Source organism: Dermacentor silvarum, chromosome 1, assembly GCF_013339745.2.
Source record: "Dermacentor silvarum isolate Dsil-2018 chromosome 1, BIME_Dsil_1.4, whole genome shotgun sequence".
Taxonomy (NCBI): domain Eukaryota; kingdom Metazoa; phylum Arthropoda; class Arachnida; order Ixodida; family Ixodidae; genus Dermacentor; species Dermacentor silvarum.
This window is the reverse complement of record NC_051154.1, coordinates 28227242-28371420: the sequence shown is the minus strand read 5'-3', so window position 1 is coordinate 28371420 and position 144179 is coordinate 28227242. Positions and strand designations below refer to the sequence as shown.

At 45.9% G+C, this 144179-nt stretch overlaps 1 protein-coding gene and 1 long non-coding RNA gene across 4 annotated transcripts; both read right to left on the bottom strand.

The window, feature by feature from the left end:
* Positions 1–30406: 30406 nt before the first annotated feature.
* LOC125944762 (uncharacterized) lies at positions 30407–116540 on the bottom strand. 3 transcript variants are annotated; one of them, XR_007466463.1, is made up of 6 exons: positions 116072–116540; positions 115677–115795; positions 110949–111084; positions 109787–109930; positions 107817–108095; positions 30407–30646 (listed from the first exon to the last, which is right to left on the bottom strand). It is a non-coding gene; the product is annotated as an uncharacterized LOC125944762 (long non-coding RNA). The 3 variants fall into 3 exon arrangements; XR_007466462.1 differs by lacking the exon at positions 110949–111084; XR_007466467.1 differs by lacking the exons at positions 30407–30646; positions 110949–111084 and adding an exon at positions 83112–83148.
* An 8224-nt stretch (positions 116541–124764) lies between these two features.
* Positions 124765–125854, bottom strand: LOC119458930 (profilin). Its single transcript, XM_037720788.2, has one exon. The coding sequence runs from the start codon at positions 125715–125717 to the stop codon at positions 125322–125324; it is 396 nt and encodes a 131-aa protein (XP_037576716.1). The 5' UTR covers positions 125718–125854; the 3' UTR covers positions 124765–125321.
* Positions 125855–144179: the final 18325 nt, after the last annotated feature.

The window sequence follows — 144179 nt, the reverse complement described above, 5'->3', positions numbered from 1 at the left end:
AACTTATAGGGTGAAAACGTCTTCTGCTGAAGGTTGTCAATAGGGTCTGTGCGCACGCGTTGTTCGAGTGTTATTCGAATTATGTAAGCTCGTGGACAATTATGTAAGCTCGTTGAAAAGAAGAAAAACTTTACTCCGCTTTTCGCAAAGCAACATTGCGGCGTTGTTCAAGCGGTGAAAAAGAAATCAAAGAATAATATGAGCTAAGCAGGTTACAACACCGAAATGGAGAAGGCACTATATAACCAAGTGAAAGATAGCTCATCGAGCTTTTTCCCTCTCGTCAACTTAAACTGTCAATTTCCGTGCAGTTATTCGGCATATATACCTCAAGAATTATTCAGGGTCGTCGAATTGCGTCCATATGAGAGTCTGCGCGTGCTCTCGTGGAAGTTCTTGCTTTGCAACCTTTCCGCCGGCATCACCTAAGGCGCGTTCTTTTAATTGGGAAGAGAATCCAGCCGTGTATGCGTTTCCGGGAATTTCCATCACGAAGTCCGTCTACGGGGTTGCACGGTCTCCGGGGAACGACTGATGGACTCCGGCCTTCGCGCGCCCCTCTGAGCGTAAACACACACGTCCAGACTGTCGACGAGCATGGGAGTCGCCGGCAATCTGCAGGGTGTCTGTCTCGTGCCCTCACACGCACACACGCAAAAAAAAAGAAAGAAGAAACGCACCAATAGTGAGGGCCGCATCGACGTAGACCTTTCAAGCCGATTATACGGGTGGAGTCGGAGCTTGAGTCTTTTACCTTCCCCACCGGTGCAAGCGCTTATTGCTCATTTTCTTGCGATCCTCTCCTACGTTAAGCTGGCTCACCAAAATAACGTTGCGACTCTCCTTCGAATAACGAGAGTACGGGTACAGTTGATCCGACCTACCGACGGGTGTGCCTTATCTCGTAATTTTGTCTTCCTGCGAGACTGTCGATGGAGGGTTCTATAGGATATCACGTGTAGTTGTCGCTGTGCTGTAGACGACAGGTGCCGGGACGACTTCGCGACGAACAGCCAGACACGCGCCGTGCAGAGGAAGCGATCCCAGGGAAGCGGTTAATAGGACACGCTGCTTAGACGAGTTTCTATCCTCGTTTAAGAGCGAAAGCTCTTTTCCGGGCGCTCTGTCACATCCGCGATTTGGCGGCTTACGGTCTCCTTGTTATCGCACAGTCTAACTGCCGTTGCTACGCGAATATACGCTCCAATGGGCAGATCACAATTTTCAAGAACAGCCCTCGTCATAAGGAAGCGCAAGGCTGATCACGCACCCTCAAATATAGTAACACACGAGATTTTGCTCGGAGACCGATCTTCATTCAAACTTTACTGTTCTCTTCGCCTTCAGGTAGCTTTGCGAAATGGTACCCAAGAACCATGGCCAATGCAGTTCTAACGGGACAGGGTAGCTTTTGCTGCTGAGAAAATTCTAAGCACTCGGTCAGGAAAAACTCCACTGGCGGAAATTGCTGCACTCAGCACTAATTCTGTATTAAACATTGTTTGAGAGAGAAACAGAGAGAGAAAGAAAAATGAGATGGGAAGGGCAGAAATCCGTAAACTCGTGCTTTCACATACACCTTATCATCGTCATATAGCACTGATGCCCGAATGGTTGTCCACAAAAGCACCCAAAGAACAGATGTTATGTCAGATCAAGCAATTAGAAGCCTTGGCATGGCAAGAGGAGACTGTAAGCTACAGCCTAAACAACAGCATACAGTATACTGCAGCGGTGACATAACTGGCGTTTATTCAAATTCGATTATGTTGATGTACACGTCGCATTGTCCATATTTATTTTTATTTATCCTTATTTATTCTTGGTAGACTTGCACCACAGGCTTTAATCATATTTCCGTTATTAGTATATTATGTAAGAACTTGAACGTCAGACCTAAACGCGGGATATCAATATTTTTCAGAGGTATTCATCCTTGCAGGTAATTATTGTTGCAGCGGCAACAATGTGAATATCTTTCTCCTGCATAAGAAGTTTCGCCATCGGAACCTACACGCGAAGAAATATTAGATTATGGACGTGCAACCTGCGCATGGCCCAAAAGAAGCCAGAGGCGACGATTTCGAAAGCTCGAATATCCGTCGCCGAGCTGCTTACGGATCGATTGCTCACTCATTCACGTTGAGACGCGTCACTGCCTGCTACGCTGCGTTGAGTGATCGGCGATGTCACCGCCGAGAAGGTCTGCTTGATGAAGCAAGTCGCTAGCGATGGAGATTACATTTTTCGCGCACTCCCAGTGGAGTTGTCGACGGGAAGGCCTTGCACGCAGGCAGTTTTCGCCTGCAGTGCAGCGGAGTGTGCATAGCACCCGCTGCTTCCTGTGCTTTTGACTACGTAGTCTGCGTGAGCACTGGCCAGTCTTCCTGCTAGAGCTATCCTAGGCTGTCCTCGAACCCATGTCAGAGACTCAGAGGCGTTCGTGTATGCGTAATGGGTGGCTGCTCCCGGATATCTTCAAAACATGAAAACTGCTCTGTCGCAAAAGTATGCGACCAGGAACGGAGATGTCCGCTTAGAACAGTGCGTACCAACTATGCCTCATCGGGAGAGAGGGAAGGGGGGGGGAGAGAAGGGGGGGGGGTGTAGCCGCAAGCCGCATATGTATTCCTCATTACAATACATACGTACAGAGAACTAGAGATAAGTGCAAATGACCTTGCAATAAATTAAAGGCTGAAAATTATTCTTGTAATTAACGCATCTGATTATAAATTTCACACCGTGAACCATTAGGAACTAGTACTTTATCTGGAACCCCCCTTTTAGGTTCAAAATAGCAAAGCTGCTTTTGTGTTTTCAAAGATGTTTAGACAGCCCAAAGGAACTCGAGATGATGCAAGCGGCGCAAACTGAAACTTGCTTAGGTGGCAGCTTGCCCAGCGGAAGCCTCCTCCACAACGCAGGAGCGCGAGGTGTATCCCGCGCGTTGTCAGCTACAGCGCGTCACGGCGAGACATGAAAGACAATCCTCGCTGCCCAAGCAGGGCATACGTAATACAAATAAAGAAAGCATTACTTATGTATCCGTTTTTCCACAATAAAACTTCGCCTTAGCTGCTGTTTTATTGGATTTGCCAGCGTACAGCCCACACTGCTCGCTTTCAAAAGTGGAGAAGCTTGAGGGGGGTGGGGGTGGGGAAAAAGACACAGAAGGGGGGAGCAAATGGCATACTACGTCCATACTATGTCCTCTCTCTCTCCCTCTCTCTCTCTCTCTCACACATCACACACACACACACACACACACACACACACACACTTTTCAAAGTGAGTAGGCAAGTGTCCTCCTTAATTGCCCCCCCCCCCCCCGCTCCTCCCTTTCTGGTAAATATGCCTATTTCTTAGAAATGCGCTTTTCAACTACGGGCCAGGCGTCCAGCTTGCGAGGAAATTCAGATTGTTGCCAGCCGCAGCCACAAGCCTCAGCCTTTTATGAGCAGCTGGAGGCATCATACAGTCGTGTGTTCGTGCTGCGTGGTAAATCGCCGGTTCGATAGATATGGGCTCGAGTGCCCACAAGGATGTTCAGTAGTCGCGTTGGTTTGTTTTTATGCGTTATAATTCACCGATTCACAACGTAGTACTAACCGATTCACAACGAGGGACAGTCCGATTGGTTGAGTAAAAATAATGCGGCCATGAGATGAACATTAACAGCGCTCAAAATACCAACTTACCTTGCTGAAAACAAGTTCCTTCGAAAACTGGCTTCCATTATCGTCAATTCCACGAATAACGTTGTACGCTTCCGCACGATCTTCCTAATGTTATAAAAATAATTAGTGAAGGTTAAAGCTGATCCGTTGAATTACATGCAAATCCACCTCTCACCAACGCATATCCCTTAATACCGCCATATGCATCAGTGCTACTAAGCTTTTTTTTTTCACGTTTCAGACCTTTCTCTTCGTACTCGGTGAATTAGCATATCGTCAAGTCAAAGACACTCTTGCCCAGAGCGCTAACCTAGCCGGGTTACTTTGCATATTATTGCGTTCACTTGTCGAGTGAGCCGGATGCAGTACGACAATTTAACCGCCCGTCAGATAGCTTCTCAAAATACTTCGCTGCATCGTCAATTACAATCCTGGCTTCCCCGGTGCGAAGCAGCCCTCCTTTGCGAGTGTGAATATAGTATTTCACGGATGCTGCATTCAACGTTACGGAAGTCGTGCTGTCTTCGGTTGCGAAAAGATCAACGATCGCCTTGCTTGTTGTCGTCCTCAACTTGATACGCAGTATTGTCTGCACAGCAAGCACTGACGTCGCCGCTTGTCAGTTTAGTGCGTTTCAACATAATGATCCGCCTTCTGGGGCCACCTGTACGCGAGCACCTTTCAGCCAGTGGCAGAAGTTCATTGCCCGCGCACAAGTTCAGAGTGTTCCCATTCTTATTATACTGTCTGCCGTTGCTTCCACTCCACTTGTCGAGAGGCAATCAAGGTGCTCTTCTGGTCAACCTCCGTGTTTTTGTTTTCTTTCCTATTCTTTTTCAAAGGTCCCTGTGCAGCGTATAGAGTCCCTCCGCTTTCATTTTGAGGGATGTCTGATTGCGTGCATTAAGTATAGTAGTAGTGACACCAAATTTTACAACCAGTTCTGGGCTTCCTCTTCCTGTCTTTGTACACACGTTGGCGTTAGTAATCGATCAGGGATCTGACACTTCATTAGTTTTTCCCGACTTTGTCATCGCGCAATGCGCTCAGGCGAACGCACCAAAAGAAACGCGTACAGTGTGATCAAGCATCGCTGAGCTGTTGGACCTTTGCCAGGGCACTTAGGCGCCGGTTAGTGACCTGATTACCAGCTACTTTGCCGAATCGGATGACCGCTGCCGAAGCATTATGCTTCCGACTGCGCAGACTGAATGTTGTAACAGCACGGCATTTATGGGCGTCGTTGACGCGATGAGTGGGTTCGACTGCTCTTGTGTTAAGGCGAGAGACGGGGCGCTCTTCACGCTCTGCGCCTTGTGCAGCGTCCCATCGACTACCACAAATAAGGGCCGATTGTGCAACCAAGCAGTGCGCCGCGTCACACCGCTCTCCCGCATCTGTTGCGTCGCGATAATGCGCGCTCGATGGTAACCCGGGCGAGCGCTGCCGCGATGATTAATGCCGGGCCGTCTGCCTTTACGGTCGGCATTTTCGCCTGTGTGATGAGTAGCTTTTCTTGCACTGTAGCACCACGGGTGGGCCATGTAGTACAGTGTAGCCGTCTAGTCACGCAAGAAACTAAGAAAATGTGAGGCAACACTTCATTTTCGCTTCGGATCTATCCGCTGAAAGTCAGGTTTCTATATGGGACGGTTTCCTCCTTTTGGCGCTGAATCCCATGGCAATAACGAATCCACGTTCGAATGATAAATGCTCTAAACTTTAGCTATTTCGGAGATAGCCGAATATTCAAGCGAGAGAAAAATATGCACGAAAGATGATTGGTTTTGGGACAATAGGTACAATTCCTATTGAGCTTCAATTGGTATGACTTCCATCTGCAATCTGCACCCGGTTCTGTGGGATAAAGTGCTCAAGAAACTTTTAAAAACAGGTTAGTCAGTAATACAAAACCAACCAGATTAATAGCAAAAAGTTCGGGCTGACAGTCACTCGGCTGAATGCACAAATGCTCAACACGCACCTCTGTTCCTGGCTGAGTGGTTATGCTGCGAGAAGACTAATTTCTTACGGTGAATTCACGTTGCAATGACATCCGCGATAGATGTGGGGACTGTGTTTTCTAGGGTAACTGCAGAAATGAAGTACGTCCCCGCCTTTGCCGGAACTCGTAGTCTTGTTATGCGGTTTTGGTATTCTGCTTTTGAGTATAAGGTCACAGATTTCACTTCATGCCCTGGCGGCCGCATTACAATAGAGAGCTAAATCTAAAACATCATTGCGCTGAGTTTTTGACGCCTTTTAAATAACCCCAGGTGACAACATGGAGTTCGAGACTACCGCTGCTGCATGTACCGTAACGCAGTTGCAGCTTGGGATGTAAACTCGATCGATTGCGGCATCGGCAGGCAATTCGATTAGTGAACCCGCACACGCACGGGCCATTGTAAATGTATATTTGTGGAACTTCTAAGCTATGGTTCTGCCGCAAGCGCCTGGCTGCACAACTTTTGCAGAAAAGTGGCAACAGGAGCAGTGCAACGTGGCAGTATACTGCAGTCGCAGCTGGTCGGTGCTTCGTGTTTACCAGCGCTGTCAAGCACAGCCAACAGCAACAGCGCCACGAGCGAGTGCAAACAGAACCTTCACATCCACGCCTTGTAATATGGAATGCTCTCATCAGCTACGGAGCTCAGTTTAACTACGCCGCACTTCTAGTCGGCGTGCTATGGTGTCATACTTTTTGCAGGTGACAGCCAGCCTACTATAAAAACCGCTATGCGCGAGCCGCTCCAGTCACTCTGCAACTGGTAAGTGCATGCGCACCCTCCCAAAGGACCTGCGTGCGAAGTGAGAAGCAGGAAAAGTTGGCCGAGTTGCAATGGGGTTCAGTGTGAAGCTTTAAAGACTGAAGAAGGATAAAATAATTTTTAAAGCTTGCGTCTACGGTTAGCGCCGCAGTACTCTAATGAGCACCATCAAAGTCCTTGTGAGCAATGTTCCCGTCAATGTGTGCATTATGGTTGATCCCTCTTTCATAGGAATTGGTAGAACACGAAAGTGAAACGTTGCTTCAAAGAAGCTGCTGCATGTTTCCTTCATGAACTCACGGTCCAGCGAAAGGCGCACGACTTGCGGGACGGCGACCGTGTTGCATGTTTGCTACGCGCGCGGCGTCCTATTGGCGAGCGGCGTTGAAACGCGCCAGGCGTCTCAACGCGCTGACTTGCCCGCGAGAAATTGGTAAGGCCGTTCTAAGCGGTGTGTCGGTGCGTGCGTCCGTGGCGTAATGGTTTCAATGTCGGGCTTCTGTACTAGAGGTGATGGGCTCGAATCCTGCCGTCGGACACTTTTAATAATGTAAATTTTATTATTTATTACACAGTACTTCGTTGAAAATGACGAGTTTACAAAGTCACGAAGCCGTTTACACTTGGTTCATTATTCTGTGGCTACACCGCGTTGGAGCCTCCGCTGCGCTGTGACTACCAGAGCGCTCCCTGTCGGCGTTCGCTAGTGTCACTTTTTGTGCCCCCGAATAGAGAAAAAAAAAGAAAAAAGAAAAAGGGCAAGCCTGCAGCACCAAATAGGTAAACCCAGGCATAAAACCAATTATAAATAAACAAAAAGAGGTCGCGCAGGCAACCCCCCCCCCCCAAAAATTTGAGGAAAGCCAATTCATTATAAAAATAAATCGGAGGCTAGCCGGGCAGGTGACAGCAGCATATAAAGCCTTATGACGCACCACTCCTAGACGACGTCACGTCACATCGGTTAGATCTATTGCAGGAAGTCATTCGTGAAAGCCGCCATAAAACACTTTCGTGTTAAAAAATGTAATGCACGATGTATAGCGAAGCTTACCGAAAATTTAAAGAATTCTGCGGCATTCTACAGAACCAGAGAATTCTGTGGCATTCTACAGAAGGGTTACGCAATACAGTATTGCAGGCAGCAAAAAGAAAAGTGTCGCTTGAAACGAAATAACAAAATAGGGCTATTACCAATGAATTATCCGCGGCTCGCTCTCTGAATGCTGTCACCCCACTCACCACAAAAGCCTGGAAGAAAACCATGAATCCATCTACCTCACACCTCACGAGCTTGAACTCCCATGTAGCTACAGATATAGTTCTATACTTTCGCATGCGTACTTAAATATACTGACAAATGTGGACACTAAACGTGCTCGAGAACACCAATGGGAGTCTGATTGGTGGTAAATGATCGTCATCAATGTGTTCGAACTATACTATTCTATTAGTGATGAGAATGATTTTTTATTTGCTACGAATTAAAAAGAATAAGGTAGCTATAAATGCTATAAGTGGCTGTTACATTCTTGACGCGCTTGAGCCTTCATGAGTGTGAAGATTAACAAAAACACATCATAGAGACCGTTCGCTATGCTTCATCTCCTGCTTGTGGAACAAACTGCTCGTCTTTATCTTTCTGGCTGTTGGGCGACACGGATGACAGTATCTGTGTTTGTAACGCACAAAATGGTATATTTTGACTCCGTACGTGTCTCGGGTAATCCCGAAACTCCCCACGGACCTCTCCACGAGTGCAAATGCTCTGAAAGTGGCCTATATCAGCCGGACTAGAACACCGGGACTAGATCAGCCTCCACGCTTGCAAATTTTCTGTGAACGCCTCGACCTCATGCGTGACTGAGTCACATATTCACCGAGGTCACATCTGCGCTGCGGAACGCCTTTACGCCACTAACGATCGTGAAAGGAGCGGTATGAAAGTTGGGCTCGGTTCTGGACACGAGCTCAAGGCATCATCAACTACACTGCAGCCCTCCCGCGAGTCGCAGAAGACCGTATATACTGACCGGACTTCGGGGAATTCGGTCGTCGTTCTCACATAGGGCGTGTCGCAAGCCGCCGCATTTATGCCACTCCCACTGTTGCGTGGCGTGCGCGTGAAAGCTTCCGGCCGCCACTGTGGAGCCGCGGTGTCGCGCCGAAGCTGCCCATTAACCTCGCAGCCACGACCGCGTCGATAAACACACGACGCTGCTTTTGGCCTCTTTCGCTTCACCCGTCGCACATCGTGGCGGTTAATGCACGCCTCGTTTGTCAGCGATTACATTACCGTCTTGTTGTTCGCAGATCGGAAACGTGATTCTGACCGGTCGCGACAACCCTCGGAACAAGGGTGACGCGCGAATCACTGCTGCCATTGAGAAAGTGTCAAGAAAGAGCTGCTGCTCGACGTAGTACGCGTGCCTTGAATCAATCCAATCTCTTGCGTTTTGGCACTGCGTGTGCATTTTGTTCCCGAGACCGTAAACAGACGCTGTGGCCTTAGTAGGGTCAGTCGCCTACCAAAACCGATGCCACTTTTTACGTCCATATAGCTGTTCCGTAGCTCTTGTTCTTCAATAGTGCGGAAGCAATTTTTCTGTGGTTTTGCTTGGTTATTTTCTAACGCAACCGGAAATTCGTGTAATAAACCCTAATTATTCTCGGCCAGACGCTTCCACAATTGGTGACGTCACAGGAGTTATATGGTAGTTTTGGCACCAAATGCCATCAATTTGTTTGATTTATTTATTTATTTTTACAAAATCCTTACCGTTGACAGAAGTGACGTACTTGCTCATCGTGAGCGCAATGTGCCAACGTAGCCTGACTTGCCGTTCGCATTTACTGCCACATTATCCTGTGCCAGGTAAATACATGACAGTGCGTAAGCTAGAGCCTTAAAATGAATAATGTAGTATTCATTTTCTAAGTCCATCACACTTTTAACCTAACTAACCCTTGCAAAGCTTCAGCGTGCGCACGAACTTAGAACAAAAGATTATGTTAAAATATATCTAGCAGTAAAAAAGATTTATTTGCCTGTTTAGCTCGCAGATTGTTGAATTTAGGTACTGAGTAACAACTCGCAACCAAACAGGTGTTTACCACTTCAGAAATCAGCATGTTAGGCTCATTACAAGATGTAGCTTCCGCTGCTAAGAATATCCCTCTGTTAAGTACAAGCTGTCGTTCGTAGTCAGCAGCCAATAGACTCCTCTGAAAGACGAATACGGACAGCCTATGAGCGCTAGACATCAAGAGCCTATCCTCTAGACTGTGAACGTGTCACTGGTGGTGCTCGAGCCTTTTTCCACAGTCACAGTTCAGATTAGCTGGCCCGACACTTCGGGCGAGCGAAATCGCAGCGTTTTGCACCAAGAACGCACAAGGTGCCTGTACCTTAGGTATTTAAGCTGCATCAATGGTGTTTCACAGTATTTAAGCTAAACACGTGATGCGGCAACATTAATTGAGTAAAACATTCTTGTTACAACATTTAAGGATAGAAATGACCTGCGCTCAGTGATATAGAATATGACGCGGAGAGGAGGATGTGATGTTCATATGATATGGAGCAGAACTGATAGTTGGGCGAGTTGGTAAGTATTCCTGGTGAAATTTGTAGCGCGCACAATAGACGTGGCACAGTGTAGGTGGACGCACGAGCGCTTACTCACAACTGTTTATTTTTTGGAAAGAGACGGAACATAATTTCACCAGCTATCTGCATTGAGCATGTGCACTGAGCATTTGCACAGAGCATGTGCAAAAAGAGTCAACAGTTTTTACATAAGCAGATTACAAAGGTTCAAGCAATATTCAAGATTGTAAATTATTTGTCAGTGATTGCAACCGATCGTTGACTGATGCATTTTCAGCACACCTTTTTAATACGGAACGCTTCGGTTATTTCACGTGTTAGTTTGATTTTATATGAAAACAAAATATCAGTGTCGCAAAATACCGGATCACAATGACATAGCTTGTAGGGGTTAGACAAGTGTGAATGATATTCTTTTCCTAGGGAATGGGGATGTTCTTGTATACGGGTGTTTATGCACCGAGCGGTTTGTGCTATGTATATGTAGCTCATGTGAACCGAAATATTCAGAGTGCATTAGAAAGTTTCGCAAACATTTTCCGATTTGTTGATGATTTTTTGGTTATTTTTGATGGAACTGAACATGGTTACAATGGGGGTAATGAACTAAAAGTGTTTCGTGAATGTTGCCTAGGCCTCAACTTTACCCATGAGATTCCCAAAGAAAAAGACCTACATCCAGTTTCTAGATTTATTTTTTTCGATTGCTACCCGACCACACACACATGCTGGATGTACAGCCCTAGATCGGAAAATCCCATATTACAGTAAAAATCAGGGCATTCAATGATTGTAAAAAGCGGAATTGCAGCGTCGTGCATTCGGCCGGCTTTGGTTAAATGTTGTTGCCACTGAATGAAAGAAAGATTAGCCATACAGGTAACAAGGCTAGCTTCAGTGGGATTCCCGGAAAACATTATTGGCAGAGCGGTGGAAAAAGTAATTAATTGATAGTAAAGAGTGTACAACCAACAGATTCAAGGAACAGGTATAGCACGGAGAGGAAGCGCCTTGCGGTTGTGCCTCACGTCCATTATTTTACCCATGGTCTAAAGAATGTTGCCAGCCGGTATGGCGTTGAAGTGGTTTTCAGCGCTGCTGAAAAGGTGCAAAAACTGTGCCAAGCTGTTTCAAAAAAGTTTGTTAATAGAAAAAGAAAATGCAGCTGCGGTTTCAGAGAAGATCGAAAATTCACAAAATGCAGAATAGGTGTTGTGTACCAGCTTCCGTTAACCTGTGGCAACATATACATAGGACAAACTGGTCGGTGCATAAACACCCGGTCTAGAAGAACATCAACATTCCCTCGGATGGAAAAGAAACTCATTCGCACTTGTTTAAACACTACAAGCTATATCATTGTGATCCGGTATTTTGTGACACTGAGATCTTGTTTTCAGATAAAAACAAGTTAACACGTGAAATCACAGAAGCGTTCCATACTAAAAGGTGTGCTGAAAAATGCATCAGTCAACCATCGGTTGCAATCGCTGACAAATAATTTGCATTCTTGAATGCTGCTTGAACCTTTGTAATCTATTTTTGTAAAACTATTGAATCGTTTTGCACATGCTCAGTGCAGATAGCTGGTGCATTTATGTTCTGTCTCTTTGCAAAAACTAAACAGTCGTGAGTAAGAGCTCGTGTGTCCACCTTCACTGTGTGTCCTTGTCTATTCTGCGCGCTACAAATTTCACCATGAGTTGATATGATGCCGAACGTCTTTTCCCTGTTCTTACAAGATATAATATCTGCAAATGGCCGGGATAAACGGTGCACTCGTTTTCAGAAAACCACTGCCGCCTGCTAAGTCAAACTATTCCCATCTGCCAAGCTTTTCGACAAGCCTGCTCGCATGTGATGGCAGCCTCCTCCGGTAACAAAGGCGGTATGTATACAATTATATGAAGCAGCATTTAATCTCTTGACACTGCTGCATGGTCTGAATCCTGAAACATTAAAATAAAAAAAATCGCAAACGTCAGAAGCGATGTCCTAGGCTAGTTGCAGTCTGGTAGTGTGGAAACCCAAACCCATATTACCTCTATTTTGATACTAAGACCCTCAGTTATTATTTCTGCTTCGAAAAAGATATACTGTAGGAAACGATTGATGTTGCGTACGACGAGTACTTTCCGAAAGGAATTTGTCATAAGCCTCGCCGCCGCCAAATGATGAGAATGCCACCATATTCGCAGAAACGTATATTACTGCTTCGTCGTAAGTAGCAAATGTGAAAAGACAGACTCAAATTTGCACACGATGAGAATGCCGTCGAATCTGCAGAAATGTATTGTATATTGCCGTTTTAGAGCTGTATAATGTGAAGGCTATAGTCTGTTTATGGTTATGCCGACTTGAACGCAGCGAATATAATCTCGCCTGAATGTTTCTGTGGTAGAGCGATATGAAAGGTAACCGCATCATGACGTTTCTTGCTCACTATGCCTGCTGCCTCGAGCTGATGCTCTGCTTACGAAGAGCATTCGAGCTTATCTTCCTTCGGGCTTCCCACCTCAAGATGTTCATAATGTTTTGCACACACAAGTCGTCTCCCTTTCTGGACCGCATAGCTGGCCTTCCGAAACGCGTGATCAGCAACCCTGGCTGATATTACTGTATGTTGAGAGAGTTAGCGCAATGCTTTCGAGAGTGTGAGCCTCGTTCATGAGCATCAGTCACTTAGGTGGCACAACCGGTGATGACACTGTTTGGAAACCTTGCTTGGAAAGCATTACTCTTTTTGACTATGGTCATTCATACTATACTCTGCTTCCATAGCACGAATAGGCAGTGTATGTACGTGATATCAGGTGATTCTACCATACCGTAACCTTTTCAAGGCCATTGACCTTCTCGATGGTGTTCCTTCAGAACGTAATAAAGTAGGAAGTTTCAACTATAAAAATAAGCATATATTGATTTTTTTTTCATGGGCAGCATATATTATGACCCACCGTGGTTGCTTAGCGGCTTTGGCGTTGCGCTGCTAAGCACGAGGTCACGGGATCGAATCCCGGCCACGACGGCTGCATTTCGATCGGGGCGCAATACAATAACAGCAGTGTACTGTGCATGGGATACACGTTAAAAATACCCAGGTAGTTAAATTTAATGCGGAGTCCCCAACTACGGCGTGCCACATAATCATATTGTGATTTTGGCACGTAAAACTCCAGAACTTAATGTTTTTTTTTTAATATGCACCAGAGAAACCTGTATGAATGTATGTTTTGCTTGGGAGTGTGACTGCGCTGTCTCGGTAAATGACCTCTTAAGTCGAGCGAAGACCGTGAAAATGAAAGGAAACCAGCGAACTCATGTTTGGGAAAAATAACGCGTAGAAATCGAAAAGAGAACTTGTTTTTGACACTCCAAACATGCATGGTCTATATCGTCACGAAAAGCTTACGGATTCTGAGATCTACGAAAAAACTAACCTTTCGCGCTGTAGCTGCGAAGTCATGCTAAAATTGAGTGACGATGGAGTTGCTCACTGCTTTTGTAAAATACACGCCTGCGCGAGTGAATTCCAACCAAGATTTAGCTTATCCGGGAATATCTTGTAGAATGCAACAAAAATTGGTGGACGTTTAAGCTTCGCCTTTAAGAGCGGAACGCGATAGCGTTATTGGGCCCCATTCGGATCGCATTTTTCTTTATGAGCAGGCTTCACTACAACATAGAACGTGGGAAAGCCAGCTTACAAAGACCAAGCTTACACCGATCCCCCTAAAGTCGGCTTCACTTTTAAACAGAAATGGATTGCTGGGAAGAAGCTTTTTCCAGGGACAATATAAGTAGTCTTATATTAAAATGTGAAGGCTCTAGGACCTTTTTTATTATTTTATTAATTGTTTTGCTATTGCCCCGACGCGCGCGCGTCCAAAACGCATTAGGCAGGCTAAGTCCCAATTAGACCTGCCGAGGATGGGAGCGCAATCTGGATATGATTTTCGCAAGTAACCTACCCCAGCACGCCGCTGTTGGTATGATAGAAATGCTGGAAAAGGTGTTTGTGTTTGAGTTTCCTTGTAAAAGAGTTATGTTTTCTCGTACATATCTGACGCCACCATGTTCGTAGGTTGTGGTTAAGTCGCACTTTACCATTTTTCTGACGGATTGCACAGTGAGAAATGCAATTTTTTAAATGATTTCTTGCCGGCGGCTCTGTCCGTCCGTCCCGCGTCCCACAACCCCACAGAGCATGCGCGTCCCCCCCCCCTCTCTCTCCTATGCTACGCTCCCCCCCCCTTTCTCTCCTCTAGTAATTCGGAGTGGCGTGCACGACAGGTGGTGCGACAGCTGCATACTCCGCTGGGGGCGCCACGGTAGTTCCGCGGTATGAAAATGACGGAGCGCGCGCGCCTCATTCTCTCTCTGTGCAGCGCCGCGATGAGCGCTCGGGCCGCTGCCGCGAAACCATCTCCCGCTCAAGCTAACCATCTCCCCGCTGCTTCGCATCCACACAGGGTTCCCTTTAGCGGGAGTTGGAGTACTTTTTTTTGTTCACTAACACCTTGCGCCACGCGGAGGGCCTGCGCGGTCGGGGTGGTTCGGGATTATTTTCTCCGCCACGGACACCGACGCCGACGCCGGACTTTCTGCGACAAGGGGGCCCTTAACGCTATCGCGTTAAAAACAGGGTGGCAAGCTACGTTACCACGACCTGTAAAAAAGAAAAAAGATTAAAAAAAGCTGGATGCCAAACTTCTTTTAGCTGATGACCACATGTAACTTTTATATCACTCGATGTTCAGTCGTCTCGAAAAGTAGCTTGCGCAAAATCTGTTCAGAAAAGCTGGTTTTTCGAGTTTCCCGTACAGGAAACAAGAAAACGTATCTAATTCACGTTTCTAGAGTTGCGTTTTGCTGTTGAGATATCTTAGCAAATCTCACTTTTGCCATGTTTCTCTGATAAGGTCAGTGTCTGAGACACGGAAAACGTGAACAACTTCGCTTATCTTTTTTTTTTTTTCATCTTTTAGCGAAGCAATCCTTCACCGCAGCTAAAAAGCCCATATATACGTATATATTACAATGCGTTCTACACCAAGTGAATATATACAGGGTGTTTCAGCGAACACTTTCAAAAATTCTTAAAGGTTGCCTGTGGCAGATAGCACAATTCTAGTTCATGAGCTGGCCTACTCGAAAAGGCGGACATTGCTTGCACAAGAAACTGAAATGCATAATCTTAACAAAACGTCGCTTTCTGCATTGAAGCACAAATTTAACTGGGACGTCAATGCATTTCTCCGCAAAGTTCGGGAATTACTATGTCGAAACTGGTGTCATCCCGAGAATTCGTTCCAAGTGGATCTACCTTGCTAACTCCACGGCTACAATTTGTAAATTGCAATATGGGCCATCAGGTAATTAGTTAAAAACTTCAGTAGTGAATGTTTGTTAATTAGTCGATTATGCACTTCAATTTTTTGTGAAAGTAATGTCCGCCTCTTCGAGTAGACCAGCTCATTAACTAGAATTGGGCTATCTGCCACAGGCAACCTTATAAATATTGAAAGTGTTCGCTGAAACACCCCGTATATGAGTGTCGAGAGCGCTACGCCAAAGCCCTCAAACTCCTTAATTAAGATTATTTTACTATGGAACTGAAGTCAGTTTAGAGGTTCTGCGTCAGTTAGAATAGGATGTGCTCTGCGTGCAACAAAAGCGGCACCATCAGCCGAATATAGGCGGGCTGCTTAGGCCTGGATGGATTGGAAATGCGCTACATGATATGCTGATTTTACTAGCAAAGATATAGTGCACTTATCAAGAATATATATACTTCTCGCATTTGTCTTTGTGAGGCGGCACGTACCTTATTGATAAATATTTTCCTGCGGAGCCCTCAGGCGTAATAACTAAGAACCGCTCGACTCGTCTTGAATACAAACATAGCGGGTCCGTAAGAAAATTAGCTCCCAAAGCCTTCTATAGGAGTAGCACACAGTAGAAAGAAAAGAATCTCGATATCACTGCCACGTATTTCACAATAACGAACTTCAGTGTAGTGCATTGATTTTAAGGAACTCTTACACATGAGTCATTGTTCTGATTGATATGAAAGACTTCGCTAATCACGTGAGCGTGCGGCTCTCAGTGACGGCTCCTAGTGCGTATTATGCACTTATCAAACAATGACCGACAACAAGACACAGGCGCCAGAGGATAATGGCGACTTGGAAGTGGTCATCTGTGGACGAACAAAGGAAGCCTGAGCCTCGAGCCAGCGTTTCGACAACGTCTTTGTCAGTGTTCGCACAAGGGAAGCTGCTGTTGATCAGTGGTCGACAGTAATGTTATAATGCTCTGCCATACTGCTGACAACGGAGCAGTCAGCTTGTCGTCCTACACTACGTGATCCAAACGAGACAGAAGTTCACAGGAAAACGGGAGCTTGAAGTTGAAATTAAATTCTGGAGATCTACGTGCCAAAACCATGATATGATGAGACACGCCATATTGTGGGAGACTCCGGATGAATTTTAACCACGTGGGCTTCTTCAACATGCACCTCATTCTAAGTACACGCCTCCATCGAAATGCGGTCGCCACGGCCGGGGTCGAACCAGCGACCTCGAGCTCAGCAGCTCAACGCCACAGCCATTGGGCTACCGCGACTGGTTCGGAGACTTGACGTGATCAAGAGTGGTTCAACAAGGAATGTCGCTTTAAGCCAATGTTGATCCTTGTCTTCGTGAGTGCAGCAACGGCTTTCCTTAGCAGCGTTTTCATGTACGCGTAGCTAACTCCCCCACCCTCAATGGAGAAGAGGAGCAGAATAAGCCTGTGCGTAGAGTAGGGTGAGGGAAGTCGAACTGTTCAAAAAGAAAAAGAAAACAAAAATGTGGTTTGGCATTTAATTGTAAGACAGAGGGCAGATGTACGGATGCTGTGGCTGGTTCTTCTTACTAAGAAGTCGGGTTGACGAAAATGGAAAAGAAAGTAGACACGTAAGCAAGCATTGCCAATTCAGGGGACCCAGTTACTGCCCTGGCAAAGCCGAGTCCCCTTGTCGAAACGTTGGATACTGCGACATTCCTTGTGCGACCACTACACTAAGTTATGTCTTTTACGCTGTTCGTTTCCTCTTCAGTATGCGCCGACCGACCCACTTACACTCCACTTCCGCAATTAAGCCTTTGCACGCTTGCTTGTGCATGTATACGCATTGATGTTCTACAGCTCTGAGTGCTCCCCATCCGAACAGCACAACAAAGTACAGTCTTTCTGTTGCTGCAGGCCAACACTGCGAGGTTCGTTCAAAGAATGCAGGAAAACGGCTGCTGTATTTTTTAATCAAACACTGGTTCGGTCACAGTTTACATGCGTGCATCTGTGTGTCCAGAAGCAGCAGGCGTTTGTGTAAATCAAATGCAGTTCCTCAGTATAGGAGAGCAAAGGCGAGTCAGTATATATATGCCATAATAATAATGTAGGATGTAGCTAGTACAAATCTTTTCGTGGGTCATGCGGATTTACCACACGAAGCGAGACATTCGACTTAAAGGGACAAGAAAGATAAGTTTAAATTTTGAGCAGTATCACTAAGTTAGACTTCTGCGATATCAAAATTGCCTACATCAAATTATCAATATCAAATGACAAAAGTGAGGGGTAGCTTGGTAAACCAGAAACGACGCAAAAACAAAATACGGGTGGCGACGCCGCCGTGAAGTTCAAGCAGCTCGCCGTGCACGACGTCATACATTTTCACAGCATCTACTCGGGTCTACTCAACTGTTTAGCGCTAATAAAGTACTACATTGCTAAAGACTCGGCAGTAACGAAAGACTGAACTTAGCAAGTTTCGAGAACTTTTCTTGCGTCAGACGGTTAGAATATACGAGAAAAAAAGTATTTGAAATCTGTGAAGTCACGCTGACCTATACCAACGCTGGAGCTTCAGTAAGAAAAAACGCGCTTTGTCCTTAACTTTCTCCAGTAATAATCGTCCTTTTTCCACCAAATGAATGAAAACATAGTTTTTTAAAAAGCGCTGTACCAGCCTAAAATGATTTATTGTTTTTCCTTAGAGTCCCTTTGATATTACGTGCCTATATAGGAGCAGTATAGCCTCCGCCATATAATCACGCACTATATCGTCTTTCGCATCTCTAAGGGTGTGGCGGAGGGCTCTGGATGAATGACTAATCTAATTGCTCAATCATCATTATCATCATCAGCCTATATTTATGTCCACTGCAAAACGAACGCCTCTCCCTGCGATCTCCAATTACCCCTGTTTTGCGCTAGCTGATTCCAACTTGCGCCTGCAAATTTCCTAACCTCTGAATCCTACATGACAAATTTGGAGGAATGCCACGACCTTTGTACGCAAGTGTAGTTGCCTTTCGGTTACATCTGGAATAGGCACGGCTACACTAGAGCCCCGCTCAAGTAAGCAATGAAATAAGTGATGTCGACTAGTACATCAAATGAGGAGCCATTTATCAAATCAAATCAGGGCCATTTAAGATACCACGACTTTCTTTTTGACCGCAAAATGAAAACATCTTTTTTACCGTAATCTAGAATTACACCGCATGTATTCGAACCACATAAGTAGCGCTTCTAACCGAAAACATTCGCGTCCATTTCTGCGTGCGTGCTGTCTGCACTAAAACTGCTCTCGACACGTACGTGCTATGGCCGCACTGTGAAATCACCCCACTTAGCGTCACAGATACTTGCACGAGTGTAGGGTAGGGAAACATGCAAACTTAAACGTTTTAACAACAACGTATACGTGCTGGCCAGTTAAGAGATTGTTTGGTGCAGCATTCCTTAAGCAAGCCAGGCCTATGCACACTTGTATACATGTTACAGAAAAAGGCAACCGATTACAAATACTTCTTGCAAACATTTAATTACGATGACCAATTAATGCCCCACGGAAGTAATTCAGACACTACTAAAACGTAATCGATTACTTTTACGTTACCTTCTTCGCGACCTTTAACATTATACACAAATGTACAGAGAGAACGAGCTGGCCTGGTTCTTTCAATGCATTCTCTGCAGCCCTTCACATGTTTTTTTTTCTTCATCCTTTTTTTATCTTCCCTAACAATTGTTTTTCGAATTTTCGTCGGTAATCTTCACTGTTTTTTGTGTGTTTGTTCCGCAGCAGTGACACTAAAAACACGCTCGATGTGCGGGCTGTACGTAAAGGCGGCGTTGTAACATACGAACACCTTGCAGACGAGTACAAAAGATAGTGGTTACTGAATGGCATGATGCTCTCGTCTGAGTTCTCTATGAAGCTCAGTGCTTAATTGTTGCTGGGGCTCTGAGAACACGCTCTCAGTAGGACCAATGAAAAGGTGCAAAAAATAATTCGCAAATGATTTCCTGGCATCAACGTCCGAAGTGGTCATCGCTCACTAGCCATAGCAGTGTCGGTTCAAATCGTCGGCCGACGTCTGATGGATCTTAATTAAGATGAGGAGACAAACACTGAGCGTCTGGGTCTGCCTATCTGAACATGTGCATCTACGAGGCTGCTGCGAGGAGTGACTGCGGGCACTCTACTGCACTTTCCGCCAAATATAAGTTCCCGAAGCTGCTTCGCCTATTACTTAAATTAAATTAATTTATGGGGTTTTACGTGCCAAAACCACCATCTGATTATGAGGCACGCCGTAGTGGGGTACTCCGGATGAATTTGGACCACCTGGGGTTCTTTAACGTGCACCAAAATTTAAGTACACGGGTGTTTTATGCATTTCGACCCCATCGAAATGCGGCTGCCGTGGCCGGGATTCGATCCTGCGACTTCGTGCTTAGCAGCCCAACACAATAATCACTAAGCAACCACGGCGGGGTTTGCCTGTTACAGCTTGTGTCCTCAATGAAGTAACTAGTTACATGTACAGGGTCGACCGCATCTGAGGTGAACACCTCATTAGTATTCAAGACATCGTAGAAGCTAATGTTCAGTACATGATTCGGAAAATCATTATTGTGTTTATCGACACCATGATTACACATCGTATAACGAACATTTCACTCATGAAGTAGAATAAACGCTGTAGTTTTACCGGCTTGAATACTAATGAGGTGTTCACCTTAGATGCGGTCGACCCTGTACTTGATTAATGAAAAAGTAATTGAATTACAGTCAGTGCCACCAAGCAAAAAATCCATTCGATCGATCACGAAACTACCAAAAACTAATTGATTACACGTAATCAATTACATGTAATTTGTTGAGCACAAGTCTGGGCCTATGCGATGGGTCCTCGCCTTTGTCTGAGAACTGACAGTGTTGATGCCATTAAGGCGGGGTATGCCGATCTAAGTCGCCTTACAACCAATGACTGGTTGAGTGATTGATGCGCAGAGAGGCGCATGGTACCATTTAGAGCTACCGGTGGCGCCCAGCTGCAGTAACAGCGCACGCGCAAGGAGCGAACCAATTACTCGCCGGGTCGTTAATCATATTCTATAGTGTCAAGTCAAGAGCGACACGCGCAAATACACAAAGCTGGCTACGCCGCGTGTATTCGTGCAAGCAGGTATACATAGAAGTGATGAATGGAAGAGGAAGGGAAGCTCTCTAAGGAGCTGCGCCGCTGACGCCGCCCGCTATTCTGCATTCGCAAAGCGCGCGCGCTCAAGCGACAACCTTGCAGCAACTTCAACGAGAGGAGTTGAGGCGTTCTAATTACGCCTGCCGAACGCACTATGGTTCGGGCCGGCGCCAGTCGCCGTTACTGCAAGCCTCCTCTGTCGGGAGCACGAACGCGGTCCCAGGCGCCTGCCTTTATTCAGGCGCACCTCGAAATGTGGCTCGCGCTCGAGACGCTGCAACGAAGGCAATCTGAATAACTTGGATTGTGACAGCGACGCCGAGCTTAGGTGGCTCTGGCAGTCGCAGCTAAGTTTAGTTCGTGCAACTGCGTGACAGAGACCTCTATGATGCAATTAAGGCACTTCCTAACATTTTTTTTTCTGCTAGTAATTACGACGTAGGAAATTATTTAGGTCATTGTTTGCATAAAGTTCGTTCTGAAGTATAAACAAATTATTGCAAATTAAGTAAAAGCGACGCGGCAATTACAGTTAGATCAATAACTGTGGCGTTCTGTTCCCACTTTGTACGTTTGATGAACTATGCGCACCGTGTTGCTGCCAGTAGAAAAGCTTCTCGTTTCACGTCGTTGATGAAGGCACACCTATCGGCTGCACGCTATAATCGCACCAACGGTTAATTCGACACTCATTCTCAGAGAACATTGAATATCTTGGTGGAAACAATGGCAGTGCATGCGGCTTAGTTAGCATAAGCGTCGCAGGCGCTTGACGTGACCGTGACGTCGGCGCGAACAGCCTATGAATTCCAGCGTATGTATCTGTATAAACTGAGCCCATCTGACATAGCGCCCTTCCCCGTCACTGCAAATAAGTATGCAGCATGGAATTGAGAGCGTAAATAATTCGCTAACTCCAGTCATCACTTTGTGATGTTCTTTCTAAACTCACCATCATCGCGTGCAGTTTCTCACTGCGCAGTTTCTGCAGACGCGGCCATGTATTGGTCCGCAGCTGATCGGCGTAGTTTGGTAAGGCTTAGTTAATCACCAAAAGACAGCTTAGTTTGGCCGGTTTTCGAGGATTTTCAGATCTTAAAGCCCTTTCTTCCTTCCTACTTTTTGGTCCGACTTTCGAGTGCCAAATTTCCCTTGGCTGTAATCTTCTGATTGGCCGCTTGCGCTCGCGCCGCAACGGAGGAGTCTCCCGAGCCGTTCGTGTTCGACCTATACCGGCGTCCCGCCGGCTTGGAAAGCTGATTTAAGCCGTCCGCCTTTTGTTTGTGTTTCATCTTGTCCGGCGAAGCGCCGGCGTTGAGCGGTAATCCGCTTCGTCGCCGATTGCTTTCTCAGTGGGAGTCGAACACGAAATGGTCTTGGCCTCGCGTGGAGGCGAAACACGGCCGCGCGTGGCTCGTGCGCCTATGGCGACTTGGTCGCCGCGTGATCGGCGGAGTCTAAACATCCGCCCCCACATGGAACCCCGCAGGGTCGAGGAAAGCCAGTGTCACTCGGTTGTTGTTCTATGTGCCTTCCTCCTTAAGCTGCGCTTCTTCCTTCTTTGTCTCACAGACTGGTCGCAGTTCACTACTCCTCTTCTTTGAATCAGCGGCTCACTCGCGCGATGCCGAAGGTGGCCGATAGAAGCCTTTTCTCTGCGAGAGCAGGCGACTCGTAGCGTTCTGGAGAAGGAGGGAGAGGGAGGGCGCGTGTATTCTGTAAGTGACCACCTAACGTGCCATTCCAAACGCCGCTGATTGGCTGCAGCTGTACAAGTGAGAAGGAGACAGGCAAGGGCCCCCTGTCTCCTTTTCGCTCGTCCCCCAGCCCAGCCAATCAGCACTTCAGCATCAACCGGAATGGACAGTCCGCTAGATGGACCCTTTTGTAATACTTCCCCTGGTGACTCCGGAAGCTTTTTCCGTCTCCCTTGGCACGACATCTGAAGTATTTAACGACGAATAATCTTCTCCGTTGACTGCCAATACTTTTTTCGCGTAGCTGATACTAAAGATATGCGAGAGCACCACTTGTGACTGTTCTTAAAGTACGCCACAAGCAATACTGCGCGTTCTAATGCAAAGCAGCGGCAGTCAATGTTTGTTTGTTTCGCTTATATTTTTCAGCCATGAAAAAAAAGTGTTAAGACAATAATTTAGCTTAATAAACATTGATTATATGTCCGCTCTTCAGATGCACTATAGCGAGATCATTCGCATGTGAAGGCTGAGCAAGACACTTCATAGTTACTGGCGCGATGTGCCACTGTGAAGTGCTTATAAGACTCTACATACTAGCCATTATAACATTAGTAAGGCTTCTTCTGGTACGCGGTTTGCGCGTGTGAGAAATGCTAATGCAATGTCAAAAAACCAGCGGATGTCCGATCCACAAATATTTCCAGCTGTGATCTCTTGTTTGATGACCTACTAATAGCCACGAACACCTTGTCTAACAAAGACGAAGAATCACTAAGTTCATCGTGCTATAGTACAGTCAACTTTATAAAATCTAATGTGGTTCGTAAATGAAAATTGCTTAAATGGATTCCCTACTTTGACGAAACGAAATGCACAGATGGTTCGTTCACATCAGCATGACGCAGGCGCGTTTAAGTGAAGTTATGCTGACCCGGCCAAACCCGACATTTGCTTTTTCTCACCATCGAACTTGATAGAAATTTGTGACCCTTAAATCTATTTCCTAGGTTACCTGTCTTTGCGCAATAATACACCCAGCTTTATTTTACTATTAGTCCATCGAAGATTCATTAATATATCTTTAAAGGCCTCGGAAAGAATTACCGCGTCCTCACTGACAGTGAATCAATACCGGGACATCTAGAGCTGGCTTACACTAAAGGTAACGAGCCCACACCACGCCAGTAAAGATCAGTCAACTACGGTATCTGCCATATGTGGCGCGAGAACACAGCGATACACGTCGCATACTTTCTACGCGAACAATTACTGTACCAATCCTTGAAGGAAAACGCGCCGCGTTAATTGGACAATATCACGTCCCAACATAGGTTGAGCAAAACAATATTATTTCCTGATATATTATTATTATAATATAAATTCCCTGATATATTATTATGCCCTGCTACCTCTTTCAGTATTTTTGTAAGCACGAAACGCGCCTGCAAACGAGAACCTAGTGCCATATTCGTGTGCTTGCAGCGCGTGGTATCGAGGCGTCCCAGGAGAGGAGGACATCGGGTAACCCTAGCACAACTTACCACCCCACCCACTCCCTCAAAACGCCCCGAACGCGCGTCTCTTGTGGCCCCCACAGCGGCGTCCCCATCCCCCAACATCTGGCAACGCCTTGCTCCTCCCCAACTCTCGAAAGCCGCTGTTTGCTTGCGAAGCCATTGTAGCGCAAATAAAGCAAACACACAGAACAGAGGACCGGACACTAAGTGCGCTACATACTGTTTTCTGTGTCTTGTTTGATTGTGCTACAATGGCTTCACCAAGTATCAACAAACTTGCCCAAGAACAACTTATTTTGTGTGTTCTTTTTTCTGGCTCACACTTTTTTTAACTTTTTTTTCGATGGGGTTTCTGCTGAGTCCTCACACTGAGTTATTTCGGCGAGCAAACTACAACACCAAAGAAAAAAATGGTATAGTAGGAACAGTTCGTGGGCATGTATTAAACATGTCTAAACAAACTGAAAATTGGAGGTGGCTTTGCTTTAAAGGTTCATTCATAAATCTTTTGGTTGGCCGCCTGGGCATACAGCTTTGTCATGCAAGTAATATACGACTCTGCAGGTGATTCACATGAAAAGGTGGAACAAATGTTTGGTGCGTGTGTGCGTGGTGCGTGCGTGTGTGCGTGTGTGTGTGTGTGCGTGTGTGTGTGTGTGTGTGTGTGTGTGTGCGTGTGTGCGTGTGTGCGTGTGTGCGTGTGTGCGTGTGTGCGTGTGTGCGTGTGTGTGTGTGTGTGTGTGTGTGTGTGTGTGTGTGTGTGTGTGTGTGTGTGTGTGTGTGTGTGCGTGTGTGTGTGTGTGTGTGTGTGTGTGTGTGTGTGTGTGTGTGTGTGTGTGTGTGTGTGTGTGTGTGTGTGTGTGTGTGTGTGTGTGTGTGTGATTTAGGCATGATTTAGTTGGCATGTGTGTCTAACGAATACCAAGATGTTTAAACAAGGCCTGCGACGCGTGTAAGCTTAAGTACATGAAATGGCGGTTTTACAAGTTCGTGGGTGGCTGCTATCAAAGCGCTGATATTGTTGCCGATCTGTAGGCGTTTGGTGAAGATCTGTCGACAGACGGTCGGCCCGCGGCGATCTAGAGACATCCAAAAAGTGAGCGCTCAATTTAGAGATGATCCGCCGTGGTTGCTTAGTGGCTTTGGCGTTGCGCTGCTAAGCACGAGGTCGTGTTTTCAAACCCCGGCTGCGGCGGCCGCATTTCGTTGGGGGCGAAATGCAAAAACGCCCGTGTCCCGTGCATTGGGCGCACGTTAAAGAACCCCAGGGGGTCCAAATTAATCCGAAGCCCTGCACTGCGGCGTGCCTCATAATTATATCGTGGGTTTGGCCGTAAAACAATGGAATTTTTTTTCTTTTAGAAATGTTACAGGCGAATCTGATAGGTGGGTGGAGCGCGTTAGAATGCAATACGAATTTAAGAAGGCTCGAATTGTTGTAGTTTTGCACCAGAAATATATCAAAAGAAGTCCTTCAATAACAGGTATATGCCATGAAGACGTTCGCAAAGTTCGGGGCCATTTTTGTGCCCATTGCTGTGCCGTTGATCTGAACAAAGTGCTTGTTATTAAGCTCAGAGTGGTTATGGCTGAGTATAAGAGCGAAAATTACAATACGGGAGAAGTGTTGCTAGGGATATTTGCTGAGGGATTGAATTTATCATTGGTGGGTACCATCGCTCTTATTCCATAACTGCGAGGAATGTTTATGTAAAAGCAGCAAACACCCATGGTCTCTAAAAAGCTATGGCCCGAGACTCCGAGATTGCAAGTTTCGCGGAGGTAGTGGTTTAGGTACTGCAAGCATGAGGGGGATGTCAGTGGGATGACTTTTACGAGGTGGTAGTTAATTCTGATATCATTACAGTTGTACTGTTGCTGGGTGCTGTTGGGGGGGGCCGCAGTTGTCTGGTTTGACTATCGTCAGGAGCTGATAGAATCGACCGGGAACAGAGTGAGTCGGCTGCATAGCTTTTAACATTCCGGCGACTATTTGCTCCTCTCGACCAGTGTTGCCATTTTACTGTTTTTGTCGCTAGATTTAGCAACTTTTGTGTCTGTTTCACGACAAATTTTGCCTTTAGTGACCGACGATAGTCTCTTAACGACATGAAAGAACAGTTCGGTGAAATTTTGCCGACTTCGAATACAGGAACGCTCCTCCAAAATTGGTTTGAGAAACTCACTTTATTATGGAACGGCCACTCGTAGGCGGCCGAAATCGGCGGTCTCGTGGGCTCTGTGACCATGATGAGGCAACGGTTCTCCAATCACGGGAGCCATACGCTGCGGTCAGTTCACGTGAGGTAAACAGGCTTCGCATCGTGCTCACGAAAAGTAAGTTTTTTTTCTTGCTTATTTATTTATTTATTTATTTATTTATTTATTTATTTATTTATTTATTTATTTATTTATTTATTTATTTATTTATTTATTTATTTATTTATTTATCTTTTGCTATTTACAAACCCATTGGAATGTGTTTAAACACCGGGTGCTGCAGTTTCACACAATGCGTTCGGTCGGTGGACGTTCAGCAGCAAATTCCGTTACCAAAGCTTATTGCACTAAATTTTATGGTGAAATTTAGAACGCAGCAGGTGATTAACAACAAATCAACTGTAAAAAGTGTTCACATCGGAGCTGCTGTGTAGATAAAGTGTTCACGCAAACTTAAACGCACCGCTTACGTTTCTCGCGGCTTTCGGGGAAACGAATACTCCACAGAGCTTTAAGGTAGATCAAGGGGCAGCAACGTAGCATTTGACCTCTATAAAGGTCACGTAATTGTCATCGCCATGTTAACAAGATGACCAAGTGCGCGTCGCAGAATTCAGTTGTTGTTTTACGGGCGTCTCACCCTAGAGAAATTGCACTAAGCGCGTTTTCATGCTAGGAAACTCGGGTTGCGCGTGTTTGTTTGAACCGTGCTTTATTTGTAGTCTAACATTATGCAGGTAATGCATAATGTGTGATATTTAATTATTCCTTGATTTACAAATACATTAGTGAAGTAAGAGCCCTCTACACCCTGCTGGTAAATTCACTGTAGGTCCTCTAAAGATGAACGTGAAACATTTCGTTGGATGAGTGCAAAGCCATGTTAGTCTATATTATGTTCCAAAACCCGTACATTTTTTTAAAAATAGGTTGACAGTTCTAGCAACAATTTTAGCGACAATGCACCAATATTTAGCAAAAATTTATCTACCTTTCCATTTTATTGCAGCGACTTGGCAACAAAACTTGGCAACACTGCTTCCGACATAGAGTATAGTGCCGTCTCTCGTTCATGCATAGCGAGGGTCTCGAATCTGACAGCCTTGATGTCATTAGGTTGCACACGAGGGTTCTTTAGCCACGTTTCACACTCACCCACCATGGCTCTGAGTGGCGCTGGCTAACACTCTTAGGGCTACAAGTTATCTTTTCGTCCACTTTCATTTCCCTTTTCATTATTTTCTACATTTCAATTTCGACGATAACTAGTTTCGCCGGTGCTTACCCTGGCTTCATTGTTTGTTGGCTTTATACGGGCATATGATTAACAAAATTGAGCCCCTCGGTGTTCCTTCTTCTATATATATATATATATATATATATATATATATATATATATATATATATATATATATATATATAAATACACAACTTTTTCTCAGTCGGAAATATGCATTTCTGTTACTCCGTGCCCATTCTATCAAGCCGAAGCGACGTGTGGACAAATCGTTTTGCCATCTTGTACGGTGTACCGATCATTTTCTCGCGTTTTAGAAAAGCACACACAATCGTGGACGATGGCGCTTAAATCACAATTTCATTTTGCCGCAGCCCACATGCATATGTCATCTATATAAGCAAACAAGGCACAGATGTCACAGACTTGAAGTGATCACCAGAGCTCGAACGAAGGCAAGTCCTCTTGTCCAAACAGTTGGCTCCTGAGATATATTTTGTTTGAACACTCTCTTTGATCCTCTAGAAGCAGTGAAGTATATTGCTGCGCAAGCCAGCCAAAAGGCAATCACATATGCGAGTCCGTCGCGTTGCTTTGACTGATTTTTTGAGTGATTTTAGCGTAATGTAATGACATATTAAGCGAAGCTTTATAGGCTCACAAGTTTCGGCGGCGGCGGCGGCGGTGGTGGTGGTGGTGGTGGTGGTGGTGGTGGTGGTGGTGGTGGTAGTGTCACGCTGAAAAGTGGGCCGATCCTGGCGATAGTGCAGAAAGGGTCCAAGCTCAATGGCACATACCAGGGACAAAAAAGAGAGAGAGAGAGAAGGAAGGAAAGAGAGAAAGACAGAAAGAAAGAGAGCAAGAAAGAGAGAGAAAGGAAGATAGAAAGAAAGAGAGAAAGAAAGAAAGAAATTCTTCAGCCCATCCCCTGTCGAGAAAATAGGGGTAAGTATAGGTTGTGTGTGTACTTGACCTACTACTTTTGGTTCCCTTTCGTAATACTTTTCGTTCCCTTTCCTTCTACTTTAGTTTCCCTTTCGTGCAACGTTTGCTTCCGTTGCGTTGTACGTTTCCTTCCCCCGATGCATACATTTAATAAACGTTTATGTTTCATTACCGTGACATGCCGTGAACTTTACGTTACCGTGACGAAGGTCACATACACCCACGACAAGTTTCGCTTACTCCCATTTTCTCGACAGGGAAAGGGCTGGTGAATTTTTTTTCTTTTTTTTTACTTTCGCGAAGATATAAATAGTTTGAAACACATTTCTGCAGCGTTCAAGTTCAACATTTTTTCTCCACGGGTCTTCGCGTCCACGGGTCTTTGTGGACCACGGGTCTTTGTAGACCACGGGTCTTTGTGGACCACGGGTCTTTGCGGACCATGGGTCATTGCATAATTTCACGTTGCAGTTGACCGCGATTTCACAAGCAGCTGTCGCCTTTATGTCTTTCACGTTGCAGTCGACCGCAATTTCACAAGCAACTGTCGCCTTTATGTCTTCTCGAGTGTCTCTTCTGTAAGTCCGCTTGATATTTACCTTTTCGACGTCGTCGTTTCCTTTGCGCCATCGCCGCGCCACAAAGTTAACGGGCAGCGGTGTGTACCTTTAGCAGTATCCGGGTCGGCGTCTTCCGTCCCTGCGCGTTAAACTACGATCGAGTCCGCGTGTTGGCGGTAATGAGTTCTTGCCCTCGGTGTCACCTCCCGCCTTGAGGCTCGTGGTGACCGCGTAATTAAGCCAGCTGTTGGACGGCGGCCCGGAGCTGCCCAGCTTTTACAAGCGTGCGAAGCTGCACTCTCCTCTTGGCCCTTAGTTTTCCGGTGATTCTTGGTCCCTCATTTTTTAAAACGTTTTTTTTTTCTGGAACCGCTTTTCATAAAGCAGCGCAGTAAGATAACAACGAAGTTACCGCGACAAATTTACATATTTATATGTATAGCTTAGCACAACAATCCTGGCACCGCAAAAAATTAACGCGCACACACACGTACACATACGCACGTACAAAGAAAAAGACAGCGATTTACGATCTAGCAGTTGACAAATGTCTAGATAAATTAATCCTATAACGTCATTTGTCACGTCGCGGACAAGCCACCTTTTCAAAAAGAAGCCTTCCGCGCGTCATTTAGCATGCAACGTAGGAACACTTGGCTGAGACTGCTCGCCGTATACGGCGAGCCGAGCTCCCGGCTACCGGAAAACGTTGTACATGGTAAGCTAGACTAACTTGTATTTTATCCTGATGCAAGTGGAAATGAAGGCTCCCTGTTTGTTTGTTGTTTTTTGTTTTTTTGTGGTAGTGAAAGCGAATGAAGTGTCATAAAAATGTGCATAAGCAGATGCTAAAACTAAAATGCAAATGATTAAGCGAATATTGAATTACAAAAACATACTAATCATCAAGTTTTCCGGCAGATCTAACGCACTGAGTTTTAGGTGAAAGAGGAGTAAATTAGACCACTTATGCATGAAGCGTTTTTGTTGCAGTCAAAACTCAATATTCACGTTTTCTGTAATTCCTCTATTAAAAGGTCAAACGTGCATATTTTTGTGATTTCACTGTTTACAACAAGCATCAAGCTTAGTTTTAACCAGACTCTCTTTTTTAATATTTCTTTATCTACAACCAGGCGTGTAGCATAAGTTACTCTAAAGTAGCACGTATGAGCACATTTGGCATGACTCCACATCAACGCGAGCATATACAACGCATGGTGTGATAAAGACGCAAACGCATTTGCAAAACCAGCGTGACTTCGTTGCGATACCCTTATGCAGCCTAGTAAACGCGCAGACATTCACATCACAAACCATGCACGCGCTTTGTGAACAGAGACGTCTTTCTGGGACTCTAAGACACTCGTTTTTTTTTTCTGTGTGTCCAACGGGACTGACAAGGTCATTAGTCATGAAGTCCAAACAGCAAGATAATCTTCCCTAGAACCCGAGTCCTCTAAAGACTGGCGTGTTGTCGCAACTTCCTTATTGCTTGCATTTCTACAGCCATAAATCATCCGTGTTCTACAAACGGGCGGTTTCATAGCTTTCTTTCATGAATCCTTTGCTATAAGCGTTTCCGTGCATAGTATCTGTTATACTATACACAGATATCAGCAGTATTGCACCTGTGAGTTTTATTTCAGGAGTAGCGAAAATGCATACCTGCCAACTCCCAAATTTTTCATGAACTTTAGATATTTGGGATCGTTTTACTAACAAATGTTGCGTCAAGTTTTACGAAGCATACTGTTCGCAAAACAGTTTCGCTCGTCGCTCTCGGAATCTCTCGTTGGAAGTTTTCCTGTGGTGAAATGATGCAAGAGGGCGCTTGCTTCGAGCAAAGGGGTGCAGACAACCTGCAACAACAAAGTCGATAAAAAACATTATCATCATCATCATCATCATCATGATAATAATAAGAAGAATAACCAACCTGTTTTTAAGTACAGCTGTAGGACGAAGGCCTCTCCCAGTGATCTACTATTACCCCCGTATCGCGCTAGCCGACTTCAACTTGCGCATGCTAATTTCCTTATTTCATCACCCCCACTTAATTTTCTGTCGTCCTCAGCTGCGCTTCCGGCCCTTCCCATGGCACCTATTCGGTAACTCTAATGGTCCACCGGTTATCTGCCTCATGCATTGCATGGCCTGCGCAGCTCCATTTCCTTTTCTCTTCATTTCAACTAGACTGTCGGCTGTTCCCCGTTTGCTCTCTGATCCACACCGCTCTCTTCCTGTCTCTTAACGTTACGCCTAGCATTTTTCGTTCCATCGCTCTTTGCGCGGTCCTTAACTTGTTCTCCAGCTTCTTTGTTCATCTCCAATTTTCTGCCCCATATGTTAGCACCGGTAGAATGCAATGCTTGTATATACACTTTTCTTTCAACTACAGTGGTAAGCTCCGACAGTGCTAAACTGAAAGACTTACTGTGATATAAAAAGCAATGCCTGGCGTGTCACTACCGATCGGCTGTCCAACTTTGCTGCTGATGCTTGTGTGCTACGTCTAAAGCTAAACCATCCTTAATAAGGCACGTACGGATTGCACAGGAGTGTACTCAATTACGGCTATTATACGAATACATGCCCCCCCCCCCCCCCCCCCCCCCCCACCCGCCACTTCGGTCCCCGGAGGATTTTTACAAATTTTAATGTTGGCAGGTTTTCAGGTATGAAAATGTCAATTTCATTTGAAAATAAATATACCGCAGAATTGAATGGACTTCGTAAGGCACCGAAGTACACAGTAAAACGCACCATTAAAGGTGCTGGTTTGACCCATGGCTAACACCCTTACCCTTAAGGCTGGTGAACAAGATATTATTGCACACTACAGGGAGCTCAAGCTACACTTGCTGCGAGAGTCGTAGTAATTGAACACTGTTTACCGCAGCGAAATATCTGACACGGTTTGAGAGCGATGGCTATTAAAGTTTGTTTGATGCAGTTTTCGTGTCGTATTTCGCAGCTATCATCATATTTACTTACCGCAAAAAGTCGCCAATAGGGAAAGCCTCCTTGCCCCCCCGTCAACGATTCAGCCTTACAACTTTAGGATGATGGGACAAAAAGCACCCTTAAAGGTGCAAAAATTGTTGCTGTTAATGTCGGTCTAAATTTGCACTGTATGTATTTCTTTTTATTATTTTTTTCTGATCGATGAGAAAAGCTGCAGCGATATGGCACTGCTCGACAGCACCGAGTAATGCGAACGCATCGCTCACTGCGCTGGCTAAGGACCTTCGTCACTAGTTTGTGTGTTTTGGGACGAGAAAGGATGCGAAAGAAGAACTAAGAGGTAAAAGGTTTTTTCAAAGGGTTTTTTTTTTTTCTAATTTCTCGTTCACACAAACGATGCGCATAGAAGAGAAGAAAAAAACAGTGTCAAGCATCAAGTTTCACGCGAACGACAGACGCGATGCTCAGACCAGAAAAGGACAGGGAGATAAGAAAAACAGTGCCACACCAACGTTCGGCACGCCTAGAGTCCAAAAAACCGCAAACGTCGTCTCACTGTTTCGATGGACGTGACACCTCGCTTGTCGTTGCGTGGTACGGTCGACGAGGCGAGCCGAGGAACAGGTGGCACGGCTCCTGCGGCTGAGACCGTCTCCGGCACATGGCTTTGCTACCGTATGCGTCGCAACTCACGAGGACCGCGATCCAGGGACGACCCACGTGGACAGCGCCTCGGTAGGCCTCGACCAAGATACAGCCCTCAGCAACTGCCTCCTGGCAGGCGCCGCTTAAATCTCCCAAATCCCCTCAGTCCCCTAATCGCGGCGTACAAGCAAAAAAGTTATAAAAAGGACTATTTTGTCCTTTCCCCACAATCACCCATTCACAAAAACTTTGCTCAGCGGAATAGGGGACTAATTAACTGAGTCTGTGTCTACACGCGCGCTGAGGTGAAAGCATGAGGTGAATGCTCGCTGAACAAGCCCTTCAGAACTGAGCACAGTGTACGTGTCTGTTTTTCAAAGGTAAATCGTTACTTTCATCCACTGATATTCACTTTGAGCTTTGAGGGTTTCATAATAACTGCCAATCATCTATAGAGCCGCTTGCCTGTGTTTCGCATTCAACAGATTTGCTTTGGAGGCTTTCCGAGAACCTCAACTGTGTGTTATTTTGCTGCTCCATTCCATATCTCGTTGCGTCAATCAGACGACCCAGAATATTTGCAATATACGCAAGCCTGCGCTCAAGAAGTGCGCCACAATCTCTCGGCGTGTGGCTACCCGAGGTCGTTTGTGAACTCGGTGGAACGCCATCTGTCTCAGCCCCCAAGGCCTGACTGTGTGCACCCAAGAAAACGCGCCCCCATACCCTTTGTGCCCGGTGTGAGCGCGAGCTTAGCCCGCGTCCTACGTGGCTATGACGTCCAGGTAACTCACGTGCCATCCCAAAAATTACGCCATCGGCTGGTAAACGTGAAGGACAAGCTTCCGAAGACAAAGTATCCTGGCATCGTCTACGGGATTCCATGTGACGACTGCGACTGCGTATATATCGGCGAGACAGGCAATTTCGAACAGCGGTTGAAGCAGCATGTCAACGATGTCAAAAAGAAAAAAAAAAAAAGTCGCATCAAACGCCTTGGCAGAACATGCAGGTGACTTGGGCCACAGGATTGATTGGGATAACGCCAAGATATTAGAAAAAGAAAGAAATTTGACTTCGAGACACCACTTGGAATCCCTCCTAATCCAAATGACAGATAACACCCTCAACCGGAATGACGGAACCCCCCCCCCCCCCCCCCATCTACACGCGCTGCTTACGTCATATTTGAAAACCATATAAACTTTGTATCACACGTCCTTGATTTCATTGTGAACAAGGCTCCCGTTAGAGGAGCCGAAACGTCTTTTCTTGTATTTTTATTGGTCGGTGTCCCTCTTTTTACCCTTCTTGATGATACCGCCCGACCCGACGGACTCCCGTCAAAACCTCGACTTCACGCAAGCCTTATTTTATGTTTGGTAATAATTAATTGGGGAGGCAAATCCAATTTCTTTTTTTTTTCACTTGATGTTTCTGGTGCAATAATCAGTGCTGTTGATAGTGTGCTTCATTTGCCTGAAGTTCCTGCAGGTTTGTTAATACGCAACTGAGAAACTTTCTTGCGAAAAACAGAAGAACGCCGTTATGGAATCTTTGGGTATAGTAAATGCACACTTATAGCAAATCAAAGCACCGGTTTCGATAAAAAATTCTATACCTTCTATAGGAGAAAAGAGCTGATAGTAAACAACCCACAACAATATTCATTACAGTAAACGTACGACCCTTGCGCGTCAGCTACCAACGCACCTCAAAATATGAAGAGTTCAAGCTTATGTAAAGTTGGCGTCTCTAGCTTCTAGCTAAGTTTAAGTTTCCACAAAATATTCCGCAGCCTTCTGTCGGAACACCTGGGGCCGAATTCACATAGCTTGTGTGCCTAAGTGCTCTTTGCCATTGAATTCAATTCAATTTAATTAGCATTCATTGGAATTACAAAGAATGCTCAGAACCTCGTATGGCCGGTCGCCTTCGCTAATAGCATGTCCAGCCTCAGGATTGGCTGAAATTTTTTCTTATGAACAATTCTATAGCGTAAGAGGTTCTTGTGAATACGGGCCTCGCTTGGCCTTGCTACGTTGATGAGTTAGGCTGTTTCAGTCGTTAATAGTGCGCTGACGCCAATTGCAATGGCTTGAAAACTAACAGTGCGGTTCTCCAAAGCCGAGCTGTTCATCACGCAGAATTCGTGCGCGTTGTGCTTTGCGCAACGCTAATGGGGTGAGCGGGCCTCAGTACATTTAGTCGATCGGCCCTAGAAGCAAAGTTCTTTGACGTTAGGACGCCTTTAGTGCGTCTGATTGACATTTCTGATTCGGATGCCTCTTGAAACCTATTGGCAGACTGATAGCCGTTTCGTTCAGCGTCAATGCCCTTTTTGTTGGTTGATACAAGGTTTCGCAGAAACCTGCATATAGCAAAGCTGCATGGGATAAACATTTTGCTCCGTCACGACTTGTTAACGTAATGAGCTGATATTGTACAACAGAGTGCACGGGAGGTATAATGTGCGAGCAAAAAGAGAAGGAAAATATTCTAGACTGCAAATGCTCTTATGCCATCCTACTCAATTCTCAAATCGAGCAAGACAGAACGTGTAACGAATTTAATCATTCTAACAAGCAAACCTGGCGATAAGCAGATGAACTCCGGCGAAAGAATCGCAAAAGCAATATCAAATAGGCGGCGTGTCTCCTTTCAGGCTAGCCCGAAACAAGTGACGCATTTGATTAGAACTAACGAATAGAAAAGAGAGATAGAGCCTAAAGAAAACCGGGCTGGTGTAATATAGCGATTTCATTAAAATGCTATTGCTTTGCGCACTTCGAGTTCGAGTAGCGCTCCGCCCACGTTATCACCGGGATCGGCCGGTCGTGAATGGTGGACGATAACAAATGATATAATCGAGCAAAAAATTCTTAAATTGTACTGATTATAGTACACTTGAATATACAAGTTCGAGTAGAACTAATCTACGATGACTATCCAAGTGTGCGAATAGAATTTTTTAAGACAAAAATTATTTTTGCGAAATTTTAAAGAATTTTTTTTTCATTAAAGAGCGCCGTGAACTAGGTAAGGACCACATTTTTAAACTGCACTACATTCGGGATCGGCGCACATTTTTAGACTATACTACCTATGGAACCGGCCCACACATTTAGACTGCACAATTTTCGGGATCGGCCCACGAAAACGGCTAGATAGATAGCCGGAGAGAAAACTGGTCTAACAATGCCAAGAAAGCTTTTCGCGTTTAAATTCGCTCGGCCACGAAACGGCATTTGTATGTTCTGAAAGGCTGCTGAATTTTGTTTAAAGCATGCAAGATGAATGACAAAAATCTAGACTTAAACAGCCATTATAGGATATCGTACTAATGGCGAATTCCGCTCGTCGCTCTGGAATAGCTGCTGAATCCTCTTGCAAACGCTATATAGCATGAAGCTCGAAGTTCGCAGAATCCGAATCGACCAGAGAAAAACACATCGCTGCCCGAAGGATCACTGTGGAAGTTGTCATGCTCGGCCAGCATAAGTGAAAGGGTGTTCTAGAGAACTGAGGTTTAAATCCGTGTCTCGACAAGCAAGAGAGAGAGAGAGAGAGAGCAATTTGGCGCGTAGCGAATTGATCCATAACACATCCGCAGAAAACCAGTAGTTGGACGCGAATCTCACCGCTTCAGATAGACAGGCGGGAAACAAAATAATCCCGCCACGGGGACAAAAAGGAAAACAAAAAGGGGGAAAAAAAAGAACGCAAATAGAACCTGCTCCACAACAACCAATGGAACATACCTTAGCGCAGGAACTGGTGGGAGTAGCCTTTGAGGTGCTTTTCTTGCTTTCGACGCCAGTTGCGGATAGAAATGTGTGGGCCACTCTCGATTACCTGGAAATTTCATTGACGGAAAGCACTCATCAAAGGGGGATTATGAAACAAAAAAAAATCACTTTTAGTACTCAGAAAGGAGGAAATAAATCTAATCCACCTTATACCCACTCAACTTAGAAAAGGGAAATAGAAAAAGGAAACTACGATGAGGTCGGACAATCTTACTAACGCTCCCTTAAAAAACAAAGAAAGAAAGAAGCCCATATCCGTTTATGATAACCGTAGGTACCTTAGGCTGTGCATTTGCAGATTTCATTGGTATATAACCCGATTTTGTCATTATTATTATTATTATTATTATTATTATTATTATTATTATTATTATTATTATTATTATTATTATTATTATTATTATTATTATTATTATTACCCTTGCGTAGAAAGCTCTTGAGCAATTGTCCTGCTTGCATTTCATCATGGTAAGGTAGATTTGAGCCCCAGGTAAATCTAATAACATGAGTAGTTGAAATGAACAAGGATTTCTTTCCCGTTTATTATATTTCTTATTTTCTTCAATATTTTTCATTTCGTACTTCTGTTTTTCCACTTCAATAACAGCGTAATGATCGAAACAACGACCTCAAATTGTAAAGTCCGGCTGCAGTTGAATTCATTCATGAACTGTGCGATCCTGACACGTGATAATTTGCACATATTTCTTCTCAATACATTAATTGTCGCTCAGTACATTCACTGCTTCGAACTACTCATTTTGTTCATCACCACGAAATAGTAAGTACGCACACACGGGCGTCTGGTCACGTGATGCAAAGCACGAACGAGCAATGAAGCGAACATGCTAATGTGTATGCAGTGCACACACACACAAAAAGCAGCATTCACTGTTGATACTGCAACGGCCAAACGCTACAGTTTGGTTAGGTAAGTGAAGTATTCGCAATGCACACAGACTGTCGCGCCACGTAGTGGCCAGCGAGAGAAATATTTCAAAGAGTATCCGCACGGTGTTACCGTTTGACTCGGTATGCGCGGACGCGTACCTGTTTTGTTAACAGCTTCTATTTACGCCATAGAAAAAAAATATTAAAAGCAACAGGATGTGTTGCGTGCCTCAGTGCACCAACCTAGCGGCGAAGGATGAGATAAGGTTGATTCTTTTCCGCTGGACGCGTGTCTTAAAAAGGAGTGGGCGGTGAAGCTCCGGATCGGCAAGCCTGAGGCGGCGCCAGTGAAGATTTGCAGCGCACGTTTTGTCGCCGTAGTTTGCGCTGAAAACCTCTCCATGTCCCCCCCCCCCCCTCCCACACACACACAAATCTTTGCTTTTGACTCAGTGGCAGGCAAAACGGCAGCAAACAATAAATTTGGGCGGCACGCTGTGAAGCGCGTCCTCGACCTCGCCAATCTCGTCGCATCGGAGGGTAACTACATTCGCAGCTACGCGCCGATCGCTGGGTCTCTGGCATATTTGCTTGCACTGACCCTTTTCGATTAAAACCGAATTTGAAAACAAGATCGGCGTACTTTTTCTGACTTCAGACGATAACGCTGCACTCTATAGCCTAAGCGTTCGTTCTAGATTCGCTTCGCGTCGCGTACATCTGTAAGGTCAAGTTCATCATTCGCCGTAAAATAACAAGCACGCACGTATACTTCTGGTTCTGCACGCTAGTCATCTATATTTACGCGGGGCCGTGAATTATCACATTCAAGGCTCGTTTATACTTACGGGGCGCGCACTGCGGCTGCAACACACAACAAATAGCTTGGGCGTGGGACGTCCCTCGAACGTGGGACATCTGCACACACTGTCCTTGAATTGTAACAGCGTGAGCACTGCATGTCTTGGCGCCGCAACAAATTAGATGGCCAGCGTTGAAAATTTCTTCACCTCCGATTAGACACCGGATCCGTTTTTCGTTCGATTCAAGGTGCCCCATAATCTCTCCTGGAGATGGCTGTTTTGTAAATGGCAGCGGCATTTCCCTAGCCGATGAGAATAAACTCTAAAAAATAATACACTCGGTGTGTTAGGAGAAGGATTACATGAAGCCCGGCGTACTACGACGCGGACGCGCAGTCGAGAATTCTGATACTCTCTCTGTCCGCCATCATGGATCACCTAGGGCGCCACCTATACTCCGTGTGCATTGCTAATGGAGCACCCTCAAAGGGCGCATCAGATTATTTTCTTGCAGCCCTATCTCAAGTTTTATAAAATGCACGCATACGAAAAGTTTATCTTTATTTGTCAGCGCTTTTGTTTAATGTGAAGTTTAGATAGCTTGACCACAATATAGGTGTATCTTTAAGAATGAACCGTACTGTGATATTGTTTTATTACATTGAAGTAGATTAAATCTCGCGTTTATGTGTTCCCTTCTTATTCTGCATAAATGTGAGTAATAATGTGTTTTCCAATTATTATTTCTCACCAGTTATCCCGCAATGATGAGCATGACCAATTTTGACCACAAGATCACATTCGATTGTTTTTATGCAGAACACTTTGTCTCGCGTATGTTAGCGCATTTAAAAAAAATACAAAGTACTGTCGGGAGTCATATTATTCTCTAAGGTGGCTGATTATTTAAAACACATTCTGAAAAAAAATATCTATCTTAGGGTATACGTTCTGTTTAAAAAAGCTGCGCAGCTTGTTCTAAAAAGCCTGATAAAGATGTTTCCATGTTTCATTCGTTTATTTTTGCGGCCTGCAAAATGCCATTAGGTGCTTGCGTGTGCGGATTACAGCGCTCTCAAACGTGGTTTTAAGGAACGAAGGCCGCATAAACCATTAGCCAGGAAGCTACGTTGGGAAATTTCTTCCAAAGATGGAAAGCCATTAGAACCACGACAGATAAGCGGTCAACGAAAGCCGGTTGAAACTGTCTCTTCACCTTCGTTTTCGGCATATGTCGGTGAAAACACATTTGGACGCGTCTGGGAAACCCAGACGGTATTTTTCTTTTATTCAGCAGGCACCATTTTGATACACCGAAATTTGATTGATTGATTGATTGATATTGATAAATTGAACTAGGTTTAACGTTCCAAAGCAACACTGGAACTGTAAGGGACGCCGTAATATGGGTCGGCTTTAATTTTGACCAACTGGGATTCTTTAAGAAGCTTCCAAAGGTGTATATTGCACCATTTAAATGCGAACGGCATCGCCAGGACTCAAACTGGTGACCTCGTGATCAGCAACGGAACACCGTGTAGCGAAGATGGGCAGGCTGCATTCAGAGTAGAAAAAGAAAGAAAGAAAGAAAGAAAGAAAGAAAGAAAGAAAGAAGAAAGAAAGAAATAAAGAAAGAAAGAAAGAAAGAAAGAAAGAAAGAAAGAAAGAAAGAAAGAAAGAACTGAGTAAAGGCAACCTCATGGCAATGACTGCATCGGGAGATTCTGAGTAAGCTTTACAACTTCATAATGTGTAACCTCCATAGGCCCTGAAATTAATATTGAAAATTCGCGTTACTGCTCTTAACTAATTAAGTAACGAGGCAAACTCCGAAAAATATTCTGGTTTGATGGAGACGATTCCGAAAAATATGCCATTGGCCGCGTCCGCGTGCAAACTACTATGTTTTCTCTTTTATTTACCTTGATTCACGTCACATTGTACATAAGGCAGTGATATCTCTGACTTCTTGCCTATCTTAGTACCTATCCACTGCGAAATCGTTCATGCACATAACTCAGGTACACGTCAAAGAAGCGTAGGGGGTCAAAATTAATCTCAAACCTCCCACCAAGGCGCTCCTCATAGCTCACACTGTAGCTCGTACATGTAAAAAGCCGTCAAGTGAATTGTCCAAATGCTATACCAAGTCTTAGTAGCCACCACTAAAAGCATATAAAAAAGAAAAAAAGGAGAAACAGCCGCGAGCTATTGTTTGTACTTTAGTGAATTATTCATTACAGGGGAAAAGCCTATCAAGTTCAAAACATGACAGACATTTAAGCAGTTAAAAAATAGGTATGCGAAGAAGTTGGCGAAAATTAATACACATCAGTAACTAACGAATGCGGTGAGAGTTTCGTTGGACTAGTGCCTCGCTGAATGAGCAAGTACCTTACTGCGTGTGATGTAAAGAACGGAAAATAAAATTATTTCGTACGGTTATTCCAAGTCGGCAAACAGGTGCATGTGCTGAGCAGGAGCAACGTTATTAGATTATCGCACAACTACATTTTAGTAACGTCCGGGCGCTACTAGAAGGGTCACTTGTCAGTCTGGCGGACCTAAAATTTGAATGTGAACTCCACCGGGCGTTCTGATGCGATGAATGTATTCAGTTATACAACCAGGCCCATTGAGCAAGACAGAATAAGAGCAAAATACAAGCTACGTACAGCATCCAGACCTCCACAGTGATATGTTAGCAAATATTCAACATCTCGTGGCAATCTCCACTGCCATCGACCGAGGAAGCAGAGCGTGAGCCGGATTTATAAAGACATTCTTATGCAATCTTTGTTCGCAAGAAGAGGCACCGCCCAGTCGTCGATAACGGACAAGACGACAGCGAAAACGCCGCCAGTGACTAACAGTTCTTATGAAACAAAAGGTATATTTGTGAATACGGCACGTTCACCCTAACTCATAATATTTGTATGCTACTTTAGCAACTATTAATGTACGCCTAACATCGCATCAGCCTAGCAAGCAAAGATTGTAACGAAGCGGTGCAGTGAAAATGAGGACAATATATAAATTTACCTGACATGTTGTCGCTCGATCAGGTAGTAGAGTTACGCGCTTTATTTGCTATAAGACGAATGATTCCCCTGTCATGCCTGGCGGTACCTCGGGACAAAGAATGCTTCGCCGGCAGACATGCAGCTGGGAAGTGCTGTTCACGCTTCGTCGTTTTCTCAAGGCCAAGGAGCTGGCGACTAATTCAGCGTCACCTGGGGCGAGTGAACGAGCAATTAGGTCTCGTGTATCTCCGGCTGTTCGACCGCCCAGAGCTGATGGGCGAGACGAGTTCTGGGATCCCAGGCTGCAATGAGTCATCGGCCTCGTGCGGCGCTCAAGCAGGCAGGCAGGCAAAGAAATTTATTATTATCCGGAGGCGGCGCTCGACCCCCGTTAGGGGGTGACACCGGTGGGCTACTCCCACGACGGGACGGGGAGGTTAAACTCCACGGCCACGTCGCGGGCCCTCTGGATGGCCCTAAGCTGGTCGCTTTTGTCTTGGCTAGTGAGAAGAAAGTTCCAGTCCGCCTCCGTAGAGGGAGACTCGCTGCTCTCGCGCAACGTAGGGCATTGCCACAGCATGTGTTGTAAGGTACATTTGGAGTGGCCACAGCGCGGGCACCCCGGCTCTATGCCATCCATGTATTTAGAACATTTTAGAGGCGATGCATACGCCTCCGTCTGTAACAGACGTAGAGTGATAGACTGAGCTCTGTTTAAGTGTGGGTGCGGGAGTGGGTACTTCCGCCGCTCCAATTGGTAATGTTTGCAGATTTCATTAAAGGTTAACAACGGATCTCTGAAGTACCAAGTAACGTCCTCGGCCTCCGAGTGGTTCTCCCCGACGTGGAATGTGAGACCTCGAGCCCGGGAATGAGCCAACTCGTTGGCATTACGGATGGTTCCGTGTACGTGTCGGCCAACGTGTGCCGGGAACCAGATGATGTGCTTTTTGTCTGACCAATTGGCAGCAGAGAGAACGCGCGCGGCTTCCCGACAAACCGAGCCCGTCATGAAGGCCCGTGCTGTTGCGCGCGAATCTGTGTAAATGTCGGTGCGGTCGGTGGCAGCGAGAGCTAGTGCCACAGCGACCTGCTCGGCGCGATCAGAGCTTGAATTTCATAAAGTTGATTGTTGTTACTACCGAGACAAAGTGGTCCGTATATCCGTACGGCGCTGCGTCTACGAAGGCCACGTTATCCTCCATGGCGGCTGCGGTACTGAGTAGGGCTCGGGCCCGTGCCTGGCGTCTCCCCACGTTATGTGTGGGATGCATGTTACAGGGTATCGGGAATACTGTAAATTTTGCACGCAGCTCTTCGGGGAGCTGTCGCGGGTTTTCTTGGGTTACGGGAGATTGGAGCCCGAGGTGTGCTAGTAATCGTCGTCCAGCTTCAGTGGAAGACAGCCTTACAATTTGAGAGACTTTTTGATCTGCTACGATTTCTTCGAATGTATTATGAATGCCTAGCTCGTTGAGCTTGGTCGTGTGGATGCTGCCCGGTAACCCGAGCACCTGCTTAACGCACCGGCGGATGATCACGTCGAGACGGCGTACATCTCCTTTTGCCACAGGTGGGCGGGAGCCACATAGTTGATGTGGCTTATGAGGAACGCGTGGAACAGTCTGCGGAGATTCTCCTCAGATAGTCCCCCGCGCTTGTTATCTACTCTGTTAATTAATTTAGCCATTGCTTCGGCCTTCTTGGAAATGTGAGTGTTACTGGCGTCGTTATGGCCGTTGGCTTGAATGACCATGCCTAGAATGCGAACTTGGTCCACTGTGGGGATCGGTGTACCATCCGCCGTCAGGACGTTGATTTCCGCGTATGCGTCTCTGCGCGCCTTGTATTTCGGGTGGTAGAGTAGTAATTCTGATTTCTCTGCCGATAGCCAGCGACCGGCCTGCCGTAAGACCGTTTGTACCGTGTTGACCGCTTCTTGCAGTCGCTCCTCGATATGGCCGTCACTGCCGCTCGTACTACAGACAGTGATATCGTCTGCGTAGAAGGCGTAACTGATGCCGTCGATCTGCGAGAGTGGTCGCGACAGAGCGCGCATGGAGAGGTTGAACAGAAACGGAGAGATTAGGGGTGTGCCCCTCGGTCCCAGGTTGAACTGCTTCGACAACGTCGCTTATGGGGTGTTTCCGGGAAGCACCAGCGCCCGCCCGGACTACGACAGGGCCCGGCGCCGACGATGACGCGCCAGCCAGGAGTCCGCCCTTCCGAGACAACAGCCGCCGCCTTCCCTAGAAACGGTGGTTTCCGCGAACGCCAGTCTCCAGGCCCTGTCAAACTGACCGTCACGGAGAGGCCACTAATACTTGCACGTGTCCAACGTCGAACTTTCCCGTGGGAACCACGGCGACGTTTGATTCCCAAGTTAACACCTGTTGCCTGGTGTGCGGGGGCGATCAGGCGACATTGGAGGCGGAGCCCGGCGAGGAACGGTGCCGCATCATGGGCGGGATCTTACGAACTGATCGAAGATTGTGATTGGCCTAGAAGAACTACAGGGAACTCCCTCAACGAGTGAAAAGGCGAAATTAGCTGCATTAAAAAGGAGAGCTTGAGTGTTTTGAGGGTCGCTCGGACATGCAACTACTTAGCATGTAGTAAGCTCCGATCACCATGGAGCCCTTGTTTTAAAATATGTACATATGTATATAAAATGCTTTTCGTAACTCTCTGGATATCTCCTTCTCCCGGCACTTAGCACGACACCACCCAAGGAACCTTCGTGGCCGCTCAGACGCCCGGACTTCCCAACACCCCTCATATTTTCTTCTTTCTTTTTTTTTTCTATTTCTGCAGTAGAAGCGATCCACTGGTCTTCCATAACTCATTGTGAAAAGCTGCGAACAAGCATCTTCATTCGATGGCGGCGAAATGCAAAAACACCCGTGTACCGTACATTGGGTGCACGTTAAAAAACCCCAGGTGGTCAAAATTAACCCGGAGTTCCGCTACGGCGTGCGTCATAATCATATCGTGGTTTCGGCATGTAAAACCCCAGAATTTAATTAATTTAATTAATTAAGCATCTTCATCCTCGGAAAGTGTTTGGGCTGCAAACGAGCACACAGCTAATGGATGCCTTCACTGCCGTTCATTAAAAAAAATGCAGTTTAGGTTGGGTTTGCTACACTCATCCGACTTTCAGAATCCACAATGTACGGCGCTTCCAAATACGTGCAGGTGTTATCGGTCATTCTATCTCTATTCACTGCGCTGACAGAGCCATAATGGCCTGGCGCTGTTAATCCTCCGTGCCGTGAGGAGAGTCTGTAATGCGCAGAGCGGCAGCGTCTTTCTCTCTCGATTCAACTATCACGGGACGCCGCTAATGACGCACACAAACAGAAGGCAGCAGTGTTGGCGCCAAACATCTTTAATATGTCATAACAGGGGGTTAAAATATGCCGCAGGAGTGAGGATCCACATTGCAACCACGCTGGAGCGTCCCGAGAGCCCACCATGAGTGTGTTTCTCTTTCGCTTTTCGCAGCTGAGCATCACTTCCCCGGGGCTGGATAAAGTCGATGTTACCGCTCGTCAAACAGGTCCCCCAAGGCATGTTTCGTGCGAGAGCCCGGGGGATCGGGAAAGTGCTCATTGCCCGGCGCGTTTTGCTTGCGTTTCATTTCGTCCGGCCAGCGCCGCGTTGAGCCGCGGTATATGTTTCATCTTGCTGTGCATCGGATGTGCATCAAATTGTTTTCGTTCTCCGGGGCAAAAATAACAAGACCGTGGGACAGTACTGCTCCTACGCTCGCCACCGCGCTCGTCAAGTGTAAACAGCCACCCACGTGGGTAGACGGCCGCTCTCGGTTCGAGGCAGCTGGACGTTACCGTCCGTCATCGCCAATCTTCGAGAATGGTGATCGCCCGGTCGGGCTCACCTCACCTCGTCTTTCGTATTCTGGCGGCACGCGCCAGCGGTGTCATGAAGCGCTGCTAATCTTTGTTCTTGCCCAGACAAGCCTGTGCCCAAGTGAGACAATGTCCCTATATGCGAAGCTTTCTTTTTTTATTATTTTCTTTTGCTCGGCACCTTCTAGACCGCTGTCCACGCCAGCCATAAACGTCATCTATAAACGTCAACCGACTATGACAGCGCCAGTCACCACCCACGAGCCGCGTGCCACTGACCCAGTTCCAGATGACGTCAATGTGCGTATACGTATATAAAGTCCGTCCGCTTAGTACCATGCACGACGATTTTCGCGTACAGACTTCATTTAATATGTGTCGTCGACAAGATTTTCGCTGACGTCGGATAGCACTGGCATCTTCTAGAAACAGAGAACCATGTGTGAAAAGTAGCTGGCAGCATGATTAAAATAATAAAGAAAAGAACTTGCCAAAAAATGTTCCCAAGGATGAGGTGCAGTGATGAAAAAGTTGACTTCGTAACGCAGTTATTTATAGGCACCGACGTCGTAGGATCCAAAGTTTGTCAACATCTAAAAGTATTTGTGTTGAAGTCGTAACTGATGCGCCAGACATAATGTAAATGGCAGCGAACTAGCATCTACCTGAGACAGGCATAGAGATCAATGCATAAATTTGCTGATGGTTGAGCAACGTTAGCCCCGCGGATTCTGGATTATGTGTGCTAAAGTAGACAACGCATCGGAAATAAGGGCAAATTCTCGGTTGCGTGTCTATGAAATAAAAGAGTGTGTCAGTCTTCAGGGCCTTTCAGAAGACTCTATATCAGTTGCCACATAAAGTACGCGAATTGTAGTGACAAAACTATTCGTGCAGTCTTGCTTTAGTATTACTGCTTGGAGGGAATCTGTCCATATGCTAGAGTTGTTATACTTTGAAAACACGGACGGAAGCTGGCACTTGCTCTGACAACGAGGAACGTGCGCAATCTCGAAATCCGCGCTCAATAATTGACTCGAATTGATCAATAAAGGGATCATTCATCTTTCACTACCCCCCGAACGATCGATTTGTGTGAACAGCCAGAAAACGGCTTCAAGCCTTCTTGGCATGTGGTATAGCTGTGATTGAAATTGATTTGATAAGAATAGAGCAATGGATTGCGTCTTATGTATACTTTTTTTCAAGTGTTCATCTATGCATTATTCAACATCAAGAAATGCCTCACGACATCACGAAATATGGTTTAACACTGCAGCCATGTCCGCTGTATTTTCTTCTCACCCGTTTATGTAGTCACAATGCACGCCGCTAAAATGAACTCCACTCTGACTTCGCGTAAGAGCGTACTCGCAACACTGGACCACAGAAATAACGGCAACAACTTTTCTGATCAGTGACGTCAACGTTAGAAATAGAAATTCGCGAATGGACGTTCCTTGCAAGTATTAAGAATATTACGGTTGTATTATTTAGCATTCTCACCGTGGCCTATGGATTAACTAGTGAAGAGTACTAGACTTTGGTAGCTTCAAGTAATTTCTTTATGTACATCTGTGGGGGAAAAGGGATGAAATTTCGATTCAGCTTGTACTTTTGTGCTTTATTGTACATATATCATCATCATCATCATCATCAGTCTATATTTATGTCCACTGCAGGACGAAGGACTCTCCATGCGATCTTCTATTACCCCTGTCTTGCGCTAGCTGATTCCCACTTCCGCCAGCAAATTTTCTAACTTCATCACCCCACCTAGTTTTCTGCCGTCCTCGACTGCGCTTCCCTTCTCTTGGTATCCATTCTGTAACTCTAATAGTCGCCCGGTACATATATCATTCTCGCTAAATCTGTCCTGCACGAGGAGGTTGTCCAGGGCGGTGTCCCACCCGCTAGCTTTGCGAGCACCCCCCCCCCCCCCCCCCTTTGCTTTTTTCGAGCTGCGACAGAAGGCAGCACACTATCGTGTGACACGTTTCTTGTAATCTCTCTGCTGCTACCGGCCATGGTTGTAAAGCTAAATTCAATCTGCTTCGACCCCCTAGGAACGAGGCTTCGTAATAAAATGCTTCCTGCTAGCTGGGGCTGGTAGAGTAAATGATGATGACGGAATACACACAGCCGAAAGGGCAACTCCGCTGTATACCTGCATGGTTGCTACGGCTACGAAGGCACCGACGCCAAAGACTCATGGAATGTTTGGCAAAGGACAGGTCGCATTCTCGATATCTGGAGGGCTCAGCTGGGAGAAGACGAAGCAGGTTTCGCAAGGCGTGCTCGCGTGTCAGAACGTCGCTGAGAGGGCTGCGAGGTATCTTACAGCACGCAAAAAGGAAAAATGATTACGCTCTCCGAAGACTTCTCTTTTTCCTGCTTTAGTCCTTTTGCGCAATGCACACGAGCAGAGAACTTCCTAAGAATGGTGGGCGGGCAAGCATTTATTCAATAGTTCAAACAACACTGCAGTCATAAAGAGGAAAAAGGCAGAGAGAGACAACAAAGTTCCTTCGCTCTGAACCTATCAACGCTTGCACTGAAATATAAGGACCTTCGATTTGGCTGGACTTTCTAAACCAATTCTCGTAAGTGAAGTGCGCAGTGCCTCAAGTCGTGCATGCATGGTGCGGCACGGCAAGTGAGCGCCTCGCGGCCCTTTTACAAGTTGAGGAGAAAAGTGCAGCAACAGACATGCTCTGTCGTTTGCAGGCAAATGCACAAACAGAAATGGGGAGCGTATTTTCTTTTTGTTATCGCAATAAGGTGCTGCAGCAGTTCTAGACGGGGGTACAAAATGGTGGCTGTAATGTTATTTTGTTTTGTCAGAAAACGCATCCTCTTGTGCTATAGAAAGCTGTTCAAATGAAAGCAATTTAGCTAATTACAAGCCTTTAGCAGCCTGTCCTAACCACCATTCATGCATCGAACTTGTACCTCGTTCATTTATGTCACCTAGAGTGATTGTTGTAGCTAAAGTGGAAGATAATTGCGTTGGCACACCAAAAAGCAGCCAGCGTTGCGTCACGACGTCTGCTACCAAGAGCTTGCACGACGACCGTACTTCCAAAGCAGCGAGTGCAAGAGAAACATGAACTTGTGCAAAACAGGCTTCTGCACGAAGTCAAATCGAAGAGCGCAGTACAGGCAGTGCACGCTGCACTGTCGAATAGAAGATGAAAGCTCTGCATTCACTAAACCATTTGCAGAAAGTGCAACCAAATCGAAGAGACCAAACATTTTCGTCTGCGACCATGACCCAAGTGACATGTCCTAACTCTGGGCTGTGGAGACTTGCCGCGATAATTTTTTTGCCAGGTTCACTATCACGTGGATGCGTGATCGTTTACTTTTTACATATTACAGTAGGATGTACGTAAAAAAAATTACCCATTGATCTTGACACTGAGTGTCGATGAATAATTCTGCTTTTGCATGTACTCCTATGACATAGGTAACACAGAGCTCATCGGGGAACAAATCTAAAAAATATATAAAAAATAGGTCAGTGGACCAAAGCCTTATTGGCATGCACTAATCCATCAGCTCCGCTTCTTCTACTGAGTCCAGTAGTAAAGGAACGAGAAAGGAAACTCTGATCACGCAGCCGACACTCCGAGGCGTACTTGCACACACTATAGCATCTTCTCCCTGCTAACGTGTGACAAAGCGCTCTTCTTGTGCGTGGCAACACTCTGGAGTGTGTACCAGCGATAGTCCGTACACGCAGAATAAAGTGCTGTTAAGAGGCAATAATATCACCACAAACAACCACAGCGCCACGAGGGGGCGCTGTGGCGCTAGTGGCGGACGCCACCTACAGGAAAAAATTTACTGCCGGGGATACAGCGCTCGGTCCTTCTCCGCTTCGCTGCACTGTGGATGGACGATTTTCGCCGCGTGCCAGACTGCGCGCTCAAACTTAACCGCTACGGTTTTTGACAAGTGGTTCTTCTTTTTTTTGTTACAGCGAAGCTGTTAAGGGCTCAGTCTCCGATGGTCGTGTCCGCGCGTAGAAAAAAACTCTCATGGGCCGTATGCTGTATGTGCGAGTGAAAGCGCGCGAGGGGCGCGTGCTTTCACGGGGAGCGAACGCACGGCGGAGAGCAAACGCGACTTCTTCGTCGCGCAAAAGGCCGTGGGGCGACGGGAGGGAGGGAGTGGAGGCGATGTTTAGCTGTGGCACCAAATGCGTATCTTGCGACCGGGCGCAAGGGGAACTGGCTTATCAATCACCCACTCGAAAGGAGGAAAGCGGGAAGGCAGCGTGAGAGGGAGGGAGTGCGTCTTTTGCTCTGCGAGCAATTAACTGCGTACTTGTACTTTGCGCGGCGACGGGCGGTCGCGCGCACCGCATCTTGAAAGCGATCTGCAACACGGCGCCTACCTTTGTATGCACTTTGATTTCGCCGCTCAGTTTCCGTTGAAGCGATAGACCGCATGAACCTTCGATCGCTGCTGCTGGCGCGCTTGCTCACGCCAGCGTTTTAACAGCGGTTATGTGCGTTCATCGAGTGGGATCGATTCATGTTTGCATGTGCGCGCTGACACCATCCTTGTTATTTCAGTTAGTAAGCAAATGTGTCCAAGTTTATACCGCCGATAAAACTACTATCCTTACTCCGTATAGCTCGCTACTAAATCAAAATTCTGAGCAGCTGTATAAACTTGGACATGTAGCAGCACCACCAACGCGCAGAACTGTTGCCGACGACGGCGGCGTTACGCCCGCGTTCGCACCGAACGCGCGCGGCGTTGGTGATGTGTTTATGAAGAACGTGCCAACCTTTGCTGTACACCCTATGGCAGTGTCCCATAGCGACCATAAGGCCATGATCCCTGTGGTTACTAAATAAATGAAAACCACCGGATCTTATATATTTCTCATTCTTTAATAGTTCAAATGACCAATTACACCGTTACATCTTAATAGTAATAATTGGAAATACAACATCGTCATCAGCTTATATTTATGTCCACTGCAGGTCGAAGGCCGCTCCCTGCGATCTCCAATTACCCCTGTCTTGCGCTAGCTGATTCCAACTTGCGCCTGCGAATTTCCTAATTTCATCCTCCCACCTAGTTTTCTGCCATCCTCGACTGCGCTTCCCTTCTTTTGGTATTCATTCTGTAACTCTAATGGTCCACCGGTTATCCATCCTACGCATTACATGGCCTGCCCAGCTCCACTTCTTCCGCTTAATGTCCACTAGAATATCGGCTATCCAAGTTTTTTCTTTGATCCATACCGCTCTCTTCCTGCCTCTTAACGTTAGGCCTAACATTGTTCGTGCCATCGCTCGTTGTGCGGTCCTTAACTTGTTATCGAGCTTCTTTGTTAACCTCCAAGTTTCTGCCCCATATGTTAGCACTGGTAGAATGCAATGATTGTACACTTTTCTTTTCAACGACAGTGGTAATCTCCCAGTCAGGATTTGGTAATGCCTGCCGTATGCACTCCAGCCCAACTTTATTCTTCTATAAATTTCTTTCTCATGATCAGGGTTCCCTGTGAGTAATTGACCTAGATAAACGTACTCCATTACAGACTCTAGAGGCTGACTGGCGATCCTGAATTCTTGTTCCCTTGTCAGGCTATTGAACATTATCTTTGTCTTCTGCATATTAATCTTCAACCCCACTCTTACACTTTCTCGGTTAAGGTCCTCAATCATTTGCTGTAATTCGCCCCTATTGTTGCTGAAAAGGACAATGTCATCTGCAAACCGAAGGTTGCTGAGATATTCGCCGTTGGTTCTTACTCCTAAGCCTTTCCAGTCTAAGAGCTTGAATACTTCTAAGCATGCAGTGAATAGCATTGAAGGATTGTGTCTCCTTGCCTGACCCCTTTCTTGATAGGTAACTTTCTACTTATGTTGTGGAGAAGCAAGGTTGCTGTGCAATCCTTGTAGATATTTGCCAATATATTCACGTACGCATCCTGTACTCCTTGGTTATGTAATGCCTCTATGACTGCTGGTATCTCTACTGAATCAAATGCTTTTTCATAATCTATGGAAGCCATATAGAGAGGTTGATTGTACTTCGCAGATTTCTCTATTACCTGGTTTATGACATGGATATGATCGATCGTAGAATATCCCTTCCTGAAGCCAGCCTGTTCTCTTGGTTGGCTGAAGTCAAGTGTTGCCCTGATTACATAATTCATAATTCCCACCATAGTACAGCTTCGCTGGTCTTCCTTCTCCACGCCAGTGGAAGGGCTGACAGTTTTTCTTTTTTTTTTTTTTTTGATGAAGAACATGTACACCCTCCGATCTGGTAGAAACTCGAACAAATATTCTCACCGTTCAAACTTCACAAAAACACAGCCAGCCCTGCATCGTTACGTCGATGGCGCGGGGCAAGTCATGAAAGGCAAAACAGTGCTTGTGCAAAGGTAATGTGCGTGTGTCGAGCTTTTTTTTAAATTTCCTGCAATTTCTCAGCACGTTTTGAATGTCTCTACGGCCAAATGTGTTCTTATACAGCAATTTTACACCTAAACAATCCTTAGCATCACATCAGTGTATCTGTTTTAACGTAGTGAAATAATTGCAGTTGTGGCTTAAATGAAGGCGAGCATGAACACTTATGGTAATTGAATTCTTCAACATGAAATTCGTTGAGCCAGCAGGAGGTTATGTCCACTCTCAGGAGTCTGCCACGACTGTGGGTATTTATTGATCTTATGTGCGTTCTGTTGAATATACATTGCACATATTCAATGCCGGAAGGCGTGAATTAATTATTGTAACTCTGTATGCGGCGTTTGTTTTTACGCTGTGCATGTGTCAGCACACAATGACCAGATCATTCATACCATTTTTCTCTGTTATCCTGCATGTTATAACTATGCGTAAAGCTGTGCTGTTCTTCCAGTGCACAGCAGTGTAAAAAGTGTTCGTTTATAATACACCGAGGGGTTTAACGTCCAAAAGCTGAAAACTGGACAATGAGGGACACCATAGGGGAGGCCTCTGGACCACCTGCGGCTCTTAACTGCGCACCTAAGGGACGGTGCACAAGCGTTCTTGCATTACATCTCTGCCGGAATGCGGCCGCAGTGGCTCGAAATCAAACCCATGGACTCGCGCTAAACAGCGCGGATTGAGTAAGTAGAACAAATGTGGTTCAGAAGTACTGCAGATTGGGCCAGTTGGTGCATCGTAAGCTTGTCTTGCTTTAGCGCAACTCAGTTTGAGTATGAAGGGAAAAAAGGTGACAGGGTGAGCGCTAACTTCGAACTGGTTTTATTTCATGACCCTATTGCGCATTATATAGGCCACACAAAGCGCACGTGACATAACAAACAAAATTAAGAAGCATGCGAGTGCAGTTCACTGAACCTGTGTTGACAATCTAAGAAATTCACGTTGCTTGCTTGATAAAGCTAAGCTAGGTGTGCTCACGCACATCTCACATTTCAAAATGGCATCAGCCTCAATAATCTCACGCGTCACTTGATTGTGGCTACGTCCTATGATGATGCATCTGTCAAGTAGTGGTTTGCAGTCGCAAGATTTGCAATGTATGGCAAGGAACCCGCTTGATGAAATTTTGTTGTTAGCATTGCAATTATGCTCGCGCAAGCGATCGTTAATATACCTACCGGTCTGCCCAGTGTAGACACTGGTACACGACAAAGGAAACTTATATACTACTGCGCGAGTGCAATCAACATATACTTGTTAACATCTCTTTTTTTCACACACTGGTAGCGCGTCTTTCTTAGGGTTAGTAAGTTTGCAAAGCCTATCCAGTTAACAGGAGCAGAGAAAATAACTAGGATGTTCGCTCTTTGTGCAATCTTTTTTAAATTGTGAGAAACATTGTGAATGTATGACAACACACTTGTTTTGCAAACATCGGTCACTGCACCGCTCTCGTATGCGCTTCCGTGAATCTCTGAGCAAGCATTCTGCCACGGACACTTGCACTGGCATCGGGTAGCCTGCTTTTGACAGGCGCTTGCTTTGCCCTTCAAAACTAGCGAACACATCGTGGTGGCACGATTTTTTCAGGGCATTATTAAAACAAAGTTTGGCTATCCCTCTTTTTATCAGTTTGGAATGCGCTGAATTGTATGGTAGGAGAGGTTTACTGGACCGCGGTTCATAGCTCCAGCAAGTGTGCTCTACTGAGCAAGACAGACGACGGTCTAGAAACCGGATAGTACCTTCTTGTGGAATTTCATAAGTGATTTCAAGGGGAGCCAGACATTGTCTAATTGTAGGCAGAGTTGAGGCGACCTGATTTTCCACTTCATCTGATGAGCATTCGATAAAAAACAAAAAAAAATCATCAACGTAGCGGAAGGCTTTCAACACTTTGGTCTGCATAAGCTTCTCTGAGAGATTAGCGCCTAGTCTCGATAAAAACAAATCGTTGAGTATTGGAGCTATGCAGGACCCTATGCATATTCCCTTTTTCTGTAAGTAAATAGCAATTCTCCCACCTGATGAAAGTTGATACGAGGTAAAGGCTTAAAAGCCCTAAAAAATGGCCACTGGACATCAATACATCATTTTGGAACCGTATGGTACCATATGCGTCAATGGACTGTTCCACAGCTAGTAGAAGGTCTTTATGGGGAATGGAGTAATAGAGATCCCTTATGTCTATGGAAAATGCTTGGTGACTTGAAGGAGGGGGGGGGGGGGGGGCTAGTTTTCGAGAATTCAATTACTTCCTTAGAGTTCCTTATTAGGAAAGGGTCATTAACAGGCAAGCACCTCAGTTTGACTTGTAAAAACAGAGCAACTGGCTTCTGCCACGAATCATTTTCTGAAACGATTACCCTTAAGGGAACGTTAATCATATGCGTTTTCGCACTGAACAGGACCATCAGGTGTCGCCTCTTACCGTTCCCTACGTTTTTTCTTAGCTTATAGAGATTGAATTTCTTGCAAAGCTTTATAGCTGAAGTTTTTACCTTGCCTAGTGACACTCCGTCGTGGCGCTTGAATACTGAGGCAACTGCCTCACTGGCTTTGGCACAAAACACACCGCTTAAAAGCACACAGAACCCGCCTTCCTTATCAGCTGGCACAACACAGAGTTAGCACTCAAGTACTCAGCAATGCGTTTGACCGAGATCTTAGGCCGCACTCCCTTAGAGCGGGCCACTACGTCGACACCGTCCGACACAATGCGTGGAACGGCTTCTTCCGGTGCGAACTTGGACACCTGCCTCACTAAAGTCAGTAGTTCCTCAGGTCTTCTCTTCGTATCCACGGCAAATTGGCCCCTAATTCCAGAGCGTCATGAATGTTGCCTGGAAGATTCAGCTGTTCCGTCGTGTGCACAGGGTTGTGATGCAAAGGTCCTTTTTTGGGTAGACGGCTCCTGAGCTGTCTCAGCCGAGCTTGCCACTCACATTCCGTCCTCTGGGCGAGTAGGTAGGTGAACGTGCACAAGGTCCACTCCAGTGACGAGGCTTCCGTTTCCTGTTCACTGTTCCTTTTTTCCCTTCATACTCAAACTGAGTTGCGCTAAAGCAAGACAAGAACAAATGTGCAATGAAAGCAATCAGTTCGAATTCAGGACTTTTGATACAACGCACGTTCTGTGAACTTTTTTTTTCAAATTTTTTCGTTGAGTAGTGGTTTGAATAAATAATTTATTTTGAATAAATAAATTACTAACTGTTCAAACAGTATACCTCTGCTTCCGGTTTTCACGATAAATTAGGTCCCTGGGATTGACTGGGTCTGCTTACATTTGAAGATATTTGTCTACTTGAAAGAATCAGCTGCAGCCCCCCCTCCCTTTCATCGCTAACACAACTAAACACCCACGTTTTTGAACAGTTCGACTTATTTCACCCTACACTACAGACGTACTTAGCAATTTCACGGCTGCGTGTGGCCATCGAGCATCCGTGGCCCTTGTTGCATCGACGAAGACAAGTCCCACTGTTGAAATAATCGCTCGAGAGACAGCCCTTCTTCAATCACCGTTAGATAGGAAGAATAAAAGTGAAAAGTAAATAAATAAATACTTGCTCAAAAAATTTTGTCGAAGCAAATGGTGCATGTAGAAAGAAGTAAATACATAGCCGGCCAACATCCCGTACACCACCAGCTTGTCACAGGTGCAACCATGTTGGTTCAATGCACTTTGCATGCGATTTTTTTTAAGACACTCGTTGCGTCCGAAGCTAAGGACACACTCGTCATCTCACTGCCGCGTGTGCGACGCCTCGGCCCGATACAACTAAGGGAAATGTCTAGCCGCATTCATCGTATACATATACGCCCGGCGAAATTCATCCTAACTCCTCAAAGCGGCTGGGTGTACGAGGTGAACTCCGTCTCGGCCGACAGATTTCAAAGATCGCCGCCCGTAAAAGCCGCGCGCAGGCTTGTGCGCAGCCGCAGCGCCACTCGGGTGCTTCGGCATATCAGCAGCAAGACACCCACCCTCCGAGACACTCGCTGGGAGAACAGTCGAAAAAGTAAAATCTTCGTCGTTAGCGCTTGGAACATAAGAAATAACCCCGGCGTGGCGCAGAGCTTCGAAGGAAACTAACCGGGGGTCCAAAACCGATTTTTGGCATTTGCAAGGTTTCTCATCTTTCTTTTTTTTTTTTTTTTTGGCTTGGTTTCCTTTTGCTTTTGTTTCAGTTTGCTGCCTGTGTTCTTACTTTTACAACATTCTAGTGCTAATGGGAAAATATTGGAATTGTTTAAGGAGCAGCGTCTGTCAAAAAAAAAAAAAAGAACAACACGAAAAAAAAGCACCAGTTATAAAAGTGGCTGGCATAGTTGATAAGAGCTATACGCTATTATAAATTGCATTTTTATCTCTTCTTTTACGTCTTTTTTTAAGGCCCGCACAAAACAGAACGGCAGAATTCGTAACAACCGTTTTCAACACTGTGCTGCAACGTCTGGAATATATAGCAGCGAGCTTTCTCCGAATGAAGCTGCATTTTATTGCTTCAAAGAAGCGGTTTTTATTAGTTCACATTTGTGGTGAAACTTGCGTCATTTATTTCCGTACGGATGTAGTGGAGTCAGAGCAGTTCCTAGCGTGGAGTCCTGGCTCGAACCACGTCAGGATTATTGGCTCGTCCTGGAAATGAATTCCTCATATGTGGCTACCCTGCAGTTGACCATGAAGTCCAGAAATATGTTATAAATATGTGTAATATTTATCTGACAATAAATATACCTAACAAATATTTATAATACTGAAATCTTGCATGAATGTTTGAGATTGGCCTGGCTCCTTTATTAATTTCTCAGAAATATTCCAGACTCAAACGCGCTTTGCTAGAGATTTCGTGTAAGTAGTTGCCCTGTACCTTTCGAGGTGTACCTTTCGTTATAGCTGTTATATCTGGATGATCATCTTGTTTTACATAGAATCTCTATGTGCGCATCACCCTCTTTATGATAATTAGAGTCGTTGTAAGGCGTACTGCAGGGTGAATAACCCCCCCCCCCCCCCCACCTTTCCCTCCATCTCAAGCTCTTTTGGATCCCGTCTGAACAAGCTCGCCATCACCTCTTCCGTGTCATCAAATGATTCAGCTGTTCATTCCTGCGGCCATAATGTACGGAAGGCTGAACTGTTAACACTTGCGAACAGCTTTCACAAGCATTTGCGCGGTCTGCAAAATGATCTTCATCAAGCACAAGTGCGTGTGTGACTTCAGACTCTTGGCAAGCATCAGGCGCACTCGATTTAGGTTTCTGAGTAAATGTCAGTTGGCTAATCGGTTCCTAGAAAGGTAGGTGGGAAATATAAGTATACAATGATTGATCAAGCATGTTACCCGACATGGGCGAGCACCGCATTGGATTTGGCGCCGAATTAACGAAGCTTTTTGTTCGCGAGAGCTGTTTTCCATGGACCTTCGCTTTAGTGACATGGACGACATCAAGGTTGCTGTCGACCTACTCTTACGAACAGTTCAGTTCTAGCATAATAACCTTTTGTGTGTGTGTGCGTGCGTGTGTGTGTGTGCGTGTGTGTGCGTGATTACGGACCCTGAAATCTCGGTCTTCCTTCGCGGGGCCAACGCAATGGCGACTGATTACGAGTCGAATCTCGCGGGTTATGTCGTTACATGGTAACGACATGGTTATGGAGCAGTAGCTAAGCTTAATAAAATAGCGGTAAGCGGGACCAGCTGGAAACGGCGGGTGACCGCTATTTTGTGTATCGCAATTGTAAAAACGAGTTCAAAAGTTGATGCCAGGATGGCAGAAACAAAACGCTGAAACAAAATCTGGCCTTCTAAACTAATGTTTGCTAAGACAAAAAGAAAGTTGAGCCATGAGTCGTAGCTGCAAATACTGACTGCGCACCGAGCATGAAGAACATGACGTTGTTTTACCTAACCATGGCGCTGCAACTTAGACAATCAAGAACTTTCAAAGTGAGAAGTTTTCACCCCTTTCGAGTAACTTCGTTGCGACAAATATGAAGCGTCAAACTTCGCCTCTTTGCTTATCTCTAATCTCTGCCTGTCAGTTGAACCACCCTGCCGCCTTCTTCCCACTTATGTTCCCGTAATATAAAGTATTTAAATAAATCAATAAAAATTGCATTTCTAATTTTGAATATTCTAAAGGTGAGAACGTTACACACTGCGACTTCTCCGTATACCTAGTTTCCACAAAAGGAGAATGAACATAAGACCACTGTGGCTTCCCTCAGCTCATAAATTAACTGGCAACAATCTACACCTACGTACTTTTATTCACGCTCTTCATTTGTGCCATTTATGCCCGGTCAGGTTGTCTTCCTTCGCTTTATACTCTGCCTGCTTGAGAAAGCGTCGAGCCGTTACCATTTGACTCGTTTTTTATCCAGTCAAATTTCGTGTTACCTTTTTACGCACATCATATATCACTCAAACGATTCCCGCGTGTCTTCTCCCAACAAACCTGATTATCATCGTTTCTAGTGTAGATCTTCCACCCACTTATTTATACCTGTTGTGCTGCTCGCTAGAATGCAGTCGCAATTTACTGACAGGCCTTCGTTGCTCTTCATTTGCAGAGCCTTTCCGTTTTTCGTCATCAAGCATCTATACTGGTAACCGATACGGCTTGTACATTGACTTGTAGATAGACTTGTAGATTGACCACTGGCTCCTTTCTCGTTTGGGTTCTTCCGTTTTGTTTCCTTGAGAGATTTACCTGCATAGCTGTTTACATCACACGCAGTACTAACAATTTTTTTAGTTGCGAGTCAGCGCTGTACGTATATAGGGTGTCACACGCAACTTGAGCCAAACTTTAAAAATATGCAAATGCCACGTAGCTGGACAGAACCAAGGTAATGTTGTTTGCCGTCGCTTGGAGATACTCAGATTAGTTTTTTTGTGCATTCCGTGTAATTACATAATTAGTCGTAATTCATTAATCAACTTCTCATATATGATAACTAGATGAAAAGTGTCAATGAGCGAATTGTAGAGCAACGCGAAAAACTCCCGATACAGCTTTCTGTTGCTCAATACGTGCCACATAAATGTGTTTTTCCGAGCGTGAAAGAAGCCCGCGAATGCACGCGAAGTGCCTCGAGCGGCCAACTTTGCGTATAATCGCGGGTTTCAGTCATGCTTGGAAAAACACTTTGATGCAGCCCCTATATATCGAGCAACAAAAAGCTATATCGGAGTTTTTCGCGTTGCTCTGCAATTTAGTCAGTGACACTTTTCATTTAATTATATCGTTTGAGAAGTTCATTAATTAATTAAGACTAATTATGCAATTAGCGGGAATGCAAAAAATAATCGATTTATGTCCAGGCGATGGCAAACAACATTACCTGGGTTCTGTCCCAGTACGTGGCATTAGCATAGTTTTAAAGTTTGGCTCAAGTTACGTGGGTCACCCGGTAGATGATCATGACTCCCCACGCACGTCGCCGTATGACCAGCAGGGCCGAATATCTTGACCGCCGTGTCAAGACATTCGCTAATGAGATGGCGTATCCTAACGGGGTGGACGATGTGTGTCCCTTACTGTCCTTCATTGCCGACCACTGGACTCGCCCCTTAGGCGTTTTCTCCCTCTCTCTTTCTGTCATTGCAGAACGCATACAAATCGGGTAGCCGCGGCGCGTATCGCCGCATCCAGTGAACTGCTTACGCCTTGGTCTCACGGCTCAGCTACCAATGCCTTTTGACGTCCGTCTGCTGCTGCAGCCGCCTAACGAGTTCCCTTTCGATGAGTCTGTTATTTACTCGTTCCCTTTCGATGAGTCTGTTATTTACTGTAGCCGATAGTTTCTCGCGGAATCCCATTCCGTAATTTGCTCTCGGTGGCTACGCGACCTTCGTAATGTGCGGCTCTGCCGCTTTGATTTTCCCAGCGGCGGGGACCAACTTGAGTGCGGGGGTATATCTGTGCTCACCTCTCAGTCGCCTCGCCACACGTCTTCTCAATCACTGGATAGGTCCTGCTTTTTTTTTTTTTTGCACGCCGGCACTGACGGAACAGTGGAAACTGCAAACAGGAACCAGGCACGCGAAGCCTCGCAAAACACGGAAGAAATCAACCACACGTCGTGTACGCAATAGTATACGACCGGATGTTTTGTCTTGCAATGGACGGCGTTGGGTGAATGCTAATGTCAAAACAAGTCTACTCTTCCACTCATTTCCTCTCCCTTCTGGCTGGCATGTGATGTGTGATAACTGATGATACAGATCCCCTATCTTGTCAGTGTACAGCTCGAATGAGCTCTACCTTTTGTGACCCTCAGCGCAATTACGAGAATGCAGTCCATTTCATTTGTTCCCCCTTAAGGGCCCTTGGGGCATTACATAAAAAGAGTGTGTGTGTGTGGGGGGGGGGGGGGGATATATACATTCAGATTATGGGGCTTTACGTGCCAAAACCACGATCTGATTATGAGGCACGCCGTAGTGGGGGACTCCAGATTAATTTGGACCACCTGGGGTTTTTTAACGTGCACCTAAATCTAAGTGCACGGGTGTTTTCTGCATGCATGCGTATATATATGCGTTCATGCGTATATATATATATATATATATATATATATATATATATATATATATATATACATTGGGTAAATTATAAAAAAATAGATGCTATATGCTGCTGGAATCAGAAACCAGCGGAGTTCATTGTATCGCTGAATTTTGTGGGTCGCAGTGTTGGTAATGGCAGCTGCATTCCAACCGAAGTGGCCGTAGCATTCCGTAATTACCGTCCGTGATGTCTCGTACGGTTTTCTGCGAGTACTACTGAGCGCGAGGTATAGCTATAGTTCTATTCCCGGCTAAGGCAACCGAATTACGACGGGAGTGGCAAGCACAAATGCTACTGAGAACTCAGTGAATGATAAAAAAAGAACCTTTCGTCAAAAATATATATATATATATTGACAGTCACTTTAGCGTACGCCAAAGAGGGTGAAGGCGAAAGCCTGCGCGCTCAAGAAACATTCATTAAATTACTTGACATTCTTATTCCAATGCACTTCTCAGTAGCTGTTTTTTCCGACCAAAGGTCGCGGGTTTGAGTGTCGCTACAATAATTAACTATGGCTTAATTAACCTCGCCCTAATTAACACCAAAGGTGGTGGGTGAGACTCCCACCAAAGGTCAAGGGTTCGAGTGCCTTAATTAACTCCATATTAATTAACTTTGCCTTAATTAACTTCGCCTAAACGCCAAAGGGTTCGACTCCCACATAAGCTCTAGGGTTCGACTCCCACCGAAGGTCGTGGGTTCGAGTGCCTGAATTAACTCTATCTTAATTAACACGATGACGACGGTAACCCGCGCACCATCAGAATTGTTGCGTGAGCGTTTGCATATAGGTAAGACACGATGCCGGGTCGGTGTAGTTAGTAAATTACTACAGTGAGTCGGCATCGTGTACGATTTCGCGTCGACGACACCGTTTTCGCTCAAGGACATTGAAAGTAGACTGAACAATGAGACACATAAGGCTTTCGCCTTAATAAGCTAGAGCATATCTGCGCAATCCGTGTCCCTCATAACCAAGCTGCAGCTTAGGAACGCAAATCCCTTGAATGATTGTAATGCCGTAATTCTTCGTGCTAACGTGCAACTGAAATTGTGCCCACAATCACCTATTGACTTGCTTCTCCTAACTTCGCCTCGTTTCGCTGCCTTTCTATTATCTTTAGCTGCTTGATACCTGACTGCGATAACCTCCGATGAGCTTTGCCGTTCAGCGTGAGGCATTGCTTCCAAGACATATGTATACAATGGGGCGAATAGGGATGGGCGATCGATCGATTAACTTCGCAATTAATCGACTGGCGCTTCAATTAAGATAAATCATGAGCGCGATCAATACAGGCAGTACCTGCACCAATTTACACACTTGACTTGTTCATTAGCAAGGAAGGGAAACACAGATTGATATACAACGTTTCGACTAGATGGCACTTAGCCGTGGGTCTACCGGGACGGAAGCCGTCCTTTAACGCTGCATTTCGAGCCAGTGGGGGGGAAATACGGTATCTGGCAGCGCCTGCTACTGCTAGGGCATTAAACAAAGTACTGGCGACACATTAAGAAGGATTGCACGTCCCACGATGGGACTGCCAGAAAACGTTAACAAGCTTATTTGCCTTCGCAATTGGATTTTTCCATTCATTTATGTACCTATCCTTTACCGCGCAAAAGGCTTCCCGAGTTAAGGGCTTTTGTATGAGAAGTAGTGAGTTTATATACGTATATATAGATACGCTTGATAATGTTAGGACACCGGATTCTCGTTCCTTGTAGCTTGCCGTCGGGTGTTACTAAACGTTGGGTGACCGAGGTTGACGGGCCATGAGCACCAGCACAGGAGACCAGGGCCGGTATTTTGTAGCAATGCCTTTTCGGGGATAATGCCTTTTCGCGCTTATCGCGCTTTGTCAGTGGTCAGAGCGACGGTCCGCTCGCGTTATCAACGGGATCAGCCGGCCGTGAGCGGTGGATGGTAAGACTAGTATAGAATAAGTCATAAGGCATTGCTACAAAATACCGGCCCAGGCGACCGAATAGGAATGAAGACGTTGTTGCTGCAAAAATTAAACAATTTATTTACGACAAGAGCGAAGAATGAGATCCGAAGAGAGAGAGAGAGATGTGTACATGATGTGACAATAGAAGTATTCATCAGACCTCGGATGGGTGAGTTTTGGCGAAAAGATGCGCTGTCTTCCTTCTAACTGGACACGGAGGAGTCACGTGACAAGGCTCATCCTTCTCCTGGGAGGATGTCATTCCCTTGCCCCATGTGCTTAGAGCCCTTCTTTCTCATCGGCTCGCGCAACTAGTTAACAATTTTTGAAATGAACCAACTTGCCTCTCAATATGTCCAATTCTTGTATTTTTGAGTGGACATTTAAGGGCAAGAAATAACACGTACATGGTATGAACGAGAAGAAAGGAAACCAAGGGCCCGATTTTTATTAGTCATATCCTAAGAATCCAACAAACAATGACACCAAGGACAGCATAGGGAAAATTATTTGTACTTATTCACTGAATTAAAGAAATTATAAATCAATGGAAATGAAAGCGGATAAAAAAACCTGCCGCAGGGGAAGGGGGGGGGGGGGAGGGGGGGGGGCACGAACTCACGTCTTTGCATTACGCGTGCGATGCTCTTACCAATTAAGCTACCGCGGCGCCGTTTTCCCATCGCTTTCTGGGGTATTCGTGCCACCACTCACGGCCTTGGTGACAGTTGTCTTTTCATCCGCTTTCAATTCCATTAATTCATCATTTCTTTAATTCAAATAATGAGTACAAGTAATTTCCCCCATGCTGCCCTTGGTGTTAGTTTGTTGGCTTCTTATGATATGTACATGCCTTGTCTTACATAGCAATAAGTATAAACCAATTTCTTAAGATGCTTTACCATTGGTAAACGTTAACAGCTTACCGTCGGTAAGCTGTTAACGTTGCTGATGATAAAGTAGGAACCCTGAGAAATGGTCCAGATCATTACCCGAACCATCAGGCTGCCGGTTGCAGGAGCTCAGGTCTGTGTGTTTGAAGCACATTATCTGCACTGTTATAACACACGACAACTCACCTGCGAAAGCCCTCGGGGAAACGATGAAGTGTTACGCCTACACCTTCAACAATTGGGCACTCTGCTACAGGACAGCACCTATTATCATGGCGGAGAGCCACGGTCATGAAGAAGGCCGTGGTAAGCGGAAGGAACAATAAGCACATTGTGCGCTTAAAAAAAAAAATTAAGAAAAAAAATTGGAGCACAGAAATTCGAAGCGGGTTGAGAGCAGCGAAAACGTAACAACGCAGATACGAACCAAGAACTCGAACAGAACCGCGGACAAGAAAGCTCGAAACCACTAGTAATTTTCTCCCTTCACCGGGCTACTTCCCACGCAAGGCCCATATATTTAGCAGACCAGCATACCGAAGGACATGCCATCATGTGCACAGATTCACAGATGGCGCCCAACATACCACTTAATAACGATAAATAAAAATTGCGTTGTTTCTCTCATTGATCCTATTTTTGCGTCAAGTATAATTGGATGTTTAATAAATTATGTATTAAAACGTATTTCATACTAACACTGCGGCATAACTAATTTTCCGTAATATTGTTTGGCCCTGCAATTCATTGTCTCGCTGCAGTCACCAACGCTTTATACTGACCTCGCTGTCTTTGAACTGGATTTTATACGCACGTACGTGGCCCAAGTGAATCGGCCTCTTTGCTTTGGCAGGGCCGAAGCGAAAGAACGTGTGCAATAATGGCCCTGGACGTCGAAACAATCGTCTCCGTTCAGCACACGCCTTCCTGGTACCGCGGTGGGCGACTGGCCACGGGATATAGTGTATCAGTTATTAGCAATTTTGGACGCCATCGTTTAATTTCCTAACTACTCCACAGAACGAATGGCCGGATACATCATGGTGTTGCGTATCCGTTGGTGTACTTTACTGAACAAGTGATAGCTCAAAAAGTTCTCGGAGGTTTCTTTCCATAGAGAATCACACAAGCTTTAAAGCAACATAAAGAAAGAAATATACATGCGGATGTAATAAGATGCGCCGTGGTGGTTTTGAAATGTCTAGAATGCACGAAATGTGAGCCATTGTTCGAGTCCGCAGGTTGGAGCACACCAGAAAGATCTTTACACCGACTAATATACCACTAAAGTGGCGAAACGGAGCTGTAATTGTTTCCCTCGACTCGAAACCAACGTTGAAATCTCTACGAGTTATCTCACAACAGGTTTAATCACAGTTCGATGCAACATCTGATCTCATATCAAGCACGTGCGCACCGATACATCAAAGTTTGTGCTCGCTATAGAATGGTGAAAAATATATTGAAGCATTCAGTGCACGTCTGTATTCTCAGAAACCGATTGAAGTGGTGTTTTATGTAAGCAACCCCGTGCCTCCGATGTCCATGAGATCCTTACGATAAAATCCTGTCTATACACATTCGCTCTTCCTCGCTTCGTGTAAACTGCCCCCCCTCCCCCCACACCCCCCCTCCCCCCCAAAAAAAGCGTTACGTGTGCACTGCAATTCGAGCCTGGAAGTAAAAGGATGACTGTGTTGATATGCAACTGCGAACTGTCGACGCACAGCCGGCCGACAATTCTCCCGTCGTGCTGAACACACTTAACCAATTGTAGAGAATATTTCTCCGTTAGTGCGCTTACGTTTATTTTATTTTTCTCTCATTTCGTCACCCACTGCCTAAAATTAACTTCACCATCTAAAACGCTAGAAACACCTCGCAAAAAAAAAATGACATCCAAAGCTCACCTTCACTAAACGATGTCCTACTTTACCAATCCTTTCATCAACCCTCGGTTGGAATCGCGATGCAAACACCTCTACACACATTGATGCCTGCCACGCTGACGTGCACGAACGTGACCGCCAGTGAGGCAGAAGCGCTCACTTGCCAGCAAATTAATGAACGCCGTTCTTACTGCGACCGAACATTATCGCAGTTAAGCTCATGATGAATTATAAAATGTTTGGTATTGTCCGCATGGTCTCGTAGGGTAGAAATAATTCATGGAGAAGTGTACATGGTGGCTTGAGCCAATCTCTGCTACCCTGCACACTAGACAAACCTGAAATTGCCCTCACTCACTCACTTTTCACTTTGTCGTTTTTTTTTTTTTTTTTTTTTTTTCATTTCTCAGTGCAGCGGGACATGTGGTGACGCTTTACGTACTGAACTATCGTCATATTGAAGCGCCATTCTGCAAAAACGCCTGTGTCCTGTTCATTGAGGGCACGTTGAAGATCGCCTGGTGGTCAAAATTAATCCGGAGCCCCCCACTACGGCGTGCCTGATAATCAAATCGTGGTTTTGGCACGTAAAGCCTCAGAATTCAATTAAATTCAAACGCCATTGTGACACATTTCTGCATACCACGCGGCCTGACGTGCTGCGGCCTGACCATCCGGCCTAACTACGCTGACGTGCAACTCACGTTATCCAGTCATTCGGAGAATAACTGACAAGAAAACGTTTATTAGTTGGTCAACGCCACAGGCGCAGTGAAGGGTAACCCTTTGAAGCCCTTATTCGGAACAGGTGGGAGAGACTCTGCAAGCACGTCTGCTACTTTTAATTGCCAGCACTTGGCGCGGTGCCGGTGCCCGTTTCATGTGTATGCATTCCATATACACGAGTCTATTTACATAATATTTTCTTCATGGAGGATCGTCGTTGTTATCGCATCAAGAAACTAGCAGCCGTTGCTTAAGCATAACTTTATTTACGCCATACCTAATTAATTTTAGTAGAATCAGTGCAGTCAGCCGCAACCGCGGCGCTAACCGTGGCTGACATATAATATGCGAGTCCGCCAGAGCTTCAATAGACCGCACTTAAACGTAGTTTCCAACTACGGTGCACTGTTTGTTTGTCCTGCGTCTCGGTGCATGGTAAGCCTTCACTTCGGGAATTGCCAAAGTGTGCAAACACTTTCATTGCCGTCTTACTTCTCTCGGGAAAATCTTGTGGCAGCGCGTCACGCACATTATATAGACCGGAATTAGCAGCACTTCTATACGGGGTAGCCATCTTTTGCCGATGACCGCGCGCAAACTGGAGGAATGATCGAAAGAACTACTGCGATGCGCTCAGTCTGTTCTAATCGCGTGGGTGTGTGAGAGTAAAGTATTCTGGCCCATACGAACATTTTTTACAAAACCTGCGATCGTCTCGCAACTGCACTTGGAACGCGCAAGTATCGTGCGCTCACATTTCATTCGCAAAGCACCACCTCTATATCAATAAGTACAAACTTTAGGTACAGTTGGCAAAAAAAAAAAAAAGCGTACGAAAGCCAAAAAACCATCAGGGAATCGCATTTCTTGCGCAACGTTGCCTGCACACAACTGTTATATAAAGCCGACCGCGCTGAAGACACCCCTTTTCTTTCGCGAATGCGAATGTATTCTCGTAAGGAAGCTAAGCCACCCTCGAAGCCACAGTGTAAATGCATTGGTGTGCTTTGAAGAAATATACAGAGTAAAATGAGAGGAAAGATACGTTCGGGTTCAGTGTCTGTCCATCACGACGCGCCCGTTTCGATTCCTTTGGGCATTCGCCTGCCTTTCCTCGGGCGAACGTGTGATTGGCGAGAAGCGTACGCGTGGCTGCCCAGATAAATCACTCGTGTTACGGAAGGGCCAAGCCGAAGCGGACGCGCAAACGTGAGCGCGCCTTCAGAAACAGGACGCTTTGCGTCGAGAATTGAAATCTCCGGTTGTGCCACGCTACAGCTTCAGGTTCGAATCGCGCATGTATGTATGCGACACACTATATACTCCTCCAAGAATAGCACACACGCTATGTTCGTGACCGTGCTTCGTTGCACTTTGCGGGTTTGCAATTTGTCTCGCCGTCGGATGGCTCGTATCCCAAGTCGCCTTGCTGTGCCTAAAGCAGGGCGGCCGGTTTTCGGTCACGCTTTTGTATACACATGTTTCAGCTAATTTCTTATCTTGCGTTTCGTTCTGCGCCCAGAAGCAAGGTCGCCCACTTTCTTAAAACGTACAGTAGGTGAGATGAGTTCCAGGTGCTCTGTTTTTCCTTGTCACAGGCCGACAGACACATGTGATGGAACAGGTAGCGTTGCGAAAATAGTTTTGAGCTAAAGGATATGACTTGCGAGCTAGAAAGTAGAAATAATAAAGAGAAAACGCTTTAATCAAGCTGCATTTACGGGGAGAAAAAAAAGAAGCAAGATCACTAACGATCACTTCGCATTCCGATTGGCGATTTGCGCAACTTCCGATTGGACGCACAGCCGCTCCAGCAACAAGGCCGAGACAGGCTGCTTTATCGCGTATCACGTGTAGCTTTATTTTTCACAGCCCTACTACGTCATAGGGAGGCTGCACCGCAAGCCGCGCTTCGCGGTGTGCGTGCGTAATAAGGCAACTTCAACGAATAATTTGACTAGTTATTTCGGTCTACATGGCCACTTTGAAACGTAGAAACATGGAACTATACTTCTTGTGCGATTAAATTTCTTCAAATTTCCAAAATAAACATGAGCCGTGAAGTTTGTTATTAAGAAAACAATTTAATTAGAATGTTTCCTTTTTTGTCAATTCATTGCTTTGGTTTTTCTTGAAAATGATGACCGCCTAAGCAGATAATTCGTCTGAAGTGACGTGGTTCGAGTAAATTTTATAGGCAACTTTCTTATAATGCGTAAGCATCATGTGCTCCATTACGCGAAGATCCGGCGTCGGCGGCGGTGGCGTGACAGAGCGATGGTACCAAAAATGGCCGACGGCGCAAAGAGTAAAAACACGTCAAATATGCACCGTTTGACGTCACATTTCACAGGGAGGTTCCTGTAAACAAAGCAAATGAATGGCTTTAGAAAGAAAATTTGGTGCATTTCGGTCTGGGTGGGAATCGATACGGGCCTCCGGGATGCGAGACGAGCACGCTTCCCCGCTTCCCCGGTTCCGGCTGACTAAAGGTGTGCCTAGTGCGTGCGTCATTGCACACGTCACGTCGCAGACATCTGGCTGACTAAACGTATGGCCTATTGCGTGCATCTTTGGGCACGTGATGGCGCAGCCAATGGGGAGGAGGTGGCGCCACGTCATGCATGAGTGTATAAAAATGTCGCAGTTTCGCCCGAAAGGCGAAGCATCGATTGCGATAGCAAATTAGTAGAGCGCTATTCGGAGTAGGGATAGTAGTTTTATCGGCTGCATAAACTTGGACACATTGGCTTACTAACTGAATTAACAATCGTGGTGTCAGCGCGCACAAGCAAACATGAATAGATCACACTGAATGACCGCAGCCAACGACTGTCAAAACGCTGGCAGCAAGCGCAAGTTCGCGCGGTCTATCGCTTCAACGGAAACTGAGCGGCAAATGCACAGCCCATACATAGGTCAGAGCCGTGTGGAGATAAGAGACGGTGCGCGCGACCGCCGGGCAGAGAAGTTGTTGGCAGAGGAGAAGCTTCCCCCCCCCCCTCCCTCTTCCCGTTTCTTGCTTTCGCGTGGGAGATTGAGTGGTAAGATACGCCTTTGGCGCCGGAGCACAGCGCCGCCCCGCCTCCCTCCCTCCCATACCCCAACGGCCTTTCGCGGGACGGTCGCGTTTGCTTTCCGCCGTGCGTTCGCCCTCCGTGATAGCGCGCGTCCCCCGCGCGCTTTGGCTCGCGCATACGGCGCGCGGCGACGATATTATCGTCCTTGGAATCTATACGGAACCTCACGGCGACGGCGACGCCGACGGCAGAAATCCGGTTGAAGTGTCCATATAATTGCTATCGCAATAAAATGAGCGCGTTCATGCATGACGTTCCAAGGTCTACAAACGGTATAATGCATTCGCATTCTCACATGTAAGCATAAGTGCCTCTGCCGAATTTCCTTTTTTTTTCTTTTTTCTTTTGTAGCGTTCAAGGTGCAAAAGAAATCGGGCAAGCTGTTACAGGGACGCGTCGCCGCAGTGGGGTACGTGAAACGTATTGTGGAAGTTGGCTACGAACACACTGCAATTGACAAGGCAGCACAAACTGGAAACAACGCCGTGTCTCTACATTATATATACGTATATAGTGCATTCTAGACAATATATATAGACGTTATGCAATACTTCGTCACTATGAATAGTTTCCCGCGACGCACATCAGTTCAACATGCTACAGTTATTTTTTTCGCTGATACCTGAACGGGGACAGACACTGAGCACAGAAAATAACATATGTGAATCTCTGAATCGGATGTATACGGCAGAGTAAATGCCCATTTGCGGTACCCTCGAGGAAACAACAAATGCGACACCGTATACGGTGGCGGAGGCTGCAGCAGTTTTGACAAAAACGATTGTTTCCTTCGACTCGACGTGGCAGTCTGTGTTGCGGGGGCATGGTGCGCGACATCTGGTGACAGTCACCGCTGACGCCAATTAGCTGCCTGCAATCGACACGAACACAACAGCTAGGGCCCACGGAGACCATGTTTCCGGAAACGTCACTGCCAGTTGCAATTAGCCGATCGGGAAGGCTCGGCCATTACCGCCGCCCGAGCTTCTACCAAAGCACACCGACGCTTGTTACCGAAAGGCTACAGAGGCAGGCAGAGACAGCAAGCTGTGACTTCGACGCCAAGCTGAGGTTCCGCCATTAATCCGCAAGAATCGCCTTGGCCCCAAAAGGCTGCGGATCGAACAGTAAAGAAAACCAGACGTTCTGCCTCGGGTGGGTGAAACACAAAACTTACAACAGTGGCCTATGTGTAAGACAGAAGTGTTGGTGACGTTGCTGTCATGGAGACGCCGTACAGCTCACACAAGGTGTTTACACAGGCCGAGCGTACGTTTTCGATTAAATCCTTAACTGAACGTATGCGCAAGTGTAGGCTAATCATAGTGCACGTAGATTACGCTACTTTGACGAGCGATAATTCTAGCTGAAAGGATCCAAATGTAAACACGCTGGAAAGGAGCATCTCGAAAAGTATAAGAAAGATATTGTTTGTTGCCTCCCACCGAAGCAGAAGTAAAGAATGTAATGGTAGAATTTCGATTGCTTAGCTGCATATCACTTAAAAAGGCATTACAGCCCTGGACATAAAAAAAAAAACAGGAAACACATTTTATAAGTCACTATTGCATTATCTCTATGAAACGGGCCCGCATTCTTATTTTTAGTTTCACACTGACGTTATGACGCGTGGCAACCCAAGCGAAAAAAGAAAAAAAAAAAGAATGGAAAGATGTCTAACTGAGAAACACATTTCTCATGTCTTACCCACCAGGGAAGTAAATGAACAGTGCTTCGTTATTTAGATTTTTTTCTTCCTTGCTGTGTGCGTATAACCTTTGTTGGGTGACTCAAGCTTTAGTGAGCCTGGTTTCATTTGGTTCAGCTTACCATAGATAATTCTTACAGATAGCCAGAGTGTAAGTGTAAGAAAGTGGAACGCCTGTAAAAACACGGGTGAGTGCTTTATTGCTCGCGCCACCACAGGAATGCTGGGAAGTGTTGACTTCGGACATACGTGCGGTGACTTGAGAGCTACTCTGTGGAATCGATATCTTTGGTCAAAAGGGATAGAACGTCTGCAGTTCGGTGATTCGGTTGGTGATGGTTTGCGCCGACCTTTAACTAAGTTCACTTGCCTTAACCTGCCGTATGGGTTATTTCCGGCATCGTAGCTCTATATTGTTATTTTTAACATGAACAATAGTGGCACGAGATATTGATATAAGCGACGAAAGTCGGGGCTTGGTGCACGTTTAATTGTACTTGAACGGCTACTGCCTAATAGTGAATAAAGTTCGCAATTATTTGCACTAAGATGCGCAGCCATAAATTTCAAAACTGATACTGCTCCTAGCTCACTAGATTTGCTGCAAAACCAAGCCCTGCACTTACATTGTAAACACTTATTTTCATCTAAATGTATGTGCATCACGTATGCTAGAGCTTTCTTCTGAAGCAATTTATTATAAACACAAGGATTTTCTGTGCAGCCCTGATGCCAAGGAGCTTTACTTTTGCAGGAATATCTAAGGTTTCGACGATCTAAACTAAAAAGTTTAGTTTCGACGAACCAAAGCAAAGTACGGTCATGACAAATTTGTGTATTCCCATGGACTACCTATCTCTTAAGTATGTCGTATTATTCTTGTAATTACAGCGTTATTCCAATCCTATTTTCACGGTGCAGAGAATGAAGTGTTTATTCAGGTACCCTAAGAGCCCACAGGGCAGGCATTACATAGGACGAATTATAATGAATGGGGCACAAAATCCATAACTAAACGAGAAAATATGAATTAGAACAACAAGAATCAGTAAACACAAATTAGCCCAACAACAATAACTTATTACCGAGTATATACAATGAGTGTGAGAAAAAAAACATAGTATAGTAATCACAATGTTCAAAGTTCCTAAAATACTTCGAACACTTATCATAATGGGCGGTATTACATGTATCAGATAAAACAGCCCTGAATAAGAAAATTATTTTTAGTATATATCACTGAACATGAAAGCAATTACAGATTAAATCAGAACATCAGGAAATGCAATTGGAACGTTACAGCAAGGAGTAAGAGGATGAAATTTATTTTTTTCGGCTTTACATTTTTCTTTCTCTTTCCTTCCCTTTCCCCTTTTTGAGAGGAGAGGGGGCAAGGATTACTGATAACCATTAGTTCAGTTTTTTAGGAACAACATTAAACTATTTACAAATGAGTCATGATTATCTATGCATGCGATGTCAGCATTAAGCAGATTCCATTGACGGATAGCGAGGAGGAGAGGTGAGTGGAAAAACAGATTAGTGCGGGCGAAGATAAGTTCAATTTTAAGTTGGTGATCAAGTCACGAAGACACATGATAAGCTGGCCTGATATTTAGAGCAACGTGGGACGACTGATTGTGGTAACGTTTATGAAAGAAAGTAGTGTCAGCAGCCTGCGTTTTTCGAATTCAGAAATCAGAATACAGGCTGTTTTACAGTGTCCGTGCGTAAGTACAGCAACGTGTGTCTCCTTACCTGCTGTGATGCGTGTGTCTCCTTACCCGTTGCATCCAGCGTTTGTATAAATAATTTACCGACAAATATGGTAGTCAAAAGCTAATAAAAACGTGCCGCGCAGTCTAAAAAGTCCTTTGTGCTTGTTTGGTCGATAATCCAGCTATTCAGCTGTTTGGGGTCGGAACTTGTACTCGCCCTCATCTTCCTGCACAGAGCTGCATAATTAATTGAGAAACGGACAGTTTATTATGTCGATAACGTTTGAGCGATAAAGGGGGGGGGGGGATTACCCTCTCCTCTCTCTTCCACTTTTCAATTTTTTTTTCTTTTTCGTTTCATTTTCTGGCAAATGTAAGCACGACTTCGACGCATTCTGAAGGAAGGGAAACGAAAGAGGCGCCACGCTTCCTACATTTCCGCAACCACTTCCGCCTGCTTTTCGAACGGGTCGCAGCACTTCAATTGCTACCTTCCTGAAATCGCACTACACTGCGGGCTTTCCCCTTCAGACGCGCACGACTGCTTTGAAAGCCTCGTCGTGTGGCTTTCACAATCGATGTCACGAGCGCGCCACGGCCGGGCCCATGGGAAAATGCCGAAGCCGTCGCACGAATTTGCGCCCATTCGCTCAGTCTTTTCCGGCGGAAAGCGACCGAGGCTAAACAATGATGCGAGCTCTCTGCAAGTGGATACGTAATTTCTCTTGCGATTTCCCTCAACTGCGTTGCAGTTCTCTTATCGAATTTTCCGGTTGCTCCACGTAAAGCTGTCTGACCGGTGAAAAGTTGCTTTCATAATAGAAACTACTGATCCATGCAGGAAGAAGCCACGAAGAGGGTTCGCCCGCTGCTCTGACACACGGCACTCTTAAGTAACAGAATTAGAGTTCAGTTCATGTTGCGTCAACTTGCTAATAACCACACATGGATCTGCGCCCATCGGATCATCATCACCATCATTATCAACCTATTTTAACAGCGGAAATGTTTAAGATCTTGGTTAGGCCGCGTAGTGCAAACAAAAAAACTGTGCCTGACGATGACATCACCGCGCGTTGCCTAGCAACCACCTCGCGGAGCGGCGTGTGCTTCGCCGCTTCTCCGTGCCGTGCACATGTTGCCTTGACATGGGACGTTAAGAAGAGAGAAGGAGAGCATGCGCACAGCGCGCGCTATGCTCGGGAGAGAAAAATAGAAAATGAGAGCGACAGAGAGAGAGAAAGAAATTGTAGCAGCACCAACGAGGCAACGCGCAGAGCTGCTGCCGACGCCGTCCGCGTTTCCCCGCCTTCGCGCCGAACGCGCGCGGGCCCGTGACTGCAGCTGGTGCCTCTGGCGGCGGCTCGGCAGGTTTCGACCAGCCACGCCCCGGCAAGTGTGGATTGACCGTGACGTCACCGGGGACCTAAAGCTCGGAGCCGCCGCGACGGCGGCAGAACTCTCGTTGACTCTGTGGCGAGTACATGTAGCCTTGACATGGGCCGACCAAAGAAGATCCGGACACCTGAAGAAGAAGCCGCTCCTTGAAGCGCGTTCTGTAACTTTAAGGGCGAATTCACACAGCTGTCAAACGCCCCGTCCCGTCACCGTCACGGCACCGGCGTCCGTCACGAAACACTGTTTTCTCGCCGATTTCTGCTCAAAAATAGCACACCGGTGACTTTGGTTGATACTCCTAAAGTCACCAGTCTGCTATTTTTTAAAATGAAAACAGGCGAGAAAACACTCTTTCATGACGGACGCCTGTGCCGTGACGGTGACGGGACGGAGTGTTTGACGGCTGTGTGAATGCGGATTAATGGTCCACCGGTTATCTACCCTACGCATTACATGGCCTGCCCATTTTTTTTATTGCGATAGCAATTATATGGACACTCCAAAGCAGATTTCTGCCGTCGGCGTCGCCGTCGCCGTTGCCGTCGCCGTCGCCGTCACCGTGAGGTTCCGTATGATGTCAATGGAGATGAAATCGTCGCCGCGCGCCGCCGAACGCTGTATGTGCGAGTGAAGGGGCGCGAGGGACGCGGGCTTTCACGGGGAGTGAACCCACGGCGGAGAACAAACGTGCGTTCTGCGCCGTGCTCCCTTAAGGCGGTGGTCCCACTCCGGCGGCACGAGCCCCCCGTTTTCAGTACTTTTGGAGTAACCGTGGCGGCTCTTTTACTTAGGATATAAAGTTGTGGTATATACCATAAAAAGCTTAATTCTTGTAGATTCCAACTATATATAACATAAGGAAATTGATTAATGTGATTTAGAAATAAATGCTCAAGAACAAGCATGAGATACATGGTTTTTGCGAACTGTGTCTCAGTTGTGACCATATTTAGAAGAAACTACCGCACTTACTGCATTGCGGCTTGCTCTGTAGCTTTAGGACATATTTATCTAGTTCCTAGACGTAGCAAATTAATTTTTAATTTTTACTTTTTGGATAATTTGCTTTAGAAAATTGCCAAATATTGCAATCTTCTGTTGTAAACAGCCCGGCAACTACATGCTCAAGGAAGCTAAATTTTGGATAAAGTATAGTTCAAGGAATTTCCATTTAGGACACAAAATTTCATGCATGTAACTTTATTAGTTTTAAAGCGCAGCTTCGCAGCTTTATTACCTTCCCGCAAAACTGGGCAGAAATAAAACCAGAATTCTAAATATTGCTTATTTTCGGCCGCATTATTAGGAAAACTAATAAAGTTACACGAATGAAATTTTGTGTCCTAAATGGAAATTTCTTGAGCTCTACTTTATCCAAAATTTAGCTTCCTTGAGCATGTAGTTGCCGGGCTGTTTACAACAGAAGATTGCAATATTTGGCAATTTTCAAAAGCAAATTATCCAAAAAGTAAAAATTAAAAATTAATTTGCTACGTCTAGGAACTAGATAAATATGTCCTAAAGCTACAGAGCAAGCCGCAATGCAGTAAGTGCGGTAGTTTCTTCTAAATATGGTCACAACTGAGACACAGTTCGCAAAAACCATGTATCTCATGCTTGTTCTTGAACATTTATTTCTAAATCACACCAAAAAATTTCTTTATATTATATATAGTTGGAATCTACAAGAATTAAGCTTTTTATGGTTTATACGACAACTTCATATCTTAAGTAGAAGAGCCGCCACGGTTGCTCCAAAAGTACTGAAAACGGGGGGCTCGTGCCGCTGGAGTGGGACCGCCGCCTTAAGGGCTGCAGAAGTAGGCGTCTCTTTCCTCCTTTACAATCACCAACGCCGCACGCATTTTGTGCGAACGCGGGCAAAACGCCGAAAGCGTCGACAAGAGTTCGGCGTGTTGCCGGTGCTGCTGCATGTCCAAGTTTATACAGCTGATAAAGCTACTATCATTACTCCGTATGGGCAACGTTCACTGTTCAGATGGCGCTACGACATTTCATGTTTCGCCCCAGTATTGCCGACGCCGGCCGCTAAAGCGGCGATGAAAATGATACGCCAGTCCGAACGACAACACCTTCCTTATCGTCGCTCGTTTGAGAGGTATGTCCTGCGCTTTGACGATATCAAGCTCACAATTGTTCCCGCTGCTCATATCGATTGCGAACGCGTGCTATCATATGCAGAGCATGCACACTTTGATATTTTCACAACTCGGACAGTCTTCTTTCGTGATAAGCGATCGAAAGTATCACGCCGAATGTATACAGCGTCTCTCCAGTTTTGCTGGTTTTGACACTGGCCGTCCCGAAGCTTCACTTGTAGTGGCGCATAGATCGCGCGCGAACTGCAATGCACGGTGCCTATAGCTCTCTACAAATTTGCTATCGCAAGTGATGCTTCGCCTTTCAGGTGAAACTGCGACAACTTTTTTTAAATGTAAACTAGAATATCGGCTATCCCCTTTGCTCTCTGATACACACCGCTCTCTTCCTGTCTCGCCTAACATTTTTCGTTCCATCGCTTGTTCTCGAGCTTCTTTGTTAACCTCCAATTTTCTGCCCCATATGTTAGCGCCGGTAGAATGCAATGATTGTACACTTTTATTTTCAACGACAGTGGTAAGCTCCCAATCGGGATAGAATATGGTAATGCCTGCCGTATGCACTCCAATCCATTTTTATTCTTCTGTAAGTTTCCTTTTCATGATCAGGGTCCCCTGTGAGTAATTGACCTAGATAAACGTGCTCCTGTACAGACTCTCGAAGCGGACTGGCGATCCTGAATTCTTGTTCCCTTGCCAGGCTCTTGCACATTACCTTTGCCTTGTGCATATTAATCTTCACCGTCGGATCATTGGGAGATCAAATAAACCTCTCGTTTTTTTTCTTCTTTCTTTTCTCGTGAATAGAGCACATCCACGCTAATAACATGTTTGGAATTTTTTTGTTTTTGTCAGAAATTTTCCCGGAACAATAGATGCATCACAACGAACCCTTTCTTGGACAGTGGTAAAAAATAATGAGGGCGCATGAAAATGGCTGGTTCCGTAGAATGGCTCTGGAACAATAGAAACTAAAAAGGCCCACGGAGCAGTACACAGTTCAGTGAGTGAACCGAAAAGTGTAATCCGTGATTTGTTAAAGTGGCGAGATGCATCGGCTCGTTGAAGACGCGGACAGAGGATGTTATTATCACCTAAGGTCGGCGTTGTTGTGCGTGGTGCCGACCCTCAAGCCTTAATACGAGTAGTCGTGGCTGCCAGTGAGGATAGCGTGGGCCCCTTATAGCTCTGCTCTCAGAGTTCATTCACCCACAAGATATGCACGCCTGCAATCCGAATAAATTTTCATTCCGAACGAAGACAGCAACATTGCTCGGAGTGACTTATTTCCTCGCCCCTATATCGTTGTGCATTGAGTGCTGGTTGTTTTTTCTGGGCGCCCAAGTTCGCCCAGTAAAGAATGAGATTCTTAACTCCCAAGTTCACAGCGTTTGCTTCTTTGTCGTCACTATGACGTGAATATATCAATCTTCCCACGGTGGATAGAATGAATGAAAACAAAACAAAAATACGTTTCAGATCATTTCATTTCTGAGCCATGCTATATATTGCCGCAGAAGCTGTGGCCGCTGAGGGCTATAGGAACAGTGAAACTAGTGACGAATTAGTTTGCAGTACATGGCATTGAAATGTGTCCCATGTTAGAAAAGTACATTTCGGCGCATCTCGACAAAAGACGCGCAGCGGAATGCCCCGAAACTGTCAGCACAGGCGGCGGTGAGGATGATGATTTAATGGCGTCGCCTTTGACACAGGGCATTAACAAATGGTCCCCTAATCTGCTTGGGCTAACCAGGTATGCTATATATACATGTTTATCACTCTAGCGTTTTGCCTATATCTTCCTCATTTTTTTTTTTTGTCTCTTCCTTAAAAGCTCTAAATCTACCTTGCACAGTTACCGCAGCCTGCCCGTAACGCATCCGGTCCTATCGATTTCTTCCTGCTTTTCTTTTTTTTTTTTTTACACCCACACTCTAAACGCCTCTTGCTTATCTCGACAGCTGACCGGTTAATGCTTCTATCCGCTTTAAATCCCAGTGTTTCTGCAAGTTGGACGTTACCTAAGAAGGCGAGGAGAAACGCGACACGGCGCCACCACCGAGCACAGCATCTAACCCTTCAAAGGCCACAAAGCGCTTTCGCGTCTTAAAATGAAGGGAGAGTTGGTGTCTAACGGGCCCCGCAACTCGGTTTCTAGAGATCACGTACCCTTAGCCGAGAAAGCCCAAGTAGGAAAACGGGCGAAAGAGCCAAAGAAAACTATTCGCTTTAAAACGCAAGAAGAGCCATATAAATGAATCCGGTTGATTAAACGAATTATGCGCAATTGACAGCGTGTATTTGTGGCAGTGAGGATATTTAGGTAGTGTTTGCTGTTTGTTGCGTAATTCCGTAGAGAAATGAGCCGGTGACCGGCGCATCTGTTACGGTGGTACATATGGTTATAAGTATGCGCCAACTAGATATATATGCGTTCTCCTCTGTTGGGAGCTATGTCGGGTGAGAACGTAGCTTCCGTGAAACATAAACCTGCGCGAGACCTTGAAAAAACCGCGTCGGCGGTAAAAAAATACCGCCTGCCGTTTTCGTAAACATATCCCGCTCTTGTGATGTTCGCTGCGCACTACGCAGATTTTCATTCAGCTCGCGCGTTGCAGTGATCGTGGCTGTTACGCCGCGAGTCTGTTTTTATTGGAAACGACTCATGTGACAAATGTCGAATTGTAAGACGTCGAGAATAAACGCAATGATCGTTCCCATTACGACCATCGCGAAGTCGCTGCGTTGCGCGTGCCGACTCAGCGTATTTATTTCTGTAACAAAGGAAGCTTGGAAGCCGTCGCTCTAGTTGCTTTGTTTCAGCCTGCCATTCCAGACTTGTTAGGTGATGTTTTAACAACCTGTGGTGCGTAATCACCCACAGTGTCGAAAACTTATAGCAGTACACATGAACAACCGTTAAAGGGACACTAAGTCAAATAAACAGTCAAGCTAAAGTGATAGAGCAACGCTCTAGAACGTCTAAGGCGTCAATATAATAGCGAACAGAGCTTTAGTAATCGAGAAATTGAGGTAAATGCAGGACATGATGATAAGAGACTCCCCAGGGACATTCCGGTACTTACCCGATGACGAAGGCACTCCTAAAAAAAATGTCACTAGTACTCAACCACTCGTATTAAAAAGATTGTTTCGTCGGATTAAAAGACGGAAGAAAATGCTACTTGTCTACTTCTATTAGATTCTTGGAAAAAATACCTTTTTAGGCGTTACACTTGATAACGACGCGGGCGGTCAAAAGGTTTCGTTTTCGCTCGACTCTGCGCCGCGCTCGCTTTCGAGTTTCAGAAGTTACGTTATCGCGTAGTACTGCGCTCATGGAGGAAACGCTTTTCCTTCCTCCATGACTGCGCTGGTGTTGCTGGCTCGCTAAACTCGCACTTGAATTTGCTAGCAGCTTGAGAGTCGCGACGGCACGTCCAGACGGTGACCAGCTTTGTCGCCCGACGTCGCAATGCAGGAGTCCTCGCTGCTTTCGCGCTCGGAAGAGCCGGTGTCGAGGCCGCCGTCGTAGTAGGCAACGACGCCGGCAGAGCGAGCCCTCAGCAGCATGTCACGCTCATCGGAGCTTAAATCGCTAAAATCGAGCCAGGCATCGCGAGCCAATGTGTCGTTGTCAGGGTCGTCAACTAGTTGGCGACGAGCGTCGACGATCACCGTGTACACAATTCGGCGCGCGCTTTACCTTCCGCTATGGTGGCTAGCCACCATACCACAGAACACCCCATACAAATGACCATACTTCCGCTTTCGCACTGCTGTCGGCTCTGTTTCTGGCTGCGCGTTTGCGCTTTCCGCAAAAAAAAGCGTAGCGCCGTCTGCGGGCGCCGTTTTACTCACCGGCGGCCGTGACGTCACCACTCCTCGCTCGGGCGCGCGATTTGAATTGCGTTAGAGGTACGCGGACGCTTCAGACGCAATTTTCTCTTAAAATAAGTATTTTCTTGGCCCGAAACCAGCGTTTAGAGGTTTCTGGTATCATATTTTAACAGTCCAAGTTGAAATAATATTTGCCTTTAGTGTCCCTTTAAGGACATAAGTTAGCAACCAAGGTATATCAGCTATTGCATGCTATCACTACATTTTTTTTTTTAACATCTCCTAGAAGAAGCACGTTTTTACCTTTGAACTGTTTAAAACACTCTATCAGTGTTTGTATCGAACGACAAGGTGATATTCTCAAATTAAAGCTGGTGCGGAATGTGGAAGCTGACTATTTTAGTGTAACGGCGGTAAGACACTGCAAGCATAGACGGATGACGCTTGCGCGTCTCTACGTGTTATTCTTTTCATTGCGTTAAATCCGTCATTCCGATCGCAGTATAGAGCCTGGGACATGACAGCTGCTTTCGTCGCGGTAACTTTTCTGGAAGTACACCAACACTGATAAACTATTCGCGTTCTTTACCACCGCTATGAAACAAGCGCGGTTGCAAAGGACGTCTCGTGAATGTAGTACGTCAGTAGGAGATTCTTGTCGTCGTTTTAATACTTTGCGACGAGTGATTGTGGTAGCGTGCATTTTGTCTTCTTGTAAATATGGGTTGCAGTGAACGTCAGACTCGCTCCAGTTCAAAGAAATAAAACTGAGGATTTAGTCGCAACTGAAAGGTGCTTCTGATGCTAGACAGCATTGTCCACAGGTACTATAGTATACTCTGCAGAGGTCGATGTTTTTGTCTTCATTGCTTCAGAATTTTCTTTCTATTTCTTGTCGAAGTTTTATAAAGCATGTGCAGGGAAAGCAAAAAACAAAACAAAACAAACAAAAACAATTATGACTTACAATAACGATAGAGGAAAAATTTAACCGTGGCTTCTCAATCCATACACGAACGTCATACAGCGCGAAACAGCGCACGTTTCGGCTACAGTTTTTCGTTTCATCAGCCGGTTAGTTGATTATCTTTCATTTTTTGAAGTTTTACGTCATTGTCGGCAAAGTATAGTTTGCGCTGTTGGCAAGGGATAAAAAATGCGTTTTTTTTTTTCTCAATAAACGCTTGATGGTTCAGCACTTCTCGCGCGTTCCTTCCTTACCACCCTGACGTTTTTGAAAAACAAATTTAAAAAAAAAACGCCCCGGAAAGGCGTTGGTCCCGGGTTTTAATTCAGGACCAAGACGATTTACACCTCAGCTGCGAGGCTTTCTTTCTGAGAAACCTTCCTTTGAAGCCTCGTGCTACATTCGGGCGGATGACGAATTTTTCTTTTCATGAACGTTCTTCTACCTTGCGGGATTCCGCAGAACTGATTTGCCATCCTTCATTTCGTGTCAAGTTTTCAAGACGGCAGCCTATATACTAACTCGCCCAACGTTCGGTTCTATTAAACAAAGCTAGACTGCGGTTATTCCTGCCATAGACGTCTTGCTCATCTCTTTTTTCCAGCAGGCTGAGTGAAGTTGGTAATCTTCAGTACACGAACGGCGCATTGCCACCGGCGAGTCGCAGAAGTCATGCGACGCATTTTGTCGCAAATGGTCGCTCAGTCGCTCGATGCTGGATTTTTCAGCTCCGCGTGACTGGAGTCACAAAGTTGTTGAGCGAATCAGCGGCGCAGGAGAAAGCTGTTAGGATACGCTGACGGTTATTTGAATTGGCGATGACGATGGAGCAGACGTCAACGGCACCAGTCGCGAAACATTTCGGTTAGGAGACAGGCAGGTCAAGCTTACCGATGTGAATATCTGTTGCCGTGAGTCACTCGTTGGTCCCCAGTCGCAATCGGTCGTGCGACCTCGCCAGTATGAATGTTCCCGAACGCTTTGGATGAATCAGCTGTCTAAAGTTGGCTGTTGCATTGCCGTTGATGCAGTGGCTTTCCCTCTATACAGGGTGGTTTTTTTTTAGCTGCACCAAATTTTAAAAATTAGAAAAATATATATCATGGTCACGTTATCTTTACCATTCGAGTGCACCGACTGGCGGCCTCTAGATACAGAGCAATTTCCGCACTTACGTGCGTAATTAGCGAAGTTACGCTAATTAACTTTCTAATTATCAGCAATAGGTGACTACAGCAAATGATTACTTTGGGGCCCGTCCTCGACACTACCTATCCCAACGATCAAATTTTGAATAGCGGAGTTCATGTGGGAGCTACGCGACCAATTAGTTCCCCTTGGCAGGCTCCTTGAAACCGAAACTGGCCGCAAAAAGAGCGTCTGTGTCGTCGATGTCGCCACCCCCCTGCCTTTCGTCACGTATCCGAGGTAAGCGCCGGTCCGGCCCGCGAGCAGCTTGCGTTATTTCCTTGCTGTCTGCGGCGTTCGCAGTCGACGCTACCGACTGATATGACGCCGTGCATGCAGTATCTAAAAGCCCAAGGAGCGGGGTTGGCGCTACAGCACAACGTGGCGCCCGACGGAATGACGAAGTAAATTTGGCGGCCCGCCGGCATTGAAGCGTTAGGCCAACGCCGCAGACAGCAAGGGGATAACGCAGGCTGCTCGTTGGGCCGGACCGGCGGTGACGTCGGAGACGTGACGAAAGGCAGGGGGGAGGCGACATCGACGACACAGACGCTCTTTTTGCGGTCTGTTTCAGTTTCAAGCAGCCTGCCAGGGGGAACTAATTGTTCGCGTAGCTCTCACATGGACTCCGCTATTCAAAATTTGATCGCTGGGCTAGGTAGTGTCGAGGACGGGCCCCAAAGTACTCATTTGGGCGCACGTTCGCGTTCGCCTGGCGCACGTTCGTACGTTCGTGGCGCACGTTCGCCTGGGGCAAGCACGACGAGAGTGTGCGCCACTGTTATAGTGAACTAGAAAACATTCTAGTACACTGTACCACTGTGCCACCGCGGAGATCGACGGTGGAGCGCGGTGCAATCCCGTCGTGCCGCGCGCGCCAGCAGACGACGAGAGCCGGCCGTTCAGTTCAGGTGCCATATAGCAGTGGTTGGTTACGATCGGAGCCATGTCTTTGTCTCTCTCGCACATCGCTGCTTTTGCTGCTAGAATCCAGATCATCGGTCAGTCAAGACAACGCAATTGACCATCGCCGCTATCTAGGAGCACCGACAAGAGCAGCCGTTCTCATCATCATCATCGTCGGCCTGTATTTATGTCCACTGCAGGACGAAGGCCTCTCACTACGATCTCCAATTAACCCTGTCTTGCGCTAGCTGATTCCAATTTGCGCCTGCAAATTTCCTAACTTCATCACCCCACCTAGTTTTCTGCCGTCCTCGACTGCGCTTCCCGTCTCTTGGTATCCATTCTAACTCTAATTGTCCACCGGTTATCCATCCTAATTATTACATGGCCTGCCCAGCTCCATTTTTTCCTCCTAATGTCAACTAGAATATCGGCTAGCCCCGTTTGCTCTCTGATCCACACCGATCTATTCCTCTCTTAACTTTAGGCCTAACATTTTTCAGCTCTTTGTGCGGTCCTTAACTTGTTCTAGAGATTCTTTGTTAACCTCCAAGTTTCTGCCCCATATGTTAGCACCAGTAGAATGCAATGATTGTACACTTTTCTTTTCAACGACAGTGGTAAGCTCCCAGTCGGGATTTGGTAATTCCTGCCGTATGCACTCCAACCCATTTTTATTCTTTTGTAAGTTTCCTTCTCATGATCAGGGTCCCCTGTGAGTAGCTGACCTAGATAAACGTATTTATTCCTTTACAGACTCTAGAGGCTGACTGGCGATCCTGAATTCTTGTTCCTTTGCCAAGCTATTGAACATTACCTTTGTCTTCTGCATATTAATCTTCAAACCCACTTACACTTTCTTGGTTAAGGTCCTCAATCATTTGCTCTAATTCGTCCCCATTGTTGCTGAATAGGACAATGTCATCTGCAAACCGAAGGTTGCTGATATATTCGTCGTTGATTCTCGTTCCTAAGCCTTCCCAGTCTAAGAGCTTGAATACGTCTTCTAAGCATGCAGTGAATAGTATTGGAGAGATTGTCTCTCCTTGCCTGACACCTTTCTTTGATAGTTCACTTTCTACTTTTCTTGTGGAGAACCAAGGTAGCTGTGCAATCATTGTAGATGTTTGCCAAGATATTCACGCATGTCTCCTGTACGTCTTGATTACGCAATGCATTTATGACTGCTGGTATTTCTACTGAATCAAATGCCTTTTCATAATCTATGAAAGCCATATAGAGAGGTTGATTGTACTCCGCAGATTTCTTGATTACCTTATTGATGACATGGATATGATCCATCGTAGAATATCCCTTCCTGTAGCCAGCCTGTTCTCTTGGTTGACTGAAGTCAAGTGTTGCCCTGATTCTATTGGAAATTATCTTGGAGGATATTTTATACAATACTGAAAGCAAGCTAATGGGTCTGTAATTCTTCTATTCTTTAAAGGGACACTAAAGAGAAACAGGAAGTTCAGCTGGAATAAAAGAGGGACCTTCAGGAATGCATGCAGTTTTTGTTGGGTGCAAAAATATGAGTTATTAGCGGAGAAATTCTTAACAAAGACCAAATATCTCTTCCTCAATTTCTCTCACCCCAGATTTGGCGCTGAAGCAGTGTCGTCACAGATTTCATTGCTCTCGGCGAATCAGAATGCGCCATGATACGTCACCGCTTGCGTAAACGGCCGAGGCACTGGATGCAACATGGCTGCATGCATGGTCGCTGCGTTTGCGTTCGCCGCGATGGATACCGTTGCTGCAGCTGAACCTTGCAACGAAGAGCTCGCCAGGGAAGCAGGACTGCATTTCAGCGATATTCAGTGAAACGGAGCGCGAAATGATCATCCGTGCTCGAGCGGTAGGTGTTTCCGCGTGCGATGGCGGTGAGCCGCCGGCCGCGCCGGCGGAGAGCTTCGTTTTCGTCGACGGAAGGCGAAGCGTCCGGTCCGCCAGGCGACGATGTTCCCGACAGAACAAGCGTAGAAAGTTGCGCACGCACTCGGTATGGTTATTTCGTGGCTTTATTTAATGACATTCAGCACTCACCGAGCCGCCAGTTTGCTGCTGCAGGGGCACCGGAAGGGGGTTTGATGAAGATCGCATTGAGGGAACAGCTAGCTGCTCGAGAAAGGACTGGCCTCTGGGGCACGCCAAGATACTTTTCGAGGGCAGGATTATACACATAATCCGAGGGCGAGAAATGCAGAGAGCACACCATCGGTTTCTCTGGCTCTTTTGCCGTTTTATCATCGGCAGAGCACTGAGCCATTGCGAACGCCGGGGAGCCGGGGCTCACCGCGCGACACCACATGAAAGGACACAATCGAGTCAACACTGCCGCTGCCCCTGAGCAAGCACCTTGGGCAATTTATACAGCCCTCGACACTACACACACGAGGCATTTTCTGGCTGTTTCCCGCGAAGTCAACGTTTTTTGAGCCACACAACACAGAACCAAACACCGTAGAGCCATAGAATAAAGAACGGTAGAGCGGAACAGGCGCGCGACGATGCATTGACCAAAAATGAAACTACGAAACTATCACGACCGGATGTATCGCCATGCCATTTTTTCGTATTTATTTAATTTTGTGCTAAACTTGTACTTCCTCGCTTGAAACGGTTTAAAAAGTTGGCAAATGCTGTTTATGTACGTTTAAGGTGTATTTCATTTTGCGTTTTATTAACAGCGATTAATCGCTCTCGACCAATCGCGACCGGCCTGCATTTGTAATCTCCGACGTCAGAACGTGTAGTGCGGGAAATTCGAAGGGGCGTCAGCACCTATCCTTCAGTTTTTCGCTATTTTCTCGCCTATTAAACATCTGTTTGCAGTAAGAATGGTATGGCTGTGATCGTGAAAGGATAATCTACCATTTAAGTTCAACTTCCTGTTTCTCTTTAGTGTCCCTTTAACGTCTCCCTTCTTATGGACTAGTATATTGCTGGCGTTCTTCCAGCTCTCTGGTACACTTGAAGTCGTGAGGCATTGCGTATAAAGGGCCGCAAACTTTTCAAGTATGATATCTCCTCCATCCTTGATTAAATCGACTGTTATTACATCTTCTCCAGCAGCTCTTCCCCTGGTCATGTCTTGCAAGGCCCTTCTAACTTCATCGCTAGTTATAGAAGGAGCCTCTGTGTCCTGTTCATCACTACTTCGAATGAAAGTAGCTTGGCTGTTTTGGGAACTGTACAGGTCAGTATAGAATTCTTTCGCTGCTTTTACTATCTCATCGAAATTGCTGATAATATTACCCTGCTTATCTTTCAGTGCATACATCTTGCCTTGTCCTATGCCAAGTTTTCTTCTCACTGATTTCATGCTGCGTCCATATTTGACTGCTTCCTCAATCTTTTCCACGTTATTTCGAATATCCCTTACTCTCTTCTTGTTGATCAGTCCTGACAGTTCAGCGAATTCTATCTGATCACTTGAGTTTGCCACTTTCATGTTTTGTCGTTTCTTGATCACATCCTTTGATACTTGGGAGAGCTTACCTACTGGTTGCCTTGGTGCCTTACCTCCCACTTCAATTGCTGCTTCTGAGATCAACCTAGTTACGGTTTCATTTATTACCTCTATGTTGTCTTCATCTTCCTGTTCGAAAGCTGCATATTTGTTTGTGAGCACCAGCCTGAATTGGTCTGCTTTTCCCTTACTGCGTCTAGGTTGGCCTGTTTCTTCTTGACTAATTTAGCCTTCCTCTCTTCAAATTCAGAGAAATCCTAGACATCACTAACCTATGGTCGCTGCACTTTACCCTACCTAACACTTCTACATCCTGCACTGTGCTTGGATCGGCAGAGAGTATGAAATTTATTTCATTCCTTGTTTCTCCATTAGGGTTTTTCCAGGTCCACTTCCTGGTACTGCGCTTCCTGAAGAACGTATTCATTATTCGTAGCCTATTCCTTTCCGCGAATTCTACCAACATCTCTCCTCTAGTGTTCCTAGAATCGATGCCGTAGTAGCCAATTGCTTGCTCACCAGCCTGCATTTCCCCCACTTTTGCATTGAAGTCGCCCATGACTACAGTATACTGAGTTTCCACCTTTCTCATTGCTAATTCAACATCTTCATAAAACTGTTCTATTTCTTCTTTATCGTGACTGGAGGTTGAGGCGTAGGCTTCTACTACCTTTATTCTATACCTCATATTCAACTTTATTACGATGACTGCTACCATCTCATTAATGGCGCAGAATTCATCAATGTTGCCCACTATGTCCTGATGGACTAGAAATCCTACCCCGAATTCTTTTATCTGGAAGACCTCTGTAGCAGAGGACGTGGCCGTTATTCAGCACTGTATAAGCCTGACCAGTTCTTCTAACCTCATTAAGTCCAATAATATCCCAGGCAATGCCTGATAATTCCTGAAATAGCTAGCCCTGCTAAGCTAGCCTCACTCGAGAGGGTGCGCGTGTTGAACATTGCTAGGTTCAGTTTCCAAATTTATAAGATAGAGCAAGAATAAATCCAGCTGTATGTATATCTATGTTTTTCCTCAGCTGTGGGTGTACTTCTCTAAATAAAGCGAGAGCCGTTCGGAGAAATTGAAAGGACCAACGACAACACCAACGAGAAAAATGTGAGCAGCATGCAGGTCGCAAAATATCTGACCAGCCCACAAGCTTCCGGTGCAGCAAAACAAGTGAACGTTTTCTTTTCTATTCTTTCTTTTCTTCTCTCCTTTTATTTCGGCGATCGCTAGACGTGTGCCATCGGCAGCGATACACGCACAGCATAACGCTGTACACAAAACAAACTTGTCGTACGCACAGCCACCCTCTGTTTTTTCCAAAAAAGAAACCTTTATTTTTTTTATATGTTAACGACAGGTAAGACGACAGATTAACGACAGGTTCCTCATGCCACTCTGAAGTACTAGATAGTTTTAGAATAGCGTTTGTCGCCTAACGTATGTTAAACGCAAGCGCCTTTGCGGGACATCACGGTGCGCGCTACATCAAGGCTTCGTTTAACGTACGGGAACGCAAACGTAAAGAATACGTTAGAAGACAAAGCGCCGTCTGTTGCCTTATGCCAAGCATACACAAGATAACAAAATACAATAGCAACCATCCTGTCGTTACTATAGCGACGCGTCTCGCTAGGCCTACAGATACCGGAAACGCCTAACGACCTCAAAAATTGGACGCGCTTTACGCTCATAACTAACGTTTCAGGTACTGAGTTTAGTGGAAGCGAAAGCTCATTTCAACAGTTTCTGGCGATCAACGATAGTGAGAGCTTGCTATCACGAGAATTCATGCAGAAGCGGGAGGCATGTTTAGTCGTCTATGTTCGACAACGCTATTTTTTAGCGTACATAAACATTAGGCACGTTAAACTCGCCGAATAAAGTGCGTTAGCATTGCCATACCTGCCAACCTGGGGACCTCGAAATGCTGGAGATTGGCGGAAGGAGAGTGGGGAAGATAAAGGCTCTTGTTTCTTGCCTTTCGTTTTTTTTCTTTTGTTTTTATTTCTGGGCCACAGCAATGTCAAAAACATATATGAATGGCTACCAGTATAGGTAATAGATGTATCGGTGCTCGCACGGTGACCGCAGGTAGCGCTGCGCGCGTGGTTAATTAAGAAACGCATAATAAGCCCTGTTACGGTCTCATACATACGTACATACATGTGGCACGCAAGGTGAGCGAAAGAAAGGCGCGAATCACCAGAACAACGTTAGAAACAGCTCTGAATGGCTACAAGTACTGTTACAAGACGTCTCGGCCCTCGTACATGTGACCGGAGAGTGCGCCTGAGCGCGTGCACAAGTAAAGAAGACATACTATGTCCGTGACAATGGCTACTTTCTACTCACAATATGCTTCACCGCGTAACAAAACTGTAGCGCGGCGAAGCTGACACACACAAAAAAAAAAAGAAAACCAGCCATTATGCAATGCATATTAGACATTTGCCTCACGCGCACTCCTCAACGTATGTCGTGATCTAAAGCGATAGTGGACGTATTCATGGAATAAAGAACCAACTTTAGAGAAGGGAGACTGTACCTTCCACAGTGGTACGAAAATAAGCAGCGGATGCGCATGGAGCTTACTGGGGCACGCGACAGATGGCGCTGCTCAAACGGGATGTGGACACAAATCTAGGCCTTAAGTTTAGCACAGAGAAATCAGGGATTATGATCTTTAATGAACACACGAGTAACTTCGTGGTGTCAATTCAACAGCAAGTAATACCCATAGTGAAGCAATATAAGTACCTCGGCGTACACATAAACGAAGGAAAGAATTACTCAAGCAACCACCAAGATAATCTGAAAATAAAGGGGAAGCGGAATGCAGCATTAATGAAACACAGAGCACTGTGGGGCCACAATAAGTATGAGGTGGTGCGTGGAATCTGGAAAGGAGTAATGGTGCCAGCGCTAACATTCGCAAATGCCATTATATGCTTAAAATCGGATATATTGGCGGGTTTGGAAGTTAACCAAAGATCAGTAGGCCGGTTGGCTTTGGGAGCACACGGTAATACGACAAATGAGGCAGTGCATGGAGACATGGGTTGGGCCTCTTTTGAAGTCAGAGAAGCACAAAGCAAAATTAGTTTTGAAGAAAGGCTCAGGAACATGGATGAAAATAAATGGGCGGCTAAAGTGCACAAGTATCTCTACATGAAAAGCGTGGACACAGAATGGAGGAAGAGGTCAAGGAAGTTGGCAACCAAGTACAGGATAATCGAAACTGTAAATAGACAACCAGGGGTCATCAGAAAGAAAGTGAGAGAAATAGAGACCGTGAATTGGATGCAAAGAATGGAAACGAAAAGGACAATGGAGATTTACAAGAATGAGAAGAAAGAAATTAGAAGGGAAAATCTGTACGATAACACAAAGGGCAGTGCCTTGCTATTTGAGGCTCGAGCCGGTTGCCTAAGGACGAAAACATATCGGAACAAATATTCGGAACTAGATGAGACATGTGTATGCTGCAGTAAAGATCCAGAGACCACTCAGCACATCCTAATGGAATGCGACGGGATCCACCCAGCGAGACCCGTAGGTGAAGTGCAACTCCCAGATGCGCTTGGGTTTAAAGTGGAAAGAAACATCAACAGATCAGCCGTAGATATCAATAGAGATGATTAGAGTACTGGTGGAAAAAAAGCAGGGAAAAGATGGATACGACCTGATCTCTTAAAATCAGAGGTAGCGGTACAAGGAAAATTTTTGAAAAAGGTATACAAAAATGCTAGATAAAGAACATGTGTAGTATACCTGATTAAATCAAGCAGGCTAGGTGACTATTTGTCGCCACCCCGTTTCAAAGGGGATGCCAATAAATCATCATCATCATCATCATCATCATCATCGTGTAAAATTTAGTTTTTTGTGCAAAATCCGATATGGCCGCTTTCCACCGGTAGCGTACGCTGGTACGCGCTGTGCTCGCCCAGCTGACTTTGCGGCATGCCTCAGTGCCTTGGCTGCCGCGTAGCTGGTGCGTTACAATTGCCAGGAGACCAAAGAGCCTCTACTGACGCCCATACAAAGAAGCCACAAGTGAGTGAACAGGACGCGCGACTTTATTGGCAGCAGACAAGGAGTGCACCTTCTCATACAAGAGCAGAAGTAAAATTTGCATGTCAAAATACGCTGAAACCATTAATGCGAGCTCGTAAACTGGTAACTTTCGTCGTCGCACATGGCGGTCTGGTAACTCGCTATTCTGCAGCCACTTTTTCAGGCCTTTCCACCCATGTGGCTATCGACTTCATGCACTTGGGACCATGTAAGCATGTATGCTAGTCTCCGTTCCCGCCAAATCACAAGCGAGGAAGGTCACAAGCACACTTTGCCCACGGCTGCAGCCGGAAAGGACGAACGGGGAGCACCAATCACAGTCCGTGCAAATAATGAGTGTATGTCAGTGTGCGGACTGCAGGAGCAGGTGCTTACCTCGAGAGACTGGTGCCCAATGCAATTGACCAGGCCGCCACATCCGAGAAATGTAACACGACAACCATGACCAAGTGGGACACCGTTGAACTGAGACTTTGCAATCAAATCACTTCAGCATACCCTAACATAACGTTCAGACTATACAATATACATTGGCTAAAATCTAAATGACAACAGTGAGCATTCACACACACGGGTCGCTTACGGCACATTCAGCCGTCTGACTACAGGCATAGTGCTCGTCTTCGTCGCACAAAAAGCAGCGCAAGCAGATTGAACAGAGTGCCTCACCTGTTTGCACCGACAGTCGCCGTTGAAGATGAGCAACTTGCACTGCGAAGCAATCGGGTGACGCAGGCATCTGCTGCCACAGACAACACAGCGACATGGACTACCCAGCATTTTTGCGTTGTCTCCTTTCCAACCTGCACGTTTCTTTTCTTTCGGGGGCCGCTAATGTGTGGCTCACACTTGGTGCCCCACTTTGTCTCAATATGGACAAGTCGGCTTTGCGGGAATCACCTTCGGCAGCCACTTTTACGGGCCTTTCCATCCATGTGGCTATCAATTTCATACACTTCGGACCATGTGAGCACGTATGCTGGTCTCCATTCACGCCAAATCGTGCCTGACGACGGCCACAAGCAAAATTTCCACACGGCTGCAGCAGGAAAGGACGGAACGGGGAGCACCAATCACGATGCGTGTAAATTGGGAGTCTATGTCGCTGTGCGGACTGCAGGAGCAGGTGCTTACCTCGAGGGACTGTTACCAAATGCAATTGACCAGGCTGCCACATCCGAGAAACGTAACACGGCGACCACGACCAAGTGGAACGGCAGCGAAACCAGATTCTGCGATCAATCACTTGAACGTAGCTTGCGCAAAAACCCAGGCTATCGAGCAAGAACAGAAAATCCTGAACGACACTAAGAATTAAATATGGGAATGAGAAAGCTTGCATTTAAGGAAGAAGATACTGTGCTCTGCAAGCACTGAAGGCCAAAAACATTTTTTTAAAAGCCAAACGCTACATAGCACACGGTGCAAAGCTTAATGCAAGACACATTCTGATGCCGCATCAGCTATTTCAGGAGACGAATTGCACATACCAACGTACACTAGAAAATACTGCTACAGATATGTTAGCTACTAGACAGTGACTGGTATTGAGTATGAGCAAGGAATCTGTTGACCTTTATGTTTGATGAGTAAAAGAATGGTCTCTATCCTCTAACAAGAATGGGGAATAGAAAAGCTTGCATTCATAGAAAAAAAATTATACTTGGCACAAATGTAATTTGACATGACCAGGAAGCTGATTAAGGAAGGGCATACTAGGCAGAACTTATTTGGCCAGCGTTGTCCATGTTTATTCAGAGGTTGCAGGTGCATCTCAACACGAAGAATTTCTTTTGTTGAGGTACCTGGATGACTCGGCCAATATCCGTGCTGGTGGAATGATGACTGAGTCTCTTTTCAGTCTTGACACAGTCCTCCATAGACTTGATTTCTCATCGAAATAATTCGGCTCCAGCCCCTTCCTGTTGTTGTGGATGGGGGCTCATGCGATGAGGACTAAGATGTGCTTGGTGCAGACTCTGTTGGGGCAGAACAGTAACACGAGATACAGCACAGATTAGCCAAACTCATGTATATAGTGTTTTCTTTTATGAATCAACCAATTATGCTGAGCCGTAAATATGAACAAACATTAATAATATCTGCTACAAACAAATGACATGGATCTCAAAACTAGCAAGCCAATACAGCATATATCAAGCATATTTATTTCTGAACCCGGTGTTGTTTACCTTGTAGTAGCAGCAAAAGTCCTCACAATGGCCTTGTTGTAGTAAGCAGTAGCTTCTCTTCAGTGTGTGGAGTGTGTTGCTTTACACTGGTGCATGTCCTGTTTTTTTCATGTCTGGAACAGAATTTTGACTGCATCAGAAATTGAAAAAGCACAATTTTGCAATATGAAGTGCAAAAATCTGTGACACATATATTGTAATGATTTGTGACTGCAGAACACATGCAAATGTACACTGTTTGTGTTAGGGTGCTCAAGCAGCATGTTAATTAAATAAATATTGCTAGTGTCCATAAAATTGATGTCTGCCTAACTACAATGCGTGTCAACAGCTTAAGTATTATTAGGATCACAAATGAGAACATTTTTGCACTCATTTACACACTAGACGTGCTCACACTGCTGGTTCCACAAGTAAATGCATGAAAGATATGAAGGTATTAGAATTGATGCATTCTTTTTCTGCACGAACCTGATGCACCGCTTCACTACTGCAAAAATAAATGTCCTAAGGTAAACCAAACTGAACAGCAAGAACATTTGGAACCAACAAGTACAAAATATGGGCGAATTATCATGCGTGCAACTGTTTAATACAAAAAAATCTGTACTTTCACGTTTACTTACCAAAGGTTTATTCGGTTTTGTGGACGAAAGAAGTTGGCGGCGGACTCGAAAAGAAAATACATATTCATAAGGCTACTCAGTCGCCCAAGGCCACGGCTACAACAAGATGAAAAATGTGACACGCGTTCCTATATCGCTCTCTCTTTCGTGATTGTGTGTATAACGATGGCCTCGCAACTAAAGGTTTATTTCGAAAACAGCTACGGAGAGTCCTGATCACGGTGGTGGTCCTGATAGCTTATATGCTGTGCAGGATCTAGTTCGTTAACTTGACCCCGTCTGTAAGTTAGCGAGACGAATATTACATAACGATTTAGGCATCGATATTAAACGACTCACCTAATTGCCGTCCTCAGTCGCAGCAGAATCCGGCTCCCGTTTCGATGCAGACGGGTTTCACATGGTTCACGATCGAAACCTTGCCTTAGGGCTTACATCTCCGCTCGCAAACACGTCTCTTCACCCCAAGTTAAATAACGCGAGAAAACGAAGCGCAATAAACTGGTTTTGGCACAAAATAAGCAACCAGCATAAGCGCACGAACCAATGAATTCGTGTCTGCCGTGCACGCGAACATACCGGTAAAAATTTAAGTCCCGGCCTGATGTTACGTGAGAGGTCGATGATGCTGAACGGTATGTTGCGTTTATAATGACAAAAAAAAACAGTTTGTAGTCAAGAGTACGATGTACAATTAGGAATAATAATTTTATACTTTTTGTGTAATAAAACGCTTCGATTAGTGTGAGAACGTTTGTAGGTTAAAATTTCGCTTACTACGGCGCCTCTAGCGGGAGGCATTGCGCTCACGGGGGAACGTTTTAAAGTGACGTACTATGCTTGTTGTGTTAGCAGCGCCCCGCTGCCGATTTTTTCGCCCTCTGTGGCCATTTGTTGAACTTCAGAGTGTGCGCGGGCCTGACGTATTCTCGGACGATCACTTTCGGCGATACTATCGCCTTCGCGTGACGCAGTGCTCAACCAGCAAATCAGCTCATCCGGTTTTGCTCAACCAGCCAGTAAGCGCGCACTGAAATTGACATCGCCGAAAGCGATCGTTCGAGAAAACTTCCCTGGTATTAGGTCTACACTACCTAGCCACAAATGGCTTGGATTTATACTTGCCTTCGGCTAGCAACTCAGCGCATAAAGGCAATTACGATGCGGCTGTGCTAGAGCGTGCTAGAGCGTGCTAGAGAATACTTTTTCTTTTTTTTTGCGCCGTTTTTCGGGGGATTAACAGCAATGTCCGTACAATTAGGATGATTGCTCAGAATTTGAGAGCCTCCCAGACAAATAGGGATACTTGATAGGTATGCATATCATGCGCAGTGAGGAGAATGCTATTTTCATTTACGTACGTAATGCGCTTACGTTTGGTTGCAAACATTATTCTAAAGCACTCTACTCTTTAGTGACGGCAGTCATAAACGCTTCTTTTTGGGTTCGTTCGATAGCCCGTAGATACTCCATCTAGTAGAAGGCAGCTGTGCCTTCTGTCAGAATTGCCCAATACGTTGTACATGCTTGTCGAAAGCCAACGGTGAATTCAGGACGGCTATGTTGCGTTCCGGAGACCAGGTTGTAATTTCGGGCCTTTCGCCAGGTTTTCGTTCCTCAGCCGATGCAAGATGATGTGGTTCCAATTCGAGCCAGACAGAAAGGGCAACGTGACAGCACTTGACAGCGACGAAATGTCCAGGATACTGGGCGCCCCCTTGCAGGCCGGATCTAGATGATCCCGACCGCAGGCGATGCCGAACATCGCCTTATTTTAGCACGAGCTGTGACACCTTAACCCAAGGCTATAGAGCGTTGTAGTTGGTTCCAGTTTGCGCGCACATAAAGGAAGCAACATGCTTCCGGCTATTCCATTTCACATACGGAGAAAAGCAACAACAAAAATATGAACAACGTACAGGGTCGACCACATCTAAGGTGAACACCTCATTAGTATTCAAGCCGGTAAAACTACAGCGTTTATTCTATTTCAAAAGTGAAATGTTCGTTATACGATGTGTAATCATGGTGTCGGTAAACACAATAATGATTTTTTCGAATTATGTACTGAACATCAGCTTCTAGACGTCTTGAATAATAATGAGGTGTTCACCTTAGATGTGGTTGACCCTGTACATCGAAGGGATACCTCATCGCCGTGCAGGTACTGACACAAAAACAGCCTTCTATCTATAACTAAGTAATATTTCTTTTTTTTTTCGTAAAGAAAGCTGCTTGCGTCTCGCCTTTTCGATCAATCCCGACACCCCTACCGAGTATGCGGTACGCGATATGCGTCTTCGTGCATTCCTATAAATACGTGCGTGTGGTAATTTGGTTGCCTTACAGATATAGGTTACACAAATTATTTCATTGATTGATCGATACTATATGCTCGTATTACAAAAAAAACATTTCCTTTTTTTTTTGCTCGTCATTGTGTGTATGAGTGTGTCATTTGCAGAGTAAAGGGTTCTGTAAATGAACGGCGGTGGACGGAGCGCAGACGAAAGAGGAGAGTAAGTGGGAGAGAGCGTCGGCCGCAACATTAAAACGCACGAGGCGAAGTGCAGAACATCGATTCTATCGACGTATTTCATGTCATAAGCAAAACGTCCATGCCGCCGGAACAACAGAAAAAAGCGACCCGCAAACAGCGTATCGGGAAACTGCTCGGCGCCGCTGTTTGGCTAATAGCCTCAGACCTAGCGTTCACCCTCATGGTCATTGGCTTTCATCCTTTTCAAAATTAAGCCAGAAAAAAAATAATCTTATTCTGGTGTTACATATAGTTACATGCGGCACTCTATCTCAAGCGTTTATTCATTTTGTTGTTACCGGCGTTCGAGAAAAGTGATACTTTGTGTTAGAGGCACCGCGATGCGTCGTCACCGAAGGCGAAAAATGAATGTGTAGTACATTTTAAATACCACCAGATGACGCGGAAATCTAGGATGAAAAATGAAGGGAACGAGCCGCTACGTGATGTGAAAGAGAAAAAAAAAACGCTTTAATCTGAACAAACTGGACAAATGCACTCTTTGTCCGCATACATGGAGGTGCTTCTGTGAGCACGTACTCCGTGCCATCTCATCAAGAAAGTAGACTTTCAGGTTCGTAAGAGACCGGTTGTCACTAAGAGCTTACTTTGAAAGATATTGCATCACTAGAGTTTGATTTGGTCTGAGGAGGTTATAACATGCACTGAAATGAATTTCACACCCTTTGAGCCGTATCTTCGCCCCGCTCAATAATTGTCACTAATCTTGCGTGCACTTAATTTCTTTGTTTAATTAACACACTGCGCCCGCTACTTTTCTCTCATGAACACTATGTCACGCTGATACGAGCATGCCGTTCATGGCCTGAAAGTATCGGGAGCGCCGCGTTAAAGAAATCAAATGCGTGTCGAGATAGATGACGATTATTATTGAGGGGACAAGGTAAGCCCCAAAGAGAGCATTTTTTTAGAGCGTGGCGAACGCTTTCAATTAATTCATCAAATACACCGCCTTCAGGAAAACCGCCAAAGCACATGCACCCGTCGCTCACGCAATTCCATAACGACTTTCACACTGAGCCGCCAGTTTCTAACCACCAGGCTTCAATTGCATTCGAATGAAATCTCAGTACATGGGCAGTTTTGCCTTCCTCCCCCATCAGAATGCGGTCGCCACGGCCGGGAATCGAACCTGTGACCTATCACTCAGTAGCAAACTGTCAGCGTGCCAGCACCACTGCCGAATCCGGACATGCCAGCACTTCACTGCTGACAGTATTTGCCATGAGCACCCTCTCCCTTTTTCATTTCGATGATGCCGGGTTCCTCTCTCGCGCATCCCTATTGTCGCGATGCGCCATATAGCGCTGCCGCAGCGATGCCCGTGCGTGGCCTCCGAAACGCATGGCGCGCAGGTTCGTGCGAACGCTGAGCAACGCGTCATGTATGAGGTGCGTACTGCAGCCGGGCTTCCCTCGGGACGCGCTACGCCATCTAGCGGTGCTGAGAAGTCAACGCGTGGCCTCCGAGATGTTTAACGCGCCGGTGCGTGCGAACCCCGAGAATGGTTTCCTCGATGGCCGCATACCCAGTGGTACATGCATACCCAGTGACTCAAGTTGGCGTGGAAGAAGTTCATCAAAGAGCGGCACATACACAGTGCATTCTTGGCGCAGCTCGCTAAAGGGATGGTGTTAAAGACGTGACGCAGCTTGGTAAAGCATCGGGCAGCTATGCTTGATGAGCCTGTGATTCCGCCTAGCACAGGAGAAATTTTAAAGTTCTTTTTTTAAGAGGTCGGAGAAAACGGTTAGGTACCCAGCTGATCGCAGAGCAAAGATTGCGTGGAGTAGCCCAAGTATACGCTGATCGCATTAATAAAATTTGCCATCCACAACTCCGGTTGATCCCTACGTAATGCGAAGCATTGTTTGTGATAGCAAAAGGGCACTCACGAACCGTGGTAATTTTCTGAAGCGAAACGTACAAAGCAGGTTGCGAAGGTGACATTGAGCGCTATCTGTGCATTTGATAAGATATGTGCGCTCCAAATGTAGTCCTATAGTAACTGTTTGAGACGCTGTGTTAGACTTCACTGCTATTCGGGATCGGCCCCAGAAAACGGTCATGCTACGCACGAGGTCACGGGATAAAATCCTGGCCACGGCAGCCGCATTTCGATGGGTGCGAAATGCAGAAAACGCCTGTGTACAGTGGAGTGCAAAATATTAGAGACCACGGGAGCGGCGACTAAACTGCATGGCTGCGCCTTCTGACGGCTGCGCGCCGAAGTTGGAGAGCGCGTACTGCGCAAGCGCGTATAGTTTCTTACCTGCCAGCCTGCTCGTTCGCTCGTTTCAACCGCACGCTCACCGCAACACGTGAGAGAGCGCAAGGTGTCACTTCTGCTAGCCACTGTACTTCTGCAGTCGCCGTCGACTAATGATGTCGTCATATCGTGACGAAAACACTTCATTTGCACTGGCAGCGCTTGGAGCGCGCCACTCTCTGCGCCTTGCTTCTTGATGCTGCGCGGCGCGAAAAATATGCTTTGCGTCACTTTTTCTATAATCGAGTTTTGTGATAAGGTCAGGAAGCAGCGATGTCTTTTGCGCTCCACTTCCTAAAACTTAAGCATGATGCAATTATTTGTAGTACTCAGTCCAAATATCATGTGGCCAGACACATATGTGAAACCACCGAACATCGAGCAGCTGGAGAGAAGAGCCAGGGAAGAGAAAGGGGAATCATCGCAGATTCGTTCTCAGAAACAGTAAATGAAAAGGAAATCCCGACCATTACGATAATTCCTAATGCGAAATTTGAGCGCACCTCTATACGTGTTTTCATTTTGCCGCGGACAATCTGCTGTCTGGATGGCGCGGACAATCTGCCTCATGCGGCGCGTTGCAAACGATCGAAGTGTGGCGCGACTGCCTCGCATAATTTGGAGATCGCGAGGGCCAGCGCGTGGGTGACGCGTGGGTCCCATTCCGTGTTGCGGTACAAAGCGTGCCTGGCATTTCACAGCCCCGTAGCTGAGCGGGACTCTTTATTCTTCCCAATAAACTATGCATTGCATTGCATTGAAACCCGGCAGATCGGACACTCGGTACTTGCCCGCGTGCCTTCTGCGATGATTCCCCGTTCTCTTCCCTGGCTCTTCTCTCCAGCTGCTCGATATTCGGTGGTTTCACGCATGTGTCTGGGCCACATGATATTTGGACTGAGTACCACAAATAATTGCATCATGCTTAAATTTCCGGAAGTGGAGCGCAAAAGACATCGCTGCTTTCTGATCTTATCACAAAACTCGATTTCAGAAAAAGTGACGCGAAGCATGTTTTTCGCGCCGCGGAACGTCAAGAAGCAAGGTGCAGAGAGTGGCGCGCTCCGAGCGCTGCCAGTGCAAATGAAGTGTTTTCGTCACGATATGACGACATCATCACTCGGGCGATTCGACGGCGACTGCAGAAGTGACAATTTGCACTCTCTCACGCGTTCCGGTGCGCGCGCGGTTGAAGCGAGCGAACGAGGAGGCTGGCAGGTAATAAAGGACGCGCGTGCGTAGTACGCGCTCTCGAACTTCGGCGCGCAGCGGTCGCAAGGCGCAGCCATGCAGTTCAGTCGCCGCTCCCGTGGTCTCTAATATTTTGCACTCGACTGCACTTAGATTTAGGTGCACGTTAAAGAATCGAGGTGTTCGAAATTAATCCGGAGTACCCCAGTGGGCTACGGCGTGCCTCATAATCAGATGGTGGTTTTGGAACGTAAAACCCCATAATTTTTTTCAACGGTCATACCCAGCAAAAAAAAAAAAAGTGGTCTATACACATAATCAGATGGTGGTTTTGGCACGTAAAACCCCATAATTTCTTAACACGAAAGTGTTTTATGCCGGGGTCCACCAAGACTTCACTGACGTATTTCCGTCACGGAAACACGTCATAGAACATAATACAAAGAAAGAAACCAGAAGAAAAAGTTCCACAAACATGCAAAATTTTGGAAATCGAACCCACGACCTCTCGGTCCGCGACGATAGATCGCCGAGCGTTTAACCCATTGCGCCACAAACGCATTTGCAGAGAGCTACACAGACGCGCCTTATATATCTAACACTCCTCCGTGTACCCGCGCTCTTGCTCGGGGCGGTGCCGCCGCCTACGAGCAGAAAAGAGAAGTACTGCATTATGACACTAACGCGCACCGACAGTGAACGCTTCGGTGGTCTCAGCACTACGACGCCTCGATGCCAGCATTCGAAGGGACGCTGGCATCAAGAAGCACTACCAACGCCACCTAGGTGGCGTTCACCGTACTCAGCACAGCGGAGCGTGGCCTCCGCAATTAGCTCTGAAAATGTTTCTGAAGTTGATCGCGGAGGCTGCAATTACGACGCGCTGTACGCGCTGATTTGACTCGGTGACGATTCAGTTACGTGCTTTGTCTTGCGCGTTGTATTAGTGTGTCAGTTACGTGCTTCGTCTTTCGCGTTGTGCTAGCGTGTGCAGCGTAGTGCAGCTTCCATATGCACGACGGTTGCTCATGGTCATCGACGTTGGTAGTCGTGATGGAGGAGACGTGCCACCAGGCGTCAGCGTGGGTGCATCAACGCCTAAGAGCGCTTTAGCCACAAAACACCAATAGACATTATATATCAATGTGCAATAAACATTACACTACTTCTGTGAAGACACGTTTCACTTTCGTGTTCTATACCGATTCCTATATAAGAGGGATCAACCACATTTTTTAAACAGTCATACGCGGCACAAAAAAGCGGTCTACATTCGTCAAGGATACTCTCATTAAAATATGTGTTTGCAAGGATGACCACGCGAAAAAAAAAACAATATCAAACCCCCTTTCTCAAAGAAAGGTGGTTGAACGCGAAGCTTTCTCTCATGCAAACTGAATCAGAGCCACAGTCCAAAGCCAACGACCACGCAACGAATCCAAGAAATGCTGAGCGACCCGATCTGATTCATATGTGATTTGATTGATTGTTTCGGATTGCATTTTTTGAACGTTGAAGTTGAATGAAGACACATTTCGTTAAGTTGCATAGCCTTCATTTTAGATCATGTCGCCGTTGATTACACGGACACACTCACACTTTCATGGACGACTCTACACTTGCACAGTATTGCCTTGTGATCGCTGTGGTAGACGGTCAGAGGCTCTGCCGTTGCCGATACACGGGATCGGCCTTACGGGCACGATCGCGCTCGCGCTTAAATATCGCGTACGGCAGCCTCTTCTGCCGTGCGCTGCACCCGCGGCCTACCCATAGTGACGACCGGGAATGCATTGCGTAACGCGCGTAATGCAATGCAGATATATACAGTTCGTCTGGGTAGCGTGGCATTGCAGTTCCCATTGTTCTTATCGGTACAACTGCAATGTAAACTGTAGTATTCTACGATACGTATGTCATGCGCCGTTGTTCTATTGCGTGCGCAGATGCGCTGCCGCTGGTGTATTGTGTAAGTTGGCTTTCCTGCAGTGCGTTTTCGGCGCTCACGGACGAATCAGTGAGGCATAGAAAGTTTAAAAAAACCTTGCAGATCTCACGCACTGTGAGAATCGGTATAAGCGAAACTTTGATGAGCCGACAAGACAAAGCGACGCAACACGACAAGAAACGCGCAGCTGTTTTTGGCAATGAACGCTGCCGTAACCTGTCCGTAACCGTCAGCAGCCGCCGTGGCGCACCTTGCAGAGGAAATATAAGTTTTATTCAGGGGTGATATCCTCGAGCGATCTCTTCCGACGATACTATCACCTGCGTGAGATTTCACGTGACTCGGCACCGGACGCATCGAAGTAGATGGCCGAAAACTACACGTATCTTGCAGGGAAACCAAGCTTTGCATTCCGTGACTTAACTAAGCGCACGTGGAATCGCGACGCGAGACGTCCTTGTGGCTAGAGTAAGAACAGTTTTTACTCGCAGAGGCAGGCAACGGCCACGGCGACACGTCACATCGCGAAGCACTAAGGGCTGGAGGCAGTGCCTTCTATTTTAATATTGGTTTTTTTTTTTTCTGAATAGTCAGTTGACGCACGGAACAACACGTGTTCACGTGTGCTTCTGCGAAGCCCTCTCGTAAACTAACGTGGATTTGTACGTCTTCATTTCGAGAGACGGCGCCGTCTATAGCCGTCTATTTACGCGCACTTTTTTACTTCGTCGCGTTGTTGCCGACCAGAAACGTTAGGATGGGGAGTGCGAGCACTGCAGTTCTGCGCACCATATGGTCGCGCAGTGCGAAAATTAGACGCGTTGTAAAAGTGTCGCTGCCAGCGTGGTTCCATTCGCGCTCGCCCTGGTTGTTCCCGTTTCCAGCGCTAGCTTCTCGACAGGCGAGCACGTTTTCCCTTGTCAGCCAACCGTACACACCTGTTCATAAAAACAGAGCTTGGCCGGTGAAGTCAGTTTGATGGCCTCGCGGCTTTTATGGCGTGCGTTTCGAAATACGTACACGCCTCGGAGTGCGGAAAGTGATAGTTCGTTCGCAGCACAGAGAGGCCGCAGCGGCTTATACTGTTTGTCTCTCGGAGGTGATAAAGTCACGAAGCAATACCATACACCGGACGGCTGCCGGTGACACAGAAAACAGGGGCGAAAAAAGCCAGACTGCCATGAGAGTTTCATGTACTAGATGTTCTACAAGCTATTTACGCAGTCACGCTATGACGGATCGGCAAAAGAAAGAAAAAGCAGTCATCAACGCGAAACAAGGCCCTTTGCGGACGAGTAAGCGGCTTGGAGCATATGTGGGGCATAATCGCAACAACTTCCTATAATCGGATTAATATCCGTGTGTGTGTGTGTGCGTGTGTGCGTGTGTGTGTGTGCGTGTGCGTGTGTGTGTGTGTGCGTGTGTGTGTGTGTGTGTGTTGGGATACCTAATGCAGGTGAAAACCAATTCAACAGTCAGAATGTACCTAGCGCATTCTATGATTTTACACTTGCAGTTTTCATGCCCGTGGCTACATGCGTCTTAAGTATGGAGCTTAACGTATCCGACGCACGGGTGGTGTAGTTAGGAAATTCGGATTAATTAGTTCTTTACCTTGCTTCCTCGGTGGCAGCGGCGGCCGCGGCGGTCGCATTTTGATGGGATCTAAATGCAATAGCGCTCGTGTAGCTTAGGTGCACATTAAAGAACCCCAGGTGGTCAAAACTATTCCAGGCCCGTCTACTACGGCATCTCTCACAGCCCCGTGGTTTCTTTAAGACGTTAAACCCATTATTCTCTGTTTTAAACATACTGCAGGCTCATCGCGGCGCGTGCAGAAGTGGGTACATAAACAGCTTTTAACGCGAAAGCGTTAAGGGCCCCGTGTTGCAGAAAATCTGGCGTCGGCGTCCGTGGCGGAGAAAATCATCCCCAAGCACCCTAACCCCCGACCACGCAGGCCTTCAGCGTGGCGCAAGGTGTTAGTGAACAAATATTGAATTTCTCACAGTGAAATCCGTCAGAAAAATGGTAAAGTACGACTTAACCACAACGTACAGACATGGTGGCGTCGGATTGTAATTCGAATGTGCGAGAAAACATAATTCCGTTACGAGGGAACTGAAACACAAACCCCTTTTCCAGCATTTCTACCATACCAACAGCGGCGCGCTCGGGTATATTAGTTGCGAAATTCATATCCAGATAGCGCTCGCATCCTCGGCAGGTCACATTGGGACTTCGCCTGCCTAATGCGTTTTGGACACGCGCGCGCGTCGGGGCAATAGCAAACCATTAATAATATAATAAAAAAAGTGCTAGGGCCTTCACATTTTTACATAAGACAACTTACATTGCCCCTGAAAAACGTCTTTCCAGCAATGCATTTCTGTTTAAAAATGAAGCCAACTTCAAAGGGGATCGGTATAAGCTTGGCCTTTGTTAGCTGGCTTTCCCACGTTCTGTGTTGCAGTGAAGAGCACTGAAAGAAAAATATGATTCGAACGGGGCCCGATAACGCTATCGCGTTCCACTCTTAAAGGCGAAGCTTAAGCGTCCTCCAATTCTTTTTTTTTTTTTTTTACAAGGGTGACGCAAAATTTTCCGTATTTATCAGCAGTGGTAAACTTTCACGATGAGAATCGAATACATTGGATGTGGTTTACAAAGGAATCAATGGTATCGAAACAAATAGCAATATTTGGTAGATTATTCCAATGACAAATGGCTGACGGAAAAATAGACTACATGTGGGCATTAACGCAACTTCAGCGTTCACGCATTGCTTTGCCATGATTCAGTCGCGATGTGAGCTTAAAGGGCTTCGTGCAGATAATGGGGCAGTGGTATTTTAAAGTGACCATGGTATAAGGGATAAATTCATTTAATCTAGCAATGACTCTTCGTTGTGAAAGTGGTTGCAGATTTGCCCTCATGAGCAAACCCGAAGCACTATAGACTGCTTTGAGTAGTCCGAGTATAGAAATCTGACGGCTAATTCTTGCATGCGTTCTATTTATTAATTAAGTGTTTTTGATAAGGACTCCAGAATAAAGTGGCGTACTCTAAGCATGACCTGAATATCTTGTAAGCATTTAGTTAGACATGTGAGAGTGCATTAAGCAATTTAATTCTCAAGAAATACAGTTTACCTTCAGCTTTCTGATATATGGCTAAAATATGGGGCTCCCAATTAAGTTAGGCTTGAGATTTAGACCAAGATATTTCATCTGATAACTAGGTCTAGGTGGGTTGATGAAGTTAGGAAATTTGCAGGCGCAAGTTGGAATTAGCTAGCGCAAGACAGGGATAATTCGAGATCACAGGGAGAGGCCTTCGTCTTGCAACGGACATAAATATAGGCTGATGATGATGATGATGATGATTTCATCTGATGAATTTTGCTGATATCGTTGCTTCCAAGCGTATATGTAAAATTAAGTAGATTTTTCTTATTGGTAATGCGATGCAATTAGTTTTTGATGTATTTAATTTCGTACCCCAAGTGTTACACCAAGATCAGATTGAGTGCTGTGAATTATTAAGTTCTATTTGATTGTTTGTGTTATGTACGACAATATACACAACACAGGCATCGGCAAAAAAGACGCATCTTAACGGGATTTTTAACGGAGAATAACGGAGAAAATTAATAAACATTAGGAATAAGAGGCGTGCAAGAACTGACCGTTGAGAGGACTAAACATCAAGTTGTTTGTCGATGGTCACACTTTGCATGTCTTCGGTTTTTTTATAAAGCTAGAAATCAATATTATTTTACATTGAATACCAAAAGCTGATAGTTTTGTAACTAAATCATGGTCTGAAACTACATCGAATGCCATGGAGAAATCTAAAAATATTGCATCTAACTGGCCATCATCATTAATTGCATTAGCTACATCGTGAGTTATTTGCACGAGTAGGGTTATAGTTGAAAAGACCTGATCTAAAACCGTGCTGTCAACTATAGATTAGTTCATTAACTTCTAAGTCAGTTACTATGACCTTAAAGATTATGTATTCCATTATTTTACAACACAAAGTCGTTAACAACATGGGGTGATAGTTGTTTAAATCGAGTTTCAAGCCCGACTTGTGTATTGGGATTATCTTCGCATAGCGCCAATCGTCTGCTAACACTGATGTTTCAAGGAAGATTCTGAATATTTTATATGCAAGTACTTAGATACCCAAACTACGTATCGACTTAGAAAGGAGTCAGTAATGTAGTCGGGACCAGTGGAGCTTTTTTTCTTTAATCAAGTATTTGCAAAAGAGAAAGTACGCCCTCGTGATCATCATCAGCCTATATTTATGTCCACTGTAGGACGAAGGCCTCTCCCTGCTGTCTCCAATTATCCTGTCTTGGGCTAGCTGATTCCAACTTGTGCAGATTTCCTAACTTCGTCACCCAACCTAGTTTTCTGCCGTCTTCAACTGCACTTCCCTTCGTTTGGTATTTCTGCAACTCTAATGGTTCACCGGTTATCCATCCTATGCACTACATGGTCTGCACAGCTCCATTGTTTCCTCTTAATGTCCACTAGAACATCGGCTATCCCCGTTTGTTTTTTGATCCACACCGCTCTCTTCCTGTCTCTTAACGTTAGGCCTAACATTGTTCATTCCATCGCTCGTTGTGCGGTCCTTAACTTATTCTCGAGATTCTTTGTTAACCTCCAAGTTTCTGCCCCATATGTTAGCACCGGTAGAATGCAATTATTGTACAGTTTTCTTTTCCCAGTCAGGATTTCTTCTTCTAAACATGCAGTGAATACTTGACATAGATAACGTACTCCTTTACAGACTCTAGAGTATGACTGGCGATCTTGAATTGTTGTTCTCTTGCGAGGCTATTGAACATTATCTTTGTCTTCTGCATATTAATCTTCAACCCCAATCTTACATTTTCTCGGTTAAGGTCCTCAATCATTTGTTGTAATTCGTCCCCATTGTTGCTGAATAGGGCAACGTCATCTGCAAACCGAATGTTGCTGAGATATTCGCCGTTGACCCTCACTCCTAAGCCTTCCCAGTCTAAGAGCTTGAATACTTCTTCTAAGCATTCAGTGAATAGCATTTGAGAGATTGTGTCTCCTTGCTTCACCCATTTCTTGATAGGTAACCCTCTACTTTCCTTGTGGAGAACCAAGGTAGCTGTGGAATCCTTGTAGATGTTTGCCAAGATAATCACGTATATATGCCTCCTGTACTCCTTGATTACGCAATGCCTCTATGACTGCTGGTATTTCTACTGAATCAAATGCCTTTTCATCTATACTGAATTAAATGCCTTTTCATAATCTATGAAAGCCATATAGAGAGGTTGATCGTTCTCCGCAGATTTGTCGATTACCGGATTGATGACATCGATTGATGACGCCCTCTTCATTACTGGTTAACTCTGCTATGGTAATTTTCAAGGCGTAAGACTTTTGAAGCATATTTTGTGAAAACCGATCGGGCAAAAAATTTATTCCACTAAATAGCGATGCTCTCAGGTTCATTGATAACTTGGTCCGAAATTCTGATTTGTGAAATGGTTGCACGCGTGCACCTTACAAATATCGCGAGAATTTCTGAGGGTTGGGCGCCTTAAACGAGGCTAAGGTAGGGTCAAAAAACGTGATTTAGCTTCTACAATCCTCTGCTGTGAGGATATGACAAGATTATCAGCGCCACTCTTGTTTCCCTTTCTCCATTTTTATTTTTACTTGAATTATTTCGCTAGTTGCCCATGGGTATCTCGGTTAATACGCTCTTTTTTTTTTTTCTTTTCTCTTTTGCGGAATGAAGGTTCTTTCGCAATACGTAACAATGTTTCTAAGCATGTCCACGGTTCCCTTACGTCTGTTATCTCACTGAACGCAAGAAACTGGGATTACATGAAACCTTACGCGGCAAAGTCATCTGAGCGCGCGTAATTGTTAATGTAAGTAGGCAGTGGCTTTTTGTATTGTCGAGATGGAGGCCGGTACACGCCGCCTATAGTTATGCTTTTGTCAAAGTATATGGCTTAGCACCACGCGCTTTCGTGATCAGGAATGTCATCCAACTAAAGCGATTTCATGTTAGAAAGTCCACAGCTTGACCGTCGGTATTTAGGAAAAACCTGTACGAAGAAGGTACAATATCAGAATCCCGCACTCCAGAGTTAAGCCATGTCTCCGTTAGTACTGCAACTAAAACATGAGGGTGGTAAGACAGGATTAAGCTCTCTAGCAGACCAAGTTTATTTACCACGCTTCGAGCATTAACGGATAGGATTCTTAGTATTTCAGTGGCGCACTGTCAGTTCACATCTTTCTTTTTTTTTAGAACCTTTGTGCTTTGTTGAAGTGGGCTGGACGTTCCGCGAGAGGCGCCTTCTGTGATATCTCAGTTCTAACATTTTCTATCGGTTCCCAAGTAAAAACTTCCCTATTGACTTGCAGCTTTTCAAAGGTTAGCTCTGCTTTCTGCCTTTGCTCTGTCATTTGCCGCGCAGTGCCACAAGTGCGTGTGGATTTTTCTTACTCTTTTCGAAAAATCCTCGGAAATAGACATTAGGGTATTTTTAAGCTTGGAGCAGCCCGATAGAATTCTTGTTTGTTTTTTCGGTAAAATCAAACAATCGAACGATGATCAGACATTCGTCACTGATTACTTCTGCGGGTGCCTATCCTGTGGATTATCAAAGAAACTCACTTCAATGCCTCGTATGTCTCTGAAAATATTTTGTTTCACTTTATCTTCAACTGAATGTGCATCCTCATTAGGCTCCTCCACCAAACCATAAATAACTAAGCTGTTGCGTCTATTCCCACGTTTTAAATCATCCAATTTCATAGCCAGATCTTGAATTTCGTTTTTCGTCCTGGCATAACTTTTTTCGCATTCGGTCAATTTTCCTTCGAATTTTTCCAGCCGTCCTATTTCCTTTTCAGTTATGGCAAGTCAAGTTTCTACGTTATCCACCATTTGCCGTATACCTGTTTCAAGTTAGAGACTAGATCCTTTAATTATTTGTTTGTTTTTGCTTGTTCTTTCGGAATTTGCTTCAAAAGTTCATTGCTAGGGCGAGTACCGGATTCTGATCGGTCTTGGATTAAGCTCAACGTCACCGGATGTTACTAACAGCATCTTAACAACGTTTTATCAATCACCTAACAGGACAACAAGAAACTGTGAACTTGGCAACACCATCAGAGTGACATGCTTGTCCCGTTAAGTGGCTACAGAATATTCACCACCCACCTGCACAACGAGAAAGCATCGGCCTCTGGTCAGTGCCACCAAGTCCACTGAAGCGGCCCGTGGTTTGAGCCGGTCTTATACACTGGTGAGTGCTTGCGTCGGATGACGCGAGCACAACCGTGACGTGGCATAGCTGCGCTGCTGAGGTGCGCCGATCGGTGCTTGCGCTAGTTCTCCGCTTGCCGTTCGGCCGTTATAGCCACAATCAGCGACGCAGTTCCGTTCAAGTGCACATGTGTGGCCACTCTGGTGGTGAAGCCGTTGGGGCAACAGCGCAGTCTGCACATTGAAAAAGACGGGGATGAGCATCGATCGACCTCCGGTCAGCGCCACCAAGTCCACAAGTAAAATAAAAAAAACCCAATCCCACAGCAAGCTGCAAGAGCGTTTTTTGCATTCGGCCCCCATCGCAATGCGGCCGCTGTGGCCAGGAATCGACCCCGGAACCTCGTGTTCACCAGTACAAGGTCATAGCCGCCGCACCACCGCAGCTGGTTATACTGCGTGCGTCGCGCACTGCTCGACAGCCGGCGCTTGGAAAGACGATCGATGTGGCAATTTGTTGGTTTTAGAAACGCTGCTGCTTTGGTGTTCCTTGAGTTGGAGTTTCTTTTTTTTGTGTGTGTGTGTGATGTAGTCTCCGCGAGAAATAAGTAGAGGAAGCTCCTAAAAAAAGAAATCTGCGAAATAAAAATTTTGACGACAGTGCCGGCGCGTCATCGTTAACGAGCGCCTCGCAGGAACCCTGTTAAAGATTCCAGAGACGCGAACTTAAGCAGACGTCAAATTCCTTTTTTTTCTTCTTTTTTTTATAGAGTATAGCCTTTAGCCCGGATTCAACGAGCACGCGCTGAGAGAGCTCATGAAAATGAGAGATAGATGACGCGGGGGCGAATGTGCAGCGAGCGCTTTTAACCAGTTCGCAGCAGCGCTCATGTGACGCTGCGAGCAAGCTTTTATCAGCGAGCAAGATCAATGCTCCTTCAGCGGAATTTCTGCCTCTTGAGGATGCTGTACGCAAGTAGGCAAAAAAAAAAAAAAATACCAGCAGAAGCGGAACTGCTAAGCGTGAAATCGTGACGATCGACGTCAGACGCGGCTAACACAATATGTGAAAAAGCAAAGAAAATATCCGTTGATGCTTCCATGTATTAAAGAAAAGAAGCACTGTAGAATTGTGTTTCCTAATGCAAACAGTTTGCATGGCTCAGTGAAGTTTCGTTGGCGCCATTTCATCTTCCCTTATATATTATTGTGATAGCAATTATATGGACACTCCAAAGCAGATTTCTGCCGTCGGCGTCGCCATCGTCGTCGCCGTTGCCGTTGCCGTCGCCGTGAGGTTCCGTATGACGTCAATGGAGATGAAATCGTCGCCGCGCGCCGCCGAACGCTGTATGTGCGAGTGAAAGGGGGCGAGGGACGCGCGCTTTCACGGGGAGTGAACCCACGGCGGAGAACAAACGCGCGTTCTGCGCCGTGCTCCCTTAAGGGCTGCAGAAGTAGGCGTCTCTTTCCTCCTTTACAATCAAGATATATGTAGAGCAAACGCGTCTTCTTCCGACGCGCGAAAGGCCGTGGGGGGGGGGGGGGGGGGGGGGGGAGGGAAGGGAGGCGACGTTTAGCTGCGGCACCAAGTGCCTATTTATATCAGAGGCTCCGGCAACAGTCACCAACGCCGCACGCATTTTGTGCGAACGCGGGCAAAACGCCGACGGCGTCGACAACAGTTCTGCGTGTTGCCGGCGCTGCTGCATGTCCAAGTTTATACAGCTGATAAAACTACTATCATTACTCCGTATAGCTCTCTACAAATTTGCTATCGCAATTGATGCTTCGCCTTTCGGGTGAAACTGCGACAACTTTTCGCTTGTATCCACAATCTTCATTCCTACCGAAAATTGAGTGGCCGCGCAGCTCTTTGCTAATAAACGACATAATGTCATAACTATATCAATATTTTGGCTTACCGTCTGATGTCATTGCGGTTTTTGTTTGGGAAAACACGGGTGGAAGGGGCTCTCAAAATGCACCGTGATTGCTCCATATAGGCTGCGTCATAGAAATGGGCCGCCTCCCGGGCCGCTTGCGTGGTGTGTACAGAAGGACGCAGACTGAAACCGACAAGTGCCAGATGAAGCGAACAGTTATCGCTTATCCACATAAAACATGGACTCAAACACTGGCTAAAACACGCGTCGGTTAATTAAGGTGCGGAGGACGACTTTGCAGCGCGGTTTCCGACGCTGGTTGAGTACAGCAGAGCGAACCGAGGGCCAGCTTTGATACACGATGCTGATATCTCGAAACAGCCATCCTGTAAAATGAACTTCCGTTGAATAACCACGGCCGTCAGCATTAAAATGCAGGTAAATTTTGCAGAGATGAAAATTATAGAGTTGATTTATAGAGCTTTAGCTAATTACAATACAATACGAGGACACTTTATTTCCATCAATAACCGACGGAGGCTGTGGGTAAAAGCTGCTCCTAACAGTCGCTTGACAGAGGACCACAGGCCCAATAGGTGTGTGCGAATATTATAAGTTTCGAATACAGATCGAATAGCATTTGCTATTCGAATAGTATTCACTTTCACTATTTGAACTTGTCGAATATTCGTTTTCGTCCGAATATAATGAATAACAACACTAATTGTAGCCTCAGGCAGAAGACGCCGAAGGGAAAAGAGGCAAGTGACGACTGTTCTGAATTATTATACTGCATGCAGGGGAGCCAAGTTTGTTCCTGAGCGAACGAAACTTCTGCTCAATAATTTCTTAATTCAAGAAGAATGCCTCGCTTTTCAGGCAGCCTATAGATGATTGTGTTGTCTCGAATTAGGCAAAGTAATTAATTATTTGACCAGTCGTGCGACGTTTGAACCTCTTTACAACTATAAAAATTTAGCAGAGCGTTTACGGTCCACTTCGCTCAGACCGGGGTATCCTAACAATTTACACACAGGTAAGCGGAACGCTAATGCGCGTGTGCACTACGCTCAGAGCCGAAGGCTTCCCACGGAAGACGCACTTGTTAAATAAGCAAAATCAACGCAGATCATGTGGACACCTGTGTGCGTGAAATCGAGTGACGCGTAAGCAACGCTCTGCGAAAACTGTCTATAATGACCAGGGCTGTATAGTATCACCCTGTCGGGACGTGCTGCTGCCTCGTTGCATTGTCATTATCATGGCTCACTAGATAACTGAGTAACTGAGAGCCCTTGTTTCTCATTTACAAGCTCCTCAGGTGACCCGACATCTAGCTGCAAAAGGCATTACATGCATGTAATTGGCCTGTAAGTAAGTCATGTAAATAATGTAAACCTTACAAGTGCACTCTATTCAAAGTTCATATTTCACTTTGTTTAGAAAATATTCGATGGTCAAATTCGTGTTCGGAGGTCGTTTTTCTTCGACCAGTCGTATTCGATTCCATTCAGAAATTTCGCTTACCAAACATCCGTATTAAGTAACAATAACTCTGCGAAGTTGGCACCCCAAAGTGTTCGCTTTACCAAATCATCAGCATTAATGCGGTTGTCACAGCTGGTATAGATTTATACAGGGTGTTTCAGCGAACACTTTCAAAAACGTATAAACGTTGCCTTTGGCAGATAGCACAGCTTTATATATAGTTCATGAGCTGGTCTACTCGAAGAAGCGGATATTGTTTGCAGAAAAAATTGAAATGCACAATCAACTAATTAATAAAAATTCACTAATTGAGTTTTTAACTAATTACCTTAAGACCCATGTTGCAATTTCCAAATCCTAGCCGTGGAGTTCGCAAGGCGACTCCACTTGGAACGAATTCTCAAGATGACACCAGTTTCGAGATATTATTTCCGGAACTTTCTTAACAAAACGTCGTGTTATGCATTGAAGCACAAAAGTAACTGGAACGCCAATGCATTTTTCCGCAAAGTTTGGGAATGAGTATCTCGAAACTACTGTTATCCTGAGAATTCCTTCCAAGTGTATCTGCCTTGCGAATTCCACGGCTAGAATTTGTAAATTGTAATATGAGCCATACAGTAATTAGTTAAAAACTCAATTAGTGAATTTTTGTTAATTATTCGATTATGCATTTCAATTTCTTGTGCAAGTAATGTCCGCCTCTTCGAGTAGACCAGCTCATGAACTATATATAAAATTGTGCTATCTGCCACAGGCAATCTTTATACGTTTTAGAAAGTGTTCGCTTTCTTGTGCAATTTTTGTGCAAGTAATATCCGCCTCTTCGAGTAGACCAGTTCATAAACTAGAATTGTGCTATCTCCCACAGGCAACCTTTAAAAATTTTTGAAAGTGTTCGCTGAAAGACCCGGTACTTAGTCTTTGAAAGCGGAACCTTGAACGACTCATATAGTATTCACTGAAAGAACATTAACATTTTCACTTTTACCAATATGTTCGCCTGTCACTGCACTCAAGTACCTCATGCATCCTTCCATACATTATTTTGTTATTTTAGATACCAAACCTGCGTATAAAATTTGTTTTAGTCTAAAACATAATCACCACGGAACTGCCCTTTGACATTTAGTAAGATCCTCGCTTCTAAACACAGAAAATTATCACGTAAGAATATAGTATGCAGTACCCCACGGCAGGGCACGAAAGCAAAATTTTATGCACCAAAAAGGCATGAACACTTTGGAATCTCTCGTGCTGCTTTACTTCCTTCGGACATGAAGAACTCCAACAAGAGGCCATAGGCGGATTTATGGTCATTCTGGCGACAGATCTTTCCTCGCAACCCCCGGAAATAGTGCACGGACATTAGCGGAAATTTCTTTTTGTGTCGCATGCAGCCCAGCGCTGTAAACCACAGGCACACACGAAAAGAGAACTAATTAATAAAGGAAGGAATGAATAAATTCCACATTAAACAAACTGCGCGCGAGGGCATGCAAAAAACACGCGGGTGCTGTGTCTTGAATAAAGAATATGACAAGAAAGAATGTGCAACTGCGTTAACTGGGGCTAGCCGCCAAAATACTGCTATGCCCCGGAGCTAAGGAAGCCGGCGGTTTTCCCACTGAATTCTTCTTCTATTAAGGCATTTCCTAGGTGGCGGTTCGCGGTGTTCGCCCGAAACCCTCCAGCACAAAGATGAACATCAATTTTCAGTTCTATCTAAACGAAGTTCAAGTAGCCAACCTCATTCGAGCAACGGATAATTCACGATTTATATGAGGAAGGGTGGCTACTTCTCCTGGACTGAGAACACTGCAAAACGCTGTGGTAAAAGCGCGGAATTTCTTCTTTTCACTCTCTCTCTCTCTCTCTCTCAGTAGCAGCTCCTGCAGTGAATTTCTTTCGACAGCCGCGACACATGAGGAGGACCTGCCTCAAGGCAGGGCACACGTAAGTGTGCGGCGTGCATCGCGCCGATACCGTCTGTACAGCGGCCTTTCGAGCTGCAAACAACCCAAAGGAAATAAGGTTCGGCTACAGTTAGCATAGATTCCCTTCTGGTTTACTGAACAGGTCAATTTTACTTAAAACGCTGACTTTGGTGCCAGAAGATGGTGTAAAAGCGAGATACGATGGCGACACCAACTTGAAATTTCCGCACTTACACTCTATGACGCGGTAACATGGCAACTTTTATGAAAGTGCACATTTTCACGCTTCTATAGGTAACCGGCACTCTTTGCCCTAAGTGATGGAAGTATTCCCTAAAAAACGGTTCGTTGTCCTAAGTAGAATTACTACGACGCCTGAAGTAACCTGAGGCCTAAAGTTTCATGAAAGGCCAAAACTGTGATTCACCTGATTGTAGCAAAAAGCTACAAAGGAAACTCTATGGGTTTCTTTCGGTGAACAATTTTTCCTCACCCGCGCACCCCCATCCCGCTCCCCGGGCCAGGAAGAAATAATCTTCAGATGCGAACCTATTTTTCTTTTTAATTCCCGGGTTTTAAGAGCCAAAGCCACCATCTGATTATGAGGCACTCTGTAGTGGGGGCTCCGAAATTAATTTTGACCACATGAGGTTCTCTAATGTGCACCTCAATCTAAGTATAGGAGCGTTCTTGCATTTCGCCCCAAGCAAAATGCGGCCGCCACGGCCGGGATCGACCCCGCGACCTCGAGTTTAGCAGCGCAACGTCATAGCCACTAAATTATACCGCGTCTGATGAGCCAGGTGTCATGTAGGGTACACTGCCCCTGCAGTTTTTTACTAACATCGATCCAACTGTCGGACCTAACGAAGACAAAGGAACCATCCAAGCCCACGACGTTCTTGCCCTTGTTTGCAGTAATGAGCGCCGCTTACTTTTACAAAGGTGAAAATGTTCGCCTTATGTAGCAGTTATACCATGCTTGGTGTAGCCTCCAGAGAGGTGCTGATAGGCTGTATCACCTTCTAGTGGGGTGCTGATGCGGTATTGCCGAACTGTAGTGGAGAATACGCGAAGATAAACTCGACCTGGCAACTTTTAAATACTGTTTTAACGCAAATTGGTGAGAAATACGCGAGAATGCCACGAAATAGATGGCCTATGTCGCAAGGACATATTATAAAGGTAGTTGATAAAGATATTTAAAAAAAACTCCAGTCTTCATTTTCTGCGCTAATAATTGGCAAATATGTATGCCCGTTTTTGCACAGGCGATGAATAATGAATTAAACTTGAAATGAAACTTTCCGTGAAACTATCCGAGAGAGAGCTGCGAAATGCTTATCTATATACCAGTTTACCGCTTACCTAATGTCACACTTTAGCGACCATTCAAGTATAGCGCGACAGCACACTGGCGATTAAACTCTGTTCACAAAATGTGGTGCTCAACGCAATCGATTCACTTCGATGTGCATAGTGCAAGAGCACTTAAAAAAAGTGACTCGCGTCTTTCTCAGCGGCTTTGCCCACCATGCAGCGCACTGGAGCCGGCAGCGCTGAACACCGTTTTCAACTTACGTTATGCACGTGGCGGAAGCATAGCTCATAATTATAAAGCTGACAGCCGGCTTCGATAGATAAGACTCGCCAAAAGCGGAGCTCCCCGATTGAAATTCGCTCCAAAAGCATTTCCCTTTTGTCTAGTCGAAAATGAGACGAATCTCAACACGATGTCAAAGCGCAAGCTTCACTTACGACATCATTTACCCTTTGCGAATAGCGCGAGCGCAATGCGTATAAGTTTGCGTAATCGTCAGCATCACCCCTCCTGGAAAGTCAAAACCTTCACTTAGTCTACCGTGCTCTTTAGCTGAGCTCTTCAGCATCGAACAAATCATGGCCCAATTTTCTCAACAGTTTCGACACAGAGGTGCCCCACGACGCTGACAAGTTGCGCCAAAAGCTAGTGGTCTGAACATATAGGTAAACTTTAAGTATTAAACGAACTCGCAGGAAAAGAAAGCGATCCGCCTGTCACGAAGTATACTATCGCCCCGCCACGCTTCAGCGTTCAATATACAGCTCGGCAATTTCAATACGGCTTCGATAAGCGAGTGAAGGCAATGCACTCGTCGGTTCGTCGCAACGCTAGCGTAGTAAGTATTAAAAGCTGTGAAGAGTAACAAGCGATGAACGCGACAAGACTGCATTGTAAGTTCTGAACACCCAGAAAAATTCTATAAACAAAAACTAAAAAACTTGCATTGTAAGTTCTGAACACCCAGAAAAATTCTATAAACAAAAACTAAAAAACTGCACGAGTGCAAGTAACTATAGCTTCCAGAACGCTTTTTAAAGAACTCTCTGAACGAAAACGACAGAAAATCTTTCCCAGGGGCGAGATACAGACGCCTTTTCAAGCGTGATGCGCGATAGCTGATGGACTCTTTGGTGACAAGCAAGGGTCTTTTCTCTGCATTTTTGAAGGTCTTTTCACTCACCACGTCCCTGCAGCAGTCCAAAAGTTCGACGTCCTCCTTATCCCTTCTTTCACGTGCCGTAAACTTCAATCAGAACGTCGTTTCTTCGCGGAATTATGTCCACCAGATTCAGAGCGCCACTGCGTGAAGAAATAAGCGCATCGCAAATAATCTGAAACTTGTGCCTATAGGAAAACAGAAACCTTAGAAAGCGTGCGGTAATAGCTGATCACATTCGATATTGAATGTCACTTCCATAGCCGGCCCTAACACAGTTGCGCCCCGGTAAACAAATCGGGACACGCATCAGATAGCGTACTTCGAAAGCGTAGTCGTGCTTACGCAAGAGTTTCAGTTACATTTTTCTTTCTTTTTAATGGAGAAATGTCAGCACATCGAATTCAATTTTCACTGACCTCGTTTGCTCTTTCTTCGACCTGTTTTGGCTTGTCGGGATATATGCAAAGCAAATTGGCTTAAAATGTTTTGTCCCTCCTCCTCTTCTCATTTTAAAATCGCCAAAAAAATGAACATCTCATGAATGCCGAGTTCATACTGAAAATAATCTCAAACTGGTGCATATAGGACAACAGAAACCTTAGAAAGCGTGCGGTAAATAGCTGATCACATTCGATGTTGAGTGTCACTTCCAAACCGGCACTGACAGTTGCGCCCCGATAAACAAACCGGGACACGCATCAGATACTTGATGCAGTTTCGCCGCCGCACGTACTAATGGCGATGCACATCTTCAGCTCGCAACCCTACGCGACACACGTACTTCGACAGCGTAGTCGCGCGCAAGGCTTACGCAAGAGTTTCAGTCACATTTTTTCTTTATTTGTAATGGAGAAATGTCAGCACATCGAAGTCAATTTTTACTGACCTCGTTTACTCTTTCTTCCACGTCTCTTGGCTTTTTTGGGGTTCTGTAAAGCAAACTGCCTTTCAGTTTCTTGTCCCTCCTCATCTCCTAGTTTTCGCCAAAACACGAACGTCTCGTGAATGCCGAGTTTGTAGTGAAAGCCTCGCTAAATCCCTCGTTAGGCGCGTGCCTGCGCTTTAAACGCACAATATTTTGGCATCGCTCGCGGTAGTTCGCTGGGGGAAATTTTGATACAAGGACACGCATGAAAGAAAGTAATAGCCGAAAATAGATGTATAAGTACGGCGAACACACCTAAAAAAAAAGGTAATGACAAATTGTTCCCGGTATCTAATCCCTGCCCGGCCACACAGCAATTCTAGCGTTACACGGACACTGGAAAATTCAAAGCGTCGTCATGACATGCGGGACGTTTCAATTGTTAGTCCCTGTAGATTTCTTAGGTGGTTTGCATTGACGTCATTGTGGACGCCACCTGTAAGGGCCCTATTACGTCGTCAAGAAGCTGCGTAAATAAGAAAAGCAACAGCACGACAGCACTATACAGGTGCGTCTTGTGACGGGCGACAAATGAACAATTATATTCCGGTGAGAAACGGTCACCGTCAAATAGCAAAACAATGTACGCGTGATAATATAATGCACTGACGTCAACGTGGCCACCAAGTTTGGGTATCACCAGATCGGTGAGCACCTCACCAGATTGGTGAGAAGCTGCGTCTGTGACATCACGTGTAAATTATTCATATAATGTTACCGGTAATTCTATTTTCAGTTCTTCTTTCAGTGTTCTCCCAGTAAAATAAAGTTGCACAACGTTCTATAAACATACTTTACAGTGTCTTGTTTTCTGCACTTCATTCGGTTCATGTATATATATATATATATATATATATATATATATATATATATATATATATATATATATATATATAGCAAATCAATACATGATTCATGGAATAATTTCTTCGCGGGTTAACATCCATTGTGCAATGTTAGACATAAATATTTTGCGTCAAATCTCACCCTTTACTGGCTGCAACATTTCCAAGGTCTGCCTTGACAAAGCGCACCACATCGTCAGGGCGTAGCCAACTGTCGTATGTTGATACGGTATACGGCGCCAAACAGTGAGGTGCCTTTCGGTGGTGTTGCAAAGTACGTGCGGGCAAGTGTCTCGGCCACGTGAGTCGCTTCTATACCTGCATAACCGCAGTGCCGTTGTTTTACCCAGGTGAAATGACATGCGCGTCTCTCACCATTTTTCTTGCACCGTACTGCTCTCTCTCCGTGCTGGAAACAGCTTCCTCACTTCGTTATCCCCTGCGAAGAAAACATTTCCTGCTCACTGGCTTTTGATCGTGATGGAGCGTTTAACCTTCGTGGTAGAGGCTGCAACCCGTGGCTTGCAGCGTTTCAAGACTCAACGCCACGCTTGCTTGTCATATAAGCTCTACCTTAGAATATGCGTGCGCTCTTTTTCTCCGATAATTGATCGCAGAGGCTGGAGATTGCTCGAGCGAAAAGCGTCCCCGCAATGTTCCTTATAAAGTTTCGGCATCGAAACGCACAACTTCCCGGTGCGCGTAAAAAACAGAAGCATCCTGCGCTGCCAAGACCATACCAAGAGACCGCCGTCATCAAGAGGGCGACGCTTTAACTTTCTTTCAAGAACTTCTGGCGTCTGTCATTGTTTAGAAACGCATACACCTGTTGTCACGGCAGGTCGGCGCTCTCCATCTTCTACGTCACGCGTCAGCAACAGTCCCCGCAATTCTGTATTAGGGGCACAATAAATATGGGGCGCTTTTTTTTTTTACGTAACGTGGCATGTCGGCGCTTGATTTGCCAAAACTTCTCAGAACTTACTGATCACTGGTTTGTGCACGTCAGCCCCCAAGCGCCTGGACTTGCATATAAACACTTGATCGGCTGCATAAAGTAAAGTATACATTATGGAACCTGGCTTTATAGCGCAAATTTAGACGGGACACAGCGAGAGCTACATGAACATAGAATGTAGTAGTATATGGACACAAGTAGCATACAATGTAGTACTGTAGGAACACCTGCGCAGTGGCAATACGGGAGTCCGTGAGATGACGTCACGTCGATAAGCGGCGTCTTCTGTGGCCACAGTGAGTCCAATAAAGGAAGCTGCCTATCAATGCGTGTTTGCAGATTGAAAGGGGTACTGGCGTGATGTTTTGACTATTTACTTTTTTTGCGTTAAATGAAGGTCCTTGAGCTCTAAATCCTAGAATATATAGTGACAAGCCTCAGAGTGTCGTGAGTAATTTATTCTTCTTCTTTCTGGGGTTTTACGTGCCAAAACCAGTTCTGATTATGAGTCACGCCGTAGCGGTGGGCTCCGAATTAATTTTGACCACCTGGGGTTCTTTAACATGCACTGCAACCCAAGCACACGGGCGTTTTCGCATTTCGCCTCCATCAAAATGCGGCCGCCGCGGCCAGGATTCGATCCCGCGACCTCGTGCTCAGCAGTGCAACACCTTAGCCATTGAGCCACCGCGGCGAGTGTAAATAATTTATTATAATAGCTTTTCTACAGCCAGCTTGGGTTTCATTTCCCGGAGGATACTGTGTCGTGACGTTAAAACACAGTATCCTTCTGGAAACGAAACCGAAACTTGCTGTAGAAAGCTGTTAAATTAAGTTAATACCCGCGTTCTGAGGCATGTCACAATGTTTTCTTGGGTGCAGAGGTATAGGACTTTCATTGAACGCAAACATAAAAAATAGACAAAAAAAAAACCGTTAATAGTCAAAAACAATTTCAGTGCCCCTTTCAATCTGCAAAGACGCATTGATAGGTAGCTTCCTTTACTGAAATCACTGTGGCCACAGAAGACGCCGCTTATTGACGCAATGTCATATCACGGACTACCGTATTGCCACTGCGCAGGTGTTCCTACAGTACTACATTGTACCCCCCCCCCCCCCCCTACTTGTGTGCATCTACTACATTCCATGCATACTACTGCCCCGGCCTCAGTGTGACGAGACAAGTACAACTGCAGAAAATCAAAGCCATACACTTTGTATTGCATGTCTCCGGACAAAAAGACACATCTACAATGAGAAAATTCCCCATAATTCCTTAGGGCGCCGATTGGCAGTGTTGAGCCTAACTGAGAACAGTTTTGAAGCATGCAGCCCACAGCAATACACTTAAACTGTGGATACGCCATCGAGTATTCAGTTAACTAGGACGAAGAATTTCGCCAAAAGGATGTTGAAGAGTTCACCTGTTCATTACCTGTTCACGGCCAAAGAAGCAGTCCAGACGCTGAAGGAGGATAAGTGGCGTTGGAACTAGGGAACTGCGCGGCCGTCGTGTCCTTCCTCGTTGAAGCCTGTTGGCACGCTCGCTACTCGTATGGCGCCTCGCCGAATGACTGGCTGGAGGCCTCGCGTGATTAGGTCCATGCCCCTGCAAGAGAGCTTTTACGAAACCCACCTGCTTCGCGCTGATATCGCCGTGGACAGATCACTGCCGCTGGAGACAGCCAGGCCGACAGGAACACATGTCGCAGTGACCGGGTAGAGGCCTCAGCCTGGTCAGGGTCAGAACGCCCGGCAAACGAGCACATCGAGCCCTACTTTCCTAAGGATGATGATGATACTACCTTCGGGAACGATGACACGAACCCAATGTGCGAGATCAGGAAAGAACCATGCTCAAAGATATTTTAATAACTTTGAATTTAAATCTACGAAACACAAAAAGAAATAGGAGAAAAACAAAACTGCCGACATGGTCTTTCTTCTGCCCAGTCGTAACTTGACGTTCACACCAAGGGTGGTAGATTGGCTAGCGGTTATATTTTTTTATTTGAGATTATAGAAAAAAGGCTATCTCCTGTTATCCTGTTACAAGTTCTTCCTACGCTTCTTTTCTTTATATGTAAATAGGCTGTCAAAAATTTCCTAACTAATGTTTCCTGTGCCAGGAAAACACCCTGGAATAAGGGCATTGTGCCCCTAGCGACAAATAAAGTTGTGATCATCATCATCAATAGCTGTGACCTCCGGCACGGAGATGGCGCGCAGGGTCGTGTCGCAACAGCATCGTCGTCGTCTTCGAGCCAGTCGACGACGTTGAAAACTCGCGTGCATTTTATCACAGCCTCAACAAGCGTCAAATAAGCAGCAATCTCAATTTCTGAGCAGTCTTATAGATATGCAAGAGAGAAGGACCTGAAGCGCAAAAGCTTGAACGTACGCGGCGATGTTCACTGATCCTGCGATCAGTAAAAGTTGGCTTTAACAGTTAAGCGAGGATGTAGCCGGTTCACCTACAACTCCCCGAAGCCGCTCATGCTTGTTGCACAAGATGCGATTTTGGGCTGCGCTTTCTGTAACTGCAATGTCCGCTCCTTTGGAGTTTGCGTTCCCGTTGTTTCACACGCACCGGTCACGACGACAGCGATTTGCGCATTTGCGAGCACTTGGTGGAAGACTGAATTATTGTTAGCGCAGGCTCACTTAGTCCGCTTCTGCGAAAACGAAGTAAAATAAACTAAAAACTGTTTTCAAGAAAACTTAAGTGCTTAATATCATTATTCTATAAGAATAAAAAAAAATAAGCGGGCGTACCTCCGTGACGTGTCTGATCATCCGCATTGTTATCTCCGTCCACACCGCGCGAACGATTTCGCCGGAGAGTTCAGCACTCCAGACAAAGAAAAATCGCACGCACAAAAAGGTCCACGCGTCGTCTGCCGTGTAACTGCGACGTCGCATGTGCGAAATTGCAAGCAAAATGCTACCATGGGAAACCGGCATTACACAGAACTGTACGGTAATTGAAAACAATTAGTGCGGTCCTATTCGCAAGCGATCCGTCATGGACTATTTTATTTTTATTAATTTCAGAGCAACTATACTGCGTTGAATACCCATGTCGGGTCGCCGCCAAACCACAGGTCCATATTGAAAGACGTTATGTTTGATGTCACGAATTTGACTTTATTGTCCGAAGAACGAATAACTGGCATTCTTAAATTGAAATTTTCTGTACAGCGATTCTGTCTGATTCGAACAGACACGAACACTGTTCGGAGAGCCCATACTATTCTGTTGGCTGTAATCCCTAAAATGCATGGAGTTAAGTTCAGCGGGTCTCCAGGGTATTGGTATTTCAGCTGCTGTGATGTTCGTTCTGCGCAAAAGCGAGGAAATTTTTACCACGTTGCAATACTGCCTATGGTTCAAACAACAGCATCACCACTTTCGCGATTTTTTTCTTTTCTTTTTTTTTTTCTGCACGCGTTACGAAAAAAAGAGCACAGAGAAGAGCGCACCAAGCTTGTTGGACACGCACTTGCGACACATTTTTTTTATTTATTTTTTTTGCATCCACTGGTCTCAAGTCATTCGCGTTATTGCTAAAGAGCACAGTGCATGTGGATTATAGTCCATCTTTTTTTATGCACTTCAATAAAAGGTGCTGAAGCCAGTATTAAAGCACCGTGACAAATGGAACTTCTTGACGGTGTCGCACTAACGGCACCTTTGGGGACATTGCGCCGTGTTTGTGACGTCGCCTCGAGTTGGCGAAGCCGTGCGCGCTCTCTTCGCCATTCGACAAGGCCGCTCTAGCGTGCGAAGCTGTCGTGGAGAGGAAGCGCGCGCGCACGGACCGCCGGCCTACCCATCCATCCAGCGGGGTGTGAATAGGTGTCACAGAGACAAACGCTTTCCACCCCCCCCCCCCCTTCTTCCCCCTCCGCCCCTTTCTTTTCGGCACTTGAAGATGTTTGAATATTTCAGGCCGCGCTATGTTCGCTGCCCCTGGCGTGTGGCATCTTCGGGGGCGTGACTGCGCCGTAGCATAGAGCGAAATCTCCCTCTCCCCCCCCCCCCCCCCCCCTCGCGACAAAGAGCCACCCGCATTCTCACCCATTTTGCCGTCCTTATAATCTCGTCACGGTGTGGCTGCTAAATCACCCGCGGAGTCGTTGAAGGCAAATCGCCGTTTTGGGCGGAAAGGCGACCATGCCCTTGCGACATTGTGCATATATGCAGAAGGCCGCCCTCCATTCAAGCCTGAAATATTCAGCGAGACCAGGAAGCAGGCAGCTCCCCCTGGGCACCACTGGAAAAAGCTTACTCGATCGACTTTGTTTTAGCACGGTTCTGCCGTGACTGTGGGATATAACATTTAGTCGTTTCCACGAGAACGCGCGTTCATTCGAGAAAAAGAAAAAATGGAGAAAGGAAGCGTGTCATGCCAGGTGCTTCGGCCGAACACTTACAAAAGCTTTCAGACAGTAAAGACAAAAGCGCAGTCGTTGAGTGACGCAGCGGCAGACACCACGAATTATGTGCTAATCACCTATGAACTGAGATTACCTAAAGTTCACTCATTAACGTGTAATTATTAACTTTAGAGCAGATTGCAATATCGAAGCCATTCAATGCCAATTGTCAGTACTAGACGAGGACAAATAAATAGTAGACGTGGAAGCGCATGCGACGTCTATCTTTTGACTGCCCTCGTCCTTCTTGAGCGCTGTTTTACAATCACCATTCAACATTACCAAGAGCCGCACTTGTCAAAACTAGAAAGCCGGTAAGCTTGCCAATCATCCCATCTGTCAGGCTGGTGCTATAATTCCTTTTTCCTTCCATTTTTGGTGTTTGAAAATGTGGAATGATTCCCTAATCATTCCAACTCCGAAGTCGCCTCTCAGAAACTCTGATCGCAAAACATCATACATCGTCAATTCAAGAGGGAACCACGATTTGATTATGAGGCACGCCGTAGTGAGGGACTTTATTCTATACTAGTTTTATCATCCACCGCTCACGGCCGGATGATCCCGTTGATAACGTGAGCGGACCGTCGCTCTGACCACTGACCAAGCGCGAAAAGCGCGAAAGGGCATTAGCACCGGAAAGGCATCGCTACAAAACACCGGCCCTGAATAATTTGGACTAACTGGGGTCCTTTAACGTACACCCAATGCACGGTACGCGGGCGTTTTTGCATTTCACCTTTATCAAAGTGCGGCCGCCACGGCCGGCATACAGTGCCCGAAAGCGGGCACTTTCGCACCCTCGGACTTACAAAAACATACCGTGGTTGGGATGGCTTTGCCAACAACTTCAAGCAGGTAAAGCAACGCTATAACCACTACGCGACCATGGCGGGTAGATTTACTGATGAGACCCCACCCTCCTGGTGATGAACAGTACTATTGGCACATTGACAAGACGGTGCTAACAAACCGCCGTCTTTGTTAGCGCCGTCTTGTTAGCCATGATTATCACTTCTCTGAACCTTTGCACTTTCCTTCAAGAGCTTTAATTTGAAGAGCAGGTTGGTCTCAACCGATCACGGTAATTTCCTATCTAGTTCTATTAACTCGAATTGTTTGTCCGCGTTCGCTTGGTAGTTTTTATTTACGACATTTCCATCTAATTTCGAAGCCGCTTTTCGAAGCCGCTTTTCGCAGCTTGTACGGAAAGCGCAGCCGCTGAAAGGCGTCATTCACAGAAGCGATCGAATATACATGCAGGAAAGACGACGACGACGGTCGCGAGCGGAGCACGAGACCGTTCCCGAGGCGTCAAATCTCGCGACACGTGAAGAAAACCAGAAAAAGATGACGGCAAGAAAAAAAAAAGACAAGAAAAAAAAAACCGGTGACGCATGGCAGTAGCTGCTCGAGAGAACTTACACGTATTGCCGCTTCACGTGTACAAAAATCACGGCTCGCTCCTGTTGCAGCTTCTGTAGACCCACGCGCCGCGAACGCTGGACTTGTCTGCTCGACGCTGAGACACGTGGCGTTCTCCGTTTCGTGGCCTGCCTTGCTGGCACGAATGGCTGCCACGTCAGTCTGTCTTTACTATTCTGAGAACTACCCGAACCCTGCTCTTAAATGTTACAGTACGTCAAGGGCAGACGTCCCGCGTAAAGTGGTTGGCTCTTCCTAAAGCTCAGCTTTCTTCCAAGAGGCTGCGTTAGCGCTCGTCTTGGCAGCAGCGCAAATACGCCTTCCACCGCACTAAGCAGTGACGGATCTTGCCATTGCAGATTCGCTTCTACATAATCTGAATCCAATCTAGCATTGTCGCAAGGGCGACGCGTAATCTTACCTTCACCGTGTCCGTTGCCGCTTTCGCCATCCCCAACGGGAACCAACATTCTGCGAGTCCGGCCACATCTCTCGCATAAGCCGTCAAAGAGAAAAACACGAGTTTTGGAACGCACACACAAGAACACTGGATTTTATTTCAAAGGACACTTTAGGCGCACAGCGCTTTCATGCTCTTCAGTAGCTGCGTTTCTTGACTTACAAGCGATTTCCGCAGTTACTGATAAAAACAAAAGAGCAGGAGGTCAAGTGAGTAAAAAAGGAAAGAAAAGAAAAAGTGCCACGCGAGGAGAAGCAGCGGTTAAAAAAAGAAAAAGAAGGTCGGCAGTCCCAGGCGCGAAGCGCGAGCGTCTTCATTCCTTCGATGTCACGCGCCACCTCGCCCTTCGGAAGCAGTGTTCGGGGGACAACGGAATAGTCCAGAAAGAAGAAGAGGATGAGGCAAAAGAATAAAGTCGAGAAAATACCAAGAAGGAGACGCTGCAGTCCCTGGGGTAGAGCCCGCGTAGTCCGGGGCCTCGCATGGGCACACAGAGGTCGGCGGCGGGAGGCTTGGGGGTAGGTGAAGACGTGTCGGGGCTCGGTAGGCTTAGCCGGTAGGAAGAGACGGTACGCTGCTTCGTGGACGCCGCCTTCGTCGCTGTTGGCCATCTAGTAGCCGTTGGACCTGAGGTAGTCGCCCAGCTTCTCGACGACCGTGTTGAGCTGGCCGGGGGGGAAGCCGTCCACGGTAGCGGCGACCAGAAGGCAAGTCTTGGTTGCCACTGCGATCATGGCGGAGCTGCCCTTGCGGCCTCGCACCAGGGTGTTCTCGGCCGACAAGCAGACGTACTTGATACCAGCCACGTAAATGCCGTTCTCGTTGAAGTTGCTTGGTTTCGTCCGCATCGTATCAGCGATGTTCTTCAACTCCTGCTGCGTAACCTTGACGTTGGCGTCCTTTTCGTACTTGGCCCAAATTGCACCGTCCGCCAGACCAGCAATGGCAGCTACGGTGCACTGGACCTGGGCGCAGATCTGGTTGTCAACGTATGCCTGCCACGACATCTTCGGAGCGTCACTTTCCAAGCAGCGAGGAGAAGCCTGACTGTTCGACACGGAAGCTGCAGAACGAGCGTCACGCACGCTCGAGGGCCCGCTTCGAATGGTCTGCCGCTGGAGCTGCGAAAGACGAAGACGACTTGATCGTGCGAAATATTGCGCGAGCGCTCATTCGCAGTTTTCTTTCTCGTCGAAGTTATAACTATGGGCAAGTACTAAAAACATGCGATATTTCATTGCGTCTCGCTACTTATTAATTCCCCAGAACACAAGCAATGATTTCTTTTTGAACTTTATGTCCACCTACCCGAGGAAACAATATTCTGATTTTCTCAGGGCAAACAGAAATGATAAGTGAAACAATGAATTTTATTTACTCTTACAGGGAGAAATGTGTCCATCAAATTTATAATTTTTCGGTGACTAGTGGTGAAATTAAGAAATGATAAACGACGGTAGTTATAAACGATAGTGAACGATGGTGAAAAAAAAATAGGTCATTACTTTCAAGTCCCAAGTTCTCAAAGTGAAGAAGAAGAAAGAAAGTTTTTGTACGCTTGTGCGATGACAGACGCTCATATATGTACACGCGGACCGTTTTACCAACCTACGTCGAATTTTTCAGTATAAAGCCGGCGCCACAATAAGAAAATTTAGTTCGCGCGCTACACCAGTTATCTTTGAAGTTACCGTAAAGGCTCTCTCGCTATTTATTTAGTGGCTTAGCGAACGTTCTCCAAGTAGGGCTGCGCCTTTTCTTGGATAGCTTGCTTGCTTGTGTTTATAATGGTGGCTATGATGCGCCTGTGCTCTCACAATAAACTAAAAAAAAAAAAATCTGCCAGCTTTGATATTCTGAACGACATTTTCCTGCACGTTGCGATTCGTCATCAGCTGAAGATATTTTATCAGCGTGGAAAACAACAATCGTTGCTTTAGCTGATTCCGCTTAGCTAACTCCTATGTATATAGGAGTCACTTACCTATTCCAGTGAATGGCACAATAATTGCGACCTATAGCAATTACTTTTCTTCCTTCTTTCTTTCTTTCTTTCTCTCTTTCTTCTTTTTTTCTCTTCTTTCTTTCTTCTTCTTTTTCTTTCTTTTGTTTTTAAAGGCAAAACACCTCCCTTTACACCTAGAGCCATCGGCGCTATCCGCCACAGTGAAGAGAAAAACTAAGTAATTTTCTTTTAACCTGTCCAGTCGTAGTTCTTTTGAACGTTGCAGCACATTTTTTTGCGTCGTCAGTCTCTTCGGCGCCTATGATTGCGTCAAGCATTTCTGACTCCGTCTTCGCAACTGGCACCCACCTCAACTAAGCGTTCACTACGTAAAATGACCAGTGTAACGCTCTCAACTGTTGCTATGGCGCGCTTTTGCTGCCGCTGGCGGTGTTTGAAAGTGGCACTGTACGCTTCAGATGCACAGTGGAAGCGCGCACTTTTCGAGATGTATTTTGAAAACTCAGCACGTGGGAAGGCCTTTCTAGATTAAAATGAGAGAGCCTGGGGCAGACAACACCGAATGGAAAGATAGGAAATGCCGTAAAATAAAACGCTGGCATGCGTTAGAAAGGAGGAAACCAATAAAAGTTCGTCACAAAGCTTCGCCAGCTGACGAGAAATTCGTCCTGGTGAAAGACGAGAAACGGGAAGCCTCTTCCATTTCGCTTCGCTGCTCTGTGAAAAAAAATAATAATAATAAAGCAGAGCGTTATTTCCCGGTGGCGCTTGAGCCCTAAATGAATAAGTACGGCGTGCGCCCCAAACAGCAACGAACACTGTATGTGCATGCCGTTGGCAGGGTCTTATTGGGTGAGTGAATTGCATTAATCGCTTGATTCCCCCCCGTTATCTTTCTAACCACCGCGGGAACCATTGTTGTGGTGGTAAACGTGTTTCCTTTATTTTTATTTTGCAATGCTTGGAATAAATTGCTACCACGGCACACCAGCGCATCTCCAGGGCAGCCGAGCGTGGTAGCACACGCGTGTGTTGTTCTGCGCGTGCAATGAGTGCACGAATTTATCAGGTCGCGTGTACTTTGGGCTGACTTTTCTACGCTCATCCTCGGGTCAGCGAGCAGGTCACTGCTCTTCGCGCGTGCGCTAAAGCAAACAAAAGCAACCTGGCAGTTTGAGTGAGGCATGTCGGGTTAGAAAAAAAAAAAAAAAAACTACGATCAGTTCACAGCAACAAATGAAAAGAATACATAAATTGGAGGCATAATATTCTTTCTTTCTTTTTTTTTTGAGGGGGGGGGGGAGTTAATTACAAATATAGCCTTCAGCTTTTCCTTCGTCTCGCTGGACATGCTGCGATGGTTTCAGCCGCGGCATGTACGCTTGTGTATCACAGACGAGTTTGTGCAAACTACGACCAACTGAATGAGGAAGCAAGGGTCACTGTCTTCACTGTTACGCGAGAGCTCACGACGTATAAGCTTTCGAGTGCGCAAACCGAAGAAGAACATTGGAGAGCTTTAGTTTAACGCGCGTAGAAGCTTCGCGCACGCAAACGTGACGGCACTAAGCGCGTTAAGCGCAGCCCGTCCGGACACTTACATTTTCGCGTACGCAAAAGCTTGGCCGTGGAAGTCTCATATATACGATGGTTGCTTCCGCATGCCTATTCGCGCCATCTGCCGGAAGACGTGGACGCTACCGCGTCAATCTTGTTCAAGACGAGCCGGAGTCAGAGCCATGCTTTGGTTAAGTGCGCAGATGGTGCATGTGCATTACTGTATATATGGTGCGATCACTGCATGGTTTCTAGCTGCAAAGGGCCTCGCAGAGGGTTTTTTTTTTTTTTTTTTTTTTTGCGACCGCTGTTTTCTACCAGTGCTCTCGTGGGACCAAATAGGCGCCTTTGGACTGAACTAGGCTGAATGGCTATTTCTCTGGATAGCCGCACGTAGTACAGGGTTGCAAGGCAAGCGCATTGATTTAGCGTGCGTATACGTGAGACGCGAGAATTACGGCTCCCTACGTCCTGCGCATGCGCACTTGGATCACGAAAGGTCTTTACATACGGAGATCTTCTACGCGCCTGAAAATAAAACTGTCTGTTAGCCTCACGCTCTCGTCTTCTCCCGCATTTCGCAGTGCATTTCTTTACGTGGCGTCGTCAGTACGTGACACCAAGGCTTCTTCCGAGCGACTGCCCGCGCACCTCTCCGAAGAGAGCCCCGCGGTTCCTTCATCTTGAAAGCTTCCAGGCACCATTACCAGGCTTGGCAACAAACTGGGCTATTTAGTGTGGGTGTCATATCTCACTGAGACACCAGTACAATAGACGAAAACTTACCGCTGACATAACGTGAGCACAGATGTCCCATTTCGTGACTTCATTGCTTTTTGGTACTTTGATTTTAGGGGGATGTGAGAGTGCTGCGTGCGTAAGAGCATCTGCTTCTTCACTTCCGAGCAATCCCAATGTGAGAAGGGATCTATTGAAACTTCAGAAACCAACTGCCTGAAACCAACGAGGCGGTTTCGTCCAAAGGACGCCTCGCTATTGCATCGAATGAGATCGGAATCTGCAGATATACCCCCACATGGTTATTCAAGACGGGACGTACTGATTCTCCGCTATGTGCGTCATGCAATGAGACAAGAGAAATCGAACGCTTTCTGTGGTCGTGCCCGAGCTAGCGTGGTGAAGGACGCTCTTCTGGAGAATTACAAAAGAAAGGCCTCCCACGTGCCGTGTCTGCAACAGCCTTGTGTTTCTGGAAGGATCCGCTATAGCCCGCAAGAAAGCTTCACGCCTTCTTCTTACATTTCTAAGAGACACTTGTCTGTTCCACAGGTGGCAAATACCCCAGCGAAGGTGAAATAGACGCTCAGGCGGAGCAATTGCCTGCCTCGATCGCTAGGCTAAACACGCCTGCAGCTACAACACACCACCACCACCATCATCTGCGGACATATACACGACATGGTGGGGCCATCTTGCTCCGACGCCTGCAAGATTGGTTGGCTGCTTGGCTTGGAACAAAATTCGCTTAGCAGTTTCGGCGATGAAATCTCGATGAAATACAAGAAAAAAAAAAATGACCGCATGAAACCAACCGACAATGAAGGAAAACACAGCCGAAATTAACTAAATTAAATTATTGGCTTCATTGTCTGCTGGCTACGTGTGGTCGTTCCTAACGAAACAAATTTGCATGTTCGAAGGGCGAAGCACTCACAGCGACAACAAGGCTTAGCGTCACGCTTGCATTTATGGGACGGTGTTCTAACCATACGCGGGTCCGACTAACGCGGACGTGACATACGCAAGTGCGGTAAAATTTATGGCACTCTTAAAAGCTTCAACACGCCGTGTAGGACCTGTAATGATCGACATCGCATGTATATGCGCCACTACGCTGCCCGTAAGGAGCCGCGGCAGTAAAATTACATCACTTTCAGGTTTGAGCACTCATATTGTTCTCCACTTTTAATATTTAATAGCGTGAGAAGATTTAACATAAAAGGCATACGCAGTGAATGTTGTTTCACGACATTCGTTTGGGGGCTGGCATCCTCAAAATTGAGGAATACTGTAGTCATGAACGCAGGACCTTGGTATGAGCAACTTTAATGATTGAGTAGTCTAGCAATATAACCTCCATATACGGCATGGATAAGCACATATAGCATACATATACCTAAATATAGGCGGAGCCTCACGGCAACGCCGACGCCTACGGTAACGATGCCAGCGAAAATTCGTCTGGAGTGTCCATTTAATTGCTATCGCAATAATATCGTGCCTCTCGGTTCCCCTTATTCAAGGAAACAACCAGAAAATAACCAGTTTTTCGCGTCCATGTGAAAGAAATGTGAACTTATTCAGTGAAGTCCCGTTTAAAAGCGTCCAAGATAGGAACCTTGACACGTGCAAAGCACTTTTCTGTTGTTGTTTTTTTCTTCTTGTTAACCAGCGGGCGAGATTCTACCGTCCGTATATTCCGTGAACAGTGCGTGATTGAAATGCTTTTCATGAAGGGGTTGTATCAAGTGGGAGAGAAAGACGTTTATTAAATAATAAAAAAAAGTAAGCTTCACGAAAATACCCCAGTGATATCTCTCGTGTTCGCGGCCTTACTTACTTTTTCTACTTTCGCGGCATGCAAATTTTGGAACGTAGTTTGCGCGATTCGTGCCAAGTTTGTAACGAGGCAGTGGTATTTAATTGTTACACGACGCCTGCTGACACAAATCTCTCGTAATTCACCGATCTCTCCCTTGCCTTTGTGTCCGCGTTTTATTGATCCCGAGGAGTCTTTTTTTTTTATTTCCTTTAAAGCAGTTTGCTCCCTATTCATGCCTGCAGTTCTCGGATTGGTATTGTGTTGTACATAAAAAATTATCGAATTGGAATAGTATTGTATAAATAAAGAAGTCATATAAATGGGGCTTTTGAACTTGTGTGTCGGCTAGCACGAACTAGAAGTAAACTTTCAAAAAAGAAAAAAGAAAGAAGGAGAAGAACAAAAAAAAAAAAAAAAAAACAGCGTCGAACACCTTACGGCGCGATCTTTATTTATAACTCACACCGTCATATCACGGAAGCACGCTAAATAAAGCACGACAGCCAGCGCCAAGAGCAGATAGAAAAAAAGAGAATGAGAAAAACTGCCCTCCATCAGGACGCGACTTGAGCCTAAGAGCGTTTTTGTGTCGCATAAATTAAAGCACAACGCTAGACTCGCGGGCGGCGAAGGTGTTATCGGCATTTTTATGCAACCGCGTAAAGTTGTTTTTTTTTTTCACTCGGTCTCAAGAGGAAGGTCACAAAAGTCGATGCCTCAAAGAGGCAATTTCGCTCGTTTTATTGACTTAGATCAATAAGGGACGATCTACGTCCCTCCTTTCAGCATAATTATTGATTTAGCGCGTCGCATACCCTGCTCTAGAAAAGAAGGCCCTTTTTTTTTAGCGCATAGACATTGTTCTTTTTTTCTTTTCTTTTTACTAGCTCCATTATATATGCGTCAGCGGGCTAGAATTCGCAGTTCAAGAGAGCTCCTCGCAATTTTGGAGATTGAAGAAAGGAAAGATCGCGGCGTGAGGCCCAAATCGAGGCAGGCGTGCGCAAAGAGGGCCACTTTGCGATTAATACTTGGTCCCTTGTTCAAATACCTCGCCATAGATCAGTGCATTTGGGTGTCTGTACTGTACTCAAATTAACTGTAACTGAGCAGCAGAACAAGTTAAGGTGATGATTTTTTTATATGTTAATCGTTCTGTAGATATCGCTGAACTCTGATGGTTATGGTGAACTCTGCGGTTACTATGTGTTCTTGAGCACTGCATATGTAAACCTTCTTTAATTCGGTCGTATGGCTGGGATTGGTAGGTCACGTGAACTGCTATAGCGGTGGAGCTGCTTGACGCAGGCATAGACTCGGGGCTAGTCTGTGTAATGCGTTTGTTACTTCAATCGCGAATTATCCAACCCCCTCCCCTCCCCCACTTGATCTATGTGGTACGCTGTGCAATGTGCTTTCGTACAGGTATTCATCAATTTCTGTGTGTGCTATGGCGTTATATGTCTATACGTCTTGTTAAGCGAAACACTAACGTGTCGCTTGGCATTACTTCGTTAGGATAGCGCTTACAGGCTCTTCAAGTGAGACATCGTCCTCGTCATTTTAGAGCGCCCAGAGGAACTGAATTGCGAACTATAGAGAACGAATCGGTAGAACACGCTCAACCAAAGTCATCAGGAAAGCGCAGTCGATGCATGCAAACTTACGTGGCTGACGACTGACGCAGGGCTGCTGCAGGGATGCGAAATTGCGGGGCGTCTTGAACGACGTCGTCTCTTCAGCAGCAAAGTCGCGCCTCGGTACTGGTCAATCCGAGAGGCGGGACCCAGCAACCAAACACGTGCCGCGGCAGCCTGTGCGCCTCTGGGATACGACACTGATCAATGGCTCACCGTGAGCGCGGGTGTCGGGTATCGGCAGTCTTTGCCGTTGAGTCAGACATGAGTCGCGTCCACGACCACGTAAAATGCGAGGCTAGTTTAATTTCCTCAAGGCGACAACAGGGCCTCTCTTGCACTGTTGCGCACGTACGAGATAGACCTATACACGACGGCAGGGGGTTAGGAGGAATGCAGACGGCGGTCGTGGAATGAGCTTCCGTATTCGCCTGGCTGATGCTCGGATGTGCTCGGATATCTGAGTACGGGCCAAACAAGCCCGCTTTCCAGCGTGCGCACAGTATACGACTACTTGAGACGAAAATGCTGTTCCATGACGTGAGCTCGCGATCGCGTCAGGAATGAAAAATTCGGGCCGAACTAGTCTACGATGACTGTCCAAAGTATTCGAATAGCCCAAACGCGTCATGTGCGAGGTGTTCAGGGCTCCTCTGCCACACTTCCCTCTGGATGCTTTCCTCTGGCTTGCCCCGGAAGTAGGGCGCATGCTGCACTTGGTAGTACGTGCGGTCGGATTAATAGTGCGGCCGTAAAACAGTTTCTTCGTGGTGTTCTGCGTTTTAGACGGGTGTTGTCTCTTCATGTCCATTATGAGCTTTTACGACAATTTGAGCCTGTACGCGATGTTTATTTCCTGTACAGAAAGCGCTCTCTCAATCACCGGTGTTTCCAGCGCGCCGCTCTTGTTCTACGCTGTCGGCGCGGCAACGGCAAATTCTGGACGTCTACCCGAAAGACTTCTCCGGTTTGTCTGCGTAGTTTACGGCATAGCAGGCAGGTGTTTTAGGGGAACAAAAGACGAAAGGTCGGAATCGTGTGCACGGAAAGTGCCGCTGCAAAGTCGCGCAGCGCTGATTTGCGGGACAAGGTGGCTTCAGCAGTCGAGGGCGCTCGTTGCGCTATCCAGCCCCTTATAGTAGAGATCAGTTGTTGCGGTGCGTTTAACCATGAGCAAAATAAGTTCGCAGATGGCGTATATATATTCTTGTACCAGGCACTGCTGCTCAAACATCCAAGTTTGGGTCATGGGCACGCGAAGGCCGTGGAACTGCAGTCACTTCTCTCGCATATCTAAGCTCCTGTTTCATTTTGCTGCAAGTTCGCTATCCCCTTTTTCTCGGCATCACAGGCGTGTTTTCTTATATTTTCTACCCAGTACACCCATAAGAAAATCCCCTAGAGAACTCTGTCAAGCCGGGGTATTTGGCGTCTCGAAGACCGCTAATGCTATTGTCCTGTCGAGGCCTCGCTTATGGCAAATTGTTCGCAAACTGGCAGGCTTTCATCTCTCGATCACCGCATCGCTGCTTGTCGCTCCATTAAGGCTGTTCAGAAGATGCCCAAGAAATAAGTCCATCGATCTCGTGCTGTAGCTTTTCCGCAAACCACTGCATATTATTCCCAGGCTTCCACCAGCGCTTATCAAATAACCGAACCAAGCGGACGTCTATGCTTTAATACTATACACTGCCTCTGTTTTCTTTTTTTTACCAAATTTTATGGCGACGGGACCGAACCACAGACGCGATCCCTACGCTATGTGAGTGATGCGCTCAAGCACTTTTTCGCCGGATAACAAACTTTATATATATATATATATATATATATATATATATATATATATATATATATAATCGTAAAACTTATGACTGAAGTGACGTCCATCAATTCCAATTTGTTTCTATAAGAGCTTAGGCAGAAACGCATTTAAGGGATCGCGAAGCGCCTGCGCACCGGCGAGTGAATGTACGAGCGATCAACCAAAGCGTCTATCAAATTAAAAACTAAGCTAGCATAAGTTCAGTATAGGCTCAACATTGTGATTGCTTTTGAGACCTGAAGAGTAAATTACTTTTGCGGACAAATCGAAGTGCGCCATCATCTGTCTCTCCTATTTCACATTCAGTATTCTTGAAGACGCACTGATAACATTAGTATCTAGTCCAAAATTGGCAATTTCATTATTTACGATCGTCAGTCGAGAATGCCTAAGCCTGTCTCAGCTCAATCTGTAGATAAAGAGGGATTCCGTGTCGTACTGACTGCGGTATTTAGGAATATATCGCGACAAGTACGCTTTGCGAAATAATCTTTTTTTTTAATATTTACCGTTCTTGGATGCGATCTAATAACCCACTGCTTGGTTTGAATCGTGAATACTACGATCAAATTTCTTGCTCAGTAGTTAATGATACGATTTTTAATTTCTCAACGTACCATTATTCGCACTCCTACTATTACAGTGTTAACATTGATCCCTTGGTATGATAGTGAATACTAAGGATATGCTGATGGCGACGCATGTATCTGATTTTGAACTGCGCCTGTAATGGCACCTGAGCGCACTTTCCCATAAAAATCGAGCTCGGTTTTATAACCTCAACGCAATTCTATATATCTCATATATAATATCCGTTATATCTCTGTAAATGCCGCATGTGATGCATCACGGTAGTTGTAATTTTATGCCTCACGAGAAAAGAATGGCACCAGCGGAAATACGTGAATTGAAAATAAGGGCTCTACCTACACGGATGTCGTCAACAGCAGTAACTTCAACAGTAAATAACAGTTGTACACGTACCCTAACTCTTACGCAAACATGTCGCAAAACATTACCTTACGAGCGTCTTCAAAGCGAGTTTAGTATTCGTTCTCTTACAGCGTCATACAGCCTCACCATTGCCCTGATTTAAATATCTAGTACTGCGTCCTCAACCCCTATAATCACAGTTAGGACGCCCCTTTTGTCGCGCCGCTTCATTCTGTTCGTGCAGTCTTGCAGAGCTGAAGGCGATGTCTGTACTGCAGGCTCGTGGTTAGTGACAGGCCTTCTCCCCGAGCCTTAATCGAAGACTTGTTCGCTCGCTTCCTCTAAACCCACCCGAGCTTATAGATGGGATCATCAAAATACAACACAAAGCCAGTACGACGGGCCACAACCACGTCAACAGCGCTTTGAATACCTCTTGGTGCAACCGCAGTCGTGTTTTCCAGTCACTGTTCTTCAAAAGGCCCTGAGATGAATACTCCAACCGCCAAAGGTCATTCGGGGCCGCCTGGGTCTGACATGCAAGACCTGCAGCTGACGTGCATACAACTTTATTTTTTCATCAAGTTGGCTTTCAGAGTATAGTGCGCCGAGCTTTTCAAGAATAGCTGTTGCTTCTGCAGCTACCTCGTTTCATTTCTTCCGCTTTGCGTTTGCTTTATCGTGTACTGTATATGAATGAACTGAGCACACAAACCAAAAAAAAAAAAAAAAAGACATCGGCAAGCACACATAACATGCACACAAGAACATCTATGGTTCGTTTGAAGAGATGCGGGTATACCCTAGGCAGTCAACACGGAAAGGGGCATGCGCGCTCTATAGTCTTACAGTGATGTCGCAGGCACCGATCGTAGAGGTACGAAAAATAAATGAACGATTAAACGCTGATAGGTGGCAGTGGTCACCTGGGCACTAAACATGAATTCCTGCATTCTTTCTCATCTACCACGCTTCCGTTGTGCGATGCGTTAGTCTAATACCTTGTTTCCACCACGAACGAAGCATCTCGCTTGCGCGCCACCTGCGAATTAATGGGGGTGCACCTTCTCTCTCTTTGTACGCGAAAACTAGCGGACGTCTAATACGCTGATAAGCTTGCAGGGTGCAGAGGCTCATTTTACTTGATGCGATGATCGCGGCCCACAATCACTACCACTCGTAAAAAGCACAAGAGATATCAAGATGCGAAACGTCGAAGGAGAATCACCTCGTCGCAAACAGACCCGCGACTCCTTTGCAATTTGTAGACTTCGTGATCTATCTATCTATCTATCTATCTATCTATCTATCTATCTATCTATCTATCTATCTATCTATCTATCTATCTATCTATCTATCTATCATATATATATATATATATATATATATATATATATATATATATATATATATATATATATATGCGTGCGTGCGTGCGTGTGCGTGCGTGTGTGTGTGTGTGTGGAAGTTAAGCAAAGAATCGCAGGAGCCGGCGCAGAAACGGTTAAAAAAATAGCAGCATGTAGGAAGAACATATAACAGGACTTTACTGACGTTTCGGCCGGCGTCCGGCCTTCATCAAGAGTGAAGGCCGGACCCCGGCCTCCGCTCTCTCTCTCTCTCTCTCTCTCTCTCTCTCTATATATATATATATATATATATATATATATATATTCCATCAGCGTTAGCATTATTGCAGCTGCTGTTATCTTGTTGTTTAAAGAAAAGGAATGGAAAAGGGCAGGGTGCGGTATCCCCTGTCGGTATCCCCAGACATAAGTCTCCCCTGTCGGTGGAGAGACAGTTGAACTGTCTCGCGCAAAAGGCAATGAGAAAGAGGATAAAAAAACCGGCAGATCCCCCGCCCTGTGGGAATCCATGTTTTGCGAAGCAGTGCGCGGGGAGCCTTCAACGTTAACGAAACGACCACGAAAGCACCAAGACGTAAGGGGCTGTTTCATGACCTACATGACACGCATGTCACGACATTCACGTCATGACCTATCATTTATGTTCGTCATACACTCTTGTCACACTATGCCATTTTTGCTACACACCAAGTTAACGAAACGACCATGAGAGCACCAAGTCGTAGGCGGCTCGATAGATACTCTCAAAGTGGCAAATGTTCGCCAAGAAATGTTTCGCATATAAAAACAGAGAAGGTCGGAACTGTAGGACTGATGTAAACGAATGTTGACATATTATTATGAGCCCAGCAGTAACACTAAACTAATAGAAATGACAAAGAAACTATCGCATCAAAATAACTATGTACAGAACAAGCTTACATACAAAAAGTGCGCGCATCTTGTGCCGTCAGTCGCCCAGAGTTGTGATGCCAGTCTCCTCCTGGAATGTGGCCTGAGCTTTCTCGTTCGTCCGTGCCATGCCTTAAAGGAAGAGCAGCGCGGTAAGTGCAAAGGCTCAGTCGCCTAAAGGAATAGTGCAGGTGGTTGTTGGTACGACGACCTAATCATGTCCTAAAGTATAGACACGACCTCGCGCTGGGAAGTGTCATGAGCTGCGCACCACAGGAGCAGGCGCTCGATATTCTCGTGCACATTGCAATCGAGGCAGGCAGTGAATATCGCGACTGCGAGCCGCTGCCGGCAGTCACCAATGCTCATAACAGCCGATGTGCAACTTGACCAGCGTTGCCCGCTGCTGACGCGTGAACCCACGGCTACTGATGGACTTGAATCTTTAGTGCCACGAGCTCGGCTGCCGTCGAAGAGGCTCCGCGTGCGCCGATGTGCTCTATGATCTACAAGCTGTGCTGTGTTGGTTAGGAGACAAATAGGATAGGAATAAACTGTATTTGTCCAACGGTTATGGTTGTTGGTGTCCGGGGCTAGGCTGCCAGGGGTCCTCGGCAATGGCCCTGTCACGTTCTGTACATGAAATCCTAGTGTCCGCGTGTGCAAGGAAGACTTGCTAATAATTGCTTGGGTAGAGGTAAAAAAAAAGTATTTTCACTGATATGCTTTCAGAAGCGAGTAATCTTGGAAGAAAGTGCGAAGAAGCAAAAGTGAAAACACCAGGCTCCCTATGTATGTCCCTCGGGGCTCACATGTGTAGAAGTGCACTGACGTTAAGCAAGTCAGGGGTTCAACACCGACAGGAGTACTGCCAGTGTGCCCAAGAAACGAAAAGAAAACGATGTTATTTCGTAAGGCGATACCTGACACATTGAGCGTCATTTATTGGAGCGCCCAGCCTTTGCTTTTGTCTGGTTACCCGTTCTGCATGTAAACGATCCAAAGCGTGCTATTTATTTACCGCTCCTAAGTGAGAACGGTTGGTATTAAAGAATATAGGCAGGCCTAAGTAACGTGAAGGTTTCAGAGAGTCGGTGCATTCATCCTCTGGTTACCTTGCGCCGCGCTTCTGTTCTTGTCTCCCATCCTTCGTCTGCTTGTCGGGGCTACGGAACCGCAGAATAAATGCAATAATAAATAAAAAGAGCGTCTTGGCGTTTGTACACGCAGCATTAGGTTGTTTTTCCCTTTTTCATAAATTGACTTCCGAAAGAGCACTCTTGAAGACCGCATCAAGTTCCGGTGAACGTCCTCATTTATTATAATGTCCTTATTTGGCTCGGTATAATGTACACGGGCCGATGAAATACTAAAGCTGTGAGAAAATATACTCAACACACAACAACACCAAATTTCTCCGACCGATGCTTGTCAGGAACACTGCTTCCTTTTAGCCATTCTTCCCACGCCATCATGAATTTCAGATCGCATATGTCTATCTCATTCGGCATTTTCTTGTTGGCTTTAATTCATCCAGGCCTTGAGGCATCGTGTTTTGTTTTTTGCCATCAGCGCGCGACAATGCTTTTCCCGGTTATCAGCAATAAATCTTACAACGCTCTTAATACATATTGTAGAGCTCAACCTCCGATAGCTACAGCGGCCCAGTTTTAGCGGTGACCTGCAGTCAGTCGCACTATCTACTGTTCCTTTCCACTAATTTCAGGCCCCATCAATCTACAACACTCCACAAACTTTCGTAGCAATCTGTTCGCAGCTCTTGTGCAGCCCATTAAGTTCTTAAATAAGCACACACTCGCAATTCGCGGTAGACGCGCCGCCACTAAAATAAAAGGATCCTTTCTTCAGGACCCATTTTCTCAGCGATGGCAGACAAGTTGTTTTCTATGTCACGCATACGAGGATAAAACTGTAGGTATCTGTAACGACATCTGTACGTCGCCTTTTTCTGGTGCTTGACGGATCAAGTGCAACAAAATCTCTTAAATGCCGCTTCAACAGTGGAATACGCAAGCGAACGACGATTTAGTTTTTGCTTGGCAGCACATGACCTCCAGGCTCCTAGGCGTTGCCGGCATCCTTTAATTTGTGTATAAGTGTTTGTACTTGTTCGGTGAAACCTTTTCTCAGAAGCCTCTCGGTGGGTCATAAGCGCCTCCGAGATGCCTAATCGTGCAATTTTTTTTTTTTTTTTTTTTTACTTGAGACAGCAACTTATACGTTGCAAACGTTCACGTCATCTTGTCTGAAGCCACTTGCGTGTCGTCTGTCTAATCACACATAAAGAGAGGTATGCGCCGAAATTTCGGAATGAGTAGCTGTCGTTCACCGAGTGCATGCTAGATGGCACCACAATATCACGCTTCGGCAAACACAGTGGCTTCGCCAAGGAGGAGGAGGAAAGAGAAAGAAGGCAAGGAGGTTAACCAGAATAACTTCCGGTTGGCTACCCGACACCTGGGAATGGGAAAGGGGAACACAAAGATGACAGGGAGAGAGAGGAGGGAAGGAAAGAAGGTACCAAAGCACGTAGTATCTCAGCCGTGCCAGCGAAGCTTATCAACGTGCACCTGAAGTGACGACTGATGAGCGACAGCAGGTCAAAAGAGACTTGGACAATCGCAAGTCCTTTCAGTCAATATATTTATTAGTAGAAAAGCTAAAGCGCGATCTTCGCCGCCACTGAAACAGTGCGGTGTCCATCCATCACAGTTAAGCTCAAGGCTCGTGGTTTCGCTCAGTAGCGTAGCCTCAGCCACAAAATCACGATAGAAGGGTTTATATATAACAGGCATATTCACTAGAAACTTTTCATTTCTTGTGATCAAAACGAGATGCAAACAGAGAAATATGTCTATTGCCGCCTTTAGAGCAGTAGAACAGCAGTAACACAATTTATTTTCTTTTTTTTTCTTTTTTTTTATTACTGCTATTCCATTTCACTCTGAGTTAATGTAGAAAACACAATAAACAAGTCTCGAGATGAAATTCCTCGCGCGTTAGTTCCCTTATTTTTTTTTTTCAGTCAGTGAGTTCCCCGAAATAGCCAAGAATGTCTATATAGTTTTCCCTTCTTTTTCTTGATATTCCATAGTCATGCTATCCTGCCACGCCAACATAATCTTTTTCTCCCTTCGAGCATGCTACGAAAACTTGCACTATACGATGAAAGGTGTAATGTGGGTGTGAAGTTCTGTACCATTTTAGCCTCCATTTTTTATCATATTCCTGCTGCTTTAGACCCTGCAAAGTAGTTGTGCCTAATTCGGTTACTTGACCAGGACTTTAGACGCCCACACTGTGGCCTGCTACGCGTTCAGCGCTGTCAGACTGATTTGCAAGGCACATTCAAATCTTACTGTCGCTCGATACGCGTTCCGTGTCACCGAAAACTCCAGCTGAGCGTCGACAAACAGTTGAAACTCAAGTAAAGTACATAGGAAATGGTTATCACTCGAATATAAAGTAGGAACAAGCTCAAAATACGTCCGTCATCACTCTGCAGCTTTTCATTAGATTTGTTTTTTTTTCTCCTGAGATTTCCTCCTGTTCGCGTAACTGAAAAGCTTTCCGAAAGAAATCTCGCTGTAGCGGGAAGAAAAACTAAATGAAATATCATGCTTTTGCAAACGTTGTCGTTTAAAGCCTAAAAAGTTGCTGCGAACGCTGGCATATGTGCATTATTTTTTCCTTAACAGAAATTTCAGGCTAAAGTAGATGGGGCGCATGCACCTCCTGTGCCGTTTTCCTGGTAGATTTGCGTATTTGACTCAAAAAATCTGTTTTTACGCATAAAAAGAAGGGAGAAAAAAAAAGACAGAGAAAGAGTTTACGAGTGTCAGAAGAAGGATATTATATCACAAAGTACAAAGTAAAAGTAAACTTTTCTCTTTCTTTCCCGGCATTTTCGCGTCATTATTGAAGACAAAGCTAAGAAACGTGACCTCAAAATGCACAAATATGGGTATCGCTAAATTTATCTATGCTACTTCCTTCTAAGACCAGTGCAGCGCGAATTAGGCTATCATGACTCGCAACTTTTGAGATGCTGAGAGCCCTTGAACATGGATTAGTTCAGCCACCAGCCTTGCTTCCGCCGCGACGGAAGAACAGTTCAAAGTGGTCAGAACAGCTTACAAAAGGACCCCCTCAGAGCGCGTTTAAGGTTTTGTCTGAACATTCAAGGTAGCTTGAGTTACATTTATATCCGATGACAGAGACACAGTTGGTTCGGTGACAGTAGTGCACGAAAAGCAATGATCTATGATACGTTCAGTGGCAAACTTAATGCACCAGTTCAGCTTTCCCGGCTCGTCGAGAGCAACGCTTTTGTATGAGAGCGACCTAATACTTCTCGAACTTTCACGGTTGCGCGAATTCCCTGAAGTATTTTCAGAGCAAAGCCACGATCAGATCCCGGCCACGGCGGCCGCATTTCAATGGGGGCGAAATGCGAAAACACCCGTGTACTTAGATTTAGGTGCACGTTAAAAAACCCCAGGTGGTCCAAATTTCCAGAGTCTCCCACTACGGCGTGCCTCATAATCACATCGTGGTTTTGGCACGTCAAACCCCGTAACTTTTTAACTACGATCAGTTTTATATTTTGTGGGAGCGTCCGAGGCACTGTTTAAGGCAAACCGTTAGTATTGGTTTATCAGGAAACGAGCGCTTTTCTTCGCAAGTAAGGACTTCACGTACCTTCACGTACAGATCACCTATCGTGATCTGCACAAAATAGTGATTATTAAAGGGCGCCATTTCTTGTACTCTAACGTATGATGTTTTGGAAGCTACTATAACCATGACCAGGCTTACTACAGGCTGTTCTCACGCGATAACCGGTTCGTCACTGGCTGGTGTCTTCGCTCTAGCATCATCGGCCCTACTGGTAGCATAGAGAGAAACAACTTAAATACTCACACAGTAGTTTACCCAGCCATTTGCCTAACATGTCACCCCACATGCTATGAATCAGGCATGAAATAACACATACATACATATTCAGAGTGTACTCGCGCTCAGCGTACACAAGTACACAAGTTAACCAGTAGTACAAATAGCGCCTCTGTTGCGCTAGAAGCAATACCAGTGCTGCTTCAACGTCTAAGCCGGAAGTGCAACTTGAGCACAAGGCTGCCAGCCAACACCTTACGTCTAATCGGGTGCTGAATTCTGCACGCCCGTGGGCGCGAAAAACGGAGCACATTGGATTAACACATACCAGCGCCTCTGCACGGAAATCCGTTCTTTGTGCTTTGCTTTCCGGTCTGTGTCGCAATCACGGATGTCAGCCAACTCATACAAATTGTTATTCAGATGAGCTGACGCAAGCTTTGGTGCCCGCAACGCACCGCAGCTTTGACGAGATCTGCTTTAGCGATAAATAAATTAAAAGCAGTACTGAAAGCGAGCCAGCGCAATGTGACTACGAACGTGTCAGTGAACTACAAACGACTGCTGCGAACATCACTGAAGGGAATTAGGCTCGAAATCTGGGTTTTTGACAGAACCTCCCAGCGTAGCCTGTTAAGCGTATTTTATCTGACAGTATCAACGACTTTAGCGATATGCATGTTGTGCTCTCAAGTCACCAGATCCTTCTGGTTATCGTTCATCCCTTACCAGTAATGCAGTACCAGAAAAGCAACAGCGTCATTTTGAAGACAAGCTTCACAACAAGCGCTAGAATCAGGAGCTGCTTCCATTATTATTGGCCGCCCTCTAACAGTGTCGGCAAAATCAACAGAACTCGCTCAGACACACTCACTAGATATATTTTTGCTTACGCCTCAGCCGGGCTCACTCGGAGTCAAACTCACCAGAATTATCTCAGTTTGGCTCACACCCACTCAGACTTACAAGAATTCTACTCAGCCGGGCTCACTTGGACTCAGGTTCATTAGAATTCTCCTTAGCCGGGCTCAATCCGACTCGCTCACCAAAGTTGTACTCAATCGGGCTCATTCGCACTCGGACGCACCAAGATCAGACTCAGCCAGACTCACTCGCACTCAGACTCACTAGAGCCAGACTCGGTCAGGTCCACTTAGACTCACGGACTTACACTCACTCGGGCTCACTCAGATTAGCGGGATTGCGGTCACATTCATAGTAACCGAATCATGGGCTCAGACTCCATTCAAACTCATGGAATCGCCCACTTACTCATTTGATTCGAACTCACGCGTTTATGACTCATCTGAATCACCAGCTCACCAAAAGGCCTACTGATTCAAAGAAAGACCAGAGCTCACTCCAATGTGACGTTCACACTCGCGCGTACTCACACGCACTGCCACGCACTGGCAAGCACTCACTTGCACACTCGCCTGCTCACGTGCACCCACGTGTACTCATTCATAATCACGTCCACTCACTCTCACCGGCGTTCCGTCATATTTAGATCGACGTCCATTTATACTGGAAGGTACTCACTCATGATCACATTCATGCTCGTCAGCACTGTGCTTTTTTCTGGTGCACTTAACGCTCATCCACAGGTGTGCGCACTGCCTCGCGCTTACACCTACCTAGTCATCTCATTCCAACAGTGTATTTAAGTGCATGTGAGTATATACGGAGTTGGTTTAGGTGAGTACGAGTGGATGTGAACTAAGTGGACTATGTAAATTAGAGCTTTCTTCGAGCATTAGACTTTGAATTAGTTAGCAAGTATGTATCACACGTGTGACTCCGTGTTTTTCGA

Bases quoted from the DNA above. Each gene is read 5' to 3' on its own strand.
- LOC119458930 (XM_037720788.2), bottom strand. From the start codon at position 125,717: ATGTCGTGGCAGGCATACGTTGACAACCAGATCTGCGCCCAGGTCCAG.